General features: G+C 39.1%; 5 protein-coding genes, 1 long non-coding RNA gene and 1 other non-coding gene across 8 annotated transcripts; 2 read left to right on the top strand and 5 right to left on the bottom strand.

Annotated features, from left to right (window-relative positions):
- The first annotated feature begins 12,379 nt into the window (after positions 1–12,379).
- LOC105041433 (homeobox-leucine zipper protein HOX13) lies at positions 12,380–14,210 on the top strand. The gene is made up of 3 exons (XM_010918406.4): positions 12,380–12,785; positions 12,876–13,255; positions 13,486–14,210. Exons 1-3 carry the CDS (start codon positions 12,707–12,709, stop codon positions 13,837–13,839), a joined length of 813 nt encoding a protein of 270 aa, XP_010916708.1. The 5' UTR covers positions 12,380–12,706; the 3' UTR covers positions 13,840–14,210.
- A 39,309-nt stretch (positions 14,211–53,519) lies between these two features.
- Positions 53,520–55,084, top strand: LOC140856551 (uncharacterized). The gene has a single exon (XM_073254146.1). It carries the CDS (start codon positions 53,722–53,724, stop codon positions 54,220–54,222), a length of 501 nt encoding a protein of 166 aa, XP_073110247.1. The 5' UTR covers positions 53,520–53,721; the 3' UTR covers positions 54,223–55,084.
- Positions 55,085–61,631: 6,547 nt separating this feature from the next.
- Positions 61,632–63,927, bottom strand: LOC105041434 (histone H3.3). The gene is made up of 5 exons (XM_010918407.4): positions 63,866–63,927; positions 62,584–62,663; positions 62,428–62,504; positions 62,202–62,292; positions 61,632–62,084 (listed from the first exon to the last, which is right to left on the bottom strand). The coding sequence occupies exons 2-5, from the start codon at positions 62,653–62,655 to the stop codon at positions 61,914–61,916; spliced, it is 411 nt and encodes a 136-aa protein (XP_010916709.1). The 5' UTR covers positions 62,656–62,663; positions 63,866–63,927; the 3' UTR covers positions 61,632–61,913.
- Positions 63,928–72,722: 8,795 nt separating this feature from the next.
- LOC140856550 (uncharacterized) lies at positions 72,723–80,526 on the bottom strand. The gene is made up of 10 exons (XR_012139806.1): positions 80,054–80,526; positions 78,248–78,366; positions 77,905–78,135; positions 77,618–77,811; positions 77,422–77,518; positions 77,247–77,348; positions 76,804–77,166; positions 74,439–74,585; positions 73,714–74,119; positions 72,723–72,970 (listed from the first exon to the last, which is right to left on the bottom strand). It is a non-coding gene; the product is annotated as an uncharacterized lncRNA (long non-coding RNA).
- A 1,356-nt stretch (positions 80,527–81,882) lies between these two features.
- On the bottom strand, positions 81,883–92,384 carry LOC105041435 (cytochrome c oxidase subunit 12, mitochondrial). The gene is made up of 5 exons (XM_010918408.4): positions 92,201–92,384; positions 86,811–87,044; positions 86,559–86,641; positions 86,390–86,471; positions 81,883–82,340 (listed from the first exon to the last, which is right to left on the bottom strand). The coding sequence occupies exons 1-5, from the start codon at positions 92,240–92,242 to the stop codon at positions 82,287–82,289; spliced, it is 495 nt and encodes a 164-aa protein (XP_010916710.1). The 5' UTR covers positions 92,243–92,384; the 3' UTR covers positions 81,883–82,286.
- Positions 92,385–93,699: 1,315 nt separating this feature from the next.
- On the bottom strand, positions 93,700–93,772 carry TRNAA-AGC (transfer RNA alanine (anticodon AGC)). Its single transcript has one exon. It is a non-coding gene; the product is annotated as a tRNA-Ala (tRNA).
- Positions 93,773–110,741: 16,969 nt separating this feature from the next.
- On the bottom strand, positions 110,742–131,651 carry LOC105041436 (alcohol dehydrogenase-like 7). Of its 2 annotated transcripts, XM_010918410.4 has the most exons (10): positions 131,385–131,641; positions 131,167–131,303; positions 131,052–131,098; positions 130,634–130,959; positions 130,468–130,550; positions 128,895–128,970; positions 128,409–128,473; positions 128,185–128,280; positions 127,314–127,475; positions 110,742–111,009 (listed from the first exon to the last, which is right to left on the bottom strand). In XM_010918410.4, exons 1-10 carry the CDS (start codon positions 131,425–131,427, stop codon positions 110,893–110,895), a joined length of 1,152 nt encoding a protein of 383 aa, XP_010916712.1. In that variant the 5' UTR covers positions 131,428–131,641; the 3' UTR covers positions 110,742–110,892. The 2 variants fall into 2 exon arrangements, with proteins under 2 accessions (XP_010916712.1, XP_010916713.1); XM_010918411.4 differs by lacking the exon at positions 127,314–127,475 and having other exon boundaries at positions 131,385–131,651.
- Positions 131,652–133,256: the final 1,605 nt, after the last annotated feature.

The following is a 133,256-nucleotide window of genomic DNA, read 5'->3' as shown; positions in this document are numbered from 1 at the left end:
TAATTATTGAAATTGATTTTGTATAGGATTGTGGATGTTTGATCATGGGATATCGCGATATGATCTACGAACAGAATTTTTGAAAGAAAATTTATAGAATTATGTAGATTTATTGGAATGTGTTCGAGGTAAGTAATATTTTATTTTTTTTAGATTTATCGATAAATTATAATATATTTTTCTAACGTGATTTGTGAAACGATGCATGAATTGGATGAATGATATTTTGTTATGAAAATATCTTATTTGAAATGTTATGATGAAGCATGATTGAACATATTGATTCCATGATACATTATATTGATTGATTTTGATACTACATGATTATATGTTTTATTATCAAAATTAGAATATGAAATATGATTTATGAAGAATTATGATATAAGAAACATTATGAATTGACAACCTGACTATATAAAGGACCCTGTCAATGGAGACATATACGTTGGTAATTGATTTGTCCTGAGGGTTTACATCGCCAGAGAGACCAGTGGTTCCGAAAGACTTTGCTGCCAGATGATTTGCAGCTCACCGCAAGAAGATACGCGGTGTTATGACCCTACCACAGAAAAAATATGGTAATAGCTCATGGTTGACGAAAAGAATTGAAGAACGAAAGAAATTAAAATCTGGAAAGAAACTTGAATTTTCGAAAAAGAAATGAATTTGGTATGAATTATGTTGCATAATTGAAATTGATTTCAAATTGATGAACTCTATATGCTTATTTTCTATAAATAATTATTTACTTAAATACCTGATAAAATCTGTTGAAAAGTGATCATTGCTTACTGGACTGTCTAGCTCATTACCTTCTATTTTACTGGTTTTATAGATATTGAGGAATTAAAATGATACAAGATATGAATGGAAGAGTGATCAGAAGCAGAAATCTCTATACTTTTATTTTCGGTTGAAAGTCTTATTGAATTTGATGTAAGGACTATTAATCATTGTTGAATTTATTGAGACATTAAAGAAAAAATTTAGATCATTATATTTTGGATTTAAATTATTGACTAATTATTTCGCTGATATTTTAGGATAGTATGATAAGATGCCTTGCATACTTATGGGAAGAATTTTCTATGAGTATGCGACGGTTGCCATGACCCTCGATTCACAATCTCGGATCGAGGGCGTGACAGTTTATGTCCATGAAGTTTGTTTTTTGTGTTCTAAACCAAAGTTGAATGAACTTCCCATCAAGTTGAGCCACGCTTCTATTTGTTCACGTGCGAGCTTACTGTTGGAACATTTCATTTACCAATCAACCTATACAAATTTTCAAGCTTGGTTTGACTCCTAGCTCTATTTAGCTCAACTGGACTTTGCTTTTAGGACAAGCCAGAGGTCGTCCACAGTAGTTTAGGTCCTTCACAACTGTTTTTATAGTTTAGGTTTAACATAGCACTACATTATTATATATAAAAATAAATATATTTAATTATGTGTAGAAAATATTCTAATATTTTTTTAAAAAAATATTTTTTTAAAAAAAAATTATTCACAAATTTATTAAGAAAATGAATCAATTATTACGCATAGCTGGTGACATTCGATCAAAAATATAGAAAGCAACCCAACAAATATAGAGATTATAACTGAGGAAAATAGATGAAGGAAAAGGTTGATTAGGTAAATCCAGTAGCGCGAGCCTTGCAACATCTTAACAGTGCATTCTTCTTTTGTCTGCTTGTAAATTGTGATCCAGTCTAAAGCCAATGACCATACTTCCCTCGGACTTCACTCAGTCAGCATCCTCATGGACGTGAAGATTCGGGCATCTCATTCCAGTCACACATATTCTATATTATTCTTGTTAAATTTTTCTTAAAACAACTTGGGTATTGCATTTGATCAAAGACCAGCATACATATTATGTAGTTATTTGAGAAATACAACGAGGGAGCTGCAAATGAGGTCCAGTAGTTCTCCACCAAGCAGAGAGGGCTGCTCGTTGATTCAGCTAAAACTTATCAGCAAAATATTGTAATAATTTTTTTAAAAAATATTTTTCATTCTCGTTATATGGGAGCTCTTTTCTAGAATAATATAAAAAAAAATTAATTATCAAAATAATTCAAAACTTAATTTTTTTACCAAACTAATGCAAGAGGAAAAAACGTCATTTTAAATCGCATTTTTTCCCCCCTTCCACATCACCCTTTTTTCCACGATGGCATCGTCCCAAAAAAAAAAAAAAAAATGCCGTGAAAAAAAATATTTTTAAAAATGCCATTTTGAATGGTGTTTTTACAAACGCCATTTTGAATGGCGTTTCTAAAAACGCCATTCAAAATGGCGTTTTCAATTTTTCCCACAAAAAAAAAGAAGAAAATAATCAGAAAAGAATGAAATTTTTTTTTAAATTTTAAATTAATAAATAAATTAAAATTTTAATTTTGATTGAAATTTAAAATATAAAGATTTGAATTTGTAATTCAAATAAAAAAAATAATTTTAGATTTTTTTTTCAATTTTTTTTTTAAAAAAATGTCTAAAAAAATCTTAAGAAATTTAAAAATAAAAAATATCATAGAAAATGAAAAAAAGAGAAAGAAATATGAAAGAAATAAAAATTTTAAATTTAATTGAAAAACATCATTTCAAATGCTTGTCAAAAAATATAAAAAATAAATTTAAAAAATAAAATGTACCATTAAAAAATAAAAATTTTTAAAAAATCAAAAAAATAAGAATTATAATTTAAATTTTTTTAAAAAATAAAATTTTAAAGATTAATTGAAATAAAAAAATTTTTAAATTGAACTTTAAAAAAATATTTTTTTTTAAATTATTATAAAAAAATTATCTCAAGAAAAGAAAAAAATATTGTAAAAAAATAAAAAATATCCTAAAAAATAAAGAAAAGAAAAAAAATTTAAAATTTAAAATATTGTAAAAATTTAAAATTTTATTTCTTTTTCAATTCTATTTTTTTCCTTTCTTTCTTTTTTAGTGTATTTTTTATTTTTTTACAATATTTTTTTCTTTTCTTGAGATAATTTTTTTACAATAATTTAAAAAAAAAATTATTTTTTTAAAGTTCAATTTATAAATTTTTTTATTTCAATTAATCTTTAAAATTTAATTTTTTAAAAAAATTTAAATTATAATTCTTATTTTTTTAATTTTTAAAAAAATTTTATTTTTTAATGGTACATTTTATTTTTTAAATTTATTTTTTATATTTTTTGACAAGCATTTGAAATGATGTTTTTCAATTAAATTTAAAATTTTTATTTCTTTCATATTTCTTTTTCTTTTTTTCATTTTCTATGATATTTTTTATTTTTAAATTTCTTAAGATTTTTTTTAGACATTTTTTTAAAAAAAATTTGAAAAAAAATCTAAAATTCGCCATTCAAAATGGCGTTTTCAATTTTTCCCGCCAAAAAAAAAGGAAAAAAATCAGGAAAGAATGAAATTTTTTTTTAAAATTTTAAATTAATAAATAAATTAAAATTTTAATTTTGATTGAAATTTAAAATATAAAGATTTGAATTTGTAATTCAAATAAAAAAAATAATTTTAGATTTTTTTTTTCAATTTTTTTTAAAAAAATGTCTAAAAAAATCCTAAAAAATTTAAAAATAAAAAATATCATAGAAAATGAAAAAAAAGAGAAAGAAATATGAAAGAAATAAAAATTTTAAATTTAATTGAAAAACATCATTTCAAATGCTTGTCAAAAAATTTAAAAAATAAATTTAAAAAATAAAATGTACCATTAAAAAATAAAAATTTTTAAAAAATCAAAAAAATAAGAATTATAATTTAAATTTTTTAAAAAAATAACATTTTAAAGATTAATTGAAATAAAAAAATTTATAAATTGAACTTTAAAAAATAATTTTTTTTAAATTATTATAAAAAAATTATCTCAAGAAAAGAAAAAATATTGTAAAAAAATAAAAAATACCCTAAAAAAGAAAGAAAAGAAAAAAATTTTAAATTTAAAATTTAAAATATTGTAAAAATTTAAATTTTTTTTTTTCAATTCTATTTTTTTCCTTTCTTTCTTTTTTAGGGTATTTTTTATTTTTTACAATATTTTTTTCTTTTCTTGAGATAATTTTTTTACAATAATTTTAAAAAAATTATTTTTTTAAAGTTTAATTTATAAATTTTTTTATTTCAATTAATCTTTAAAATTTAATTTTTTTTAAAAATTTAAATTATAATTCTTATTTTTTAAATTTTTTAAAATTTTTTATTTTTTAATGGTATATTTTATTTTTTAATTTTATTTTTTATATTTTTTGACAAGCATTTGAAATGGTGTTTTTCAATTAAATTTAAAATTTTTATTTCTTTCATATTTCTTTTTCTTTTTTTCATTTTCTTTGATATTTTTTTTTTAAATTTCTTAAGATTTTTTTTAGACTTTTTTTAAAAAAAATTTGAAAAAAAATCTAAAATTATTTATTTTATTTGAATTACAAATTCAAATCTTTATATTTTAAATTTCAATCAAAATTAAAATTTTAATTTATTTATTAATTTAAAATTTTAAAAAAAAATTCCATTCTTTCCTGATTTTTTTTTTTGATGGAAAAAATTGAAAACGCCATTTTGAATGGCGTTTTTAAAAACGCCATTCAAAATGGTGTTTTTAAGGCGTTTCCTTTTTTTTTTTTTTGGGATGATGCCATCGTGAAAAAAAGATGAGGTGGAAGGAAAAAAAATGTCATTCAAAATGGCGTTTTCTCCTTTTTGTATTAGTTTGGTAAAAAAATTAGATTTTGAATTATTTTGATAATTAATTTTTTTTATATTATTCTGAAAAAGAGCTCCGTTACATGATGTGTCATCAATTTTGAAGTACACAAAAGCGGATGGCGTGTCTCTTCTTAGGACTGCCATGTCAGCAGTGCAGCTGGTAGGCTAGTTCCCGTCCTGTAAAGGTTCACCCTGTAAGAGTCCAGGAACCAAGTAAGAATAAGAAAATCATGAAGACATGGGTTATCTGGGCCTTGGACATGGAGATCCAGTGAACCACAATATTCAAATCATCGAGCTGTATTCCACAGCAGAAACTTTCTTTTTTTTGGTAAACAGAGAATGAAAGATTGCTGCATTCGAAAGAAGGACATGCCACTGTAGCATATGCTCTCATAAGATAAGCAAGATCGGGAGGAAAAATTTTGATCCAAAATGTTTCATGTCAGTGAAATTGGCCGGATGATCTAGTACTTGATTGGCTTCACGCAGAACATGATGACATGAGAAGTAAAGCATCAAGGAGCAAATAGGCTTGATGTTTCGAAATGCCGGATGGTGGAAGGTGTCTAAGCCATTGATCTATGTCATCACAATCACTGAGGCTCCAAAAAAAAAAAAAAAGGGAAAATTTCTTCCATATTGGAAGGTTGGAGTTGCTGATTTTAGCCCAAACCGAGTAGCCATAAGTTCAACAAAGCCGTGAACCCAGGAAAGGATGCAGCAAGAAGAACTTGGTCTCCTCATTTTTGATTACAAAGCCAGCATCAGGATGACGGTGATGATGATGTCCTCCAAAGCAGCCCAAAGTTCGGCGTACGTGTTACATAAAGCGGAAGCTTGAGAGTAGGGGAGGATGGAAATGGGCTTAGCCCAGCTTTAGGCCATTAGGGTGGCCTTGTTGTGGATCAACCATTGCATCTGGCCTGAAATTTTCTAGCCCACGTGACTTTCTACCCGGTTTGGTACTCTTAGCTCCGCTAAGCCGAGCCCAAAGCCCAATCCAAAGTCCCAACTTCAAATTTATGGAGATTATAAATATATATTCGTACAAGTAGATTTTCGTTCAGATGGTACAACCTCCCAAGGCTTTGATTTCGTAAGCAGGGGTTATACTGTTTGATGGCTTATACTTGAGGTTGATTCTTTTTTAATATGCTTACGTTGATTTGCAAAGTTTTGGTGCACCTATTTTGCCATTTCAGAAAGTCTAGGATCTTTCAACTCTGGTTATGATATAAGATCTATCCAAACTTTTGATGGGGATGAACATTGTCTCCATGGACTGCTACACTTAGTTGACCTTGACTGTTAGGATCGGTGTACTTCACTGCATCTCAATGTCATTAGCTTGTTCCAGTTCTTTTCCAATGTGCTTCAAACTGTACCCTTTCTATTCTCGTTTTCCTTTTTTAGGGTGTGTGAGTGTTCCCACAGCATTCTCCCTTCTGCAGCTAGGCCACGTTTACAGTAGCTTTATTAACTTCAACGTGATTATGGCTTTATTTTATTTTCAAACAAAGATATCTGCGTACAATAATTAGTATGTTGAATAAGTCCAATGTGATTTTTATCCCTTTATGAAAATGACAGGAGCATTATTTTATAACCCTGTAGATGTTAAAACAATCAGAACTCAGAACCTGGTAAATTATTTTACAATTTGTATCATTGAAATAATTAATTAAGCTCGCCAAATTATACCCAGATTTTATCCTTATTTCTAAGTTCTAAAATCACAGTCCATTTCCAAACAAGAAGAGGAAATTAATCAAGAACAAATCATGACCAGTTGTCGTCAAGTTGATGAGTCAGCTTGAGAGGCCCTAGATCCAACACGGACCCGAATCGGATTCTCGGTTAAAAATCTTGGATCTCACAGCCAACTTGGATCTGATCAAAATGATGCCAACCAAATTCAGACCCACCGAAAAAAGTTATAGGTTGTCATAGACGGAATCTTATATTTTCAAAAGCGAATTGGGATGGGACGCAAGTAATGCGAGTCCCCCAACTTCCAACTATGATTTCAGCATTCATATGGGAGCATTAAACGTTGATGCTGGCTGGTTAGGACTAATTGCATCGCCTGCCATCGTTGCTGGTGGGAATGGTGTGGAATCCCAAGCAGTCATCCCTTTTCCGACTGGCCAAAGCTTCCGCGAAGTTTTCAGCACCCAAAACCTCTGCCATGCACGCTATCTATGATCATGACATGCACTGAAGACAGAGACTGAAGGGAGGGATATATAGATCCAATCCAGCCCATCTTTTCAGACCGTGGTACTATTCAAAGAAAGATGCAAATGAACATGTACCCCATTGCTCAATAGGCACGCCTCCCTTGTTCCACCTATCAGTCCTAGCTTTCATTTTTCCCTTCTGTGTGAGACTCCCCACCAGCAATCAGGGACTTTGCAAAAAGACCAAGTCATCGCTTTCTTAGGTCAGGTGGGTGCCTTGCTTGTAGTTTCAAAGCTGGGCAGCAATTGCTTATTGCGACTTTGTGAGCCAAAAAGAAATCCTGCTTTGCTTCTGAACATAGGATTCCTTTGCCAACTTGTAAAGTGAAGAGGAGAGATGATAAAGGGAGGAAAAGAAAAAAGGAGACATGTGAGTAAGGTCATGTTAAAGACTTTCAGATGAATTTCTTTAGGGATTCGCGAGCATAGATTTTATAAGCCATCAATCTAGCCCTGCCAGTCTATGAATTCCTTCCACTACGATTTCTGATATCAGCCAATTTTTCTATTTATAGAGCTGTATCTATATAAGTTGTCAGTCCTATCTGCCAACGAGGTTGAGCCAAGATTTTTGGCATGATTTGTGGGAGAGCTGATGGCAGGTTGACAGGCCATTATTTGACCATGCTAATTCCTTGATGGAGCTTAGAAGGTTTAGTATTCCTCTTGTGATATCTTTTAGGTTGTTAGCACTTCTATTGAAATTAAATTAGAAAAACATAGATTGTGGTCGATGGTCCATTTTGATTTGAAGAATGAACTCATGCAGGTCTTACTCGACACCACTGAATCCTCTTCAACGACGTCACGCATTAGTCTTTTTATCATCATATGTACATCATCACCCCATCTTGGTCATGATAAGAGATCGATCTCGCTGACAATAGCAAACGTTTTTAACCATGTAGGCTCTCCTTATCCTCAATTATCTCTATGATAGCCCACTAAGGAAGATTAATCTCGCAGATGTGGCTTCAAAGACCATTTGATCATTTAAGCTACTTTGCAAGTGACTAATGATCTCTATATATCCTTTGAGAGAAGATTGATTAATTACCCAAATAAACAAACCTCATCAATCAACAACAATATGCTGTGAGTCACAGCTCGAAAGAAAATGAGGACATGAGGAACACGCATAGAAGTGTTCCCGTAGCGCAAGTCAACCACATTATTTGATTCCAGAAGGCCAGCTTGTCCCAAGACAAACTCAACACGCAATATGGCCCACATAAACCGCTATGAGCTGGAAGTGTGGACTCCTGGAGCCCCTTCTCGGTTGGTGGGATTGGCTGAGAAGACTAGCCAACACGACTACAACGTCCCCTATGCTCTCCACCTGAAATTGAGGGGGACAAAAGAGAAAAAGAGTGAGGTCTTTTTCAATGTTTCTGGTACTTGGAAACCAGATGCATGGTGGTATGTCAAGTCTGCTCCAAATTAAAGGCTTGGAGTGGATGCACCCTGCCAATTTGATAGGACTCCATGGAAAGGAGGAACTTTCTCGCTGTAGTGTTTATTATGAGGGATTTTATATATTTTTTTCTCAAGATTTGCATGAGATGGCTCTGAGTTTCAGTGTGTAATAGTTATAATGTCAGTTGTCCACCAGCCTGCGTTTGTCATGCTTTAACACTAAAAGAATTGAAGTTACTAATGCTCATGTATATATAAAGGATTTTAAATACACATAATAACTCTTTCTCAATAAATTTTAGCATATATTAATAATATTAATTAATAAATTGAAGTAGCCTCTACGGCACCAGCACCATTTTTTTGTCATATCTGCTATATGGCTATGAGACCTACCACCAGCGCCACACTTGCCTCCACTACCCTACTCGCCCATCTCAATCATTATTGTCACGTTCGTTTTTAAAAAATATATGTCGATAACATATATTTATACTTCTTATAATAGAGAGAAAATAAAAAAAAAATCTTATCTTTTATTTGTGAAAGTAAAAAGCATGAAAGTGATGCAAAATGGTACCTAGCTTACCAGCTTTAATCTTATATCTTGGGATTCTCCGAGGAAGGTGATCACCCTCACATCAATTTATTGTCATTAATTGGACAGATATGTGGAAGAAACTTGGGTAATCTGGGAGTCCTGACAAAGTCTCTCTGGGAACAGATCACCCAAAAACTCAAACAAGCATGCCGAAAAATGTACTTGCTGGTAGAAAAAAAAGAACACAATGACAAGGACGCCCAAATGCCTAAGTTGCAGACAAGTGCAACATCCTAGAGCTTTGCCTTCACTTTTCCATGGTGCGGGTGTGAAAAAGCCAGAGTCGTAGCAGAGATACTAGGTTCCAACCAAAGCCTATCTGCTCTAGATTCCACTTAACCTTGGAAGTCTATGCTCCAACAACTCCCACTAGCAGAAAACCTTGTGGAAATTATGGACCAAATAACCAGACTACCAAGTGCTTCACAATTGGGGACCAAGTCAATAACTCTGTTAACCCGCATGACTTATTTGATAACATCTTTTGATACCTTCACCATTGTCTGTACGCAACCTAAACTCGATTGTGAGCAACTGCGAATGTTGCATTACTTTATGAGAAGCTTCCTCATGTCATAGACTTGTAAGTCTTTTATGGATGCTCGGAAATGCTGAGAACAAGATATTTGTGCTGTACCAAGATATCATGGAGCTTAGATGCATTTTTTTTCATCAAAAAGAAATTGCATCTAAGCTCCATGAAAAGATAGTTGATATTAAGATTGTGGAACAATCGACAGACTGGAGAGGGGAAATCATGAAATGAAATGCAAGGAAAAAAAGGGGGCAAAACTAATGTCCAACTAGTTGTCAATATGACAAAGGCTTTTGTATCTACAATTCTACAACCGACCATGGAATTGTGGAGGATTAAACGAAACGAACTCTTTATTAGATGGGACTTGAAACACTGGCTTTTTAAGCGTTCATCAAGTAATAACGTCCACTAAACATGCAGTTATAACCTTTGATGGTAACCTATTCTTATCTTAGTATTGGTGACTCCATAACAAGCTACGTCCACCGGATCATCAATGTGAACAGGCTTTTGGACGCCATAACATTGAGAATGGGATATCGTCCTGTTTGAGGCACCTTCTCTTCTTCATACATGCCTCATCGAAGGTCTGCCGGCTTTATTGCTCATTCCATAATTGTTGCGTGAGGAGGAAATTTTTAATTTCATGTTAGTTATGAGTCAAAAAATTTTTTAATTTATATAGAATAAAATATTTTTTTTATAAAATATTTTTAAAAAAATAAAATTATAAGGTTCAAAATAGCTAAAGTCCACCGTAATTGAAATGGCTTACTGTAGTTGTTAATGTGGTTTGGAGGTACATCCGGCCCCTATGGCAACGACCATGGTGAAAAAAATTTGCACGTGACCATTTTTTAGGGCAAGATCCGTTACCACAATGTCATTCCTTATCGGTCCTTTTATTTTTAATGATGTGTCCTCTTTTAAACCAATGCGCTTCCAAACCAAGTGGTTAACCTGATAAGTGGTTGATATATTTGGGGGGAATGCGACTAGCATTAATGCAAGAAGGAAAAGTGGGTGTGAAGTAGTTATTTAGGATTCTTATCAAAAAAAAAAAAAATTTATGATGCCATTGTTACTTTGAGTACTCCAATACTGCTACGTTATGCAGGGAAAAACAAACAAAGAAAGATTAAAAAAAAAAAAAAACTCTACTCTTTTGGGTTAACAAAAGAAGCAAAAATAGGCGTCAAGAAGTTAATTATGATGTCATTATTGCTTTGAGTATTTTTTATACAAAAAAAATAAGATAAAAAAGAGTTATTGGTATAGTAATTTCTGATCATGAAAATCCTCGTTCTGCTAAGTGAATGTTTGATTCGAGAAACAATAAGTGTAATCCCCTCCCTATCATGTCCGAGAAGAGATCTCAAGTCGGATGAGTACGTCATCCTCAGTATTTTTCAGAAATAAGAAAGATCAAAAATTATTTTCACACCCTACGTCAAGATCGCAAATATCAATCTCTCGCAAAATCATTTCATGCTTATATTTTAATCGATCGTATGTGAGTCTTGAATTTTAATCGTGCGGTTGGAATACGGCCCACGGAGCTATTTCGCACTTGTAGTGTTAAGTACTTCAACACTACTGCATCCATCCAGAAAAAAATAATAAATTAAAAAAAATATAAAAGAAGAGCTACATTTTTTTTTCACACCAGTAGTGTAATGGCTATTGCTGATTTTTAGCTATTAGGTGTGAAAATAAAAATATTGTCACTGATTTACTGTTCAAATATGTATACTGACTATAATATATATTTGTTTAATCATGACTATTGACTGAACAAATATGTCAGCTTCTTAAAATACATAATTTTTATATTGAATGGACACGATTGTTAAATTGAACAATGTAATTTTTAATCTGTCTTTGTATATAACATCGAAAATAAAATACAAATTGGATTTTCATTTTTTACATCATTTCTATTTATATATATATAACACCATTTCTATTTTTTACTAAATCATATAAATACAAAAAATTGAGAAGTTTTGAAAATTTTTGGAATCTTATTGATCCTGAAAGCGATTTGCCATCAACCTTACAGTAATTATAGTGAGGATAAATATCATTTTAAAGATAGTGATAGCCTATATTTTGAAACCTTCAAATTTTTGTTAAAATCCTCTTCAATTCTTAACGGTGAATGTTATACATTGATCAGGATTTTCCATTGCATGACTTAAAAAAAATCCAAACATACTAATGGCTAGAGAAGAATAATGAAAGATATAGAAGAATGTTAAGGACAAGATATCATTTAAGAAAGTAACTACTTATATAAAATTGTTATCAAATTGAAAAGAAAAAACTTATTTAGGATTGCTGTAAATGTCTATCTATATACTATTTCATCGTAGTTGGTTTTCTTTCTGCACGCCATTGATATTGTGAATATGGATGAAATTGTGGAAGGAGGATTCCAGACCTGTGCAAAGTTTGGTGGAACAGGCTTGGCACAGCGCATCATGGGAAAAAAAAAAAACGGAGCAAGGGAGAAAGGTTGATTATCAATATAAAAACTATAACTTAAAAAAAAAAACTAATAAAACGTCTCCTCTGCCACCCTCCCGCCGTCACCTCTTCAAAAAAAAAAAAAAAAAAAATCTGAAAGTAATGCACATCTGCATTTCGTCTGAATTTCATTTGGCTATCATTTCATCTCTCCCTCTTCCACTAACCAATGGTCGGCCTCTTAACCCCACCTGAACCCCACCATCCCACCCCACCCAACCCTACTCTCTGGCTTTCTTTTATTTATAGCCTCCTGGCTTCCCACACCCCCCGCCTGGCCCTTCTTCTACCACCCTCATCTCTCTCTCTCTCGCCGCCCCCCACCACCCCCCCCCCCCCCCCCACCACGACCTGAGAGCAGACTTGGAGAGATAAAGGTAAGTGGAGAAGATCTGCTGGTCATCTGATGATGAGCTTAGAAGGAGATGAGATGGGCAAGAAGAAGAGCAAAGAAGAGGAGCCATGGAAGAAGATTGACTTGTCCTTATTACCCTTGAAACCTTCCACACATCTCTCCATCTTTTCTTCCTCATCTCTTCTAAGACCCCCAACCTCTTAATACCCATCCCATATTCCCTCTCTCCTCACCTGTACATCCGCACCACTACCAACTCACAACCTATAACAAACAGGAAGCACCAAAAGAAGAAGCCCATGAAAAGGCCCAGCAGCTCAGACTCCTTTGGAGGAATGGAAGAAAAGGAACCCGGTCTCATCCCCATCTCACCATCAAGTACTCCCTCCCTCCCTTCCTCTCTCTCTCTCTCTCTCATATTATTCCTTCTAGACTTTTCATCACTTATTATTTCATTGAACTCTTCAGTGGAGGAGCAAGCGAAATATGAAGGCAGATTCCAACCCATGTTGGATGGAATGGAGGGGGTGGAGTGCGAGGACGAGGAGCTGTGCACCTACGGTCAATCAGCGCTGGGAGAGAAGAAGCGCCGGCTGAGAGTGGACCAGGTGAAGGCCCTGGAGAAAAACTTCGAGGTGGAGAACAAGCTAGATCCGGACCGGAAGGCCCGGCTGGCCCAAGATTTGGGCCTGCAGCCCCGGCAGGTGGCGGTCTGGTTCCAGAACCGCCGCGCCCGGTGGAAGACCAAGCAGCTGGAGCGCGACTACGGCGCCCTCCAGGCCCGCTACGAGGCCCTCAAGATCGACTGCGACGCCCTCCGCCACGACAAGGAGAAGCTCACCGCCGAGGTAAGCCGAGGAGATCATGGCTATGAGAGCTCTACAATTAATCACTATGGTTATGGTTATCCTAGCAAGCCTATCAAACAAACTATAACTGATTCAGTGAGTCACTTGCAGTGAGTTCTAGAATTACTGCAAATTATTACAATTGATTTAACGAGTCGCTCACAGTTTCGTGGTCTGAATTAGTTCATACTTGTATAGAGATGATTTGAATTTTATCTTAATTGTTTCAGATAAAAGAGCTTAGAGCCAAGTTAGTAAATCCTGCCGCTGTAACAAGGTTGAAGAACAAAGATGCGGAGGAGAGGCCGGCTTTGATCTACAAGGACGGGGCTTCGGACAGCGATTCTAGCGTGGTGTTTAATGATCATGAGAACAGTCCTTACTCTGGGGTGGTGCTAGACCAAGACTATTTTATGGGATTCAAGTCCTACTCCTCTTCTTCGTCTTTGTTTGAGAGCAGAGCTTTAGATCAGAAGGAGTACTTGGAGGAGGGGTTTTTGAGTGGGGAGGAGCTTTGCAGTGGTTTGTTCTCGGAGGAGCAGGCACCTAGCCTCTCTTGGTACTGCTCCGAGCCATGGAAGTAGGTACTCTGGAGTCTCTCTTTCCTGTAAAATGGCTGCGTAAATGGAGCTTCTATAATGTCATCAACTGTGTGTACAAAGGGGCTTAGCTTTAGGAGCTGGAGAGGAGAGAAGGAAAATGAGAGGAGGGGAGGAAAGCGACCCATCTCTCCGACTCAAAAACTTGCCTTTTGCTTTGTCTGAGGTTTTATTGGTGGAATCGGCCCCGTTAGAGTAAGGGAAGCTAGGTAATAAAGGGGTAATGTTGAGAGAATGGGCTGATGATGTACATGGGATATTTGTTGGTGGTAAGTGGGGAATGTTTCACTTCTTTGGGCATGGTAACATCTACATATATTTATTATTTCTATGAAGCAATATTATGTTGCACCTTATCTGTTGCTGAGATTCTATATATAATTATCTTTTGCTACTATAAGACAGCAACTTTATATCAAATTACACTTCCCGGGAGACTCCGCGATGCAAGCGATCATGCATGCTCAACTCTGACTCAGCTATATCCAATCCTTTTCATCTTTTCCATCAAAGTCCTGGCTTTATGCATTTATTTATTTTTTACCTCGTTGGGACCGCATTGCATCAGTAAAATTATAGAAAGTTTGAAAGGCTAGCTCATGGAGTTTGTGGAGCAACTGGTGTGGAAAATGCTATTAGCACCTCCAGAAAAGGAAAAAACTAGGTTCATGAGTTTAAACAATAAAGAAAAAAGGAAAGATGGTAACCTCTGTACACGCAGGGTATAGTTTCATTAGCTGATATTTAAGTTCTCTAATGGCAAATCTATGGGCTTGGTAGGTCGGGAGTGTGTCCCATCTCTGTTTTTTGAGGGAATGGGAGTGTGTCCCATCTCATGTGTCCGGGCCTCGTCCAACAGAACATTATGTCTGCCAAATCAGAGAAGTTTGTATTCTATCAGAAAGAAGATAGCTGAATCAGGTTAGCAACACACCTATCCCTGGGTTATCTTGACCCATTCAAATAGTTTTGCGTTATCTACTCAACATTTTGTTTCTATGTGACCCCTCTACAAATATCAGCCCACTGAATCCCTTATTTTACTCAAACTCTGTTGCAATGATACGAATCAAATTATTTTAAGCAACCCCCACCAATTGGGTTGGGCAAGGCTCTACTCGCAAACTTCCACGGTCTTAGCGTCCTTCGACTCACCATGGCGACGTCTTCCTCTTAGTTTGAATACGTTACTTTGTAGCTCACATATAAAGTTTTGTTATAAGATATTTTTTAGTGATATGTAACTACACACTAACATTGGTTATGTTTAAGATAGTTTCTTTGATAGAAAGAAACCGTTGACATTTCAGTTATTTGATAAAGATTTTTAGTCTAGTTTATTTATAAAAAAAAATCTATGAGATCCATTGATGAATGACTAATACGGAGGCATAGCTTAGAAAACTCCTATTTCAAATTCTTTTATGGATAAACTCTATTCAGGTACTTAAATAATAATGGTTGGAGATATATATTGTGAACAGTTTCACTGTATAAGATTATTTTAGTTGAGATATTTTTTCGTACACCGATACCACCATTCTTACCGCAAACTTTCATTGTTCCAACATTTGCTCTTCCTAATGTTACTCACATTGTTCTTTTTCTTTTTAGAAAATATCACTCACAGCTACCTTCCATTTTTTTTTCCCGGTAAATACCACCTGCCTTCGTTCGCGCACTCTTTTTCTTCCTATACTTCGTGGCCATGGGTTGATGCGATACTATTTACTGATCCCAACCTGCTCCTCAATACATGAGTAGCGCCGACGGCACTCGCTCCACCATTGCAAATCCAACGTTCCTGGAGTGGAGCCAGCAAGATCGGAACTTATTTTCTTAGATCAGCACCACGCTCTGAAACTTCACTCCATTTTGCCGTTCAGCTTCAATTATCTTCTTCTAGTTGGGAAGCGTTAGAGAGACACTGCATTTTCTCTCTCGATCTCATATCATTCAACTCAAGCAGCAGTTAAAACATCTAAAGAAAGGAACAACTCGAATGACCAATTATCTGCAATAAAACAATGTCATCGCTGATTACTCAGCAATCTGTGATCCTTGTGGGGAGTCATGTAGGCATATATTTAGTACCACATTAGCTATATATTAAATAGATGTCAAGTACTTATAGATGGTCAAGAATTTCAAATAACACCTTCCACTGATCTTTTTGAGGGAGATCCCGTATAATAATCTGTATACTCACATGTTTTAGTAATACATCAACTGTGCACTGGGTTGAATACTTATACATGATCAAGTAATCCAAATAATATTTTTTTGACAGTCTTTTTGGATGAAGTTCTAGATTGTTATGAATGATATCGAAAAGGCTCTAGATCATAGCCTATATAGAAAAGAGGATATTACAGTACGGATGCATTTAGGTTGATCACAGACTGACCATGATGTTTATATTTGGATTTATATTACTTGTGATTGGCTTTAAAAGGTTCCGAGTCTGTTGGATTTATATTACTTGTGATTGTCTTTAAAAGGTTCTGAGTCCTTTAACTTTGTAAGATCATTAAGGCTTAAATAAAGAGAGCATCTGAGGACTCGTGTGAGCATATGTAGTTAATTTTTTTTATGTAAGATCCTATATAACAATTTAGGACCTTACCTAAAATGACTAATCGGAAGGTATTATTTAAGTTCATTAGTTTTGTATAAGTATCTATCTAGCATAAAGTCGATAGGAGATTAAATACATATCCGTACCGATCTTTACATACTCTCTTTATTTAAACCCTAGCATCCATCGCCAAGCTAAGGATCTATTCAAATCTAATTATAAGCACTATGATCAATTCATGGTCAGCTCCGATAGACTCGTGCTGCAGTGTATCCTGGTTCATATAAGTCATGGGTTAGGTTCGCTCATACACCATTTGTGATAATCCAGAATTTCATTCAAAAAAATTAATCAGAAAATATTATTTGAGTTCCTTAAGCTCTGTGCCTAAAATCTATTCAGTGCATAGCTAATATGAAACGAAACATATTCTTACAAAATCCTTACATCATGGATTATTATAGTTCTTTTATCAGTGAGGATAATATGATCATCTGGATGCTAGATAGATTACCACCAGCATATCAGGATGGATTACTTGCGGCATATTGGTCAAACCAAACCTCCTTTCTTATGCCTCTTAGAGTTTCATAGTCCCTTGATCCATGAAGAACTCAATCTCGAAGAAGAATTTTCCATATCCACTGCAGCTAGCAAACCCTTCATCAAACTCTTATCGCAATCCAATTTCACAAAAGTCAACCTCCGAACTCCAACCGAGGACCTGGATGAGGACGTAGGCATAGTCATGGCATGCAACAAGGGTCATGGACATGGACCACATGCCCACCATCACCTTCATCTAATAGGCCCAACCTTCCAGCGTGTGCTAGATTTGTAATCAAGTTGCTTATCTTGCCATTGGTTGCTACTACCAAATGGATCATGCCAGCAGAGGACGTTATCCACTTGAGCATCTTGCTGCCATGATTGCTACCCCATAGCTAGTAGATGATTCTACTTGGTTCTCACTGACATTAGTACAAATCATCATACCACATCTAATTTGAATAACTTGACATTGCATAACAAATACCAAAACTTCGACGATTTGCAAGTTGGTAATGTTCAAGGTTTTTTAATATCTCATACCGGATCTTCCATTCTTCATACACCTAATAGCACCTTTCACTCAAAAACATTTTACATTGGCTCAAACCTCCCAAGCTTACTGTATGCTCACTAGTTATCCATAGATAATAATAATTATTTTTGTTTCGATTGTTGAAGATTACAGGTCAGATTTCGCTCCATATGGAATAATTGACAGGAGGATGTGTGACTTTTAGTCCCAAATGTAATAATTAGTCGAAGATGGATAGAGTGATATAAATGATTGGTTTCAAAACTTGGTCACTGAACTTTTTAAGTTAAATTGAGTTCCTACTTTTACATCAAGACTTCTCCTAGCGGAACGCGGTACATAGAAGTAGCCTATTGATGTTCTTTTCTTCACGAAAGCATTGTTCCCCTTGGGGGGTGCCACAGTTACCTTTATCATCCATGAAACTCTACTAACACGAGTCCACTAAATCCCTTATTCTACTGGATGTCTGTTATAATAATACCACTGTAATTAATTAAAAACAAATCCATAACCAGTTGGCTTGGACTAGCCTTTTCGCCCACACTTTCTAATCACAGCTGTAAGAGAGCATCTTATGGATGAAAAGAGGAGCAAATCTATATTCATGAAGGTCACATCGCCTTTCCTCCAACGAGCATCTACTGCTTAAATTGTGAAGCACTTCCACAATGTACATAGAGAACTTTTTGACCATTTGATGAATGTTACTTTCATTTCATGACAATTTAGCCTAAGATGTTGGACCTCTTGCAGGCAAGACAGCCTATGGAGTCACACTTAATTGCGTCATTAGCTCTTGCAAGTGTCGTACCAATCCTCCAACCATTGACCTGATCTCAAAGAAATTCCGGCCCATCATGCATCAAGGAGGATGGTTCGTTGGCTCTTTGTCATAGTTTTGTCTTTTCCAAACAAAATAAGAAAGAGTGGTTACTCTACTCTGGTTAGCTATGAGGACTTTCGCACCCACACAAATATACCTGAGATCTCCCTTTCAGTCACCATATATATATATATATATAGAGAGAGAGAGAGAGAGAAAGAGAGAGAGAGAGAGCCTTCAGTAACCATCCATAGAGAGAGGCAAAACCTTCAGTAACCATCCATGGGGCCTTGTCAAGGTGATTACTCCCGGGTGACGCAGCAAAATCACAACCAATAGGGAACAACCAAAGAATGCCGTAGTGTGAAGGATGGAACCAAAGGCGGACCCACTCAATGCAGACTGATGTGGCATCAAATAAATCCACTTGTGGTGACATCATTCGCTTTCTCTAGAAGGTTAATCGACCTAGCATTATCAAGTGGGTGATTACTATAGCCTAGATTCCTCATGTCTTGTATTTGTTTCAAAATTAACATTTAATTGAGATAAAACCTTTATGGTTGGACCGATCATAAGAAGAATTATAGTCGGACCGTTTGAAAAAATAAAAATAGATAAATATATTTAAACAATTTTGATAAACATCATATAATTCCTTAAAATTTATTCATTCCTATTTTCTTAATATTTTAATATTTTACGTATACGCGGCGTACTTCGGAGACATGTTAGCGATGATGACTCAACTATAATTCTTTCTACGTTTGGTTCGATTATAAAAATTTTGTCCATTTAATTACACTCAAAAAAAAAAAAAAAGAAAAGAGCTACATCATACCCACTTTGTTTTGTGTGGTTCTCAACAGGGTCAGTCTGAAGCCGCATATTAGTTAATTAGTCACCACTTTGGATAATTACACATTATTTGCATTATTTCTTTCTTTTAATGAAGCGTTTCTCAAAGTGTATTTTGATGCATTGTTAGAGTTCCACGATGGTGCTATTTCATCGACGTTTTTGTCATTGTCTAAAACTAAAGGAGAACCTTTTGAATTTGAAAAAGAAATTTATGTCCCGAGGCAGAGTTTGTAGATTTGGTCAGAGATCTTGGAACTTACCCATCTTGGTAGAAACTAAAAAAGCTCAGGAGCCAATTAGTTCAAGCAAAGTGTTCACTAAACCCACATTCTGCTGGCATGGTATCTCATCATTTAACTACCACCCGTACATCAGACTAACATCCACAAGTCACACAAATTCCTGGCACTTGGTGACAAAAGACCTAATCATGTTACTTAATAGAAATAGATCTGCAGTAGATACAATACCTAGATTGGTGAGCTGGTTCAGCATGTAACGGTAGAATTTTCTAACCCAACAAGGTTAATTATTAAATCATGCATGTCACTAAGAGTCTTAGTCGCACTTCATGGTGTAGGCTTGGGCCAATGGTGACCCATCATGTTAATTAATTATCTAATTGTTGGAGTTGGTTTCATGCTCATTTGTATCTTCACGTTCCAAGGGATCTCTGGATAGCTCCATTCAGTGGCGACATTTGTTTTAGGTCTTTTGCATCGAGTGTTTAATTTGCTCATTTCTTGTCTATTGGTGTAATGCATGGTATGCTACCAATACTCTACTCTCCCCTAATGGAAATATCACAAGAATGTGTTCCTCGAAAAAGAATATCGCAAGAACATTAGCAAATTTATGACTCTGTTTGGGTATGGTTGAATTGTCCTGTCTCAACAAACATGATAAAAACCAGCCATCATAGAAGGTGGGGTCTTGATGTCAAGAGGCAACTAAAGCCATACCAAAACAAGGAATCAAGGATTGTAGTACTTCAGATCCCATTTAGCTAGTCTGATGGCCTCTCTCAATGTGCCAATTCAATGCCTGCTACATCTGTGCAGATTTTTGGCTGTCATATGAAATAAAGAGAACCAAGCGGTGGCCAACATTTTCCTAATCAATCCTGGTAATACTATACTATTTGGTATGTATTTATAGCTCTTTATGGTTAATTGAACATGTTTCTATCTGGGCTTCTGTGTTCGAAAAAACCTGTTTTGAGTTATCAAGAAAATTTAAATTTATGCTGCTCTTCTCAGAGATAAATATATGCTAGGATATGCTGGTGCCAAAATTTGATCCAACCGAAACAATTGATGGTTGCATTGCTTGACATTCCTAAATGGAATTGTCAAGTCAGAGATGAGAGTTGGTATAATTGATGCAGATGAATGCCCAACTCATACTATTCAACTAATTATTTATGTAATTACTGAAATAGATAAACGTAAAGGAGTCTCGCTCTCCAGCATCACTCATCCTCGCTTAGCACTCGTCCCTTATGGCATTGATAAGTAGGAATCTGGTTAACAGGCATGCCCCACAGCAGTCAACAGGCATCGGAGTAGTGCGGCTGAAGCTTTTTCTATTGTAAAATAGGTGCTGTGGCTAAGAGAACGCTGTGTCCATTAGAAAAGAATATAGATATATCCATAAATATATTCATAATGTTAGAAATAGCTTACAATAACCTTTCTGGAAAATAAGTGTTGCGTGGCATGCATGTATCTATGTTTTTATTCTCAAAAGAGAATTCATGTTAGATATTGCATGGGATTATATATATATATATATAAAAGAGAAGTATAAGATCACATTCCAATCACACGTCAACATACGTACCCACAAAGGAGAAGGAAATATAGGAGAATACAAGAAAAAGCAAACATAAATTTATACAAACAGTTGAGATTAAATAATAACTGTTATGTGAATAATAGGAGGTACGATAACCAAGTGAGAAGGAATAAAAATCATATCTATCCACGCACTAGAGGAAATCATATGAACCTGTCTTTTCTTTTTTGCCATGTATCCTATCGTATTCATCTTAAAGTGAGATGGAGCTCCTCCTTCAAAAAGAGTCTATACATTTCATGATTTAAAAAAAAATATATATATATATATATAATTTATTCCATCCACAAGGCCATCCGTTTGTATCCCTTCCTTCTTTTTTTTTGTAAAGCTATCCTTCTCTCTCCATCCGTTAACGAGGCCTTCCCTCTTCTTTATTGGTCCCTTTTCTGCTCCTCTAAAATATAATATCTTCTTTTCTGTGACTATATATACTAATTAATATATATATATAATAAATTAAACACCAAATGATCTACATATTTTTAAATAAATTAATATATAATTTATAAAATAGTATGTTCATAGTACACAATAAATATCTTGGCAACATATGCTTGATAGATTTTTGATACATACTTTAATTTTCTTTAATGCATACCCAATAGCTTCGTAATATATATTCAAATAAATTAATATATAATTTATAAAATATTATATTTATCGGTACATAATATATGTGTAGATGATGCAAACTCGATAAATTTATAATATTATGGTAGAAATTTATCTTTGGGTCGGATTGGTTGGAGTCGACGGCGATGACAGATCGGCGATGATAGAGCCTGCAAGAAAAATTTTCGATCAAAGTTGACTCCGATAGGAACCTTTCGACGTCCAAGTTAGATCTTTGGAGAATAGATAAAAATGAGTGAGTGTGTAGGGAAAGAAGAGATTTTATACCTTAGAGATCCTTTATGGATATTTATTTATAGGTGAGGCTGAAGAGCCACGAGAAAGAAAGAAGATCAGGCGGTTAGTGTTACTTTATCTGACAAGACTCGATCATTATCTTTTCCTTATCTAGAGAGATTTGTTTGTTATTTATTTCTTATCCGCTCGTCATCATTTATTCCTGATGATCATGAGATTTGAGGATCTGCATGGAGGCTGAAGGTCAATATTTTCTGTTTTATCAATCAACTTAAATGTCTTATCGGATCGGATTTGAAGAGACGATCGAGCCCCTATCGGGCTTCATATCAGAAGTTATCTGAAGTAGACGAATCAAGAGAAGCTAGTCGAGTTCGAGATATCTTCGTATTCTCGTATGCATCGTGCTTTCGACTAATACAAAATCATTCCGAACATGCAATATTTAAACTTCTTTGATACATATTCAATAGAGATCGATGCATAATTTTAAATAAATCAACATATATTTAGACAGACTGATACATAATTTTCATAATTTTATATTTATTAATATAAAATATATATTCAGATGATATATATTCAATAAATTTTAAAAATATATTTGAAGATATTTTGTTATATATTTATCAATGATCTAATATATAGACTCCCTTGGTATAAGAAGTCACATGCCATTTTGAATTTTGGTTTTCACTTTAAGATGGACGCTATACCATGCGTGGCAAAACAAAAAAGAAAGATCGTTCTTGCGCTCTCCTCTACCACGCAAATCAAAAAATTTTGCTCAAAGCCTAACCCCATTATTACAATAATAATAATCATAATAACAATGTCACACTACCGGGAGTAGGCCGTAGCTTCACCACTATTTCCATCACCAAGAAAAAGTAGGGCATCGCGCACCGTGAAGTAGGACCCACCTCTAAAACGTAGGGTGTTTTCAGTAAATTAAAAGAACTTCTTTCCGTCGAGCGAGCCCGAGCCTCCAACGTCGTTTTCTTCTCTCTCCTTTTTCCACCCCCTACTTTTTTTTTTCTCTTTTTTTATTCCCCCGCTCTTTTTACATTTTTGCGATGGCGGTACACTTTTGGACTCCAGCGGCAGAAAAGAAAAGAGGACCGCACATGGGGGACTGGAAGGAAGCAACACGTGTCGATCGTAGCTGCTGACAGTCACATGATTCTCTGATCTCAGCCACTTGATGTGATGGATCAGAGTGGTTCTCCCTGGGGTCCACCTATGGGCATCATCCAACTCAGCACCTGTCACCTCCACCGGAGGGCTCAGATTAAAATATAGAGATTCTCTCTGTACTAACAAATCAAAAAACTGAGGGATTCGCGGGGGAGTGGAAGCGAAGGATGTTCCCTCCGAAACAGTGTGGACTATTTCTATTACGCCAGATAACTACCGCGTATTGGTGTGATATGATAAGTTTTAATAATGTTAAAAAGTATTGTTATTTCTTTGGTGGTCTCGCGAATCTCCGAGGCAGCTAATGGAGGTAGCTCATAGGGTGGCATGCTCCCCTGCAACCACACAACGGGAGGATTATATGATGAAGGAATTATAATAAATATACTTTTTTTTAACTTAAAAATTGTTTTTTTTTTCAGGAACCTAGAATTCCTATGTTCCACCGCCTAAAGTGGTGCATCTTTGTAATACATGATGGATCCGGGCCCACATGGTTGATCGTACAATGTATTATTATTATTATTTTTTCGGTGACACTGGTGCAATGTAATTGGCAATGGCTTCTTTTGGGCCTTTTATCCTCCCTCCCATTAGTTTATTTGTTGAGCAAAATGTTGGTAACTTCTCTCATCATTTGTCCAAAAATTACAATGTTGTATTCAAATCTCATGTAGTTGTTTTTGTTATGATCGATGCCTAGCGAATAATTAGGAAAAAATCTCGATGGTTTGGAGATCAATTAAAGAAGAAGAAAAAACAAAAAGCTAAAGAATGGGAAACAACAGATGGGTCATTAGAAAATGTGGACATACGAGCCCATAGTGCTTTTCTAATGATGTATTTTTTTTTTTTATAAGCATATTGTGAAGTATGTATAATTTTTCCTATATTTCTAATTTTTCAACTACAATTTGACATTTATAAAACATTTATAAATACGTGTGATGCTTCAATATTGGTAGATGAACAAGAATTATTCACTATGTAAAATGATAAAATTTCTCATCCTCTTCTGGTATGTGCGGTAAATTTTTTTTCTGCAAAGAAATAAAATGTTTATATTCCTTGTTTAGAAATGTACCTTCAATAAAATATCTCTTGATTGCAAATTGTTTTCCATGATGCCATGGAAATAAAAATCAGCATCGACATATTGGATCATTGTCGAATTGAATTTCAGATGCTTGCTCAATTAAGATTAGAATTATCACGGATAAATGAGTTCTTATCTCGTAAGGAGGGGGAGGGTTTTATTCTAAGCAGCACTAGCACTAGTTTCGCTTTAACCCAGGTTGGTGAAGCTCAAGATTTGACTTGGTTTACTTTGGAGCCTATGAGAGAGAGAAAGAGAGAGACATAACAATCCTACCATATAATTTTGTTAGTAGTACATTCTTTTCGAAATTTAGATTGGAGGTAATTCAACCAAAATGAACACAGGGACAACTCATTAATACACGAACCCAATCATTGGTACCCAACTTTCCATTTACATCACTAACCAAACTAATTAAGATCCTAGGTTTTAGTAATACCTAGTTAGTACAATTATAAGCTTCTTTTTCTTTCTCTTCTTTCTTTTTGTTTACACACAGGGACTACCACTTAATCCAACAAAAAAAAAATTATTATATTATTAGGCAATCGGATCATTTCTAAGAGAGGAGAGATTCTCTTGTCATAGAATAAGATAAAAAAAATCTTTTTATATTTTTTGGTTAACAAACCTTTAATAATATACTCATTAAATTTGTCAAATGTCGTTTCTTGACTCACTATTTAAAATTTAATTTGTTTTGGTTACCTCCTTTTGAAATTGATAGAGGTTATATCTATTGAGAGGTAAAGCACGGACGAAAGATGACACTATTTGCTCATAAAAGAGCTGTATAAGAGAGCAATGTACATTCAAACTAGACAAATTATTAAAATTTGCTTTAGGAGCCTCATCACCTTGGCATATGGCTGCCGGTTCTCAATCCTGATTTTTTTTTTTTAACCTAGAATTCATGCTAGGTGGCATTTTTCCTCTTGGTGCTCATGTTTCCAATTAACTTATATTGTCTATCTTTTAATTCATTTTTTTAATTAGATATCGGGATACTATTTACAAATCAATAGTGGATTAACATTCAGATAAATTTGTATCATCTCTATGGCAATCAAATTTTAAATATCTACAAACTATTCATAATAGCTGAATTTGTTCTTATTGTTGCAACACTCCGGGTTGAGATGGAGTAGCTTGGTTGGTAGAGATCCGAAGAGAAAGCTCAGTGGTCAGTGGTTATTCGAAGATGATTTATCACTTTTGAGATCTACAAAGAAAGTTCGGTAATCAGAGATTCTCCGATGAAGGATCCTTCGATGCTCAACTTAGACGAGCTTTGAGAATAGTAAGATAGAATCTAACAAAGCAATAGTATTTCTAAGCCCAATAAAGTTTATTGAAGGATCCTTTGTTATCTCCTTTTATAGAGAGAAGGAAATGTATGTTATCTTACTCATCGATAACCATTATGGAGAATCATGGTCCATGATGAGTTGTAGATAATGAGTAATTAATGGCATTAAGTGATGTGCCACATTTTATCGTAACCATCAAGAGTTTTGTCAAAATCATCTAACATTTAAGAGATGTAGGGTTAGTCCATATTCTCCTTGTAACGGCTTAACGTTCGAAAAATTTCTGAAGTCATCAGTCTGAGCCCGACCAAATGGTCGGGGGTAGTATGATGTAGTCCTCGATTGTTGGCCAAAAAATTTATTCGGGGATTAGGTCTGTTGGGGTTGTTCACTTCCTCTTGGCTCCAGAGAATCTGAGTCAGAGCTACAGCAATGAGGGTTCTCTCACAGAAGGAGCAAAATATATAAATAATGTATACAATTGAGATTCACATAGTATGGAATGAGCAGGATATTCAGATGGTGCTTGCTACTGATGTTCATTTCTATTCGTTGGCTGGTGGCCGGTGAGAATATCCGGTGAAGATTTTGAGGATAAAGGCCAAGATGGATATTTCCATAACAGTTCTATATTAGAAATAAGAACCTCTATCTAGTGCAAACCCAACGGCCAACTAGTAGACCCAACTCCCCTTTGCCCTTTCAATTATAAAATATTATACAGAAACGCCAAGTCCTTATCATGTGGACATTTCCATGCTTGCGTCCGTACCACATTAGCTAGGTTATATACCAAAGTTAAATGCGGTCTATGCGGCTGAATGGGTACATGTTAACAATTAAGTACTGGATTTGAAAGAGATTAGCACCTTAACTACACTTGTTTAAGCCATATCCACCTTCGAATCAATGTTAAACATATAAAAGTAGAAGGATTAAGATAAGCTCAAGTGGTTAAACACGAGAGCCTCTCTAATGATTATAAATAAAGCTCCAGGCTTTTTTTTAAAAAAAATGTGGGCCTTCCGGTTTTGGAAACTGACCTGTTATTTCCAAGAGGAATGCTTTCCCTTCTAAAAAAGGTCGTCGGATAACCAAGGTGTCATGTTCATTTCTCCTTCAATCCATTCATGCCCATGGTTTGGTAGATGTCCCCTTCCTTCGTGGGGCCAGGAAATTAAAAAGCTATATTATAGCACTGTAGGGGCTACGATATTTTTAAAGGTCGGGGGACAGATCACATCCTAATCTACTTCTAGAGATAACCATGGGTTTACTTGTTCATGAATAAAGATTACATGATTAACATGCACCCACTTGGCAGCAATCGGGCTGGATCATGATCAGATCACTTGTGATTTAGACCCGATCCACCTGACCACAGTTTGCGACACCTAATCCGATCTGGTTAAAATATGCTGGATTAAAACCTTGTTTTATGAAATTATTATATTTCCTTTTGGTTTGGAACTAGTTTGGTTGGAGTAAAACGTCGTTCGCTCGGAGATGGAGGCAACTTCTTGCGGTCACATTCATGCTCCTACAACTTTGTGGATACAATCTGGTCACTGAAGTGTGTTCTTTTCTAGAGAAAAAGAAAGTGACCTATGTTTATCATTAAAATTAAGAATTTTGAGATACACCATCTAAAAATCAAACATATTATCATGGCAATAAATGACCAACATGATATGGGTCCAGCAAACTCATAACATATATGTGGATCCGACGTACTCAAAAATTTTCCAAAACTTTCTCAGGCCTAGTTGATCAATAGTGGACCTACATCCGAAGTAATCATCTTGTTTAAGAGAGACTATATTTCTCTATTCTTTTTTTCTCCTTCGTTTTCATGACAAACTCCTCTAACTTAAGCATTAGAGAAAAGCAAATCTTAATTCACATTCTACAAAAGAAACAGGATGGATTTTTACCTATTATCTCAAATAAAACCAGGTCTGCCAAAGTTCACCTTGATCAACTACAGCTAGAGCCCTATCCCTTTTCTTGGAAAAGGAAAAATTAATCCACATGGGTGATGGGTGTTGGGTCATGATCCTAAATCATGACCACATAGACTTTAGGGACTAGATCAACTTAAAATGAGTTGGATCTAGCCAAGTCCTTAACTATATTTTAAGTTTTTTTGAAGAAGAATTCAACTGAGGCTGTCAATTTTATATTAAAATATTCTAAATCGGCTCAAGTTAGTCTATTTTGTTGTAAACCAGACTTGATGCATAAGAAGAAGAAGGAAAAAAAAAAGAAAGAAAGAACGAAGGAGAAGCACATCATGCTTTTGAACCCAAAACCAAACGGATCATCAACCTAATTAGGCCAATGCATGTTGGATTTTGGTTCGATGTCAGATTACGTGCATATGACGCATGTGTGAGTCTATTAGACTGAACATTTTTATTTTTACTTTTATTTTGCAGTAAGTGAGCCGCTAAAACCGGCATACATCCAGTGAAAGCAATACCCAACGTCATGAAGAGTAGAACTGAAGTTTCTTACCCAAGCGTGGCTTGGCACATACCATTGTGACTCGTCTTACCATCACCATCACCATCACCATCATCATAAAGCTGGTAATTAATTACATCAGGCATGATTTTCGTGGGAGGAAGCGCGGCCTTTGGTTCTTCTAGAACAGGCAAATCAGTCAACTATAGGGCCTACAGTTTTGTATTATTTGCTCCAAAACTAGCTGAAAGATAAGTAGCTTCGACTTTCACCAATCCGGCCTTGAGGTAACAATGAAAAACCTTGTTGAATGACCTTTAACCTTGGCAGATCAAATCCACTTAGCTTACATAATATGAGCTTAACATGCCTCCAATTCACTATCTCCCCTCTAGATGGCATGAGAAAAAGAAAGAAAAATCTATTCATATTATAATCATCTAAGTCCAAATTTCGGATATAACCATCCAAAACTTTGAGCCCATAACTTCTGGCCAGGAGGTATAACCATGGAAGTAACCTCTAATTTTTTAAATATCATAACAATATTGAGGACTTGAACACGTAAAGAGTAAATTAATCGTGCTAATAGTTGTTCGGTGCGGCAGTCTCGAACCGTCGGAAATAAGTTATATGTTTGGCCTAGGGAACAAAAATGATGAGCAAAATCATAAAGATTTTCCTTGACCTCTCCCCCACCGAATGGATGCAGGGACTCGAGGGTGCAGCTCAGTTGCATCAATGGCACGATATTCCCCAGGGCATGCCTGTACTGTCTGTCTAGGTCCAACAACAATACAGAACAAGCACATATCTGGACCTATATATGTTTTCTTGAAAGCAAATTAAGTTGCTATCGGCTGATCCAAATGCAAAGCTTGGTTTGCATGGCAAAATGGACTAGAAGAAAAGTTTTGACCCTGGGACGCTAAGGCTACACCGAAGAAAGGCCTGCAAAAGCTATAGCACTGGGCCCAGCCCAAATGTCGGTCCTGTTACATTTTATTAGGCCTATCACCCAAGTCCAAGAGCAAAGGATTAAAATGCAGATCCTTCTAAAGCCTAATTGAACCTTCCATGGTGTTCCTTACATCACACATGTATCCAGTCCCCGCGGATTTGCAGCGTTCATCGAGAAACCCCTAGAGTGTTTCATCCAATAGTGTTCCCTGACCAAATTAAATTTCCTTCTGATTCTCCTTATGCCGCAAGGTCTCAGCAATTGTGCAATCCACCACTTGTACCATTAAATTCAACTCCGGTCTCAATCGAATAATTGCGATCCAGATGACTTCGAGTCATTGTCTCAATATAGGTCCACAATGCATACCGAACAAACAGAGGAGCATTTGGCCTGGCTTATTGGGATGGAAGAAGCTAAAGCTTCCTGCTCCCTTCCCCACTTCTGAACAAGCATTGATGTGGCCCTCTAGCAATGGCTGAGACCCACATCAACCCTCCTGACAGCACCTACCTACCATTTACTGCACCAATCACCAACTGCAACATAGGACCACGGGATCAAGCAGGGAAGATGCTGGTCATTACTCCATTGAGAGATGTTATAAAAGATCAGCATCCTCTATGATCTAAGTACATATATTCCCTTACCAATTGGAAGTGAAGGTTGGAAAGAATTAATACTTTAGATAGAGATGACAGCTACCCAAATGAATCGGTAGCAGATGAGATCAGTTCGTAACATTCATATCAACTGATACGAATGATAACTAGCACTTTCTATGTACAGCAAGGTTGACCTCAAAACAGAGTAGCCAAGTGATCCTGAGGGCCCCAGCTCGTGCATGGGGTCATCAAGAAGATGTCCCAAAGTGGTGTCCCTTTCATCCAGCTTTCAAGATGCCTAGATTTGAAGACCGCCCACCCGTGAATGAATGAACATGTTCGTAATGCGACGCATGTGCACACTGTTTAAGATCCACAGCTTCTGAACTGAACTTTCCAGGCCTGCTCAGTAGCTTGGAATTTTGTGCAAGCATTAAGGCGAAGGATTAGGTCTCAGGAGTACTGAGGAGTATAATAAGCTGTACGAGTTTTCCTGATAAGTTTGCAGCCGATGCACCAAGACAGATAACATGAGTATCAAGATTTGATGCCTCAAGATTCAGTCCATATTTAATATACAATGAGATCCGCGATGAAAAATGAAGTCCAACAAGACTAAGATAATCTCAAACGAAGCTCGGATGGAGGAAATACGTGCTTTTGAAGCTTGTACGGAACTTAAGGTGATGGAGGACCGTCGGTGGCGGGCCGGTGGAGCGGCGGCGGCGCAGCCGCAGGCGGCGAAATGCCGCCCAGTGTGCGGCAGCGTGCAGGCCAGGTGCGGGCGTGCGGCTCGGCCTAGGCACGGCCCGGGCCCGGGCCCAAGCGCCCGATGCGGGCATGGCTCAGGTCGGCCTAGGCCCAGGCACCGCGCCTAGGGCCTGTACCTCGGTCCACCATGGACCGGGTGGTCCATGGCCCAGTGCGTGGACCGTGTGGGTGTTTCTTACGCATTTTGTATGATCCACGATATTATTCTGTGGATCGATCACGATCGGACGGCTCTGATGACTCTCAGTCATGATCCAACGGCTTGGGACCTTAATTAGGTTGGTTTAGGACTCCTAATACTAATCTAACAAGGATTTTTTAAGCCAATAAAGGCCTGGGAATAGTGAGAGAGATATTGTGTGGTGGTTTTGATTTTCCACGGAAGAACCCAGGTGGTGGCTGGTGATCCCGTGGACACGCACGGGCTTCAAGGACAACGTGACACTGTGAGAGAAAGAGCAGAAGGCTCTTGAACAGCGGACAGCGATCGCTTCAGGGGTTCAGAGGGGTCTTCCTAGAGAGAGCTTTTGTGAAGGAGAACTTTTTGTGAGGGAGAAATTGGGTGTACGAGGGTTGAAGGTGAGATCTCCTCTTATAATTTTTTTTTCTCATAGTGAAGTTTACATGCCTCATGGAGGCGAGCCCTTTTTGGCTGATCCACGTATTTTGATTGTTTTGTTTTATTTCTTCTTTCTTCCTGCTGCATCGCACAGTACCGAAAAGATCTTGGGAGATGGTGTCCTGGCCAAACATCCACCCAACAAGTGGTATCAGAACGAGGCAGTACAAGGACGCAGATTGCAGCGATGGTGAGCAAGACTGAAGATGGAGAAGACAGGATCAATCAAGATGGAGATCAATAAGTTTGATGGGAAGAGCAATTTCTCATTGTGGCAGGCAAGAGTGAAGGATGTGCTCATCCAACAAGAATTGATCGATGCTCTCTTGTGCGAGGAGAAGCCAACCACCATGGAGGTGTGAGATTGGAAAGGCTATAGATACAAGAGGTGAGTACCATCCGCATGTACCTGGCGGATGAGGTAGTGATCCATATGCTGAGCGAGACTTTCCTGATGGTGTTGTGGTCGAAGCTCGAGGAGTTGTACATGGCGAAGTCTCTCATCAACACTCTTTTCCTCTTGAGGCAGTTTTACCAGCTGCAGATGGCTGAGGGACAGAGCGTGCAAGAGCATCTCAGCCACTTCTAGAAGATCCTCACCGATCTCCTCAGCGTTGGTGAGAATGTTGAGGAGAAGACCAGGGCACTGATTTTGCTAGCGTCACTTCCACCTTCGTACGAGTCCTTGGTGACTGCTCTTCTAGTGGAGAAGAGCACCATCAAGATGGATGAGATTACCCCGACGATACTCCAGAATGAGGTTCTCAAGAGGGAGAACCCAGCTTCGAGCTCAGGTGGCGGTAGCTCAACTTTGATGGCTTCTAGAGGAGCAGAAGGCGGTAGACGAAGTGACAGGAGATCGCAACAAGGGCGGTCTAAGTCCAAGAGGGACTTGAGCAAGATCAGATATTACTGGTGTGAGGAGTTGGGCCATCTAGTTAGAGATTGCCCTCAACTCAAAAATCGGACAGTGGCTGCTGTGGCGACGGTCGGCAGCAATTCAGATGGAGATGTTCTGGAGATATCTGATGAGGTATCTACTTCTTCCTAGTAGTGATATTAGATTCTGCATGCACTCATCGTATATGTTGCAGAGAGGAGCAGTTTGACTTCCTGAAGAACAGTGAGGGCACTGTATATCTGTCGGACGGATCGAGCTGTGCGATCAGAGGCATTGGGACGGTCAGTTGGAGGACACATGATGGTGCAGTGAGGAGATTGAGAGAGGTCTGATACATATCCGATTTCAGGTGGAATCTTATCTCACTTAGCAAACTGAATTCAAGAGGCTACAGAATGGTAGCTGGTGGAGAAATCGTGAGGGTACTATGCAGTGATAGGATTGTACTGGAGGGGAAGAAGGGGAGCAGAGGATATTATTATCTGACAGAGAATCCAGTGCGAGATGGAGCTTCAGAAGCCAGGTGGAGTCCAGAGCGAGGTGGAGCTCCAGGTGGAGGTAGATCGGGCACAAAACAGGAGACTCAGGAGGAAAAGAGACAACGTTGCAAGGTGAGATTCCTATTGCCGTAGGATGATGCCCCGAGTAGATCTCGGATCAGGAGGAGCACAGCATACAATGAAGATTGGATCGAGCGGTCTGTTCTGACTCCCATGTTTGTCCATCCATGATCAGTAGGCGATTGTCCTAGGACATGGGAGCGAGGAGATCCAGAAGCTCTCAGAGTCAGAAAGAGATCGAATATAGAGTCAAGATGAAGATTGTTAAGATTTGATGTCTCGAGATTCGGTCCAAATTGAGCCTACAACGAGATCCATGATGAAAAATGGAGTCCAACGAGATCAAGATCACCTCAAACGGAGCTCGGACAGAGGAGAAACGTGCTTTCTTGAGGCAACGGAGGACCACCGGTGGCCGGTGGCGGGCTGGCGGAGTGGCGGCGGCATGGCCGCAGGTGGCGGGATGCCACCCAGCGTGCAGGCCAGAAGCACAGGGTGCGGCCCGATGCGAGGTGCGAAACCCAAGAGCGGGTGCGCAGCCTGGCCCAGTCGCCCGGCATGGGCGTGGCCCAGGCCCACGCGTGCGGGCTGGCCCAGGCCTAGGCACTGTGCTTGGGGCCTGTACCCCAGTCCACCATGGATCGGGTGGTCCACGACCCAGCGCGCGGACCGCATGGGCATTTTCCTTGCATTTCGCACGGTCCACGATACTATTTCGTGGACTGATCATGATCGGACGACTCTGGTGACTCCCGATCATGATCCAACAGCTTGGGGCCTTAATTGGGTTGGTTTAGGACTCCTAATACTAATCTAACAATGGTTTTTTAAGCCTGTAAAGGCCTGGGAACCGTGAGAGAGGTGTTGTGTGGTGGTTTTGGTTTTTCACGGAAGAACCCTGGCGATGGCTGGTGATCTCATGGACACGCACGGGCTTTAGGGAGACCGAACCCGTGGAGAAAAAGGGGGAGATACATGACGCTGTGAGAGAAGGAGCAGGAGGCTCCTGGACAGTGGACAGTGGTCACTTCAGGAGTTCAGAGGGGTCTTCCTAGAGAGAGCTTTTATAAGGGTGAACTTTTTGTGAGGGAGAAATTGGATGTACGAGGGTTGAGGGTGAGATCTCATCTTGTAAAATTTCTTTTCTCATAGTGAAGTTTGCATGCCCCGTGGAGGCGAGCCCTTTTTGGCTGATCCACGTATTTTAATTATTTTATTTTTTTTTTCTTTCTGCTGCATCGTACGTAGTGTCCTGGCCAGACATCCACCTAATACTTTTGTTACCACAGCACCATCATGTATGTTGCAGAGAGGAGCAGTTTGACTCCAAAAAGTTCATCCTCACAGGAAGTTCTCACAGTGAGGTCCATGGCTCAGCGCATGAGGGAGCAGCGATTCAGAGAGAGATATTTTGGAGATATCTGATGAGGTATCTACTTCTTCCCAGCAGTGGATATTAGATTCTGCATGCACCCATTATGTTTATTGTAGAGATGAGCAATTTGACTCTCTAGAGAATAGTGAGGGCACTGTATATCTGTCGGATGGATCGAGCTGTGCGATAGAAGCATTGGGACGGTCAGCTGGAGGACATATGATGGTGCAGTAAGAAGATTGGAGGAGGTCCGATACATATCCGATTTTAGACAGAATCTTATCTCACTTAGCAGACTGGATTCGAGAAGCTACAGGACGGTAGCTGGTGGAGGAATCTTGAAGGTGTTATGCGACAATAGGATTGTGCTGGAGGGGAAGAAGGAGAGCAGAGGACATTATTACCTAGCAGGGAGCCCAATATGAGGTAGAGCTTCAAAAGCCAGATGGAGCCCAGAGCGAGGTGGAGCTCCAGGTGGATTGGACACGAGACAGGAGACTCGGGAGGATGAGAGGCGATGTCGCAAGGTGAGATTCCTATTGCCACAGGATGATGCCCCGAGTAGGTCTCAGGTCAGGAGGAACATAGCATACGATGAAGATGGGATCGACTGACCTGGCTCAACTCCCATGTTTGTCCATCCATGATCAGCAGGCTATTACCTCAGGGCATGGGGATGAGGAGATCCAGAAGCTCTCGAAGTTAGGAGGAGACCGAATATCGAGTCGAGATAGAGATTGTTAGGATTTGACGTCTTGAGATTCGATCCACATTAAGCCTACAGCGAGGTTCGTGATAAAAAATGAAGTCCAACAAGACCAAGATCACCTCAAACAAAGTCCGGATGGCCAAGATACGTGCTTTTGAAGCTTAAATGGAACCCGAGGTAACGGAGGACCGTCGGTGGTGGTGCGGCCTCAAGAGGTGGGATGCCGCCTAGCGCGCGGTAGCGTGCGGGACAGGCGCACAGGGTGCAACTCGGCATGGGGCGCACGGCCCAGGTGCAGGCACGCGGCCCGATGTAGGCATGCGTGACGGCACGGCCCAGGCCCGCACGTGCGGGCCGGCCCAAGCCCAGATGCCGTGCCTGGGGCCTGTACCCCGATCCACCGTAGACTGGATGGTCCACGATCCAGTGCGTGGACCGCGTGGGCATTTTTCATGCATTTCTCACGGTCCACGGCACTATTTCATGGATTGGAGCATGATCAGATAGTGTGGGTTGATCCAAAACTTGATCCGATGGTTCAGAAACTTAATTGGGCTTGATTAGGAGTCTTAAACCTAATCAAACTCAAGTTTAAGGCCTTATAAAAGGTCCAGATCGTGGAACAGAGGTCTTATGGCGGTGGCTTGTTTTTCCCTCGATGCGCAGACGAGTGTGGTTTTGGTTTTTTGCCGCAGAGAGTACACGTGAACAAGGGACGTGGTGAACGGACTTCGCATGAAGATGAGGAACCCAAGAAAAAGAGAGAGAGAGCCATGTGATCGAGAGAAGAAGGAGCTTCAGGGAAGCTTCTGGACAGCGGACACCGATCGCTTCAGGGGTTCAAGGGGGTCTTCCAAGAGAGAGAGCTTTTGTGAGGAAAAACTTTCTATGAGAAAAAAATTATGTGTACGAGGGTTGAAGGTGAGATCTGCTCTTGTAATTTTTTTTTTCATAATGAAATTTGCATGCCCTATGGAGATGAGCCCTTTTGTGGCTGATCCATATATTTTGATTATTTTTTATTTTATTTTTTCTTTCTTCCTGCTGCATTGCGCAGTACTGAAAATATCTTGGGAGATGGTGTTCTGATCAGACATACACCTAGTAAATTGTTAGAATTTGATGCTTCGAGATTCGATCCATATTGAACCCACAACGAGGTTCGCGATGAATAACGGAGTCCAGCGAGACTAAGATCACCTCAAATAGAGTCTGGATAGCCGAGATGCGTACTTTTGAAGCTTGCACGAAATTCAAAATGATGGAGGACTGCCAGCACAATGAATATTTAGATCTAAGGATGATAATTAAAGATTTCAGCACAATGAATATCTTACAACCTTATAATCGATTTATCAATAAGAAATAGACTTCTTTGCAATATCCTCAAATATGCATTCATCCTAATTTGCCACTTTATATATGATCCACATACCAAATTTAATTTCGATAAATATTTTAATCAAGCATCATAAAAGACTTTCTTAGTCCATCCTAAAACAACATTTTATCATCAACTCTTCAACTTGTCAATAATAGTCAACTTCTCAACTAGAAGTAATATCATAGTATTATTCTCGTATCGAATTTGAGCTTACGATTCACTTGAATAATCAATGATCAAATTAATAACAACAATGCACAATAAAATTTTATGTCAATCCTTTTGTAATTACTTTCGATCAAAATCTAACTAATCATATTATAATCCATAGATCATCCATCATATTTCAAATTCTATGTGTCATAATCTCTTATGATCTTTTCATACATAACCTCAATATTTAACCAAAAATTATAAATATTTTTTTCACTACAATCATCATAGATATACACTATAATGATTCTAGTGCCTATCCACTGATACTTATTCTATACACATCTTAGTTCATCCACTAATGTTCGGATACCACTTAATTTGTCACGCCCCCGATCCGAGATTATGAATCGAAGATCATGGCAACCACCGCATACTCATAGGAAACTCTTTCTATAAGCATGTAAGGCATCTTATCACGATATCAATGCTTCACAGCGAAACAATTAGTAAATAATTTAAATCAAAAATATAATAATCCAAATTTTAACTTTAACATCTCAATACAGTCAACAAAGTTCCATAGGCCTTACATCAAATTCAATAAGACTTTCAACCTAAAATAAAAGTATGGAGATTCTGCTTATAATCACTCTTCCATTCACATCTTGTATCATCTTAATTCCTCAACATCTATAAAAACAGTAAAATAGGAGGTAATGAGCTAGACAGCCCAGTAAGCAATGATCACTTTCAACAAATTTCATTAGATATTTAAGTAAATAATCATTTATAGAAAATAAGCATATAGAGTTCATCAATTCGAAATCAATTTCGATTATGCAACATAGTTCATGCCAAATTTATTTTTTTTTGAAAATTTGAGTTTCTTTCAAGATTTCAATTTCTTTTATTCTTAAGTTCTTTTCATCAACCATAAGCTATGACCATATTTTTTCTGTGGCAGGGTTATAACACTGCGTATCTTCTTGCGGTGAGCTGTAAATATCTGACAGCAAAATCCTTCGGAACCACTGGTCTCTCTGGCGTTTGTTGCTGGTCTCTCTAGCGACATGTCACTGGTCTTGCTGGCGACATAAATTCTTAGGACAAATCATTTGCTAACGTATATGCCCCCATTGACTGGATCCTTTACATAGTCAGGTTGTCAATTCATATTGTTCTTATAACAGAATTCTTCATAAATCATATTTCATATTCTAATTTCGATAAAAAAATATATAATCATGTAGTATCAAAATCAATCAATATAATGCATCATAAAATTAATATGTTCAATCATGCTTCATCATAATATTTTAAATAAGATATTTTCATAACAAAATATCATTCATCCAATTCATGCATCATGTCACAAATCATATCAGAAAAATATATTATAATTTATTAATAAATCTAGAAAAAATGAAACATTACTTACCTCGAACGTATTCCAATAAATCCACATAATTCTATAAATTTTCTTCCAAAATTCTTCAGTTCATAAACCATATCACAATATCCGATTATCAGGTGTCAACGATACCTATACGAAATCAAATTTAATAATCAAAAAAAATACGAATACCATATTTCAATGGTTTAGATTGAGTCTAATCATCTAATTTTATTTAATTGAAATCTAATTAGGACATAAATGATCCAAAATTTGACTATCAAATCAAATCGGATTCGAAGCGATAGGATCGAGGTTTCTTCATTGGTTTCATAAAATCAAGTAGATAGAAAAAATCAGAGGAGAGAGAATTCATGAGGTACAATTCGAATTGATCAGATGATACAATCCAATGTTACGATTGATCCAATATCTCGATTGATGAAATTAATATGATCTAATTAAGTCATGACTAGATCGGGATCATGGATGATCAAATCTAATGATTCATAGTCTAATAAAGGTGCTGGCATACTACCTGACAACCACGGATCAGAATGCTTTCACTAGAATCATTCAAACTCATCAAAATAAAATTTTTTTCTTGATAAATTTTAAAAAAAATAAACTTCTAGAGAGATACAATTCTAGAGAAAAAAATTTATGAAGATGAATCTATACTAATCAGACGATACAGTTCAACAAATTTAATTGATCAGATCAAGATAAATTAATCAAATCATACTGAAATTATCACATGGATAATTCAATAGAATCATGGGTGATAAAATCTAAAGATATTTAATCAGATCAAGATGAGTGCCAGTACACTGTTCGACAATCATGGATCAGGATTCTTCATCAGATCAAAAATATTAAAAAAAATTCTTCATAGATAAATCGATCAAGAGAGAGAAATAGTTTTAAAGAAAAAAATTTTAGAGAGAGAAAATTTTAGAGAGAAATTCATCTTAGACTCTTCAGATGATATGATTCAATAAATCTGATCGATCAATTCAAATCATGCTAAAATTATCGTGTGGATAATTCAATAAAATCATAAAAAATAAAATCTAAAAATATCTGATCTGATCAAAATGGGTGCCGGCGTACCGTCCGACGATCACAGATCAAAAATCTATCATTAGGATTATTTAAATTCATCATCATTCTTCTCAAAATTTAAAAAAATCTTAGGAGAGAGAAATAACCTAGAGAAAGAAAGTAGAGAGAGAAAATAGAGAGAGATTAGAGAGAGAAAGAGAAAGTAGAGAGAAGAAAAGAGAGAGAGAAAGTAGAGAGAGAAAGTCTCTCCCTTTCTTCTTCTTTTTTCTTTTTCTTTTCCTTTTCTTTTTCTTTTCTTTTTCTTCTTCTTTTCTTTTTTCTTTTCTTCTTCCCACAGCCTGCCTTGGGCCGAAATAGGGGACCTCACAGTCCCCTCGATTAGTCGATCGACCGACAATCGATCGGCATGAGACTGACCAACGACAAGAGGGCGATGACGGACGGCTCGAAGGGACCCAAACTGATGGCCGATGGCGACCACCGGTGCCTGAAAAATCAAAAAAAAAATCGAATCCTCTATTTTGATAAAATTCAACGACTTCGGTCATCGGCAAGCATGCACACCGGCACGAGAAGGAACGGAGAGAAGAGAGGAAGGGGAGGAGGCTCACCTTCGACGCCGGCCAAGCTTTTCTGACGAGAAATCTCGATGGGCACAGGGACGGTCTTCCGTAGTGGCTTTCCGATGATTGCCGCCGATGGACTTCGGGTTCTCCAGTAAGCGGGAGAGAGGAGGGTTCTCCTCCTTAAATAGAGCCAGAGGGGGTCTCTTTCCAACTCCGATTGAGAGTCGGTGAAAGGAGGAAGAAGACTCCCTTCGGGAGTCTTCTTTTTTGTTTCTTCTTTCCTTTTTTTTCGTTTGTGTATTGGGCTGCGTTTAAGGCCCAATGGGCCGGGCCATGACATTCTTCCCCTCTAAAAGAAATTTCATCCTCGAAATTTTTTTTGCTTGAGTCTTCATAATTTCTTACTTGAATCTTATCCACAAATATTTTAATATTCTAATTTTTGATATAAATTTATTCTTAAATCATTTCATAAGAAAAAATTAATACATCAAATATTGATCTGAAATAAAACCATTCATTTTTTATTATCAAAATTAACATTTCAAAGATTTTTAATATTTTAAAATTTTAAAATCATGCTCTCATTCTCTATAAAATAATGTTCAATACCTCATGACTAGATCAAAATCAAATCTATCTCTTATAAATAGAAGAAAATCAATATCTTAATTTTTTGAATAAAAATTTTATTTTATTTTTTTCAAAATACTAGTCGCTCTTAATTAATCAACCCATCATAAGATAGAAAAATATACTTCTATGAATCATATAATGACATCCTAATCAATCAAAATTTAAAAATATTTTTTCTTATTCGTACTTTCAAAGATCGAAGATTTACCATTTTAATCTCATTCTCAAACTTTTGATATTTTAATTCTTGATGCAACTTCATCATTAAGTCATTTCATAAAGAAAAGATCAATATCACTAATATTGATTAGAATCAATACCACTATTTCTGATCATCAAAATTAATCTCTCAATTCTAGATAAAGATATCAAATTTCTCACCAAAAATCCTTAACTACTCATGATTTAATCAATTTATCATAAGATCATAAATAAATTTTACTACATTCTCCATAGATAAACTTTTGAATATGAAAATTTAAGATCAAAATTATTATTCGATAAATAATCTCAAATTCTTTCTAATAAATAAAAAATTATTCAATTCTAAGATAAAAAAAATTTATCTCTAAATATTTTAAATTTAGAATCAAAAATCAATGATCCACTCATCCTAGAATTAGGATGCTAAATATTTTTATAGCATAGTAGGTGAAAGCACTACTTTTAAAAAAATCACATTAAGGATATCCAATTTTTTTTAAATATTATTCTTTCTAATATCAATAAATTTTTTGTATCAAATCATATCATCTATCATAATTTTTTAATTCAAAGAGTCAACATTCCTGACTTACTCAAAATAATCGAGATCACCATGTTTCTGCTGTGCACTATGTTTTAACAATCAAAATTTCTTAGGTCATCAAAAAATTTTTTTTGATCAGATTATTTCATTATCTTATCAATAGAAAAGATCTAAAATTTTAAATTTCAATTGAAGCCAAAGATTAACTTTCGATTCTCATTCATACTTTTACTGGTATACAATAATCTTGATTAATCCTTGAGTCCAATATCACATTTAAAACCATCATATAGATTTACTATAATCAATATAAATCAAATTTTAATTCTCATATTAATTCAATTCGATAAATTTCAAATAAAAATTCTTATAAGTCAGATCAACGAGAAAATTCTTCGATGCTCCATTGAGTTAGGACATAATCAGAACATATATGAATTTCAAATCATTATCTATTCTAAAGTTTCTATCATAAGGATCTTCAATATCTATCAAGTATCCTTTCATAACAATCATACAAGCCTCAAAAAAATTAATTCTCCACTTAATAGATTCCATCAGAGACCTCATTAACCAAAGTAAAGAAACTTCATATCAATTTCTAAATCCAAAAATTTTAAATTACAAATTCACATGGATCTCATAATCTCGAATAAATATAAATCAGATCTTTTATCTTAATCTAAAGATATCAATTTTTCATTAACAATCTCAACAATAATATCAAAAAATCTCTTGATCAACTTAGATACAAAATTTTTAAATTAAAATTTCATACACATCATGTAGTCTCCAAAAGACACAAATAAGATCTATTATTTAGATCTAAGGATGATAATTAAAGATTCCAGCACAATGAATATCTTACAATCTCATAATCGATTTCATCAATAAAAAATAGGCTTCTTTACAATATCCTCAAATATGCATTCATCCTAATATGTCACTTTATATATGATCCACATATCAAATTCAATTTCGATAAATATTCCAATCAAGCATCATAAAAGACTTTCTTAGTCCATCCTGGAACAATATTTTATCATCAACTCTTCATCTTGCCAATAATAGTCAACTTCTCAACTAGAAGTAAGATCATAGTATTATTCTCGTATCAAATTTGAGCTTACGATTCACTTGAATAATCAATGATCAAATTAATAACAACAATGCACAATAAAATTTTATGTTAATCCTTTTGTAATTACTTTCGATCAAAATCTAACAATTATATCATAATCCATAGATCATCCTTCATATTTCAAATTCTATATGTTATAATCTCTTGTGATCCTTTCATACATAATCTCAATGTTTAACCAAAAATTTTAAAGATTTTTTCTACTACAATCATCATAGATCTACACCATAATGATTCTAGTGTCTATCCACTGACACTCATTCTATACACATCTTAGTTCATCCACTAATACTCTGATATCACTTAATTTGTCACGCCCCCGACCTGAGATTGTGAATCGAGGATCATGGGAACCGCCGCATGCTCATAGGAAACTCTTTCCATAAGCATATAAGATATCTTATCACAATATCAATGCTTCACAGTGGAATAATTAGTCAATAATTTAAATCAAAAATATAATAATCTAAATTCTAACTTTAGTATTTCAATACAGTCAACAAAGTTTCATAGACCTTACATCAAATTCAATAAGATTTTCAACCTAAAATAAAAATATGAAGATTCTGCTTCTAATCACTCTTCCATTCACATCTTGTATCATCTTAATTCCTCAACATCTGTAAAAATAATAAAATAGAAGATAATGAGCTAGACAGCCCAGTAAGCAATGATCACTTTCAACAGATTTCATCAGATATTTAAGTAAATAATTATTTATAAAAAATAAGCATATAGAGTTTATCAATACTCATAGGGTCTCTCTGACGGTTTGTCACTGGTCTCTATGCCGACATGTGGCTGGTCTCGCTAGCGACATAAATCCTTAAGACAAATCATTTACCAACGTATATGCTCCCATTGGCGGGATCCTTTACATAGTCAGGTTGTCAATTCATATTGTTCTTATATCAGAATTCTTCATAAATCATATTTTATATTCTAATTTCGATAAGAAAATATATAATCATGTAGTATCGAAATCAATCAATATAATATATCATGAAATTAATATGTTCAATCATGCTTCATCATAAGATTTCAAATAAGATATTTTCATAACAAAATATCATTCATCTAATTCATGCATCGTTTCACAAATCATATCATAAAAATATATTATAATTTATCGATAAATCTAAAAAAATTAAAACATTACTTACCTCAAATGCATTTCAATAAATCCACATAATTCTATAAATTTTTTTCCAAAATTTTTCAGTTCATAAACTATATCACAATATCCGATTATCAGATGTCAACGATACCTATACGAGATCAAATTTAATAATCAGAAAGAATACGAATACCATATTTCAACGGTTTAGATTGGGTCTGATCATCTAATTTCATCTAATCGAAATCTGATTAGGATATAAATGATCCAAAGTTTGACTATCAGATCAAATCAGATTCGAAGTGATAGGACCAAGGTTTCTTCATTGATTTCATAAAATCAAGTAGAGAGAGAAAATTAGAGGAGAGAAAATTTATGAGGTACAATTCGAATTGATCATGTGACACAATCCAACATTACGATTGGTCCAATATCTCGATTGATGAAATCAACATGATCTAATTAAGTCATAGCTAGATCGGGATCATGGATGATCAAATCTAATGATTCATGGTCTAATCAAGGTACTGGCATACTATCTGACAACTACGGATCATGATGCTTTCACTAGAATCATTCAAACTCATCAAAATAATTTTTTTTTTCTTGATAAATTTTTAAAAAAATAAACTTCTAGAGAGATACAATTCTAGAGAGAAAAATTCATGAAGATGAATCTGTACTAATCAGACGATATGGTTCAATAAATTCGATTGATCAGATCAAGATAAATTAATCAAATCATGCTGAAATTATCACATGGATAATTCAATAGAATTATGGGTGATAAAATCTAAAGATATTTGATCTGATCAAGATGAGTACCAGTATGCTGTCTAACAATCATGAATCAGGATTCTTCATCCGATCAGAAATATTAAAAAAAATTTCTCATTGATAAATCGATCAAGAGAGAAAAACAGTTTTAGAGAGAGAAAATTTTAAAGAGAAATTTATCTTGGACTCTTCAGACGATATGATTCAATAAATCCAATCGATCAGATCAAATCATGCTGAAATTATCATGTAGATAACTCAATAAAATCATGAAAAATAAAATCTAAAAATATCTACTTTGATCAAAGTGGGTGCCAGTGTACCGTCCGACGATCACAGATCAAAAATCTATCATTAGGATTATTTAAATTCATTATCATTCTTCTCAAAATTTTTGAAAATCTTAGGAGAGAGAAATAATCTAGAGAGAGAAAGTAGAGAGAGACTAGAGAGAGAAAGAGAAAGTAGAGAGAAAAAAAGAGGGAGAGAGAGAAAGCCTTTCTCTCTCTTCTTCTTCTTCTTTTTTTTCTTTTTCTTTTCTTTTTCTTTTCCTTTTCTTTTTCTTTTCTTTTCCTTCTTCTTCTTCTTCTTTTTCTTTTCTTCTTCCCACGGCTTGCCTTGGGCCGAAATAGGGGACCTCACAGTCCCCTCAATTAGTCGGCCGACCGACGGCTGATCGGCATGAGACTGGCCAGCAACAAGTGGGCGACGACGGATGGCTCGGAGGGACCCAAACTGATGGCCGACAGCGACCACCGACGTCTGAAAAATCAAAAAAAAATTGAATCCTCTATTTTGACAAAATTCAACGACTTCGGTTACCAGCAAGCATGCACACCGGCACGGAAAGGAAGGAGGAGAAGAGAGTAAGGGGAGGAGGCTCACCTTCAACGTCGGCGAAGCTTTTCTGATGAGAAATCTCGATGGGCACAGGGACGGTCTTCCGCAGTGGCTTTTTGGTGATTGCCACCGACAGACTTCGGCTTCTCCGGTGAGATGGAGAGAGGAGAGTTCTCCTCCTTAAATAGAGCCAGAGGGATCCTCCTTAAATAGAGCCAAAGGGGGCCTCTTTTCGACTTCGGTTGGGAGTTGGTGAGAGGAGGGAAAAGGCTCCCTTCGGGAGTCTTCTCCTCTGTTTCTTCTTTCTTTCTTTTTTTCCTTTGTGTATTGGGCTGGGTTTAAGGCCCAATGGGCCAGGCCACGACAGCTTATATTTCTGTGCTCTGGTAGCTGTGTTATAGGACACAGCTTGATGAGATTTTGTCCTTTAGAAAGCCCTAGTTAGGCCCAAGCCAAGGATGGCCTGCCCAGGACCCCGTTTGTCAACCCCAGAAAATAGAAACGCTTACGACGAATGCTACTCTGCCACCTTGAGCTTATTTGTCAAGAAACTGAAATGGTGACATGGTAATTTTATCTTCAAAGCAGTGAAGCACCGTTACCTGCACCAGAGAAAGAGTGCTGTCACAAGACCAAACCCATTACCGACCGAGTTCCTAATCTGACGGTGCAATTTAACGAAGGTCTTGCCGCTGATGTAATAATTCACAAGAATATTGCAAGATTCACCATGCGCCATGTCAACCTTGACAGCAAGTTGAGAACCATTTAGGTAAGTAGTTTGTGCCACATTGCTTCTACCGCTTAATACATGTTGCATGTCCCAAAGAACTCATCAAATAAATCCCTGTAAAGCATTTACTTAGTTCTTACGTTCCCTCACAGGTTGCATCATATGGGTGACGTTAGGCATGCACGCCCACATAGGAAGATACACGTGATTTGCCAAATATGTTCTCAATTCTTTTATTATTATTATTATTTTATCTAGTCAAGATTTCAATAACATTGTAACCCTATTATTTCTTTCCTGTTGCTGTTGACCGTATAAAATTGAAATTTGAAGAAGTCAATGACTAAAAAAATTGAAAAAAAACTAAGGGTTAGTTTGGATATCTAGACCTAAAATCCTATGAGATTTCTAGATTGGACCAAACAATCACCTAAATAAGACTAGATTAGACCATTAATTGTAAGATCCCCGAAAACCACAAATGTGGGTTGGCTCGAATCCCATAGGTAGAAGAAAAATATCTCAGCTGATCTTCTTCTCCCATAGATAGAAAAAAAAAAACCGCAGTTGATATTTTTTCTTCCTATGGGATTGGGGCTGGCTAGCTCTTGTGGTTCTTTTGATTCTTATAATTATAAGTTTAATCTAGTCTTATTTAACTGGCTCTCTGAGCCTAACTCACGAATCTCATATGGGATTTTCGGCCCAAACATCCAAACACACCCTAAGGATCTATTTAAGTACTCCTATAAGATTAGACTAAAAATCCCATGGAAATCAGGTCTGTTGATCTTTTTCTAAAAGTTTGTCCCAACTTTGTGTAAATTTTAGCCTTTGTGCTGTAGGAAGAAAAAAATTAATGGAGATATCTTTTCTTTCCTCCCATATGATTTGAGTTGGATAGTATTTTTTTGACATAGGATCGTGTTTAAATGGATGGCCCAATCTATGAATCCTGCAAGATTTTTGATCTAATTCTATAAAAATATCCAAATTGACCTTAAATTTTTGGATAAAAATATTTTTATCGAAAACATGTACAAACAAAAACAATGATCTTCATCTGTATTATAGCATATTGTGATATGCTAAATGACATGTTATAACAATCTTATCACTTTCCCTGTTACAACATATAACATAACAAAAGGAACTTGTAACCATTGTACAGCCATTATTTTAAATCATGATCCAGTTCTTTTATACAAGTGTCAAAGGCAAACTGACATCTAGGTCTATTGGTGGACTAAAGATTGTTTGAGTAGTCCTGTATATATTGCAGGAATCAGATCCATTGGCTTGCCCAGTCTGCAGTCTTCAAAAGATCTAAGTCAACCTAAATCTCAATATCAACTTGTTGATTTGCATGAAAAAAAAAATATATGGAAATTTATTTTTTTATTATTGTCCTAGCATTTATATGAGCTCTACTAAACTGTGCTCCCCAGAAAGTCCAGCCCACTTCAGCTGAATTTCCCAACCACACTCCGCATAATTTACTTGCAATTACATTTGGAACCCGGCGGAGGTGGTGGACATCGCTGCCCGTGGAGGCTCACGTGTGAAACGGATCCTTTTGGCGAAACAAATCAGGGGTCGGTACACCTACCGACTTTCCAGCACCCTCCCCACCGCCCACATTCTAAAAGACACAGTCCCCCACGCGATGGGTCCCCACGTGTGTGGGCCGTCGTCGCACACGTGGTGCCAAACGGCTTCGGCCTTTTGCCTCCTTCCCACGCGCATTCCCCCAACGGAACTCGCCGTCCTATTTTAATTCCTCGCGCCGATCTATGCGGCATACGCGGGATTGGAGACGGGGTGCGAGGCTATAGATGACGCGATCTTGGCCGTCCGATCTTAGAAGAGGGAAGATGGAGTAGTTGACGGAGCGATTTGTTGACTTGGCTGCGAACGACAAGGGCCGAACGCGGATGGATTTTGGTGTGATTCCTGCACACTGGAAGCTTGCTGTGTTATCGCCGTGGACTCCAAAATAATATAAAATCCTGCATGATGATCTAAAATATATCAAGCCGACATTTTCTATGACCGCTCTAGATAAGTCTAAACTCTATAATTTATGATGTGAAAGGCTTGGTATCTGAAGGGCTTCAAAATGTTAGGCATTAGTTTTATATATTGTTGCTGCCAATCTCTCTATTTGAGGTCGGTCGTCGAAATTGATGTGACTGAGATGAAATCGCAGCTAAAATTTCATCCGAACACCTACAAAATAAGTCCTTATCGAAGATGATATTTTCTGATGAAAATCCTCCGATGCTCAAATCAGGAGATTGGAGAACAATGAGAGGAGAGAGCGAGGAGTTGATTGTGTACCTTAGAGAGTCTCGGAGCTTTTATTTATAGGGGAAGCGTTAGAGTCATATCCTTCTTGGAGTCCTGATAATTTTTGGATTTATCATACATATTGATTCGAATAAGATATTTTTCTTTTATGGGAGACTCGATCGTGGAGGAATTCTATTCTATCTAAACTTTTCTAATTTGAGGGGGAGACGGATCTGATGAGAAGCTTAGCTCGATCGCGGATGAGCTATAATAGATCATCCGATATTGAGGTTCTGGAGTCTGCGAAGCAGATGTTAAACCTCAAGTTGGCTGAGATTGGTTAGTCATGTATGAGCTATGATAGATCGGCTGAGATTGGTCGGCCGTGTATGAGCTATGGTAGGTCGTCTGAGATTGATCGACCGTATATGAGCTATGGTAGGTCGTCCGAGTATGAGGTGAACCAGAATTAGACTGAATAAGAACTGTAGCCAACTCAATAAGTCGTGCTCGACGATCTTCATTTGTCATATACCTATAATCTAATAGTCATCATCTTCCATAGCTCGATCAGTACCTAGGATGTAAAAGTCGAGGTCGAGATACAGATCCACAATAGATGCCCCCCACTCCCGAGGTCGAGCTATCCATAGATCAATCGAAAAGAGTATGAGTCCGAGGTCGAGGCTGGTCTAATCTTGTCGAGTTGTCCTCCGTTGACACGTATCGAAAATTGGCTTCCTAAAGCAAACCGTCTTCACATCTGGACCATTGATTCCTCGAATCCATGGGGGCCACATCTTAACCAATCAGAGGCTGCCATTTGTCGAGCATCAGTCGAGGGACATAAATCGATGGTAGATCGAGACCGTCCTGACCTTTTATAAATAGAACCACGGTAACTTCATTTTTACTACTACTATTCAGAGGGGGAACTCTGTCACTTTGCATTTCTTGAAGATTTTGCTTAGTCGAGGCCGATCTAGAGCCTATATCAAAATAGCTAAATTGTCGGGCCAATCAATTCATGACAAACGTCGAGGATCTGTGCCACTGATGTCTCAAGCAATTGATCTGAATCATCAAACCTGAGTTTCCATGTTGAGCCGACGATGGTCAATCATGAGCTGCCACATGCGTTCATCCACAATGGCAATCTGATTCGTCATGAGATCGAATTCGTCCTATTTGTTATAAACAGCCAATTGCTGTTGCTAGGGCCTCCATCACTTTGTCACTTTCCTCTTTTCGAGCTCGAAAAATGATTTTTGGGTGATTTTTAATGAACCTCCGATGATCGCTGCTGGTTGATACATTCATCCTCGGTGTAACCGAACTCCATTATCCTCTGCTATAGCCAAACTCCAATCCCCAAATTTGAAGTCATGTCCCTTGGCCAGCTCGATCGTCGAATTTTGGTAGACCTCTTTTCTTTTTCTGCTTCACATAGGAATATTCGGAGATGAGCGCATCAAGCTCATCTTCAGTTTTCTTGGTCTTCAGCCGGAGGGCCGATCGAAGTCAATCCCTCCTATGTCAGTTCCCCCTCGGATAGATCCGAGGTCGAAGAGGAGGTCCAGTCCTTAAAGACTAAGTTGAAGTTGATGGAGACCGAGGTCGCACAGGCTTAGAGCTAGGCTAAAGCTTGACTAACTGAAGGGCTTCGGTTAGCGGCAAGTCAATGGAAGAAGAAGCCTGAGCAAGAAAAGGCTGCCATCGTGGAAGCATTCTGCTCTTCTTAAGAGTTCACCAGGATAAAGCTGGAGTTCACTTTGGAGTCGTACGTGCAGGGCCTTGCTGATCATAAGGCTAGGGTCCGACATCTTTTTTCGGACATCGACTTCAACTTGTTGGACGCCAATGACGAGGACGATGAAGATGGAGACGAGGTGGAGAGAGCTGAAGAAGACACTTCTGCACCCCACTCCTTGTCTATAGCCGAGACTTCCGAGTTAGGAGCTCCCTCCGAGCAAGGTGCCAGCTAAATCTTAGGACTTCTTTTTCTTGCTTCTTTTTGTAATTAGGTTCGAGTATACCCAAGGACCGATCTTTTTGTAATTGAGTTCAGTCTTCAACGAATTTTTATTCTCATCTTTGGTATTTGAGGGTTTTGTCCGAAGTTACGTTGAGCTTCGTTTGGAGTTTGGTGCATAGTCGTTCATTTTGTCTTGGTCTGAAAATGAAGTGTTTCATGATAGGCATCAGCTTTTGCTGACCTCCGATGTCGATATTTAAGGTTTTGCAATAGGAGGAAGAGCACCACAGCCAATCAACATTTTAAGATCTCTGCTTCGGCTTGTTCAAGGATGGGGGATGTCCATTGGCCAACGTTAGCTTTTACTGGCCTACCACTCAACCTATCTGATGACGAGGAGCGTACGGAGATTGAATGGAGATGCATACCACTCCTCGATTGTGATCGAGGAGCGCACAATGAAAATCGAGTGGAGAACCATATGGAGATGCGTACTGCTCTCAGACCGTGGTCGAGGAGCGCACAATGGAGATCTGCATGGAGAACATATTTCGATCCTCGATCATGATCAGAGAAGCGCGTGTTTAGAGAACCACATGGAGAACACGTTCCGATCCTCGATAGTGGTCGAGGAGCGCACGATAGAGATCCGCATGGAGAACACATTCCGATCCTCGATCATAATCAGAGAAGCGTGTGTTTAGAGAACCGTATGGAGAACACGTTCCGATCCTCGATAGTGGTCGAGGAGTGCATGTTTGGAGATCCGCATGAAGAATACATTTCGATCCTCAACCGTGGTTGAAGAGTACGTGTTTGGAGAATCATATGGAGAATCACATAGAGAACACATTCTGATCCTCGACCGTAATCGAGGAACACATGTTTGGAGGACCGCATGGAGAATAGTTCTACATGTTCGGAGAACAATATGGAGAACCGTATGGAGAACACGTTCTGATTCTCGATCGTGATCGAGGAGCATATGTTTGGAGAACCACATGAAGAATACGTTTCGATCCTCGATCATGATCGAAGAGCATATATTTGGAGAACCACATGAAGAACACATTTCGATCCTCGCTCGTGGTCGAAAAGCGCGTGTTTGGAGAACTGCATGGAGAATACGTTTCGATCCTCGATTGTGGCCGAGAAGCACGTATTTGGAGAACCCCATGGAGAATATATTTCGATCATCTACCGTGATTAAGGAGCGTGTACTTGGAGAACTGCATGGAGACACGTTCTGCTCAGTTCATCAATAGATGAGAAGTGCGCATTGGAGATTCGGGTTGCAGATCTACATATAAAGAATGAAAGAACTCGTCGGATTAGCTCTGGTTGGGCCCTCCATTTCTTATGTTAGATCGTGCTTCGAAATAATAATAAAGAAAGTAATATACGATTAAAGTCATGTTACTCTATTTTACTTTGCCTCTAGTTGACTTTCCCAAGTAAATCTTTTTCACTTCACCTTTCGGGAGCTGGGTTTGAGGAGTTCGATCTCTGGGAGCTCGGCTTTTGGAGTTCAACCTTTTGAAGGTCGGCCTTTTAAGACTCAATTTTTAGAAGCTCGATCTTTTGGAAAGTCGGCCTTTTGGAAGGTCGGCCTTTCTGAAAGTCGGCCTTTTGGAAGGTCGGCCTTTCTGAAGGTCAGCCTTTGGAAGCTTAATCTCGTAGAAGCTTGGCCTTGTGGAGGTTCGATCTTTTGGAGGTCGATTTTTGGACACTTGATCTTTTGAAAGGGTCAGCCTTTAGGAGCTCGACTTTTTCGAAGCTCGACCTTCTGGAGGCTCGGCCTTCTGAAAGCGACCTTTTGGGAGCTCGGCTTTTGGAAAGTTGACCTTTTGGAAGGTCGGCCTTCTGAAGGTTCAGTCTTTTGAAGGTCAGCCTTTTGGAAGCTCGGCCTTCTAGAGGTTTAACCTTTTGGAGGTCGGCCTTCTAGGAGCTCGACTTTTGGAAACTCGATCTTTTGGAAGGTCGGTATTTTGGAAGCTTAGTCTTGTGGAGGCCCAGCCTTTTGGAGGTTTGGCCATTTGGGGGTCGATTTTTGGAAGGTCGGTCTTTTGAAAGGTCGGCCTTTAGAAGCTCGACTTTTTAGAAACTCAACCTTTTGGAAGCTCGACTTTCTAGAGATTCGGCCTTTTGGAGGTCGGCCTTTTGGGAGTTCAGCTTTTGGAAGTTCGATCTTTTGGAGATTCGGCCTTTTGGAGGTTGGCTTTTTGGGAGCTCGACTCTTGGAAGGTTAGCTTTTAGATGGTCGGCCTTTAGAAGCCGGGCTTCAATTTTGATCTGTACCTCGACTTGATGAAGTACATTGGGTTTGATAGCTCAGCTTTTTTTTCATCTCGGATCAGTCTTGATTGTGACCTCGATCTTTGGCTTGATAGCTTGGCCTCGATCTTCACCTCGGATCTATCTTGATGTTCATCTCGATCTTTGGTTTGGTAGCTTGACCTCGATCTTCACCTCGATCTGAGGTGCTCATGGACTTGTCGACCTATAAGGAGAAGAAATTAGAATGATAGATGAGGACTTAAAAGCTCTTATCATGCTAGCTTTTGAGTTGTGGGAGTCTCTTCCTGATTGCAGAGTCGATGAGCATGTATGTTATCCTCAGTCAGGATCCTCAAGTCAGTTATGTCGATTGTACCCTTACCTCGGACTATGAGGAGGTGACCACTAGATCGCCGGTCTAACTTGGCCTCAATGGGAGATAGGGGATTCGATGTAGGTTGAGCTACAGCGGCCTACTGCGAACATTATGTCGCAGCGATCCAAGCCTACACCTACTGAATAATTAATCGTTTACGACCGCTGGTATAGACTGAGAAAGTGGTGGCGATGCCTAAACTGATTCAGGTACCATAGCTTCCTACTAAACATCATTAGGTTGTGCATCGTTTGAATGGTGAGACGCATGTGATGCTCCTCTTCATGATCTCACGATGGCTGGTGGTGAGCTCTCTCCTCTCGAAATAGGATCTCAAAATCAGTTGAGGACCCTTCCTCTAGTGCCAAATATTACTACCGATCTTCTCACTTGAAGTCGGTCGTCGAGGTTGATGTGGTCGAGGTGAAACGACAGCTGAAACTTCATCCGAACATCTGCAAAACAAGTCCACACTAGGGGTGACATCTTTCGGTGAAAACCCTCCGACGCTTAAGTCAGAAAATTGGATAACAATAAAAAGAGAAAGCGAGGAGTCGATTGCATACCTTAAAAGATCTCGAAGCTTTTATTTATAAGAAAGAAGTTGGAGTCGTATCCATCTCGGAGTCTTAATAACTTTTGAATTTATCGCACAGATTGATTCGGATAAGATATTTTTCTTTTACGAAAAACTCGATCGTAGAGAAATTCTGTTCTATATAAGCTTTCCTAATTTGAGAGAGAGATGGATTTGTGAAGAGCTTAGCTCGACCACGGACGAACTATAATAGATCGTTCGAAATCAAGATTCTGGAGTCTACGAAATAGGTGTTGGACCTCAAGTTGGCTAAAATTGATGGGCCATATATGAGCTATGATAAGTTGGCTAAAATTAATTGGCTGTATATGAGCTATGATAAATTGTCTGAGATTGATCGATCGTATATGAGTTATGATAGATCGTTTGAGATTGATCAACCATGTATGAACTATAATAGACCATCCGAAGATAAGGTGAATCAAAATTAAGCTGAATAAGAACTGTGGCCAACTCGATAGATCGTGCCCGACGATCTTTATTTGTCGTATACTCATAATCCAATAATCATCATCTTTTATAGCTCGACCAATACCGAAAATATAAAAACCGAGGCCAAGGAACAGATCTGTAACATATATGATTTGACCTCGAAGCAACAAAATGTGAACGCGACTTTGGCAGCACTCGGTATCTATCTCCGACTCCTCATCCTCTACCTCCTCTTTTCAGCCAACTGCTAGCCGTGTAGGAGACGCCGATAGAGCAGTTGTGCGGCTACGGAGAAAGAATCATTCTACCCTTCACAGTTAAAACAGTGCGCCGTGTGCATGATTCACACCGAACGTTAAAGGTCTCGGAGCCGACTTTCCGTCGGACTTGTTCTCCTCGGCATGGGCTGGGTGGGCCCCGGTCATTTTTATAGATTTAAGTTGTCAACTTAAAGAAACCCACTCAACAATAAAAGAAAGCATGACCAAAGACCAAAATGTGATGTTGAATCACATTACAACATGAAGAATCCTAGAAGCTCACCTTCTTCCAACCTCATCTCCTCAATTTCTTTTTCTTCTCTCTCTCTCTCTCTCTATATATGTTCTTTATTCAAGATAATAAACTTAGATCACTATTACAGGTCTGAGAAGATTTCAACCATAAGAGAGAGAGAGAGAGAGAGAGAGAGAGAGAGAGAGAGAGAGATATGGGAAGGTCAGAGATGGATGGCAGGTGCAAGAGGCATCCAGAGCACAGGCAGTCCAAAGGGGTATGTCCCTTCTGCCTCAGAGAGAAGCTCTCTCATATCTCAGCTACGTCTTCTACAACCACCACCAATGCTTCTTCTACCTCTTCATACTCTTCCGACTCCAATCTCTCTTCTTCAATTAACTCCCCTCCTCACCGAGACGCCAAGACCACAAGGCTCTTCCTTCTGCTCAAAAGAAACACCAGCAGGTCCAAACCGCTGAGGAAGAGTCGATCCTTGGCTTTTGTGATGAGAGAGAACAAGGAAGAAGACAAGAGGAAGCAGAAAGAAGAGGGGAGAAAGGAGAAAGACAAGAAGAAGAAGAGGAGGAGGAAGAAGAAAGGAAGTTTCTGGTCTCAACTCATGATTGGTTCAGACAGGAGAAAAAAGGTGGATGGAAGCTTGTCGCACTCCAAGACCACGAAGGAGAAGTCCTCTGCCAAGTGGGTCTTGTTCTGATTGATCTTCTCTTCCCCTTGTTGTTTGAACTTGTATATAGGGAATAAGATAAAGCATCACCAAGGAGATTGATTCTTAGCACAAGAAGCTATAGAAGCTAGTCATGTATATAAGAAATATATTGTGTATTGTGTATGATGAAGAAGCCGTTCCTTTTGAGTATGAGAAAGTGAGGAATTTATAATCATGAGGTTAAACAATTTGTTTGTTCTCTCTCTTTTTTTTTTTTTTGGTAAACAATTTGTTTGTTCTCTTTAAAGCTCTTTTTTGTAGCCACCATAAGCTGACAGGGTATAATTTTTGGTTGTGTTTACAAGGTTTAGTTGAGATTAGGGGATTCCTGCACTTTTGGTTGCCTTAATTTTCTTCTGTGGATCATCACTTCTCCAAATGAGATACCTCTGGGAGGCTGTTAAATACCCTCTATGGATGTTTCCTACCTTCTATGTAATGGAGATTCAAGGCACCTTGCAACGGGTAAAACTTTGGCAGTGGATGGTGCAACATAGAAAAAGCCAACTACTTCTACATCATACAATCTATTCCTCAAACCACCTTGACCAATTCATCTACTTGCTATCACACCTGCCGACAGATTTGTCGTCAATCCATCAATCAAATTTGAATTGTTACCGTGCACCCACTAGAAACCAGCAACCGTTCAGCTACCATCGACCCACTAGACCAACCTTTGATGTAGAAGTACCACCAAATCAGATCGTCAGAATTTGTTTCTAACTGCAGAGCCAGAACCCAGAAACCACAAATCTACAGCATGCCACCGTCATCCAGTTTCCAAAATGGAGCAACATGTCACTGGAATCTGGAAAACATAAACTGAATGAGATGGTTGTTTTCCAAATTTGACTTCTTAATCTGATTCAGACTCAAGAGCAACATGGTATGTATATATATATATTTTCCAAAATGGAGCAACATGTCACTGGAATCTGGAAAACATAAACTGAATGAGATGGTTGTTTTCCAAATTTGACTTCTTAATCTGATTCAGACTCAAGAGCAACATGGTATATATATATATATATATATATATATATGTATGTATATATGTATGTGTGTGTGTGTGTGTGTGTGTGTGTGTGTGTGTGTGTGTGTGTGTGTATGTATGTATGTATGTATGTATGTATGTATGTATGTATATATTAAACAAAAACTAACTAGATCAGTTCTAGAGTTAAAAATCCTTCACTGCCACATGACCAACCTTTCTACAAGGTAAGTACCAGAACCCTAAAACCAACACAGATCATCTTTTCCAGGCTTTTATCTCTATAGATTGTCAGATAGGCGTATACAGTGACTGATTTTGACAAATTTGAGTACAAACTATCTCAATTCTCCTCACTAGATTAAGTTATAAAGAGCAAAATAATTGAATCAGATTCAACTAAAGATGCCTTTTTCTGAGCTTGTCTGAATACTGAAGCCTGCAAAACTATATACTGATCAAGAGTAGAGTTTGACATTACTAATTTAACTTCTTTGTAAAATACGACAGGTTAAGTTAATAATTCAAACGACATGTTTTCACATTATTGGGAAGCAGAAGTTACAGAATATCAAAACAGATGCCTATGTCAACCTTTAACAACTTACATATGAACACCCTAAGCATGCTGCTGTAATCACCTGGGGACAGACCGAAAGAAGCCTTTAAAATAATTAGCACGCAGGTCAATATGCTGGCAGATTGGCTTCTCTCAAACATGCTTCACAACCCAATAAAGAATGTTTATGTCAACACCATTAACCTTTAATAAAACACACAGGATCCCCATGAACAGTTGTATATATATAAGAGGAGAAATACCAATACAGAATGGTTGAAGAAGTTATCTCTAACAGCCCTTCTCTGTAGCCCTTCCTACTTGTTACTTCACTTTCAATCAAAGAGCAAGCACAAACCTCTATATATAATGGTATAACTAATTCCCAGCTCTAAAATGCCATTAAACATAATTAGTATGCTTTTATCCTCTATTATTATGTAGTTCTTTTTACCCTGAAATTACATTCTAGCAATTCATGCATGAACATGTGCATGTCGTCCATAGGATAACAGAATGTCCACTGTGTACACCGGATTACAAACAAATGTTGTCCCTTCAAAGCCAAGCCCAATGCTAGATGTAAGTCATGCTGTGCAACTGTTTGGTTTGGTAAAGTCATTGGAAAATGGTAAATGGTACTGGTGACTTCGGTTCAACTCCCACCTATACTACTTTAAAATCTATTACTTCCATAAATCTTGTTTTTTAAAAAAAAGGGTCACCATACATTTGCATGTGTTAATCAATCTATATACAGACATACAAGCATGCACCGAACCTAATGCATGAAGGGTATTACATATTAGCATCTCAAGCATCGAGGTTCACAAGAAAATGAACTGTAAGATTAAGGATTCTCCATTCACAACCTACATCACAAGATCAAAACAACGAAAAAGAATAACCAACTCTTTGTGAACCCAAGGGAGACACAAGAAAACACTCCTAAGGGCTGTCTAATGATTTCGCACCAAGACCACCATAACCCAAAAGCTGCAGTTTGAATAACCTAAATAATCTGTGTCATAGTGGAACATAGCACTGAATTTTTCATCTTTGAGAAATTTATAAGTGTCAGTGAGAAAGGATATTTGCATGCTGGTAAAGGTAATACTTTAATGCCTGTGTCTGCATACACATGGAGCAGAGAACATGTCTATAGTAGTGTGATTGTGGATATGCACAAATTTAAAAGATAAGGAAACAGATAACAAGCAAGAAAGCAATAATGCAACCATAACTTTCCAACACAATGCATGTAATGCTAGCTTAGCAACTTTATGGCAACATGAACCTGTTCTAAAATGTGATAGCAGCAGAAAGGTAAAACTTTAAGGCCTGTGTCCACATACATGTGGAGCAGAGAACCTGTTTATGGTAGTGTGATTGTCGATATGCACAAATATGAAAATAAGGGAACAGATGACAAGCAAGAAAGCAATAATGCAACCATAACTTTCCAACACAATGCATGTAACACTAGCTTAGCACTTCTATGACAACATGAACCTGTTCTAAAATGTCATAGCAGCACAAACCAAAAGCGACAAGGAATAAGGGAATGAAAATGACTTTAAGCGGGGGTAAAAAGCATAACCAAGTTCTGTGCATAATAATGAGCAGAATAAGTCCAATAAGACTAACAGTTCCCATGACTAGATGGAAAAAAAAGTTCTCTCGAAGACTGGCTTTTAGCCTTTCTATCACTGAGAAATATCCAGCATCTTCATAACCTTGAATAGTGGGAATGATAGCCCTGCTTAGAGAGATCAAAAAACATAAAAAAAATAAGAATCTATACACCAGGGAATTACATAACCAAATCACATACAAAAAACCACAGAAGACATGTATTACTATTCTAATATATGAGGTAATAATCAAATATTTCTCTCCCATGGTGACTCTGTAAGATCAAAAGATACAATTAATAAATTAAGTATGAATATTCATAAATACAAACTAAGAAATTTGAAAACTACTAATCTTAGTGTACTATAACTCACAAGGTCCAAATGGGTTGACTTTGGTTTTTCTCTAAAGCCTATATTTATAGGTTTACCTAGACATCGAATTAGAGGTCTGAAATGGTCCCAGCTGATGGTCATGTTCCAACGTATAGTTTTACTGTAACATGAGTTATGTAGATATGGCTGTACTTAGCTAAATTTTCTTAGAATACTACCAGGCATGTTACACTATTAAGAAAAACCAGAAATTAGCTTTGTGTGACACTCATCAAAATGAGAGCTTGCTTTTTATATCTTCTAATAAGGATATCCTTATTCTAAGATAAAAGATTCTGAAGGAAATTTCACCACCTATTATGCAAGGAGAAGAAGAGGATTTTAGATGCAAATATTGGACAGTGTAATTATGTGTGCTATTATTGAACGGTGTAATTATGTGTGCTATTCTATATGTACTTTTATAGCTAAACTAACAATATGGTTTCTATGATCAACACATCTTCAGAGATCTGAAAAGAACATATTTAGGAAGCATTAGATAACATAAATGTATGTATGTATGTATGCATAAAATTTTTGGTTTTCTCAGTAGGATTATTACAGCTTGACAACATGTATTACATATGAATCTAGAGAATCCAACTATATGAACATACCATGCCAGAGCAAATGCACTCCAATATGACCAGCTCCAAAAGAATGCAATTTCTCCCTTCACATTACCAAATATCAGCCGCACAAGATATTGGGGGTCACGAACGGAATAAACTAGCATAACTAACCACTAACTTCATAGTAGAACCAAAGCAAAATATACTGAATGTTTGTTTCAGAACAAAAATGTGTATGATTCAAGCATCTGCTGAAAGAAAAGGCAGTACCAATGTATTGCAACTAAACACAGCAACTCACATTCTTGCATTTCAGCAAAATAGTTGCAAGACTGCTTAGCCTCAGTAAATTGTGAGCGACATATAGAATGGGAAGTCCGGGAAACCTTTTGTGGACATTCTGTTATGAATTTGAATAAGATTGAAAGCATATGAACAACTGAGAATTGTTAAATTTATATATTTGAAAAATTTTAAAGAATTTATATACAGGAAAAAAAAATTGATGAAGATATACAGCAAGGCATAATAGAGGGTATACTATCATACCAAAAGCAGCCAACAACATGATAAAGTTTTTTCAATGTGTATCTATTTTAAACCATGACAAGAATAATTTTGCAAGCAAGGCCCTCCAGAACACAGATACCTCCTTAGCACAAAGGTCCTCACATTCCCTCCTAGTCTCACCAACAAAGCTATCGTTTGCAACATAGCGTGCGGCAATCAAGGTGTTAAATTCCAACAAAACAGCTATTCCAGGAAGCAACCAATACCAACATGAGCATGATCTTGGCTTTCTGGTCCAGAATGAAAGGCTGAAGAAATATTAGAAGGGTCAAGATATTTAGCCTTCTAGTGATCTAAAAGAACAACAACAAGATGCTCGAGCCATATGTTAAATTCATAATGACCGACTACTCCAGATATATCAATTTGTCCATCAAGAAAGATTTAGATAACGGACACCCATAAAATTTAGATATATAATGCGAGAGCGTGACACCAATAAAATTTAGATAACGGATCTGCATTCAAATACTAGTAGCTCATATATGGATACAAGTGGAAAATAAGGTGGAGAAGTACGTATTCCTGTCGGCTCTCTCAGCATATGTTGTCTCGTTTCCCAGCGTCCACTAATACAAGCCCCTTCTTTATACCTTTCATGTGATTGGAAATATATATATATATATATATATATATATTGCTGGCTGCATTGCCCCCAGCCCAATCAAAATAATTAACCGGTAAAAAAAAAATTCTATTACTCAGACTAATTTCGAGAGCACGGTTAAGCTCGATTGGTCGAAGCCCATGATCAATCGACATCACCAATAAGTTCCATCATATAGAACTATAAAACAGTGCTTCAAGGAAAAGGGATTAACAGAGAAATTGACAATATGATGTTAATTTAACTTGGAAAAAGAAATCAAGGAATGAGAGAGGGCAGAGACCTGACGGTCCAGATATCGGCGGGGGCGAGGATGATGGTGCAAAGGGCGCAGAACCAGACGTAGCAGACGGTGACGAAGACGTAGCAGGGAGCGTCCGGCCCCGTACCGCAGGGTTATACCCACCTTGCCCAGTTTCAGCGGAAGCGGTATCAGAAAGAATACTCTCTCTCTCTCTCTCTCTCTGTGTGTGTCTGGAATTCTTCTCCAATACTCTTATATTCCTTCTCAGATGTGAGAAGACTGAAAGAGAGAACGGGGAAGAAGGGAAGCATCGTCGGCGAATAAAAACGAGTTGCAGTGCCTAGTTTGATGGGCCGCCGAGCTCAAGTTACCAACCACCTCTCTCCGCTTCCCGTTCCGGAAGTGCCGGTCATGTGAAACACTCCTGCAGTTGTGCGGTCGGAGATTCTCTCTCTGATCATCATATAAACATGGACGGCTACGGAGCAACCGCGACACATCCTTGATGTTAGCCCAGCATGTAGATACGTAGATGGGCCATCAACCGTCCATGCCTTATTTTTATTTTCTGTGGACATTATTCCAATTTCCGGTCCGGTGATAGAAGCATCTCGTGGATTCTGGATGAAAAATGTACTTAATTTCAATTTTGCAAGAAGTCGTCGGTTTTTTTTCATTTTATACACATGTAAAGATCCTTGGATAATTTTATCCCTCGCTCCAAATACAAACTGGTGTCAGATATCATATATTAAAAACATATACCAATTTTTTGAAATATACATTGAACGCTTAATAAATTGTGTCAGACATTTAGCTTATATGCATTGCATGCCTCATAAAAATTGTTCAAGAACCTCTGGATATATTTACCAAAAAAAAAAAAAGCTCTGGATATAATTTTCTTTTAAAAAACTATATAATTAACGATGAAATGATTTTTTAAGCAAAATTCACAAAGTACCTCTCTCGTGTTGTCTCTACGTTTCTCTCCTGCCGTCCCCTTTTCTTTAATTAGATGCTCTCTTCTTGTACCGTACTTGTATCTGCACTTCTTTATCTTGCTTGCATGTTTTTTTAAAGAATCTGAAGAGGTATTTTCTACCCTCTGCTCTGTATCCTTCCCATCTCCATCTAGGCTGCAGTCCTGGCTGATCGACAGGCCAAATCATCGCCCCCAAAACCGAGGATCTATATATATGGGCATCAAAATCAAAGTGAGTCAATATGCTCTGGAATCGAATCCTGTCCCTTGTCAGAAGCGATAACAAAGGTTGAAACACCATGGTCCTTCTAAGTTACCTTTGCCCACCTGAACTGCTTTCCATTGTTCGTGTCTTTCTTTCCATCTTTTTAGCAGAATGAGCGGTATGCCCTCTTCATTTCTCTAAAAAACCAAAATCAATCGATATTTGGGGAAAAAAGGCTTTGGCTGAGCCTCTAAATTACCTTTTGCGTACGCCGGTAATGTTTTATGAAGCTTGCCAGCCCCAACATGGCACATAAGCCCACTGAGACGAATCACACACCTGGCTCTCGACATGGGAATAATAGCTTGAGATGCGTACAAGTTCCTGCGTTGGATAAGCAGAGTGTGCCAACCGAGCGTACCGAATATAAAAAAACTTAAAAAAGAAGTGCATGGATTAAATTAGATAGTATACATATCAAATATCCTCCAAACAATCTCAATCAATGGATTAAGACCATCAAATGTTACATCTAGCTACTAACACCAGAAGATGATCATCCCCGCAACCAAATACCAGGATTCAATTACACATTGCAGCTAAAATCTACGAGTACCAATATCGAGTACCACCATGTTTACCAAAATCAATACCAAACCAGACAGTCACATGCTTTTGTTAAGGAAAAAGTTGAAGCCGAAAAATTACACATTGCTGCTAAAATCTACAAGTACCAACATCGAGTACCACCATGTTTACCAAAATCAATACCAAACCAGACAGTCACATGCTTTTGTTAAGGAAAAAGTTGAAGTTTAAAAAGCGATTGCAAAAATGACTCAGCGACAATGTTTTCCCAATTGTTCCCCAAATACAAACCCCATATGTTAGAAAAGGTTGACAGTATTTGAGGCCAACATGGGCAAGCTCAAGCCCTCTCACCCCGAATCCTCCTGGCCAGCTGAATGTCCTTGGGCATGATCGTCACACGCTTGGCATGAATGGCACAAAGATTGGTGTCCTCGAACAGCCCCACAAGGTATGCCTCTGCTGCCTCCTGCAACGCTAGCACTGCATGGCTCTGGAATCGCAGATCAGTCTGCATTACAATACAGAATCTCCATGAGTCATACAATCACATATCATCGCAACAGCACTGGGCAAGACACAAACATCAACAAGAAAAAACGCCCATCACATATCCCTAAAGCCTCACCTTGTAGTCCTGAGAAATCTCCCTGACAAGCCTCTGGAATGGCAGCTTCCGGATCAAAAGCTCCGTGCTCTTCTGGTACTTGCGAATCTCACTGTTACAATCCAGCATCCACAAAGCCCGATAAATTATAGGTAACAAAAAAAAGAGGTAGTTCCTGATACATTGTTGCGCAACAAGATAAACTCGAACAAGGGAGAAGTACAGTAATAGAATTATAAAAACATACCGCAAAGCAACAGTTCCTGGCCGGAATCGGTGGGGCTTCTTCACTCCTCCAGTGGTGGGGGCAGACTTGCGAGCAGCCTACAAGTTATAAGCAATACTTAGTATAACAGGCCGGTCAAAACCAATAAAGGAGGACAACATCAAACAACCACAAAACCTTGGTAGCAAGCTGCTTCCTAGGGGCCTTCCCTCCAGTGGACTTGCGAGCAGTTTGCTTGGTCCGAGCCATCTGATAAACTGCACTTTTATGGTGTTAAGACTTTTGAAACATCATTCAAAGATTCATTCATCACCATAACATATCTGAATGCAAGCCAACATTCCACAAGAAGGCTACCAAAGAACATTACATTAACAATAATCTTTGCTTGCCCTCCAAGCAGCCAAATAAAATCACTCACCTAAAAATACAAATTGCAATCCTATATAGAAATTGCAGATATTTACACCAATTTTTCAGTTGACTGGTGGACAAAACGCAATGACTTTAATATTTAAAGACAAAACACCAGAACTATATAAATTCTTACAATGAGGACGATAAGGATAGTTTAACTCAGAAAGTTCCCGAGAATTAATAGGCGGCACACAAACATCCAAATGTATGATTTCAAAAAGGGAAAAAAAATTAAAAAAAAAGAAAAGAAATGCTAACTCAATTTCTTGATTCATTGAATTGCAATCAAACTTATGGCTCTATATCACTTTCTCAAAGAGATTATTTACAAATTTATCCACCATCATGGGGCCCACAAAACCTACAGAACTTGAACATAATTAGAATTCAAGATAACCAAGGAAAGGAAACAAAGAATTCACAACACATCAAGAAGAAAACCCAATTCTTCTAGGAGTATCAAAAAGGATAAAACAGGAGGAAAGATGTCGAGATGTTTTCAGAGATAGAATGCAAAAAAGAAATCAAAATTCCACATCATGATCATACATATGTCATCAACGAGAATAACAAAAAGAGAGCAATTCAATCAAAAAAAGAAGACAAAAACAAAAAGAAGGCAAAGAAATAAAAACCTTCCCCAAGAGCGAAAAGAAATCACAGATGAAACGACCCCGTTTCAAAAGTTCTAGAAACTAATGCTTTCCCTAAAATCAGACCTGACCACCAAGAATTAATCATCAAAGAAGCACTTCCACCAAGAAATTGAAGCTTCTATGAACAACCCTACACGATCTTATTAGAATCCTGTTCACTGATTTAGGGCAAGCAACTCAAAATTTTCATCAAGAAACCTAAAATAAATCAAACCCAAATCCCAAAGGACAAGATTTTTTTTTTCCCTGATAGGACAAAGAATAAGAAATTGACCCAAAAACGGCAGCAAAATCCACCTCAAAACACAAACCTTAAACCCAATTCAACGATTAATTAAGATAATTTAGAGTATATAAAAGAAAAGAGGAGTGTTTTTCTCTATTACCTCTTCGCTTTTCCTCTCTCCTTCTGGCTTCGAAATCGATCAGGAGAGGTCGAAGTGGGAGAAGTTTGGGAGGGGGAGGCCCTTTTATAGGCTTCTCTAAGTCGGTTGTTTCTCTTTTCCCGCGCGTGATCAAACGGCCGAGGCGGGTCCCATGTTTGGCGTTCGACGGTACGTTTAACGGTCCAGATTTACAGTTGATGTGTGATTCGGATTTTCCCACTTTAAAGCTGACTTCTTATTGGTTGACGGATTTTCTTTTTTTTTTGGTAGAGTGTTGACGGGTTTTTTTTTTGGTAACTGTTGACGGGTTTTCTTCGATAGATGGAGAGAGTGGTGGTGTTGATTATCCGAAAAATTCTCAGTAATCTCAATTATTACTGATGGATCTATCCCTCACCTATTTGCAACTAATGCGATAAATTTTTATAAATTATAAATTATATAAATAAATAAATATTTATAGATTTTAATAATTTTATATTATATATATCTATTAGTGGATCGAGCCATTAAATTTAATTTTATTTAAGTTGGTCTATAGATGCAAACAATAATAACTAAAAGAGACAACGAAAAAAATAATTAAAGATGCACTAAAAAAGAATAAGATAGAAGCAATGAATCAACGGGACTAAATTAATTATATATAAATTATAAGATATAAATTATATGGTAAATCCATATCCTTTAAAGAAAATTATAATATTTTTTTATTTTTTAATAAAAAATATGGTAAAAAATATTATCATGAGGTTTGATCTCTTTTCTTTCCCTCCATTTTTTGGAAAGTCACTAGCATGCTAGCATACTTTTTCACAATATATTTTTAAAATTTTTGAAATAAAAAAATAAAAAAATAGCAACTAAAAATAATCTTATCTAACTATCTTAACTTATCTAGTTATTGTTTCTCTATCTTGGAGAGATCTCCAATTTGAATCATGTCAATGTCTCATTTTTCACATTTTGAAAAATCAATAACATACGATACTAGCGTGCTCTTGTAGAGTTAATATTTTAAAATATTAAATAATTAGCACTCCATAAAGAAAAGAAAAAATAAGTAACAATTGATAGATGAAATACTACAAATCAGTTTGTGCCTAAATAAGTATTATTCTTTGCACATGAGGATGACGTTTGGGTTTAAACTACTATGATGGCATTAGAGAGAGAAAATCTTTATTCAAATCAAAGTATATTATGTATATTTTTACTTTCTATATAGTATGTCTAAGCACCGAAGCTCTCCTTCACATTAAAAGAGAGTTTGATTGCTCTAAATGGGTTGAACCATTAAATCTCACAGAATCATTCTAGTAATGCATGCACAAAAGGGATGGGACTATTGGAGAGCAACACTATATAAGTTGGCCTTCATATCACATGCATAAATAATCTATTATATGAATTTCTTTGATATTAGATATTTTTTAATGTGAATAGTATATGATATCTTTATTCATGGAAATGCAATGTCTGCATGTGACACAAGACACGGCCGATGAACATGAAAGCATTCCCTTTAGTATTGATTAGCATATAGTAGGATATTAATGATCCATTATCACACACTTAACCACTTGAGTTTTTTCAGGTAAATAAGAGGAAGTAAAGTACTTCTCCTTCTTCATTAAGAAAAAATTTACAACAGTCATAGGTAGTAAGAATAGTCTAGATGGTTACATTGATGCTGGAACCTCTATATCTAAAGAGAGTTGAGCATATAGAAAAGGACATTAGTTACAAGAAACTTTCCTATGATGTCATACTAGAACCACTTGATCTAATCTACTTATACATCAGCTGTGGACATGATCATTTATCATTTCCCTGTGATGTCATACTTGAATCACTTGATCTAATCTATTTGTACATCAACAGTGGGCATGATCATTTCTCATCCATATTTTGCCAAACACCTCTGTTGTTCTATCCATCATCAAGCCATCAATTGTATTTTAGGTCATCTTTAGCTTGCCAATTGATACATGACACATCATCATATAATATTAGACACAATTTGAGACAAATTAGCTAGCTCTTCCACCCACTTGCCATCGTAATTTTAGCACCACCACTTAATAATGGTCATTCCCTATTGACCATTGACCGTTGAGCTTGTCTAATGACCAATTCAGGAGTCCAAAATTTAAGGAGGTCCCTCTAAAATTCACCCAACACAAGCCATGTCCTTCCCAACCCCCAACCCCAATAAATCTCCCTCCTTGTTCTGCTCGTCAGAACCACAAGAGACTCAAAGGCCGCATCCCCAACTTCCCAAAAGCCCAACAACAAGAGAGCAAAACCAGTGGAAGACATGGCATGCACCAAGGCCTTGACCCTTGCTCTCATCTTCATGGTGGTGCTATCCTCCTCCCTGCAAGCCGACGCTGCCGAGCGTCCGAACAATGAGTGCTTCTGCACGTGCATGATCGAGCAGTGCATGCAGGCCAACGATGCTACACGTGAGAAGTGCCAGGACACCTGCAATAAGAGCTGCCTCGATGCCGGTCAATTGGGCCGGATAGATGAATCTGACTATTGTGGATACTAAGGTGTGCTTGATGTGAATTCAGCCGTCTGTTATCGGCTTTTCTTTGTTTCCTTTGATCCTTTAATAAGCCGTGCCGCCGTTCCTGCTACGGTCTAATTGTGGTGGATGTCCACGTCCTGAAATATTAGTTTGCTAATTCTCAGAGAGAATTAGTGATGATTGTACTCAAATGAAACTTGAATGTCAGATCTTTGCTACAAATTCTTCAATCTTTCTTGTTCTCTTCTCTTCCCATGTTGTATGGATTTGGATCTATTTGTGCCTTCTCTAAACGAATGGTTTGAATTGTTGATTGATTAAAATTAGTACTGATGGGAAACCGATGGTGCCTATGTTTAAATTGAGGTGGAAAAGGGGGATAAAATTTGTTTTAAATGCCATCATGTTGCCACGTGTACACGATATTTTGTTTGCTGTTGTTTGGGTGCATTTGACTTTTCTGCTTTTCAATCACCTAGCTTTTGTTGGAAGAAATTTTAAGAATCTTATATCAAACTGTACTTTGAGACAATGTTGGGAATCTTAAAATATGGTCTTATATTTTTCTCACTTAAATGCCTTGTCTTGACCTTTAATGGATCCTCTTGTCAGATTGGGGGTTGCTCCTTATTGCCCCAGATTTCCGACTTAGGTCAAAACAGCAAGAGTAGATCGAGGTCCGATAAAGACGACAACAGTAGGACCAGCAAATAAAGTTTCTGATTATGGGTGTCTCCGACAAAAATTCTTTGATGCTCAAATTAGAAATCAGAAACACGTGAAAGAGTTAGTACTAAAAATTATTCATATCTTTGGGATCTCTTGTTTGCCTCTACTTGTAAACCAAGACCAAAATCGTACAGAGAGATGCGGTAGGGATCTTTTTATCTCTGATAGGTATGTCTTTGAATTTTTGCCTAGTTCTCTCATATTTGAGAAGCCACCCACTTAATGGCACAGATTAGTTTGTCAGGAGCCAGGAGGTTGATGTGACTTCTTGTGTGTAATCAAACATTCTTCCTTAATGATTTGATTTTATAGGCGTGCAGGTGTTTCCAGACAACCATTTTAAAATGATGGCTGAGACAACGACCAAAATTAATATTGGTAGTTGATGTCGGGGTTAGGAAGGACAAAGACTTACAACCGGTGTGCTAGTTGGCAGTCAGTATTGGGATCGGTGGCCGACCTTTAGGTCGGTTGCTTCTATAAGTCAGGGGCTTAGCTCCTTTACGCTTCGGCTTTGTCTAAGAAAAAGATTTCATGCCCATAACACTCCTTATGCAAGCTTGTTTTAGGTTCGAGGAAACAATCTCACTAAATCAAAAAACATTAAAGGCCTATTTAGTTGGGGGTAATATATTTCTCATATCAGATTACCATATTTGGTATGAAAGTAGAAAAAAAAAGAGATAGTAAAAAAAAATGATGGATCCCACACTTATTTTTTAGAGTGAGGGAGTAAAACAAATACCATTGGGGGTTGGTATTTAATAAATTCCCAAGTGATAGGAATCTATACTTAACAAATTCTCAAGTGACGGGTCATGGGTGCTAGATATTTTTTCTAAGACTTTCCAAATTAGTTTCATCCCTTCTTCTTCTTTCCATAAGAAAAGAGGAAACTCTAACCTTGACACCTTGCTATCTCTCTCAAATGCATTCATCATCTACGGAATCTTTGCTGATTCATTCTTGATGCCCTTCTTTGTTACTTGATTTGGAGATTTTTTATTAGAGAAACAATATTTTCTTTATTCTCCCGTTGGAATTCTGCTACAAATCTGCAAGTATTTATCTAATCTATTTTATTTTTTATATTTTTATTAGATTCTTTATAGTATTATGATTATTTTAAAAATTTTATGATTTTGATGATTTTTCATTCCGAGATTCTCTATTTTTTTGAGAATTTTTCTCTCCTTCTCTACCTTATTTGATAAGTAATTTTTAACTTTTTATGAATGTTATGCTTTCTTTTTGCTATTAATTAGGTGGCAAGATTTTTTACCTTCTTGAATTTATAGAAAGTTAGACCAGTGATAGGGGCTACAAAGCTGGCAACAGACTTATTAACACATCTATGATGGGAAAAGGATGGGTGGCAATATTCTTGGGATAGAGATGAACGGGAAAGGGGCATCATTAGAAATTTGGTAGGCTGTATATTTAGAATGGATTGTCAAAAGAAAGAATTTTTATTTTTAATTGGGATAAGACAACAGGTAGCCGTGCGATCATGTGATAGGAATTCACAAACTGGTCAACCATATAGATGGCCGGTTTGGCAAGTTAATATAATTATTTACTTGATTTGTCGGGAGGTTGAAGTGTCCCTACATATATTTATTTGTTTTCTTAATGGAGAGGGCGTATATGTTTGATAGTTGGATAGAGTTTGTACTCTATATCAAGAATTTTGGTGCCCACTATTTTTATTAATGAAGTTGTTTTTTTTATCAAAAAAAAAAAATCATGTTGATGGGCATGAAAAATATTATGAATTATGATAATGAACTATATTGGTAGGCATTCAACAAAGAGTTTTTGAAAAAAAAATCAAAATATAAATGGAGATGATAATAAAAATTGATTATAATCATATACTGCTATATGATTCTATAATCAGTTTTTTATCATAGGATAATCAATTTTTATAATCATTATAGCATTATCCATCAACGGCTATGTGATTATAATCATTATATAAAAATTGATAAAAAATAATAATACTATAATGATATTAAAAAAATATTTTATATTGATGGATATATTTGTAAATTTGACCATATTTCTATATATATTTACGTTCAATCAAACGTAGTAATATTTTTTCAATATCATTATTCGAAGTAATTTTTTTACTAATCAAATATAATAAAAATTATTTTTTTTTGTAATTATTTTTTTAGATAAATAATTTTAAAAAATTATTAGATTATTTCGTAATTTGATATATCCCAACCAAACAGGTCTTAAGTGGAAGTGATAATCCCAATCTCACTTGCACATATAATGCAACAGAAAAGTAATGGATATAATGTGGATGTCATGAGAAAAAACAGAGAAACAAGTCGGATAGGCTAAATTGTTGACTATAGGAAATTACTGCAATTAAAAAGTTCACTAAGAATATTTATTAATTATTAGAAAAACAGAATCTCACCAGAATCTTTTATTTTTTGTCCATTAAAATTTACCATCTACTCCGCTGGATGGAAATCCGAGCAATTCGTTTTGAGTTGGATGTAGGGACTACTTCACAAGCATGGTATGGACAATTTTTCTTTGGCATGCTAATATAGGCCTAGCATCAATTTTCATTTGGACTTAGATTATGTCTGATCTGACCTCGCCAAAATGGTTTGTCAGATTTATTATCTTTTTAATGAGTCCAATTTGGCTAACCCTGAACCGATCAACTAATAGGTTAGGCTAGGTCCAAAATCATGATATGGAATGTAATCGTAGTTGGGACATGGGGCACGTATGCCTCGGTCCAGACCTAGCCATTTGTATCTCTAGCAACATCCAATGAAATTGCAATGTTAGAAGCTTTTATGAAAGTCAACTAGTCTGGAAGGGAGGTTCACTAAGAAGGAACAAAAGGTACAAGAAATATCAATCAAAACCTCTAAATGAAAAGAAAAACACCAAAACAACAGCCTAGCACATCACAAAAACAAACAAGAGAAATTCTTTGTGCACCGCCAGCGGTATAGAAAATCTAATATGGAGCGTACCACTTCATTCTATTGGACAATATAGCCACTGCTTTTCAATACGTATTTAATATTCATAGTTCTACTTTTTCATTTAAAATTTTGAATGACGAAAATGCTCCTTTCCTTCCAAAAAAAAAATTGTGACATCTTATGCTGATATTATGGTATCCTACGTTGAAATTATTACTTTCTATACAGAATGTCATAATTTTTTCACAGAATATCATAAAAAGAGATGTAATTTTTTAATAATAAAAATATCCTTCTTTCTTTATAATATTCTGTGAAAAAATTATGATATCCTATAGAAAGTCATAATTTTAACGCAGAATGCCATGATATCAACACAGGATGTCATAATTTTTTCATCAGGAAAGGGACATTTTCGTCATTCAAAATTTCAAACGAAAAAATAGAACTGCGGACATTAAATAGACATTATATGCACGTTGAAAAATGGTAACCACGTGGTCCAATAGGATGAAGCGACGGACAGTGCACAAAGAATTTTGCATGCAAACAATAATATTTAATGGATGGCAAGCCAACTTTTCAAGAAAAAGAAAAGGATATATTTCGGTAAGATACTGCCATCAAATGATGCACTCTCAACTTCTTTCTTGCCATCTATTCTTGAATACATCGCCAAAATTATTAATTTTTCATTTTCACAATAATAAAAGGAAGAATGATGGTAAGATAATCAAAGATGTTTTCCATGGGGTTGTAGATAATTTTTTGTAGAGAAGAGTGTGTCCCCATGATGCAAAGCAGAATTCCCACCACTAAAATCCCAGTGACATCAAACAATTCCCAAATATTGTCCTTGCGGATCGGATCATCGGTATAAGATTAAAAAAAAAAAATTCTAGATATTTGTTACCTTTTTCTTTGAATGATATCCCAATTCCAATTATGATTTCATTAGATATCTTGCAACTCTCAGATGCTGCTTCTTCAAGAAGCCTTGAAAATTTCAGCAGGAGTAGCCATGATACCAAAAGAGACCCACTAAATGACACAAGGTAGCCAAAAAGGGACCGCTAATGCTATTAGCGTAGTGCTAATCAGCAAGAGAGTTCTAATAAGAAAACTTACGGAACTTCTGCTCTGAAAAGGAAGCCTTCCTTCTATAGCGTTCGCAACTGGTGTTACCACTGGTGCGAATTTGCCAAGTGGATTGATGAGAATGGTATAAATTGCTACCTTTGAATAAGGCTTCCCAACAGGAAGATTGCCGCTTGAGATTGTAGATCTTCTTCGCCACACGTTAGGAAGTAATTGAGAGTTTTAAGAGTATAGGATACTAACGAAAACCTGCATTGATAAATAAACAAAGGAAAATTTAAATATATGCTGTCTCATAACGAACAATTAATTAAGTTTGGGAAGAGTATTAATCAAAATTCATATTGACTGTTTCGTTTTATACCAATGGAAAGTCGGAAGGTTAGGGTGAACAATAGATCATCTAACATCTTAAAGGATATAATATATCTAGTCAAGAATATATTTTAGGTTGCGTTTGGTCCATCACCAGATAATGGTAATCTCCTGATAATCTAGATTAGTTGGACAAATTATCAGTAATGTTGATTATTGTGTTTGTTACGTACAGATAATATTATAGTAAAATTACTGAAAATCTTGATTGATATGTTTGGTATGACAATCAGATTATTGATAATATAACATGAAATTTTTAAAATATTTTTAAATCAAATTTATTAAAAATCATACCTCCTACACAAAATTTTCAATTTTTCAGAATAAAAAATATATATTATATATTATAATATATAATATATAATATATATTATATATAATATATATTAAATTATATTATATTATTGTATATAATATATTATTATATTATATTATATTATTATATATAATATATTTATTATATATAAATATATAATATAATATAATATTTTTTTTTTTTTTCTTTCCGCCCCCAGCAGTGGCATCTCTGGGTAGATTTTGTAGAATTTATGAGCTTAAATGCATTTATCAAGATAGATTTTGAATTTTTTTATAGGTCTGTCCTTTTGGTTCTCTAAATAATATCTTGAGTATCAACGTTAATTTCTTCACTGTATTCGGCTTTGTTGTTATTTGTCCTGTTCTGTGTAACCCTTCTACTCACATTTATTAAATTTCACATGTTTTTTTTTTTGGTAAACTATGGAGCCAGTGGCTGTGCATTAGAGAAAACTGAGAAAAGTACAACTGAGTGTGAGTAATTACACGCTCTGAGTATCAAAGAAACCAAAATCTCCTGCGAATAATAGACAAGGAGGAGGGAGGTCAAACAAAAGTATCCGATGAAAAGAAAAGAGTATTATGAACCAACAAACCATCAATGTAAAGAGATAAGGACAATAGCCCTTTAACACCAAAGTATCAGTTGATGATACGCTAGCTGGTATTTGTTGATGCCAGCACTGTGGTATGTGAGAATTTGGTAGTTCAAAATAGGCGCCAAAGTCTTCCAAGTTGAACACAAATATGAAGCAACAGCAGCACCTTGATGCATCACCAGAGACATAAATTGTTGAGATTGCAACATTCATGACTTGAGATACAAAACATATGTGAAGACCAATGCACATCAAATAAAAAATAAATTGAACTCTGTTCATATACAACTTCATGACTTGGAACCCCTGCAAAGATGCTATCAGGTACAATAACAGACACTTGTTCTTGCTCACAGATACTTGTTCGTTCTCCCAATGAAGTTGCATGCAAATAAAGACTTAAAGCAACATAAAAGCCGAGCCCTTTTAACCCATTTGAAATAAGCTGTAGAAGCTGCTGAAGTATGAGACATACAGAGACCTGCCATAGCCAAGCAAAATGTCGTTTAACCCATCTCACCCATTGGCCGGATGATCTGCAGCAGAAAATGGCGCAAGGACTGGCACACGATGACGTTGTGGCATATAAAGCCAAACACTGAACTTGAAGTCAGCAAAAGCAAATTGGAAAAAGTATAACCAATAACACTGAATACTCTGCAGTGTAGAATATGACACAATTGAAATGAGGCAAGTATAGCAAATAAAGAAAAACAAACAAAAATCAAACATTTGCCAAAAACATTTATAGTTTGTTGGAACAACTACACATCACAAAATTAAACATGTTCAAATCCAAAAATTATCAATTGACATGAGAATAGGTCCAAATACTCAAAAGTTTATCAATGTTCAAAATAACATAAAAATAACCGACTAAGTAGATGATAAACATAGTAACCATCCATAAGTTAACTAGTCCAAAATATCTAGACAAATAGGTAAAGAACCGTTTTCCTAGCATATAAAGTCATCGAAACGACAACCATCACTACTAAAGAAGCTACTATCATTCTCTAAAGCAAATATTGAGGCATGTTACTCATATTAAACTGAGCTTCTTCCACACATAACTTTTCCTCGCACTCATGGGCAATGAAAAGAAGTACTTCGAAGTATAGGGATCATGTGCAATGATCTCTCCTACTTCAACCATCTATGACTCATCTAGACCCAAATCCTTAATAGCAAGTAATCCTTCATAAACTTTTTGCTAAAACTCACTGCAAGCAGAGAGGTTCTTGAAGTAACTTGCTACGTCTCGAATGCCTTACTCCTACCCTCGCACAAAGTGCCAATATTGTTTACCGACTCAATTAAAGAGCCTATGAGAGCTTCCTCCGTATTAGCTTTCCTCTTTCTAGAGGTAGATTGGTTTTGGACTGAAGAGTTGCTCTGATCTTGTATATTGTTGACCGGTGGTTGGGGTGCTGGGCTATCACTCTCAAAGCCTTCATGACTTCCAAACTAGACCTCCTCATTGAGGTTGATAGTATCCACGAGAATGTCAGCAGCCGCATCTGTAGGATTTTCGATCTTCTGACCTGTTGCTCGATCTTTTTCAAATACGATCGAAAGACTTTTCCAATGAGAAAATGGCTTGTTCCGAAGATCAGCTGCAGTCGGATGACTTTGTCATAATACAAAAAAAAAAGAGCAATTCAATAAACTATATAATAAGCATCAAAATTGTAAGTACCACTTAACATTTTATTTATATATCTTAACCCACTGGTCCCATACTTCTTGCTCGCAAGTCACACAATACCTAGTTATCTCCCATCCAAATCCGGATGCCTGATACAACATATCATAAATAGCATTGTACTGTGCCTTCAACAGTTTATGCCTTCAATGAATATGCGGCTGAGCCTTAAGACCGTATCTAGGTGATTTTGCTTCCATCATTTTCTCAAGTTGCAATAGGAATCCAGGTTTGAAATTGTTACCTTTTTAAGCACTCCAGAAAGGGTCATTCTTCAAGTCAAGCATGCAATCGATTAGCAAAGCATTTTGCTCCATTGTCCATTGATGCTTTCTTCCTCGATTACTATTCTGAGTCCCTCTCTGACTTCCACTGGCATCCATATTCATATCTATTCAATCATAACAAGTTAAGATCGTATTGCAAATAATATCTATACAATGAAAATAGAAATTCCATAACATTACACAATTTTAAAGGACCAAAACAAGATTCCAATTACATGACATAAGTCTGCAACATTAAAGTTCAACAAAAATTATAAAATTAAATAAGTCTACAAAGACAAATACATTTAACACGCAAAGTTCAAATTACATAAATGATATCACTACACTTCAAGCTCTGGATTCATCCCACATTTCCTATGCTACATTATCTCTAAACTGATTCCAAGTATCTGAAGTCGCAACATGATCTATAAAATCTCCTTCAATGGCATTGTCTTCCAATGAATGACCTCCGACACCTTATTCTCAAATGGATTAACGGACATCTCTCTCCTAATATGATTATGGAGTAGAGCACAAGTAGAAACAATTCGTGCATGAATTTTTACAGGATAAAATAACCTCTCCCTGAGAATGGCCCATCTCATCTTAAGAAATCCAAAGCATCTCTCGATAACATTTCTAGCAAATGAATGCTTATAATTGTAGAACTCCTATAGTATTCTAGGTTGATGATTTTGTCTCCAATCATTTAAATGATATGGTTAACCTCTATATGGAGTTAAAAATCTTTCTCCATTTGTATATCCAGCATCACATAATTAATAGAAACCTATCATAAATAAAACTAGGTTAGAGAAACAAACACAATATCTATGTAATCCTAATATGTTTATTTACGAAATGAGTAAAACTATTACCTTGGGACACTTTTAAACCTGATATTGTATCTCTTAGCACTCTACCATCTACAGCTGATCCTTCCCACTAAGATAAAACATAGATGAATTACATATCTTGACTGCAAACTCCTAAAACATTCATAGCTATTTCACCTTTTCTTGTTCTATACTTAGACTTCTTAATATCATGGATAGTGCACCTAATATATCTTCCATCCAGGTGATTTTGTTTCCATCATGTTCCATCTAAAGCACCTAGACAATTCTAAAACAAAAAATATAATTAATATAATGCTTTTGTAAATTACAAAATAATATAAAAATTTTTCAACCAATATTAAAAGATACCTTAAATCACTTTCATCTATAGTCACACTACAATAGGATATTAGCGACGAAAAAAATTCATCGCTAATAATGAATTTTCATCGCTAATAGTTATTAGTGACGTAATTATTGTCACTAATATTTGATCATAAATAATAGCATCATTGATAATTTTTAATAATAAAAAAAATTTCATTGCCAATAATCAATATTACCGATGAAAAATTTTCATCGTTAAAAAAATTATTTTTTTTAAAAACTATTTACGATGAAAAATTTTAGTCATAAAAAAAGATAATTTATGACAAACTATTACGTCACTAATAAAAAAATAATTATTTACGATAAATATTATTCATCACTATTAATTTAATTAAAATTTTTTATAAAAATTAAATTTAAAAAAATATGAGCAACATAAATTTTTTATCATAAATATGATAACTTTTGATGTAAATTTTTATCGCTAATAAATTATCAATTATTCATGATGAAAATATTTTTATCGCTATTTATTTAATTAAAATTTTTTATAAAAATTAAAGTTTAAAAAAAATATTAGTGACGTAAATTTTTCATCATAAATAAAATAACTTTCAACATAAATTTTTATCGCTAATAATTAACAATGAAAATATTTCATCACTATTAATTTAATTAAAATTTTTTAAAAAAAATAAATTTAAAAAAATATTAGTGACATGTATTTTATGTCGTAAATATAGCAATTTTTGACGTTAATTTTTATCGATAATAAATTTTTAATTATTTATGATAAAAATTTTTTTATTGTTATTAATTTAATATAAAATTTTGATATTTTTAAATTTATTAAAAAATTATTTACGATCAATTTTTTATTACTAATATATTTTTAATAACTAATATTTCATCAAAAATAATTTTGTCACTAATAATTTACACATATTTTTTAAAAAATAATTTATGAATATATATATTTAATTTATATTTATAATATTTTTTATAAATAAAAAATAAAAAATAAAAATAAAAAAAATTATACAATAAATTCATAAATAAATTTTATCATTTTATTATATTAAATTAAAATTATAAAAAATTTAAAATAAAAATAAAAAGCTACATAAATAGACCGTCAAGTATCAGTATCTACAGAAGAAGAACGGACTGAAGAAGGAGAGCACTCGAATGAGCTCGAACTGGCCTATTGCTGCCTCATCAGCTACATCATTTGCTCTATCTATGCTATCCACTCCATCATGTAGATCTAGAGCTGCTGGTACTTGTTGATGCGTGCAGTCAACTCATCAGCTCGCTGCTCAGCCTACCCCTGCACTTCCACCACCCAAGCATCGCAAGCAGCATGGATGTCAGTCCTGGACGAGCATGAGGATAAGGGAGCAGTGATCCCATGCCTTAGACCCCTAACATAACAGGATCTCGTATCAAGTATCTGATCACAGATCTCATCATCTGTGGGTGCAGTCGAGTCCTCGGAGATTGGCTGAGATCTGATGTCTATCATACGATCCTGAAAATTAGAGTTATAACTATTTTAATTTTATACTAAAAATCAAATCATAAATAAAAAAAATAATTAGAAAAATTTACAAAAAGCTCCTGACTCTCCGTCGTCCACTCTCCTGACCGTTGCTGGTGGATCCGCTGGTAGATATCGATCCTACCAGTAAGCTCGCCACTCTCTACATCTCTCTGTAATTTAAAAATAATTAATTAAAAAAATTTTAAATAATTAAAGAGTTAAAATATACTAATTAGAAATTACTTATCATCTGCTCTATGTGATGAGCGAACGACTTCGAATCCCCACAATACGATACGGTCTGTCTCGTCTGATTCACGACGTTCTGGGCACATCTTCTCTGTACAGTTAGCAGTCAAATTAGTAGGTAACAAACTGAATTTAAGAATAAATGATTCAATCATTAAACTCTAAAAAAAAAAAAAATTGGATGTGTAACCTGATATGCCGGATCTTCATAATACCGGCATATGAGAGCCCAATCATCTATAGTGATGTTGTCATAGGGCCGCTACCGCGCTATCTCCACCCAATGATTCTGCATCATATGGTACCAATACTGATGGATGCGGTGGCGATTCTCCTTGAAATGCAAAGATAAATGAACATCCACAGCTCGTCTCACGCAATCCTCTTCAAAATCAATAATATCAAATACACTCTGCTAATAAGAAATATTAGAAGAATATCGTGCTAACTAAATATTCATAGTATAATTTATTTTACCTGTAACTGGGTGTAGAAAATTTCTGTCTGAGCCAGTACAACATGACGCCAATCGAAAAACATCACAGAGGCATAACTGCGGTATATGATGCGCAGCTCGGTCTGCCACGGCTCGCACCATCCCCTAATGGGCCTGGTGTAGTCGGGTGGTATCTCAATATGGAGATGTTGTTCTTAGAGCGAGGTTCTTCAATGGATCTCACCCTCGCTTCATTACTGATGGAGACTGGCCTGAAATAATAATAAATAAATCATTAGTATGATAGCTATTCAAATAAAAAAAATTAAATTTTTTATTATATAAAAAATATAATAATATCACTCGGATCCGCCTCACTAGGACCTGCCAGTGCAGAACTCTCTGGCACAGAGCTGGTGCAGCAGTAAAAATCGGTGAAGGCGCCTCAGCCTCTGGGGTAGATTGCGAACACAAACATCGTCATCTGTCTCTTGGTGTCATACCTACAATTCTTGACATATAAATGAATATAATATTGAATAATAATAACAAAAAATAAATTATATTCTAATAAATAGAATTATATCACATACCATTATTACAAGAGAAGATTGAATAAAGGATAATTCTGTCACAAAAATCTTCTTTTTTTATAGTGTCGATTGAATTTTCAGGCACATGCTCTGATTTTTTGAGTAATATCTCATGGCAAAAAAGAATAGAGTTCAATACAGTAAAATGCCTACTGATAGTCTCGCCACTCCTCATAAATTATCTTTTGATTACCCTATTTTTTGCATGATGAGCATATATATGTAAAAACATCGCAACCATCTCTTTTACACACATATTCTTCGTACTTGATAATGTCCCAACAGTTTTCAACATATCACATAATTTATGAAAATTTTTCCAATCCATATGCATATTCTCTACGCATGCTAAATCAAAATCAAAGATGATCCTTCTCAAACTAATCTCCCTGATAATTTGTCGATCATTCTCACTAACCCTTCTTCGCTTATTTTTTCTTTTAATGAACAAATAGGTACAATATGTTTCCAACAAATCATCCAATGAAATAAGGGCCGTATGGAGATTTATGAGCATTGCAATGATAGAGGCCGATCATACTTGCGACTCTTCCGACAATTCATCCATCCCACTAATACTGTCACAACACAGTTTTATGCATCTAAAGAATTAAGCAAACCACATAAAAATGAAAGATTAGCATGATATCATATCTATACAAGAAATTAATCTGTTTCCCCTTTTTCTTTTCAGATTTCTGACAACAAAAACATGTTTGGTAGTCACTATTTTTTTTCCTGATAATAGAAAGAAATAAAACTGTTTGGTAAAAGCAAAAGAAAAAATTCAAAGCAATTGTATTTTCTCTTCTATTCACTCATTCCTCTACTATAAGACCTACAATGAGCAATAAACATCATGTTTAACAAGTCTGGACTCAAAACTGGGATCTTGTTTCCAACTCTTCCCTTTATCGATCAACCAAATATAAATCATGATCATCTAAACCATGTGCAAAGACAGAAAAAAAACACCGGCCAACAAGTCTATCATTCTGAACCAATATGAAAGAAGGGGAGAGAGCAAATATCCCTTTAGAAAATAGCATCTACACATATTTCATAAGCCATGGATCAACATATCATGATCCATGAAAAACAGGTTCAGAAATCTAAAGATGTCAATCCACAGGTCATAATCTGAAAGCCCAGAATATGTAATAATCCACAAACAAAAATCATGTATGAAACACGTAAAACATTACAAACCAAAAACCGAGACTAAACAAAAGCAACCACAGTACAAAGCCTAGATCATAACCTCCAGCTGGACCCTTCCCTTGTGTTGTTTCTTGCGGGCACTCAAAGCATTAATTAATCACCATCAATATTGCAATCCACCACCACTCCACGGAAACGATAAGATAAAATATAGAGATACAAAATCCTTCACGCGCTCGCCGATCTCCTCCCCCCTCACCAGCTTCTCCTCACCCTCCCAGCTCCAGTTCTTCACCCAAATCCCAAGCCCACCCCTTGCCATGACCTCCGCATTCACCCTCTGGTCCCCAATCCTCGGCCATGCCAAGATCGGCACCCCGTGCAACGCTGCTACAAGGTGTTGAAAAATAATATTATTTCATTTTCTTTTTCTTACCTTGATCGAAGAGAGAGTCGGAGACTACTGAAAAAGTCATCGACGGCGTCGACGATGGAGTGGGAGTCCTCGTCGTCGGCGAGGGAGGAGCAGAATAGAGGGAAGAAGACCGACGGCCAGAATACAGGCGAAGGTAGGGTTTTAGATGAGGGTATTTTCGTAAAAAAAAAAATCTAGATTACCACTTTAGTGGTCATCCACGTAGATACCTCCCCCAAGGACAACGTGGATAGTTACTTTGCTAATAATCTGAATTATCAAACAATTCACGTTACCTTTCAAAATAAGATACCAAACAGCATAATATGGTGGGCTCAGATAATTTAAATATCGCATTACTGACAATCCACGGATTATCTCATACTAAACGCAACCTTAATGTTGAGCCCATATCTCATGCATGTATCGAAACTTGAATTTATGAATCGTCAAAATATATACATACAAAAATACATACATACATATACATATTCACACATACGTAGATACCTCCGGTATCTTCTAATAGACGTTGGAATGGGTCAAATGGACTTCCTTTTGAAACATCCTCTCACTGCTGGAAATGGAAATCACCATTTCCTTCAACAAATGCCAGCCTTCCTTATTCTCATCTCCCCCTACGAAGCAGTACAGACTTCCATCGCTAACAACCATTTCCCAAACATGGCCCTTCTTATCAAACTTCCCTCTCGCTCACACGATTCCTCCGTTCCATCCACATACAAGCAGAGGATTGCAGAGTTGACAGGAACAAAAAGAAGAATAGATGGCAGGTGGCTGCAAGGAGATGGTGGCGATGCTGACGGTGCTGGTGGTGTTATCGACGCTGGTGGTTGGAAGTTGGGGCGTGCCAAGGGAATGGTGCTACTGCCAGTGCATGCATGAGCAGTGCATGATCCTGCCTGACGCCAACCTTGTGGACTGTGGCAATCAGTGCGATAGCGCCTGCCGTGCTGGACGCAACCCCGGACGCAGCGGCCCCGAAGACTTTTGCGACATGTGACCTCCTGCGTGCGCCTCGAACCTTGGGGATCCAGCGGCGCGGTGATGGAGCTGCTATTTTTTCATTCTTCTTCTTTGATGTAAATAATCCAAGATTTTTGTGCAAATAAGGTTGTAGCTAACCTCAGTCCGGCCATATTTGTTTAAGACTCAATTTCTATGCATCACTGACAAAAGTACCTTATAGCGTGCTTGTTTTTGGTAAGGTTGCCTAAATTATGAGAAGCAAAAAAAAAAAACCGAAAACTCATACATGTTGCATCATGATTGTTCCTCAGTACAAAAAGGGAAACATAATTCTTCTTTTCTTTTTTTCTTTTTTTTTTTTTGTTTTTGTCCTTCTGAGGAAGGCAGGTAAAGCCAATTAATATACATTGAGATCATGAACCATGATGAACATAGGAACCGGCCCTTCATATAAATACGAAGATACTTTACTAGCTCAACCTTCGGGCAGCCTCATATATTACTTTTCTCTCAACAATTGAATGCCAAATTCATCTAGAGTACAATTTGAAAATCAAGGTGAAAGCAGACAACCTGGTTGCAGCCACAACATTGGCCAGGTGCACGAGACAGCCATAGACATGCACACAGGAAAAAAGAAAAAAAAAAAAAAAAAAAAACTAGCGAGAGCACCGGTCCTCGCAAGTTAGGGATTGATGCGATAAATCGGACCGCATGGATGATGACGAATGGGCCCTTTGCACCATCCCACCAATGCACAGGAAATGGAATTAGGATGGAAGTGGTACAGTAAGGCTTAAAAAAATACAGATACATCCCCGCAGAACGCAAATCACACAGCACAGAGCATTCTCAAAAGAGAAGCGTGAAGGGATCCACGAAGGAGATGCCCCTTTTCAATATCAAATCTCAATATTCTGAGGAGCATTTGTAAATCCTCAAATTGTATCTGACAACGCATCAGATTAATAATTTGAAACAAGGAGCTAACAATAAGCAATTATTCAAATGTCAACGATTTCTAGCTGTTACAAACTGCAACATGTTACCGAACTCGCTAGTTCAGTCAAATATTTTGGTGAAAAAGCAGTGCATCTAGAAGCAGATACATCCGTCTGCGTTAAACCTTGGACTTTAGAACAAGCCAAAATTTTTATTCATTATCATTTTCTGAATTCTTCTGACTTCTCTCAATACAGAGATGGATGTTCCAGTTTTCAGAATCTCAAAAGTGAATTTACCGAGATTTGTTTGCACGGGTTATCTATAAGGGACCAGGAAAGGTCCCATTTTCTCGTTGCTCGTTCCATCGCTCAATCTGCAAACATGAATGTATATGTTAATTAAACAGTAAAATAGATTTTTTTTTTTTCCTGAGGCATTAAAAACAGGATCATAACAGACAAACATTCCAGGTTTATTCTCTGCATATAGAAGGGGTTGAAGTGACCTAGATCTTAATTAATCTAACGGAGGTTCTACTTATGAGATGGTGGAATCAACGGTATCAACCTACCAGCATAGAATTGACAGAATCACAAAATAATTCGGGAACGAAATATTAAGATGGCATCAGATTTCCCCAATTAGCATACATGCTATCAGCCTGCGTTTTAAGTGCTTTACTGTTGTACTGGGCAATATGGGGTTTATCATACAGACCCAGTAGGGCATTGATATTACTATGGGGTTTGATAAGCCCATGTACCAACATATGGTACACTACTAGTTCCAAGAACACACCATGTATTAGTATGAGGGTGTATTGTACCATTCCAGTACTTACAATATGGACCTTGGTATCTAACTTCCATTATGGGTTCCTACTGAGACAAAACACAGCTATCAACTCCAATGATTACATAGTAATGCTTGAAACATAACTTCACAATGATCTTAAAAAAATGCAGCCTTTATGGAAAGTACTTATTTGACGTTTCAAATACAAGGCATTTCAAATTTGTTTACCATCATATTTGACAAGTCAAATCTTTATTCCAAAAATAATAATGCAATTGGTGAGTCTAGTTGTGTAAAGAAAGGAATGAGCTCTAAGATAGATTTTTCAGAGTCAGACACAGGAAGACCATGAACTCTAATTCCACCAATAAAACTGGCTATATATGGCTGAGGCGGTTTGTTTGAGTACCCTGGTGGACATGTATATCATGAACTATTCGTGAAAACTTGTCCAGGAGGTGTGCTTATTATTGCAAAACTTGTGTGCAGCCCATTGGACCTATTGTTGGGGAAGGCTACCCTTCTTCTTTAGCCCACTTGAGCTTATGGGCTGAACTATCAAAAGGCAAAAATGAAGAAGCAGAAGGAAACAACAAGCTAGAACCCTATAATAACCAATAAGCCCGAGGATCTATGGTTGCGATACAATTATTTCAGAAAAAAAAAAATCATATTTCAATTACCGAGGGATCACTAATAAGATCTTATGGGAAAGGTAAGGGGTTATTGTGTGACGGGCTAAAAAGCATCTGTAAAATTTACAAGCTCCTCTCGTCAAATGCAACTATTTCTCTTGCTATGGTTTTGCCAAAGCACGGCCGAACTGGGCCTTGTTGGTTTGGGTAGTTGTTAGGCTATCCAAGGATTTGGAGCTCAAATCCTCTCTATGGTTTTGCCAAAGCATGCTTTATATGGTTGCATGCATCCTTCCCAATCTAGCAAATTTACTGTCATCCAACCATATCCAATAAAACTACTCAGGAGTACCCTGTACAACCATGGAAAAGGAACATGCGGTCATTCTAGACATGAAAATGAACAAGATTTACCTCACCTCGTGACAACATGACACATATTAGGGTGCTGCAGATGATTCTTATTTTGAGAGTAATCCCAAGTGGGGTGTTTTCTTCCAGTAACCAGACAAACAAGGATATTCCCTCTCAAAGGTGCACTACTATCTGTCAAGAGGGAAATCTTTGAGGAGCTGCTGAAAACAATATTCTGGGACAAGAATCGAGGAACTTCATGGTTGAACTGATGCATATTATATTTTTAACAGAAATGACAAAAGCACCTCGTCAGTTAAATAAGACATCTCTTATTAAATACTACATTCTGGATCACTTAGAACCCAAAATTTTACAGATGTCTGAAGCAATACATCTGTAAGCTAGCCAATATGCAAAGTGAAGGAAACATTTTCTTGGGAATGTTTCCTTTTTAAAAAAATAATAATGTCATATGCAGTCTATCTAACCCTATTCATGCAGCCCACCAAGCACTAACATCCTGTAAAAATCCATACTCTATCATCATCTTTCCAACCAGCTAAAAAATTGTAGTTACTTTTCTAAGCATGTCTACCTGACCTTATCAACTTATACTCCCTACATTTGTGATATTGACTTCATGGAGATAGTCTTCCTCTTCAAATCTGAGGAAGCTTCCATCGTTGTTTCAATAAGTAAAAAACATATGTAGGTAGTCAAGGCATCAGCAAGCAACATGCAGCCACTTAAGTGGGTGCACAGGCGGGTTACGAATAAATTTATTCACTAGCTTATAACCCCATGCAATGCATAAGATGCGATTTTTTTAAAATAATAATTGATTTTATTTATCTTGTGAAGATCTGACCTGAGGGAGATTGGAGGGGGAAGCCCAACATTGGTGATGATAGGGAGGAAGATGACAGTGGAAACGGCGGGAGGTGCCAACTAGGAGAGCAGAGAGGAGGTGGGCGTCCGCGAGGGCTCGGAAAGGTTCAAGAGGCTCTGCCAATGCGAATGCCTCTGTTTTAATATATATATATATATATATATATATATATATATATATATATATATATATATTAGAGATTAGATTAGATTGGATTAAGCTCTCAAAACCCCAAGGGACCAACTCCTTCTCACCGCCATGAAACCCTAATGCACCACGTCCAACCTTCGTCGGATCATAAATCACTATCTCGTCCTCTTCTTCACAACGAAAGCCTAACTCCACACCTCCGACCATGGCCGGGTCATAAGCATAAGAAGATACCCCAATGCTCGGCTCCTCACACGGGCTTGAGTCCATGAAAGCAATGATTGGTGGGTTATCGCCGGAATGAACAAGAAGGATCGAGCGGCCGGCATCATCACTACCGCTAATCTCCTAGGGGGAGGTCAAGTAGGCATAACCGAAGGCATTTCCCCTTCCCTGTGGCTGACCAAATCTATTCTTCTCCCCGCGGCTGCTTCGAAAGCTTCCATCACTTGCAGAAGTCAAAGAAAGTAAAGGAGAGGAGCCCGTGAAGTGCCGAGTGGAGATGGATCGGCCACAGGAAAATAGAGGGCAGATTGCATTGCCTCCCGTGGCTCAATCGCCATGGGGCTGGTTCTTGCCGGACTTCCATCTTCCACCGCCCATGGCATGTTTTGTCTCCCATGGAAGACGGTAAATGGAGATGGGATGGAGGTGTGCTTCAAGGGCAACAGAGACGGTGCATGGGTTGGACACGTGGCGGACGAAGGCTCTGCCAATGCAGATGCCTCATTTTAAAATATATACACATATATTAGATAACAAAAATAAAAATATAAGAAAAAGGCTTGGGCTATGACTAACCTCTTAGCCAAATATCCTATAAATGATAATGTGTGCCAATAGCCACTTGTCATTTCTTGGCAAGGTTTTCTTAGAAAGGCTACGCTAACCAGTTTGTCAAATCTTTAGATATGATGCACAAGTTGAAGGTTAGGCCCAAGTTATTTGTAACCTAGGACAAAACAAATTAGATAACACGCCGTAGAAACCTGCACAAACACTGAGAGCAGAGGGATTGATAACAACAACTTGATAAGTGCCAACCTTGCAGAGAAAGATGTATTGACATCTGAGATGATAAATTTTGTTTACTTTTCTACAAGTCCTTAAGTAGAGCGGGCTGGGAATGCTTTAAGGATCCAAATAGATAACAAAAAGAGTCTAGCAAAAAAATCATCATATAGCCACAGGGTACAAGATTGTCGTCCGTGATTCTATGTGTGAATGTGCAATTCCACATTACCAACATAAGCACCTATGAGTAACCAAGAGATTATGCATCACAAAAAACACACTAAATGGTTTCTACAACTGTGAAAATGCATGGACATGAGGTTCCCTTTAAACAAACGTTTACAATAATATTACAAGCATGAATAAATTGTTTGGACAAACTGCAAGTGTTCATTCACATGTTAATTAGACAGGCTTTTATATTAACAGAACATTGGAGCATTGGGACAAATTCATGTAGAAACTGAATAATTTTATACTTATCTTAAAAGATCGGGTCTTGGAAAGCTAACAAATAGTACTTGAACATTGCATGTGCTTTAGAAATGTGTCAACACAAAAGGAAGAAAAAAAAATGCATACCCATTCACTTGGACAAAGTGAGCGATAATATTTTGCAAATTTCTCACACTCAGGAGCTCCCTCCCCTTTTGCAGCTACGCACCTGAATCCACATGTTATCACAAGTCATTAGTGATATCAATGTTACTACAGGAACACAAATGTTATGATTGAGATAGTCTGGTCATACTTGTGATATTCAATATAGCGAGTAAAGCAATGCCTTGTTTGATTGGTTGTTGGAAAACGGAAATCTGCTGGGGCCGTTTCAAGCTGTAAAGCAACCATACTTATAAATTAGAATTTGCAACCATTCTTATAAATTAGAATTTGCAACCATAATTATGAATTAGAATTTACAAAAATGATATTGAAATTCCTGTATGCATCAAGAAATATTTGAACCCTCAGTTTACATGTTTTAGTCATTGAAGAATCAAACCTTTATCACTGGTTTCTCTTCAGCAGCTTCTTGTGATTCTGTCTCTTCTTGCTCAGGAGCTCCACTGTTTTCCTCTGCAACAGGATTAGTATCATCTGCAACAGGGGTCTCATCAGTCTTCTCCGTGACAACTTCCTCGGCAGTGACATCAGCAGGCTTCTCATCCCCTGCTGTTTTCTCGACAGGGACCTCACTCTGATCTGACTTGTCCTCTTTGTCCTGGAGTGACCATTGCTGCATGCAATTGGATTTAGAATAAACGGTTGATATGAAACCCAACTGAACATGACTTATGGGGCAAAGAAGGAAATAAAATGGAGTAATTCATCCTCTCCAAAGTTTTGAGAGACCGCAAGCTCTGAAATAAATGACTATAGAAACATTTACTGTAGGCTCTATGTGACTAGTCATTCTAGGATTAAAATACAATTTTACCATCCTAAAAAATATATGGGCATACTTAAAAATTTAGTCCTTCTATTAACATTGTGAATAGATCAGCTTTTGGCCTACTAATTATTAGCAGTAACAGACATGTAATTGATCAATATTCCAGTAAACAGTCCCAAAGACATGAATACAATGAGTTACTAGAATGGGTCTGATCCTTGCTAAAATTATAACATTAGTACAATCTAAGTACATTATGCAACAGATTGACACAATACAATATAAAACAACAAACCATAAAACAATATATTGACTCATATGTTTTGGCTTTCAACTAATGTCTAGAATGCCTTTCATATGATAGTAATGCTTAACTGTTTAAACTTCTGCTTGACACAGTTAACCATATAAATAAGACTAGAACTGAGAAGCTTCCACACAGTTCTCTTTTGGTAGTACAGAGTACTGGTATTTGAGTCCAGGAAGTCCAACACTAATGCACCAAACTTGTAGATGCTTCCTGTTATTATTAGATTAAAACAAATGTGATCTTGTCTAACAAACTAACCTAGCAACTGTCATTCTCTGGTCAAATCACCAAAATGCTCTCTCATGTCTAGCAACAAGATAGCAAGATTACTATGGACCCATATAAAGCATCTAATACTTTCAAAAAAAAAAAATCTATTTTTCCAAAGAAACAATCACTTAGCAAATATTTTACATTCAAAATTAAAAAATATTGCATGGACATGAAGCATTATGCAATTGCATGTTGTTGATGTACTTTTGTGTACAAAAGTTCCTTTCCTCAAAACCTAGCATTACTTTTGTAATCCTAACGTGGTATACGAAGTGCAGTTATTCTTGTTGGCAATATTATGGCCACTTGAACTATTTATGTCATAAAATTTGTCTACAGAATTAAAAAAAAAAATGCTTGTATACTTTAAAAATGACAATGTAAATGCAGTTTAATTGTCTTTATGTCTCTATCTATGTCCTTCTGTGCTAGTGCTAGTATTCAGGATAGGAAGTGATGACAGTATATTTTTTTGTTTTTGGGTTTGCTACAAGATTAAGTATTATTCTCATAAACATTGATGGAGACCAAACAATGGAACAATATGTATATCTTAATATCACCTGATCATTATTCTAACAATGTAAAAAGTTCTTATGAACTGAAGGTAGGTTTGTTTTGTTCAGGGTTTCAAGTATTGTTCCATATCGGATAGATAAGTTATATGTATGAACTATTGCTTTTTGGCAAATTTTGAAATGAAAAAGATTTAAGAAATCATGTGTTCAGGCTGTAACAAATTGTGTGAATTAATATTAAACTACACGGCACTGGTCAACCAAAACACATGTTGACATAGGTCAATAAGAACGTAGTTAACAAGTATTGTTTCTTTCAAGATGCTTAAAAGTGAGCCATTTTTACTTCCCAAATAATTCCCACTGTTGTTTCACCATATACTAATATCCAAATAAAGTTGACTGAAGGGGGGCAGCGATGAGATCCAGTATTATGGAGCAACACAATTCCAATTTTCGGACTGAAATGCAGAGAAACTCTTTTTTTTTTTTTGACAGACAGCTCATAATTCCATAAATTCTTTAAAAAACCATGGATAATTGCTGGAATCAAACCAATGGTGAAGTGATGGCAAAATCAGCCTAAACATTAATATTGTCTGAACTTTATAATCTTGTTGGTTTGTCTATAACCCAATCTTAAGTTAGCTGTATAATATATATCCTAGAAAGCATTATGAATCAAATTACCTGGAATTCTACTTTGTACCTTGTGCTTTGATCTGATGTTATCAAAGGTGCACCAGGCACTTGTTTAGAGTTGAGGCAAAGGCATGCCAGAGCACCTCAGTATTCCATATGTGAGGCAGGTTTACTAAGGCGATGCCTAGGACAAAAGCAAGAGGCATTCGAGCAAGTGCCTGTCCAATGTCCAACACTATTCTCATTGTCCCTCTCTTACCTACTCTGTTAGAGCTTTTTGGGCTTTACTATGAGAGTCAGTATGGTTGATTCAAACTATTATTTGACAAAAGTAACTGTAAGATGTTCCCATGTTTGTTTTTAGTTCATTATTTTTCTGTTTAAAAACATCAAACATGTCACAAGAAGTGGTATTCTGCTGCCATGTTTAACCATTGGACATTTAAACACTGGAGCTACTTTAGCATGTCCAATGGTTTATTTCTGCTACAGTTTACTTAAAAACATGTTACGAAAAGTGGTACTACCATTTGATGTCCTGAAAGATAAGGAGCATGTTTGTGTTCAAGATGATCACAGTTTACAACCTTGAAACCTAAATGATTAATTCTATGATGTTGTTGTTGTTCTTACATCCAAATAGTATTTAATCTAATGCAACTATCGAACTTATCTTAAATTAGCATGTTGCTTTCTTCTGGACAGTGCCCTTTTGGTGCCAAGCACCCTCCCCATTCCTTATGGGCGATAGCGAATTTCTTTTGTTTTATTCAATACAAAATAATGGTTTAGGTTGCTTGTCTATGATCTAAGAATATTAATATTTTATATCAACATTGTTACACATGTCTTTATACATGGTTTAAATGCATAGAATGTCTACCATCAGCATGAAGTTACCCATAATAGCATAATGCACAAATAAGAAAATAAGGTTGAGCAAATAACCGAAACCCGAAGAAACCCACCCATTCCGACTCAATAAACATCGGTTTCGATCGGTTGAAAGACATAAATTGGGTGGAATCAGATCGGGGTCTGTAAAAAATCAATTATTTACGGTCGGATTCGGTTCCTACACTTTTAACCTATATGAAACTGAACCCAACCTATGTAATATTTCACAAACTCACTTTCATTTTGAGACGGCGTCGTTTAGACTTCAATACTTCATTTTAAAAAACACCGTGTCATTCATTTGGATTCATGAGAATATTAATGTTGAATTGTTAATGGAAGCACATCAATTTGAGATAATTCTAAAGTAAAAGCTTTCAGATGTAGTTGTTTTCAGATGAGTAAATCTTTTTTTTTTTTTCTGTTTTGTTTTGTACAGGTTCAAAAATAAGCCCAAAATTTATAACTTATAATGTTTAGACCTTTTTTGGATTAAATTAATAAAAAAAAAAAGCAAATAAGCTTAAGTGGACCAACATTGAACTTAAAATCAATATTAGATCAACATTGAAGCCCAAACCGATACAAGCCATCCGAACCCGCTACAAACTATTTACTTCGGTTTCAAACGGTTTATACATGATAAACAGTCGGCAATAGATTGAATTTTCTTTAACCTGATTGAATTCGATCAGGTGAAATTTTTTTCTCAACCCGACCAAACCCGACCCGTGCTCAACCCTATAAGAAAAGGAAATGGATTTCCTTAGCATCACATTGCATGTCTTTTTAGGCTTTGCAGACAGATTTGTGTATCCTTCATGTTACCATGTCATCATTTGGTGGCACCATATCGCATCAGACAACAGAACCTAACTGGGATTGACAATTGATAACGATACTTGAACCTTAATTTACAGGACAGATAATCAAGAAGTAGGGTGCATATGTGATATAGCAGGCTTAATTGATCAAAGGCATTCCTTCATTAAAGGGTAGCATGGTATCTGTATACTTTAAGTCACCATGTCATCATTTTATGGCTATGTATAGTACCATACAAAGAAACCAACTGGGATTGACCACTGCAAATGATACTTCGAACCTTGATTTACAGAATAGATAACCAAGAAATGGAATGCATATGTGATATAACAGGCTTGAGTAATCACAGACCATCCTTATATTATCAAGTAGCATGGGATGGTACACGGCTGGAAAAAATCACCTTTCAATAAAACTATATAGAAATTTAGAGGTATTCAACGAGGACTAGTGAACTCAGAATGCCTGATAACATATACCAAAATGAAAATCACTTCAAACATCTCTAGAGGACTCAATTCAACATAACCTTGATAGTAAGGACATGAATCTGCATATGTTAGAAAACAAAGACACCCAGATTTTCCAGTAAGGCTTGCAAGATATGAAACAAAACTCTTCAATGAAGAAAACTACTATATTGAAAAGAAAAATATGGGAAAAGAAAGAAAGATGACGAAATAGACCATAAGTAAACTGCTGGACCAAAAAAAAAAAAAAACATGATACACCCGTTCTCTTTTGAAGAGAAGACTCGGCATGAAGGACTAACCAACTTTCATTAAGAAAAATGAAAGATACAACTTTAAAAAATAACACTCACCATATTGGGATTTATAGGCTTTTTTTTCACAAAGTAGATAAATAATATAAAAAAAAATACAGATTCGTCCTATATCAATTAAGTGGATTGAGAATTTTTTTTAAAAAAAATCCACCTGTCTCATGCATTTTCGTTTCTCCATTCCAAAACTTTTCCTTTTTATTCCTTTATCTCAATATTACTTTATTTATGGCTATAAGTTCACTAAGAACACAAGGAAACTAATATCCAAAAATCACCCACATAAAACTGCATTTAAATTCGCATACCTAGATAACCACCGAAATCAACATTTTGATAAACACAAACATACATCAACTGATTAGATCATCTTGTCCTCAACAGTCAGTCAATTACAGTAGCATAAATCTATTCATAACTTCTTTCTTCCAATCGGATCTAGAATTAAATTCTCTGTTTCAATACCTCACCAATAAAAAACTCATTAATGGATTCTGTAATGACACAACGATTAATTTCGCATGAATCTTTCCCCGAATCTACTGATCTTTTCAGTGGGATCTAGCATAGCAAGAAATGAACTAAAATTCATATATCAAATCATCAGATCTACAAGAAAAGAGGCAGATCCATCACAGGTGAAAACAGAGGGAGATCAAATGCAGAATAAGGAGAGCATCGCCTGCATCATCTCAAGAGTACTGATCAATTGAAAGAAATCCATGGAGCGAAGAGAAAGAGTGGTGATTACCTCGGCAAGGCTGGGGTTTTTCTCCTGGGCGGCTTCCGCCATGACCGTCGATTTCTCGCTCTCCGAAGTCAGAGGCTCCAAGAAGGCGGCGTTTTTTCACAAGCGAAGAAGAGGAAGAGGAGAGAGAGGGTTTGGGATCCAAAAAGAAGTTTTAATGATGGCGAGAAGCACCTCATCGCTTCCAACGGCCCAATTGGATGGGCTTCTCTCAGCCAACCGCCCTTCCAAGTGGTGGTCGGGTTCGGACCATTTAGATCGAGTCTCTTTTGCATTTCGACTGAGCCTAGGCTCGATGGCAGTGAGTTCATACGCAATCACCATGAAGTCAATAATTGAATCTAGATCTCTAATACAACTTTATCAATAAATTAAAATAGCATCTATACATAATATGAGAATCAAAGCTAACATTTATTAAATATGAATGTCAAAATTAAGAGCAATGATAGCAAAGATGCGACAAAGTTAGTTGACATTTCTGTGATAGATGAAAATAGATCATGACACTCTCCTTCTCCTTCTCCTTCTCAAGGCTCCGCTGACAGGCTCCAATAATATCTACATTAGTTATTCAAATTGATTTACAATTGTACTTAAAGATTCATCTCATTCATAAATAATAATAGGATAAGATATGTACCTTCCATCGAGTTTTGCGGCAAGCAAAAATATAGGATAACAAAAAAAAAAAAAAGAGAGGGAGGGAGTGATCGAGAAAGTTGTTAGCTCATTTAATTATCATCACATATTTTGTATCATGAATAAGTTCATTCTATAAGAATTAGAATAATATTATTTTATTTGTAATGGATCTCTCATTGTTCTACAAATATTTTTGCAATTTTTCTTCAAGATCCCAGAGATTCAACTGGCTAGCCAAACTACATTTCTCTTTCTGCCTTTTTCCTCTTTTGAGGAATATCAAGCAACCCTAGGTTTTTTTTTTTCTAATATTGTATTTTGTGCTTGCTTTCACCTTAATTTCTTTACCTTTGATGTTGGGCAATTTTGCAAAAAAAAAAAAAAAAAAAAATCACTTTCTTCAAACCAGCAAATTAGTTCACTTTATTTCCTTTAGAAACATCTTTAATTTTTTCTACTTTCAATAGAGTTGGATCATATAACTTTTAAAATCTAGCATTCCTGCAAACCAACTAATGGATTTCTTGATTATAAGGTATAAACTATTCCATTTAAGCTTTCATATTTTTCTGTTTTTTTTTCTTCAAATCCTACCAAAATTTCAACTCTCTGTTTTTGGAAAAGTTGTGAATAAGAACACTTGGAACATGAGAATTACGAGTGGTTGGGTCAAAATCTCACCATAACGTGGACATGATAACCAAACGCTGAGGCTTATTTTGTCACTTACAATGATCAAGCAGAGTTGGATAACCATTTACAGCTAATTCTGAACTTACATCAACTATTTTTCTCAAAAGAATAAGAAAAGAAAAAAAAAAAACAAAACAAAAAAAAAAACAGCGATAAAAAGGGTTTGGAGATGCGGGGTATCGATCCCCGTACCTCTCGCATGCTAAGCGAGCGCTCTACCATCTGAGCTACATCCCCGTTTGCTTAGCATAGAGGTTAATTAATTATTAGAAACCAGTAAAACTCTATTCAAAGAAATGCTTCAGCGATTATTCTTAGAGCAGGTGTTTTTTTGGTTGAGAACAACGATGGGATGACCACCACGCATTTCTTTTTTCCTAATGCAAATGGAGGAAGGAAACCTTACCCTTATTTTATTAATAAAGAATATAGTATTAGGAAGGAAGATACAAGGGCGTAGAAAATGGAGTACAAGGAGTTTGACTAATCTTTGAGTCTCAATATTGGTTCAATCTTCCTAGATAGGAAATTGTATCCCATCTTCCTCTCTCAAGGAATAGATTAGACCACCGTCGAAAATTTGATAAGGCTCCCAAAAGCACTGAGTTAACTATTTTCTTCTGCAAAACACTCGAATTTCTTGTCAATCAATTTTGCCAATAGAGAGCTAATACAGGTTGATCTCAAGCTCTCCGATATAAGTGGATTCTCTTATGACACCAAGTAGTCCATAACAACTGCAAGAAAGTTGGCCAACCTTTCCACTTTAAGCACTCCTTAATACCATATGCCTTGGGAAAATGGACAATGAAGGAATAAGTGGAGGGTCGATTTTAAAGAACAATCTAAACCTGCAGGCCAACCTTCTCTAGATAAGAACTGACTAGTATGGTGTCTTTTTTCTTTTGATTGGAGTATGGTGTCTATTTTTCAGTGCAAGCCACTAGCATAATTAAACCTGCCAATGGTTGCAGATTCTGCTAAAAACCTTGTGCAAGTTTGAAAAAAGATATCTCTGCACTATGCTTTTCTGTATAAATTTAAATTAGGGGCTTCTGCATTGCATCAGTTAAGTTCAGCACCTGATATCAGGCATATCTGAAAGAATCTCTAATTCCTAAACGGCATGTAGACCCAATACAGATCATCATTTAACTGTATCATAAACCCACGACACAATCATTTGACATCCCAATTAAAATCCAAACAAAATACTCGGCATGTAGTTTTCCCAAGTTTAAGCAGGACTTTGTCAAGTATTTTTAAGCAGTATAAGATTTTCATGTATGAAGTCTCGACCGTACCTTCAAAACAAAGAACATCATTGCAACAATAGGAAATCTAGAAAAATATAAAGCTGCAGGATTTTGTAGCAAAACAATAAGAACTGCATGAAGCAATTTCCTTTTCCTGGAGAAATAACCAAATAAAACAACTTCAAAATTAATTAAAAAAAGGACCTGGCTTATGTCATAAGCCAAAATTAAATCAATTAGCTTAAGGGCAAGCAAATCACCAGCATGACATTCATCTTGCTCAAATCTTAAAAACCCTGCAGGTAGAATTGATGTAAGCTTTCTTCCTTTTTTGGCTTTGATACAAGCAAGAGGTTTTACCATGACTTGGAAGGGCAAAATAATGAAGCAAATGGACAGGACAAGCACTACTTGTGGAAGCTTCTCCCGCTCAGCAAGTCTCCAAGAATTTGCCTTGCCTCATTGGGGACGGCGAACCGCATCCAATGTGATGCTGTTTCCAAGAGTTTTGGGACCTCGGCTGGTAGACCCTTCAAGATTTCGATGCTCTCATGGAGAGACCTTATCCCTAGCTTGGCTTCTTCGAGTGATATCTTGGTCTGCTCGAGCTGTGTCGTTTGAGAGGTGAGGGATTCAAGCATTTTTATTCCTGATTCCCTTGGAACGCACCGAATTTGCATTACGATTTTTGTCGCACAGCATCCTCCATCTCAACTCTTCGAGCTGTTGGAGGGCTCAGGATTTCTCCTCTTTTGCCTTTTTTTTTTGTGAAATTTTTTATGCATCACAGACGGTACAAAATCACATGCACTGTCCGTGGTAATTAATTTTCGTATGAGGTTGACAAAAAAAAATTTTTTTTTTGTACGTTGCATATCAGTCCTATGCATGAACCAATCATCATAAATGATGGGTACGATTATGTACCATCTACAGTGCATCGAGAATTTTTTTTACCTTCTTTAACTCATGTTGGAGCTGAATCAATTGGTGCGGCATCTCCAAAGCCCTTACAATTCTTTTTCATGTAGAATTGAATCGAACACAATTGTCATTCCCAAATAAAAGAGCAAAAGGCTGATGAGATTCCTTTTTGAAACAGTAAGGATTTGAAATAGAAGAATTCGTTGAAAAAGGAATCACTTTTATGATTTCAGTGGACGTGGCATGAGACCAAGTGAAGAACGAATACAAAAAGCCTTGGAGAGAACATTAAAGGTCCATTTGATTAGAGATAATCTAGTATGAAAAATAAATTTTATATCAAATTATTATATTTAATACGAAAAGTAAAAGAAAAAGATGGTAAAAAAATTGATGAGCTTCATATTTATTTTCTTGAGAGAGAAGTTTAAACAAATACTGTGGAAGTTGTTATTTGGTAAATTTTTGAATGTGGTAATTCATACTCGACACAAATATTCTCAATAAAACTGTATATATAATTATTAAATTTATTCTAATATTTTTCTAAATGCATTCAATAAGGAGCTTTCATAAAAAAATTAAAATAGAGATTGCATTATATAAATGGCCATATGATTATAGTCATTATATAGAAACTAATTAAAAATAAAAATATTATTTTAATATTAAAAAATTATATTATATTCAATAGTATATTTATAAATTTGATCATATTTCTATATAAATTTACCTCCAACCAAACGTAGCGATTTTTTTTCAGTATCATTTTTTAGAATAATTTTTCTACCAATCAAATATAGTAAAAGTTAGTTTCTTTGATTCTCAAGAATTATCATATTATCCCATAATCTGACATACCCCAACCAAATAGATCCTAAAAGAAAAGAAAGAAAGTACTTAAATGGCCATGACAGATAACACCACAATGTAGGTTTGAAATCGAAGAAAATCTGTAGCAAGTGTGTGAGGATTTGTGCAGACATATATTTAATCCCATATCGGTTATCGTTAAAAAGATTTTGAATACTTTTATATGATCAAAAAATTCAAATAATATATTTTGACTAATTTTTTTGGATGAAATCTTAAATTCTTACAAATGGAATCAAAGCCGATCCAATCTATAGTCTATATGGACTAAAAGATACTGCAACATAAGTTCATTGAGACTGACACGGGTTGATCGTGCATGATGTTTGCGAATGGATGCATAGATTTGGACTCATTGTGTGACGAAGATGCTAGAACTTAAATAAAAAAAAGTAGAAATCCGAAAGCAGAGAGAGCCGAGTTATCTTTTGTGGGAGGCCTTTAGCTGCGAGTCCAACGTGAGAGCCACTAAATATAGTGGAAGACTGGAAGCCGTGGCATGGTTGGTCTCTGTTAGTTCCTTGATCCTCATCCACCTCCCTAAACACTGTTAATTAGGCACTAATTCTAATGTTTTAATGTAGTTTTTTTTTTGGCAAGAATGTTTCAACATAGTTTGCCTATGCTGGTGGTGGCTTATATATCATTACTTGCAACTGAATCTAGAATGTGAGCGGTTGAAATCAAGTTGGCATTTGGCATCCCCCAAACTTGGGTCGTATTTGAATTGGGTTAAGAAATTGGGTCCACTACAGGAAGGAGGTTTAGCAACTATTTTTTGCCGACGCTTTTGGAAAGCGTCGGCAGGTTGCGCTAACCTACCGACACTTTTAAAAAGCGTCGTAGTTTAACGACGCTTAAAAACGTCGTAAAATTTGAGTATTATCAACGCCGACGCTTTTAGCAAAAATATCGTTAAATAAAGAAAATACTGACGTTTTTTTACGTCATTATTTAACGACGCTAAAAAGCGTCGTTAGGTTCGTTTAATACCCCCATTCTCCCGTGCCTTAATCTATCTACCGCCGCCCCTTTCCACCCATTACTCCGCCGACCCCCATCTCCGTCGCCGGCACCGCACCCGCCGTCCACGCCGCCCCCGCCGTCCACGTCGCACCGCCGTCCGCCGCTCCCCTCTGCTGTCGTGTCCGTCGACGTCGCACCTGCGCGGTCCAAGCCGTACGCCATCCGCCCTCCTGGAAGCAGCCACCCCACCAGCCCTCCTCCCCTCCCCCTCCCGGCGGCTGTCTTCGCAGGCCCAAAAGACCCCCCGGTCCCCCTCCCCGACCCGGCCGCATCCCAGCATATCCGACGTCGTACCTTTCGGATCTGCATCGGAAAGACTTGCGGAATCGCCTTTTGGCTTCGTTAGGCTGAGATATTTTCTGAACTTGGTTATTGGTTTATCTAGGGTATCAGTTAGTTGAGATTATCATATCAGCTGTTGACTTGCCATGAACCTTGTTCTGTGACTTGAATTCATATTGGAGAAAGAAGATGGTGTCAAGATGGTAGGGGTATTCAAATAAAATATGCCATCATCCTGTATAAGCTACGTGCTCCACCATCTTGTGATGTGGTCCAATTGACATTGCCGTGTCGGGATGTTTCGCCTGAGCATGCATAGATCCGGTACTACATGTTGCCAATCTACTTTCAAATTTTTCTTCTCGTTTTATTTCCATGGTTCTGGCAAAAAATGTGTATCTGTAAGAGTGAGTGAGTGAGTGAGAGAGAGAGAGTAATTTGAACCAAGCCAGGATGTGATGATGATCCATAGGAAGTTGAATACAGTGATAACAATAAAAGATTGTTGATGAGTTATTCCCAATTTTTCTGTTAGATAAATAATCCAGAAATATTCAACTATTCTTGGTTATTAATGAATTTTATAATTTGTTCATGAATTGTCCCTCAAGTAATATAATTATAAATAATATTTATGTGTTGCAAACTAATGATATCATATTGCTAGTAGGGCCTCTTGATATTGTTTGCTATTCTTACATCTCCTATACTTACTTTTGGATAAATAAATATACAAATATCGCAGGCAGCTTAAATTTTTAGTTTTATTGTCTTTTTTGAGTTTTTTGTTATTCAAATTATTTTTAAACTTGCGATGAATTTTTAAGTTTTTTTATAAATTCAGAATCTTTACCTTTATCAAAATTGTTCGGAATGCCATACCTGTGACCATGGTTGAGTACGGTACTGCAACCAATCCATTGCCAAGATCATTGGATCATCTTGAAATGACAGACTCTGCTTGCATTTTCCTATATTCATGCTTACAACTATTACTAGAATAGAGTCAACGTTTTGGATTCAGGTATATCAAAGGTGCTATGATTGTCCGGGCCACCAAGTGAAGTGGGGATGGGATGATGATGGCCAATTCCGGGAAAGAGGTGTGAATTTAGAGTCCGCAAGTTAAAACAAAAAAGTACCATGCATACCAAAGCCTTCGTTCTTAGTCCGCTCCCAGTTCGTTCATTCCACCAACCTTTAGAAAAAGAGCATGCATCAAATAAAATAAAATACAGCTGATGTTTGAGATCACCTTTCCCATGATCTTGCCTTTAGAGTAGTAGAATTGGTTGAGGTGATTGATGCGGGGAAGACATTAAAAAAGGCCAGTACAGATCATCCACAGCCATAGTTGTAGAACAATTCCTAGAGCTGGGCTCACAACTCACATGGGAATTAAGAGCTTTATCGCATATGCGACCTTGTGGTTTGGCCGGCCTTATCCAATTCACCGGGGGCAATTCCTTTTTAATGCAAAAAGGAACTCAGATTTTTTTTTTCTTTTTTTGGGTCCATCAAAATCTAGCATGTACTCGAGCTGTCGATGCTTTGTATGAATAGTTGAGCTCTTCTTTTTGATGTAGATGGGGACTAGTTTAGCTGCCCACTAGTTTGCAACAATCCAAATCAAAGAAAAGCAACTATCAAAGAAAGACCCATAAATCACGTTGAGTGGTTCTTACCGAGCAAATATTATGATATTTTTTGATTGTAGAAGTACAAATTCCGCCTAGTGTGCATACCCATCATGAAGAAAATAAGAAGGGGAAAAAGGCAAGCATAAGTCATCCAAAGCTTGAAAAGCACCAAGAAAAGCAACATATTTATATCAAACCATATGAATCATATATAAAATCATATAAACCATAATTTCATAGTAACCATTTCATATATAATCACAAGGCTTAACCAAAAATTATGAAGATAACTTATACTGCAATCATCGTAGATGTACTTCTCAATATCCCTAATGTCTACCCCTTCTTTGTATTTTAATCCGCCGACCAATCCACACTGAACCTCTTCTCTCTGGGAAGTCATTCATGATAGCCACACGGGGGCAAACATGAGTACAACGGACAGTTGGAATTGGACCTTTTCCAAACTAGCAAAAATGATTGGTTTAGAAGCTAGAAAAGGAAGTTGTATAATACTTGAAATCTCCTCTCTATGTTGTCTTACTGGACTAATACTTGATATCTTTTTCATGATTTTTATGGTTAAGCTTTCAAACAAACACCGTTATTGTTATCGTACTTTTTTTTAAGAGTGATATGTGCGTGTGTGTGTGAGAGAGAGAGAGAGAGATGCACCAACCAATGACTGAATCCAGACACTCTGCTTGCTCATTAGAGGGATGTGATGAAAGATGCCAGGTAATGTTAATTATGAATTAATTTTAAAAAAAATTATATTGCATAGAATCATAGATCCGTCTTTTGATTAATGTACATATTCTATTGTATCCGTACATTTATTTATTTTTGTATGGATAAAAGAATTATGTACATTGATCAATTGATTGTCCAGTATGGACAGTTTGAAAAATGTGAGTAATTCTATAGGTCATTACCATAATCAAATGGTATACTGAGGGTTCGAAAAAAAATTTGGATGGTATTTTTCTTTTGTTCTCCCTATACGGAAGAACTAAGGAAAAATGCTGCCGAAATTTTTTTCGGCTCTTGTTGCATATCATTTGATTTCTGTAATTGACCTATAGAATTAATGCATTTTCTGAATGGGATAGGACCTTCTTTACCTATTAGTTGATGATAGCAAGCATTTACTATGTAAACTTTATCTAGCTGTTATTTTTTTGAATTTTATGAATTGACTGATATTTTTTACTCATTGCATTAATATAGATTGTATAATTTTTCTTATTTTTAGATAAATTGCAAGTTCGATCATTTTTATCCTATAATGGACAAAAGTTGGATAAATAAACCAAGGAATAGTAAAGAATATTTAGATGGAGTTCATGACTTCATTAAATTTGGTATGGAGAAAAGTAGTTTGAATGGAAAGATTTTATATCTATGTCGGAAATATGTAAATAGTTCTTCTTTAGATCCACAAATTGTTGAAGAACATTTGGTATGGAATAATTTTTTAAGAGGTTATACCGACTGGATTTTTCATGGAGAATCTATGTTGCCATCATCATGTAACCAACCCCTGACTCATTTTGGATCCACTAGCCTACAAGACAATTCTGTAAGAGATGATGATATAAGGGGTTTGATCACAGATGCTTTTGGACTCGGTGTTCAAAATTTAGGAGAATCCAGTAGTATACAAGAAACAGTTAGGATGTTTGATGGATGTACGCATACGGAACATATGTATGTTGAGGAGCCTATATATACATCTAATGATGAGACAGCTCGTTATCACACCTTAATGAAAGATGCAGATGAAGAATTATATCCGGATTGTACGAAATTTTCTAAGATTTCTTTTCTTGTACATTTATTTCATTTAAAATATTTGAATGGATGGTCTGGAAAGAGTTTTACCATGCTGCTCAAGTTATTAAAGGATGCATTTTCAGAAAACACTCGTTTACCACCATCATATTATGAAGCCAAGAAAGTAGTAAAGAAATTGGATCTTGGATACAAAAGATTCATAGTTGTCCGAAAGATTGTATGTTATATCGGGGTGAAAATACTAATCAAGAGTCATGCAATGTATGTGGATCTTCAAGATGGATAACACAAAAAGAGGATCGAGATGATGTACTGAATGAATTGGATGCAACGCGGAGTAAAAAGAAACCGGCCAAGGTATTGCGTTACTTTTTTCTTATACCTAGATTGAAAAGAATTTATGCATCATCAAAAATAGCTTCATCAATGAGATGGCATGATGAAGGACGTACAAAGGATGGAATGTTGAGACATCCAGCAGATAGTCTTCAATGAAAAGTATTTGATGATAGACATCCTGATTTTGCCTCTGATATTCGCAGTGTTAGGTTTGGCTTAGCATCTGATGGCTTCAATCCATTTCGGACCCTGAGTTCTACCTACAGTACTTGGCCAGTCGTTTTGATACCTTACAATTTGTCACCGTAGATGTGCATGAAACAATCATCACTTATCTTGTCAATGGTTATTCCAGGAGATAAGGGTCCAGACAATGATATTGATATTTTTCTACAGCCTTTAATAGAGGAATTGAAACAGTTGTGGGAGGGTGTTGATGCATTTGATGCTTCGAACGGCCAAACATTTAAACTACGGGCATCTTTGTTATGGACTATTAATGATTTTCCAGCATATGCCAATTTATCTGGCTGGAGTACAAAGGGACGGATCGCATGTCCTTATTGTGGAGATTCAACATATTCAATTTGGTTAAAACATGGAGGTAAATTTTGTTACATGGGACATCGTTGATGGTTGGAAGCAAATCATCCATTTCGATTTCAGAAAGATTTGTTTGATGGTACTATGAAATTGAGATGTGCCCCTATTCCACCTTCTGAAACCGATGTTCATAGACAAATGGATGGCATCAATTACAGCTATGGTAAGCACTCAAAATCCTCTAAAAAAAGAGGAAGAGATGATGTTGAAAGCTCAATGCATGAAGGGTTACCAGAGGAAGTTAGTATCAGTACTATAGATACAGAGGTATTTCAAGATCCAGACAATTATTTCAAGGATGAAAATGAGGAAGACACACAGATAGCATCTACACAACAGCCCAGTAAACATTTATGGAAAAAATGAAGTATCTTTTTTGACTTACCTTATTGGAAACATAATCTTATTCGGTACAATCTTGATGTCATGCATACAGAGAAGAATGTTTGTGATAATTTACTTGGAACATTTTTAAACCTTGATGGAAAGAGCAAAGATAACATGAAGGCGTGTCTTGATTTAAAAGAAATGGGTATCCGACAGGAACTTCATCCTAAAATGCTTGCTAATGATAGAATGTATGTGCCTCCTGCATGTTACACAATATCTGCTCGAGAAAAGGATAATTTTTTGAAAGTTTTGAAAAGTATCAAAGTACCTGATGGATATGCATCAAATATTTCACGATGTGTGCATCTAAAAGATCGAAAACTTTCAAATCTTAAAAGTCATGATGGTCACATATTGATGCAAGATATTTTTTCAATAGCTTTAAGATCGTCATTACCGAAACAAGTTGTTGCAATTGTACTTCGATTATCATCATTCTTTAAGGCATTATGTTCAAAAGTTATTGATCCTCGGAAACTTGATCAGTTAGAATCTGATATTGCAATTACACTTTGCCAGATGGAAAAGATTTTTTCTCATAAATTTTTCACTATTATGGTACATCTGCTCATTCACCTAGCTTTAGAAGTTAAAGTTGGTGGACCGGTACATTATAGATGGATGTATCCTATTGAGAGGTATTATTGCAAACCTTAAATCTTTTGATAATTTTATTAGAAACAACAGTATACTGATATTTTAATAAATATTTAATTCTTGAAGGTATCTTGTGCGTCTTAAAGATTATGTACGAAATAGAGCCTATTCCGAAGGCTCGATTGCTGAAGCATATATTGCGGATGAATGTTTGACATTTTGTTCAAGATATCTTCAAGGTGTAGAGACTATTTTTAGTCGACCTCAATGGCATAATGACTTTGTGGAGAATGCAGAACTGTATAAGTTCTTAACTGCTGGAAAATTCTTGGGAAAAGCTAAAGTATTGTACTTGATCAAAAATCCTTAGCACAAGCACATCGTTATGTGTTACTTCATAGTGACATAATATCTGACCATCGTAGGTTAGTATATTTAAGGCATGACATCAAGATTTAAATTTTATATTAGATATAATGTTCTAAATGATATATTTATATTTTATACAGTGAATTTTTAATTTATCAGAGATGAGCCAATTATAACATTCGTCCTAATGCAAGGATTGAACAGCGATGGTTGGTCGAGTTATTCTCTATGTGGCTTTCGAATCAGGTGTGATTTATATTTAATTATGGGATACATTAATTTTTGATACATATTTAATATCAGATAACTCAATAGCACTTCGTCATATCATTTTTTTTAGGTATCAAAGATGATGGAGACAAATAATTCAGATGAACTAATAGCTCTTGCTCGAGGACCTGACAAGATTGTGAATAGATATAATAGTTTCATAATTAATGGCTTTAAATTTCATACTAGAGAATGGAAGAAATTTAGAAAAATACAGAATAGCGGTGTTATGGTGGAAGCGGATGAAAAATCCTATTATGGTGCACTTAAAGATATCTATGAGTTGGATTATTATGAAAAATTTAAAGTAGTATTGTTTAGATGTGATTGGATAGACATAAACTCACCAAGGGGTTTGAAACAAGATGCAAATGGATTTACACTTGTAAATTTTTCAAGGTTGATACACATTGGTGTGTTATTGAAGGATGACCCATTCATTTTTTTATCTCAAGCTCGTCAAGTGTTTTATGTACAAGACGCAAAAGATAAAGATTGGTTTACTGTCATCAAAACAAAACCTAGAGACTTATATGATATGGGAAACCAAGTGGAGGATGATGACGATGACACTTATACACAATGTATGCCCTATAATTTTGTGCCAGTTGATGATTTAAATGCTACGACGACGTTGGTTAGGACAGAATTTGAAGAAAATACTACTGCTTGATTGTTACTGGTAATAATTATTTATGATGTATATATTTTGCATTAATTATTGTATTATTTTACTCCATATATTAACTGATTCTATCTTTTATTTATATAAATGCTAGGTGACATCATGCGTCGCAGGGGATGATATGCTGGTATGCAGTTTTAGTTTTCACAGACAAAGGTCGGTACGTCTTCTTCAGCATAGCAGCTTGAGGTCAGTTCAGCTGCACAGCATTCTGAGCCCTATCCTTCATCATCAGCACAGCACGATCCTCCTGTTCATCAGCCAGATGATGAGATACACGTGCAGGGTATATATTGTCTTTCATGTAAATTTATTTTTTTTTATTTTATGTATATTTATGATATAGTTACTTTTATATATTTTTTGCAGACGGATTCGGGAGAGTACGCCCCAGACGCGGACCCACAGTAGTATGAGATGTGTGGCAGATGCGTGAGGGTGAGAGAATTGTTGTGGAGTACAATCAGCTAGGTCAGCCAATTAAGAAAGCTGCTTGCTTATTGACTTTATTTTTGGGGACTGTTGCTCGGAGGCCTCAGCTATGTCCGTTGGGCTATGCAAAATAGAATGACATGTTTCCAACGTACAAAGTTGAGCTTCTCCGAGTTATAGAGGTAATGAATTGATGTTCATACTGTATATTAATTGTTAATCACTTATATAATTTATTTCATTTAACTTTTTTTTTATAGAGCAAGTTTGTTCTCCCTCCATCCACTCATGATTTTGTAATGAAGTCTCTCAACCGCAAATGGAAAGAATATAGAGCATAATTGAAGAGGGACTATATGAGACAAGGTATGACAGAGGAGGAGGTTGCTAGGAATTGTCCTCCTGATGTACACCCTCATCAGTGGATGGAGTTGGTTCATTATTGGTTCTCCGAGAGGGCACAGGTATATTATCTGCTCATTATCTTTTTTTTTAAATATTTTATAAAAATATTGATTTATATTATATATTATATATTATACATATAACAAGTTCTTTACTTTATTTTACAGACTTATTCTACTATTGGTAGAGCTGCACAAGCAGCTCAGTCTGTTCCTCATACATCGGGGTCGAAGAGTTATGCACGACTCCGACATGAGTTTGTATGTTCCTTAAACTTTCATAATTAACTTTTAATTTTTATGTTGAAATATTTATATAACTAATATCATTATGTATCACGGACCATGTTTGTATCATGATACTCATATATTTTTTTAAATTATTATAGCTGTTTGCTTAAAATTAAAATTATTTGTGTAGGTAGATGAGCATGGGAGGGAACCCGGTAAAGTGAAGTTTTACCGGATGACTCATACTCATCAGGATGGTACTTTTGTTCGAGATGAGTCGAGAGATTTATATGTACGGTATTATTAATATTCTATTTTTTGCAATGATTTTAATTTAATTTTGTTTGCTATTAATGTATAACTCTTGTTTTCAAAATAAATACAAGAGATGGCTACATCTCTCATTGCGGAGCATGACGACGAGTCCGCAGCATCTACGCAGCAGAGCCGTATCGAGGCCGAGGTGTTCACAGAGTTGATGGGACCAGAGCGCTACGGCCGAGTGAGGGGTTATGGAGTAGGAGTCACCCCCACTCAGTTATCTGAGATTAGTAGATATACGCAGCATGCTGCAGCAGATGCTCAGGATTCACGCATCCGCAGACTCGAGGCGGAGATACAGGAGATTAGACAGAGTCGTGCCGCTGAGATGGAGGAGATGCGACAGAGCCGTGCCGAGATGCAGGCCATGAGGGGACAGATTGATCGGCTTATATCTTTATTAAAGATGTATGGCCCATCTCAGGTAAACACATATTATTAAATATATATTTTTGTATTAATTTAATGATCTATATATTTTTATTTATAGATATGCAAATCATGCTTTTGATATGTTTCTTGTAGGCTCCTGGCACATCAGGCACCCGTCAAGACAGCGGCACGTTACGTGAAGACAGTGACGACCATCCGCCTGCAGATTGATATTATTTTATTTTTATTATATTCTTATATTTATTTATATTACTCTTGATTGTAATGGACGATTAGTACTTTGTTTTTATTTATATAACACAATGATTTTTGGTTTGGTTAAATTTGCTATTGAAGTTTATTTTTGGTGTGAATGGTGGTGATTGTACAGGTTTATGTTTGAATAATTGATATAATTTTGTACAGGAATGTATGTATTCTTTTTTTTTATATATAAAATCTATATTTTTTTTCTGTTACAAAACTTAACGACGCTTATAAGCGTCGTTAATATATTTATTAACGACGCTTATAAGCGTCGCTAATGACTTAACTGCCGATGCTTCGAAAAGTACCTTGGTAGAGTGGAGGATGTGTTGTTTTTAACGACGCTAAAAAGCGCCTTTAGAAGATAATTTTACGACGCTTTAAAGCGTCGTGGAAAATTATTACGATGCTTTTAAAAAGCGTCGGTGCTTTTCGTCTCCACTCTTACATAGACGATGCTTTCGCGACACTTTTTGAAGTATTGTAAACCTTATTAACGACGCTTATTAGCGTCATAAAATACCTTTTATAACGTCGCCTTTCATCATTTTCACTGTAGTGGTCCAAGCATAATGAACTATTATTCTTTGGTTTTGTGAGATTGGATTTTTTTTCCCTTTTTTTTTTTGAGGTAAATGGAGGTTAGGAAGGCAAATCCTCTTTGCTTAAAAAAATTAAAGGAAGAAATCAAAGTCAATTATAATCTAAGCATTATCCCATTGGCTTCATTAATTGTGTCATAAGAATATCTTGCAAGGACACAAATCTGTTGTTTGTAAAAAGTATTAATATGTTTCTCATGTTTGAGAGAGGGACACCATGGTGTGCATTTATAGCAAGCCATTCAGTTGCAAGAACGAAGATAATGTAGTGACTTATCATATTATCAAAAGATCATTTCAAATAAAATTAAAAAAAAAATTATATAGATACCTTCAAATTTATCTCAATTTTACTTATACCTCCTCAAGTCTAAAATATCTCTATTAGACCCTCCAAATTATCGAAGTGTGTCAATGTACTCATTCCATCCATTTAAGTGATAAAGTCGTTATGTTGCCCTTCAAAAAGATAGAAATGCTCATCTCTCTCTTCAAAATCTGTTACAATGCCGACCTTTTTTATTTAAATATCCATCGTTTTGCATCCCTTACTTCTGACGATTGTTCTCCAACGAGATTCTGGCGACGACCTCCATCCCACTCTCTGTTTCTGTCAAACAGTGTCTCCTCTCTCGTATAAGAGCGTGACAGCCTCTTAAATACCTTATTTCCATCCATAGGTGAGCTATGAAATTGAGGGTGAGCCATCCAAAAAAGAGAAAAAATGGGGTACCAGCCTTTTCCTTCTGGATGCAAGAGATTGGAAAATGTTTGTTCCCAAATACCCTCTATTCACCTACGAGGCAGCCTTATCTACATATATTTCAAACAAATTAGTACTTCATCCTTGTCAAAAGAACCAAAGCAATATGTCCATCAGCATGAATTTAGAACTCTCAGACAAGCCTAGGTCATCTGTGTTACCTTTGACACAAACGGCCGAATGATGTAACACAGGGTACCAAAGCAGATAGAGGTTATTAGATGAGGGGTGACAAGAATCAAATAATTCACATATAAACAATGACAATCCAATATCTCCTGTGTCTCCGATTGTTTCCCGTTAGAAGGAAAAAAGGTCCTGCCTCCAAGAGTGAAGGCACACCTACAAAAAATTATCAATTATTAGTACTGGTACTTAAAAGCACATATCAGCCTTGGTATCTCCAATTTTGACCTAGGATCTGCATATATCAGCCTTGGTATGAGATTTATGACCTCCTCTCTCATATCCTTCACAACATCTGAAGGAATTTGCTTCAATCTTTCTTCAATGCTAATGTTCCTCTTACGAATATCATCTTCTGGGTATAAACTGACCCCGAATGGAAGAAAATAGGGATACAACCAGCCAGCATTAAGTCAAAAGCTGATCTCCTTGTATATGAATCCCCTTGAGGCTGCAAGCAGAACAAAGAGCTCTGGAACATCTGCATTATGCTGCTAGGAGAGTGGCACTTGCTCTCCCCAAAATCGCATTCAAATAATTTACAAACCTTAGACATTTTGCACTGGTTGATAATATGTCCTCTGATAGATTTTGGGTTATCAGGGTGTGGTGCCCCTGCAAAGGAGAAAAAAACTTTCGCTCCAACTTTCTCATTCGATCCTGCCAAATGAAAACATCAGCATCCTTCGTCGGGTGGAAATAAGTAGGATACGGTATCCCAAAATTATTTGCATTCCATGGGCTTGACTCGGCGACCAGCATAGACATGTTCTTGGCAGCCGGTACGAAGAGAAGCCCAAATCCATTAAGGAAGTGTTTGGTTCGCAATCCAAATCAAAATAAAAATGAGAATCAAAATGATTTGGAATTGAAATCAGAATGGTCAAAACTCCCGAAGTATTTAGTTCGTGATTGGAATCGAAATTAGAATGAAAATTTGAATTCATAGAAGAGAGTAGGGATTGAGTTCTATATAGATCGAGCCATGCCCATTCCATCCTGAAATCGGAATCGGAATGGGACTCCTTCCAACCAAATGGTTGAAATGAGAGTCATACATTCTGATTTCGATTTCAGACCCCCCACTCCCCCCAACCAAACATCTCCTAACTCTAACCATCAATCTCAACTAAAATCATAAATTTTGAAAATCCATTACAGCTAAAGAGAAGACAAGAGCACTTCTTGTATCAATATATAGAGCCCAAATCATAATCTGGTACTCAAAATAAAGACACGATGAATCACTCCAAAAATAGCATCAGGGATTGAGTTCTATATAGATCGAGCCATGCCCATTCCATCCTGAAATCGGAATCGGAATGGGACTCCTTCCAACCAAACGGTTGAAATGAGAGTCATACATTCTGATTTCGATTTCAGACCCCCCACTCCCCCCAACCAAACATCTCCTAACTCTAACCATCAATCTCAACTAAAATCATAAATTTTGAAAATCCATTACAGCTAAAGAGAAGACAAGAGCATCTCTTGTATCAATATATAGAGCCCAAATCATAATCTGGTACTCAAAATAAAGACACGATGAATCACTCCAAAAATAGCATCAAACAAATCCCTAAATCGTTATTCAGAATCCGAAAATTGGGCAACATAACAACAGAGCCCAGGTCCTACTTCACTACCCTAAATGAGTAAATAGCTATAAAATCATGAGATACCCCCATAAAACCTGAACAAGTCCTCAAACCATAGCTACCATAAAAAGAACTTAATCCTAACTACAACGGCAGAAGCCTAGAGACATAAAAAATAGCAGAATTCGAAGGAAGAAATTGACCAGCAAACAATAAAAAAAATAACTTCTTGGATCGAATCAAGACGATAAATGAACTAAAAACCAGATCTTGGGAATGAAAAGAAGGGGCAGAAAAGATCAGCGAAAGAGTGGGAGAGCATACACTTAGAGAGCATGAGAGAGAAATCGACGTCAGAGCTCTCTGTCTCGAAGGCTGGACAATTCAGCCAATTTGACAGCTAAATTGAAATCAGGGATAATTTTATCATTTCAAAAAAATAGGACATCATGTGAGGCTTATGTGACAGTATTTCGTTAACGAAGATGGACGGAAGGGGCACATTGATATACTTCGATAATTTGAAGGGCCTAATTGAGACGTTTTAAACTTGAGGAGGTGTAAGTGAAATTGAGGTAAACCTAAAGAGGTGTCTATGTAATTTTTTCTAAAACTAATTGGCAGACACGTTTGAGTTAATATTAATAATAAAAAAATAATTTAATAAATATCAAATAGTTATTGCTAACATAATTTTAGCTTTTTAGATTTAGTTGGCATTAGGATGGGTGCAGAAAACATAAAAAATTATATTAGAGTTGGCACTAGATTTTAATTTTTTGATTGAGTCAGCACCAGGTTACCTTAGGTCTCATGCAACTCATTGCATATCAAAATGGTAATCACTAATTTTTTTTGTTTACTTGCTCATTTCTTGGTCCATCCACATGCTCAATAAAAAGTACTTAAAATTTAAAGTCATGATCCCAAAAGAAAAAAGTTTTTGACAGAAAAAGAATGCAAATTTCAACAGCCATAATTTGTAAAAGATCCTTAGAAGTCATATAATCATAGAATTTTCTCAACATAGTTTGCTTTTTGAGAAATAAATTTTCTCAGCATACTTATTGCTTTATTAATAAACCAGCAATATGCACATAAGGAGGCAACATTGTGTACTTTTCATCTTCTTATCTATCCATCCATATGGTGCATCTAAGACTCTTCCCTTCGACGAGTAAATCAAAAGCCTTGTTTATTTCTTGCAAGCCGACCTCATGAGTTATGAAGTTATCCAATTGAAGCTCCTGCATAAACATATGAGCAAGCTAGTAAGTCAATCACAAAATAGATCTTTGCATCGCAAACTAGGTAGAGATACTCACTAAATGATCTAATAAATCTACCAGATTTATGATAATAACAACCTAAACAAAGAGTTGGTCCTAGCAGCTCCATACTCATCTTGTGACCTTAATAGGGATACCCATCCTATCATTAGTTTTAACCATTAGGCATACCAAAAATAGGTTGCAAGTTATCTTTGCAATTTCAATGCAAAAACATAAAAATAAAAAGATAAAAACAGATACAAGAATATATCAACCAATTTTCTCTGTCTTTATGCAATTGTCAATTTTTAAAGCATATTTCAAAAAACTATGCAATGTATCTTGATTTACTTTTTCAAGAAGCATTTGATAGTTTCTTCTCATTCTCACTTCTATCTTATCTGCATTCATCGAAAAACTTAGAAAAAAACAATGACACGAAAAGGATTCATGTGAAAAGCTAATAGAATATATTCCAATTCTTTTTTGTTTTTCTTATCTAACTATAAAAAAAATTAATGCAAATGAAATTTTTGAAATAGAAAATATTTTCTTTTGCTATTACACCCATGAAATATTTGAAAGCTCCATCATCTTTTTTATTTCACTCTACAAACTAATCATGTAATATATTTCAATTAATAAACCTTACAAAATTATATGATGCTATGTGACTATCTTATGGACTTTTTATATGTATATAATGCAAGATGTATGGAGTATAATGTTATCCTATTTTTCAATATAAATATAGAGACTGAACGCTTCTTTACACACTCACCACTCTCTCCATTTATATAATTACTTAACTACTGTTCCTTCTTGATTAAAAAATCATAATCAATTATTACTTTTGTTAGTGTAAAAATCCGCTTGCGCCAGAGAAGCTGGAGTCAAGGGAGTTGCGGTCGCCGTTGGGACCTGCAAAAGAAGTCTAAACCAGAGGTGGGGTTGCTCCGGCAAGACCCTCCGACGCTCAAGTCAGTTCTCTGCCTCAACAAGAATGGAGTGCTCGAACGAAAATTTTAGCAGAGTTTTTAGGTAAAAACGAGAGCTTATAGAATAATGTATCTGGGGTTCTCCTTTTATAGACGGAGGGGGCAACAAATTGATAGCGACGCCTGTAACCGTCTGGTCGTGGGCCGCCCAGAGTCAGGAAAAATTTATTGCGGAGGGTAGTGGGGTGGATCCGTGGCCATTACCGGGGCGTGCCACGTGGAGTCGACCACGAGAAGCGGAGCGGCGTCCGTTGTCACGACTTGCCAGAGGATAGGAGAATCGCGCGGTATCCGTCGCAGGAAGTGGAGCAGGACCGTGGCCATTATTGCGGCCTGTCAAGGAGAGATGGAGCCTCGCAGAATCCGTTGCAGGAGGTGGAGCAGGGTCGTGGAATGCTGGAGCCGCGTGGGATCTGCCGCAGGGAGTGGGGCAGAGTCGAGGAGTGATGGAGCTGCGTGGGATCTGCCGCAAGGAGTGGGGCAGAGTCGTGGAGTGATGGAGCTGCGTGGGATCTGCCGCAGGGAATGGAGCAGAATCGCGGCTGTTACTGCAGCGCGCCAGGGGGCGGAGGTCTGTCGGCTGAAGTCCGGCTGGAGTGTCTGGCAAGAGGAGCTCAGAATCCGACTTTCGCAGGGGTTCGGACGGAGTCTTCCTTTAGTCACAGTCGGGGACGGAGCCCGGCTCCCGTAGGAGTCTGGGCGGAATCTTCCTGTAGTTAGGTGCGAAGTCCGACTCCTGTAGGAGTCCGGACGGAGCTTATCGGCAGTTGAAGTTGGCGATGGAGCCCGGCTCCCGTAGGAGTCTGGGCGGAGTCCTCCTTGCGGTTGAAGTCGTGGGTGGAGCCCGGCTCCCGTAGGAGTCCGGCCTGAGTCTCCCTTGGAGTCGTGGATGGAGCACGGCTCCCGTAGGAGTCCGGGTGGAGTCTCTCTTGGAGTCGTGGACGGAGCCCGGCTCCCGTAGGAGTCCGGGCGGAGTCTTTCTTGGCGTCGTGGATGGAGCCCGGCTCCCGTAGGAGTCCGGGCGGAGTCTTCCTGCAATTAAAGTTATGTGCGAAGTCCGGCTCCCGTAGGAGTCCGGATGGGGCTTACCGGCAGTTGAAGTTGGCAATGGAGCCCGGCTCCCGCAGGAGTCCGGGCGGAGTCCTCCTTGCGGTTGAAGTCGTGGGTGGAGCCCGGCTCCCGTAGGAGTCCGGGCGGAGTCCCCCTTGGAGTCGTGGACGGAGCTCGGCTCCCGTAAGAGTCCGGGCGGAGTCTTCCTTGGCGTCGTGGACGGAGTCCGGCTCCCGTAGGAGTCCGGGCGGAGTCCCCCTTGGAGTCGTGGACGGAGCCCGGCTCCCGTAAGAGTCCGGGCGGAGTCTTCCTTGGCGTCGTGGACGGAGTCCGGCTCCCGTAGGAGTTCGGGCGGAGTCTTTCTTGGCGTCGTGGACGGAGCCCGGCTCCTGTAGGAGTCCGAGCGGAGTCTTCCTTGGCGTCGTGGATGGAGCCCGGCTCCCGTAGGAGTCCGGACGGAGTCTTCCTGCAATTAAAGTTAGGTGCGAGGTCCGGCTCCCGTAGGAGTCCGGACGGGGCTTACCGGCAGTTGAAGTTGGCGACGGAGCCCGGCTCCCGTAGGAGTCCGGGCGGAGTCCTCCTTGCGGTTGAAGTCGTGGGTGGAGCCCGGCTCCCGTAGGAGTCCGGGCGGAGTCCCCCTTGGAGTCGTGGATGGAGCTCGGCTCCCGTAGGAGTCCGGACGGAGTCTTCCTTGGCGTCGTGGATGGAGCCCGGCTCCCGTAGGAGTCCGGGCGGAGTCTTCCTTGGCGTCGTGGACGGAGTCCGGCTCCCGTAGGAGTCCGGGCGGAGTCTCCCTTGGAGTCATGGACGGAGCCCGGCTCCCGTAGGAGTCCGGGCGGAGTCTTCCTTGGCATCGTGGATGGAGCCCGGCTTCCGTAGGAGTCCGGATGGAGTCTTCCTGCAATTAAAGTTAGGTGCGAAGTCCGGCTCCCGTAGGAGTCCGGACGGGGCTTACCGGCAGTTGAAGTTGGCGATGGAGCCCGGCTCCCGTAGGAGTCCGGGCGGAGTCCTCCTTGCGGTTAAAGTCGTGGGTGGAGTCCGGCTCCCGTAGAAGTCCGGGCGGAGTCCCCCTTGGAGTCGTGGACGGAGCCCGGCTCCTGTAGGAGTCCGGGCGGAGTCTTCCTTGGCGTCGTGGATGGAGTCCGGCTCCCGTAGGAGTCCGGGAGGAGTCTTCCTTGGCGTCGTGAACGGAGCCCGGCTCCCGTAGGAGTCCGGGCAGAGTCTTCCAGCAATTAAAGTTAGGTGCGAAGTCCGGCTCCCGTAGGAGTCCGGACGGAGTCCCCCTTGAAGTCGTGGACGGAGCCCGGCTGCCGTAGGAGTCCAGGCGGAGTCTTCCTTGGCATCGTGGACGGAGCCCGGCTCCCGTAGGAGTCCGGGCGGAGTCTTCCTTGGCATCGTGGACGGAGCCCGGCTCCTGTAGGAGTCCGGGCGGAGTCTTCCTTAGCGTCGTGGACGGAGTCCGGCTCCCGTAGGAGTCTGGGCGGAGTCTTCCTGCAATTAAAGTTAGGTGCGAGGTTCGGCTCCCGTAGGAGTCCGGACGGGGCTTATCGGCAGTTGAAGTTGGCGACGGAGCCCGGCTCCCGTAGGAGTCCGGGCGGAGTCCTCCTTGCAGTTGAAGTCGTGGGTGGAGCCCGGGTCCCGTAGGAGTCCGGGCGGAGTCCCCATTGAAGTTGTGGACGGAGCCCGGCTCCCGTAGGAGTCCGGGTGGAGTCTTCCTTGGCGTCATGGACGGAGCCCGGCTCCCATAGGAGTCCGGGCGGAGTCTTCCTTGGCATCGTGGATGGAGCCCGACTCCCGTAGGAGTCCGGGCGTAGTGTTCCTTGGAGTCGTGGACGGAGCCTGACTCCCGTAGGAGTCCGGGCGGAGTCTTCCTTGACGTCGTAGACAGAGCCCGGCTCCCGTAGGAGTCCGGGCGGAGTCTCCCTTGGCGTCGTGGACGGAGTTCGGCTCCCGTAGGAGTCGGGACGGAGTCTTCCTTGGTGTCGTGGACGGATCCCGGCTCCCGTAGGAGTCCGGGCGGAGTCTTCCTTGGCGTCGTGGATGGAGTCCGGCTCCCGCAGGAGTCCGGGCAGAGTCTCCCTTGGAGTCGTGGACGGAGCCCGGCTCCCGTAGGAGTCCGGGCGGAGTCTTCCTTGACGTCGTGGACGGAGCCCGGCTCCCGTAGGAGTCCGGGCAGAGTTTTTCTGTAATTAAAGTTAAGTGCAAAGTCCGGCTCCCGTAGGAGTCCGGACGGGGCTTACCGGCAGTTGAAGTTGGCGACGGAGCCTGGCTCCCGTAGGAGTCTGGGCGGAGTTCTCCTTGCGGTTGAAGTCGTGGGTGGAGCCCGGCTCCCGTAGGAGTCCGGGCGGAGTCCCCCTTGGAGTCGTGGACGGAGCCCGGCTCTCGTAGGAGTCCGAGCGGAGTCTTCTTTGGCATCGTGGACGGAGCTCGACTCCTGTAGGAGTCCGGGCGGAGTCTTCCTTGGCATCGTGGATGGAGCCCGGCTCCCGTAGGAGTCCCGGTGGAGTCTTCCTTGGCGTCGTGGACGGAGCCCGGCTCCTGTAGGAGTCCGGGCGGAGTCTTCTTTGACGTCGTGGATGGAGCCCGGCTCCCGTAGGAGTCCGGGCGGAGTCTTCCTTGGCGTCGTGGATAGAGCCCGCAAGGGTCAATGCCGCTGAGAACTTCGGCCGTGGGTATTTTATACCCAACACCAGTCCCCCTACTTTCGAGTTTGAATTTCGAATGAAGGAAGTACAGAGAGATTGGCATAGCCGAAGTTGTCTCCTCGAATCCTATTCACGACCGCCCTCAAATTTTTTGGCATTAAATGTGCGCGTGCTGGAGTCTTTTCGAATCGGGGCGATACGAAGGGACCCTTCGAAATTCCCGCCAGTACACTGGCCCAGGTACGATGCCATAATGGCCCTGCCAATCCGTCAGCCGCTTTTAGCCGCCCGCCGGGAGGAGTGGGACACGTGTCGGGCACGGGCTGGCCTGGGGGGATTCGTGATCATTATGGCGCCGGATCTCAGGGTCTATTTAAACCTGTCCTTCCACCTTTAGGGGCCCTATTCCGTTCCAGAGTTCTACCAGTATCTGCCCTTCCTTCGAGAGCCCTGTTTCTGTTGGCGTCTTCTCGGGCCATAGGCACCCTTCAAGTCGTCCCTGTCCTCGCCTCTCTGCATCCCTCAGAGCAATCTAGGTTAGTCCCAGCACCTTCATCTTTCTTCCCGCCACTTAGGGGCCTCTTCTTCGCCATTATTTTTTTGTATTCCTCCGAGTTAGTTTTCTGTGACCTCTCGTCCCTTATCCTGTCCGTCTTCTTCGGGATCTTTAGAGTCCTCATTCGAAGTTATTCGAAATGTCGTCCGGCTCTTCCGCTCCCAGCGGTTCCGAGAGTTCTTCCGCCTCAAACCCCCAGGTCCCTCGCTCTGTAGACGAACTCGCGTCTGGGGCTGGGCTCCGCCCGATTTTTGTGCCGGGCACCATTCTATGTTCCCTGACTCCGGAGGAACTCCTTCTGATAAGGGTTCAGTATGGAGTTCCTCCGGAGTACGACCTGGAGCTGCCTGACCCCTCTGACCGGGCTAGCACTCCCCCACCCGATCGTTTTTGCCTATATTAGGAGGCGTTCCGTGCCGGACTCCGGCTTTCGCTTCCGTCCTTTGTTGTCGCCCTCTTCCGCTTCCTAGACATCTCCTTGGCTTCTGTTGCTCCGAATTCTTTTAGGTTTTTGATAGGGTTTCTTTCCCTTTGCCACGTAGTCGAGGTCCAACCGTCCCTCTCCCTGTTTAGGCACTTCTATACCTTCAAGCGTCATCCTTCGGTGAAGGACTGGTGGTACTTCTCCCCTCAGTTCGGCAAGAAGAGGTTGCTGAAAGGTGCCCCTTCTTCAATCCACAATTGGAAGGGGAAATACCTCTTCGTCCACTGTCCGACCCTGAGGCTGGGCCTGCCCCCTTGGGGCTCTTTGAGGGATTCTGTCCGCCGGGCCCCTAGCCTGGGGGAGGATGACCTCCAGGCTGCCCGAAAGCTTCTCGCCTATTTCGCTCCTTCCCTTCCCAATCTTCTGAGGGAGCAATTTCTGTTCAACATTGGCCTGATCCCCCAGGATCCTGCGAGTACTTCATCTTTTCCTTTCTCTTCTTTTCTTCTGTCCTTCTTCTTTTTTCTCTCTTTTTCTTTTTCTTTTTCTCTTTTTTCTTTCTTCTCTTTTTTTTTTTTTTTTGATCTCTAATTTCTCTCCTCTTTCTCTTCTTCTTTTCTCTTTTTTTTTTTTTTTAAGGGATGGACGTCGAAGCAGCACGGATGCTTGCCAGGGGCCTCAAGGCCCACAAAAGAAAGGGTGCTGCGGCCGTCGGATCGGCAAAGAGGGCCAGGGCGGAGGAGTCGAGCTTGGCCGCATCCATCCAGGCGGTTCCAGCGATCGACATTCCCTCAGACACCGAACCTACGGCCCCCCAGGCCTCTTCGAGGAGTCCACCGACTGGGGCTCCCGCTTCGGGGGTCTGCCCCATGGAGGCGCCCGTAGCCGAGAGGGGGAAGAGAAGGAAGTCGGTGGCCCGCAGGGTGAGTAGCCATCGAGCCACCGCTGACGAGTCCCTCTGTTCCGAGGAGGAGCCGGAGAATCCCTTCAATGACAGGGACTTGATCAGGCGGTTAATCGACGGCTGCATCCTGTCGGAGGTCGTCGAGAAGATCGACCACGCCGATCCTGAGCAGCGGGTCTGAGACTCCCTAAGGTCCTTCCTCGAGGTAAACAAATCTCTATTTAACTGGCTATTCGACCCCTATTCCGACCTCTTTGTCGCCCTTGTAGATTGGGCACCAGCTCCTCGTCAATATCGAGGCGACAAATCGAGTGAGGAGGGATGCCGTCCAGGTGGAGGAGCGCTGTCGGACCGAGGTCGCCCACCTTAAAGAAAAGGCAGCCGAAGTAGTCGCCCTCCAAGAGGCCCTGGAAAGAGAGAAACAAGCCCGGGAGGAGGAGAAGCAGACCTTGGAGGAGTCAGCGAGAAAGGTGGAGGCCGAGGTCGCCAACTTGGCTGAGCAGATTCCAGTCCTGGTCTTGGAGGCCAGGGTCCTTGTGGTAGAGGAATTCAAGACCTCCACGGAGATGAGGGACCTGAATGTCCAATTCGGCCAGGAGGCGTTCATCAAGGGGTTCGAGCTCTGCCAAGAGAAGGTGGCCAGAAAATTTTCGGAGCTCGACCTCAGCTTCCTAGGTGAGGAGATCGAAGATGAGGCCGGTTCTCTCGCCCGCTACTACTGCTATCACAGCCCCCTTGCCGGGGATGCCGAGTTCTCCAACCCCTGCCCCTGAGGTCTGAGACCTCCAACCTTGTATTTTTATTTCATCGCAATTTTTTTTTTCCTTTTTGTCTTCAAGAATCATCCAATCAATAAAGTTGAATTTCTTATCGTCGGTGGCTTCTCCCTCCTCCCCTTCTTCTCTCTGTTTTTCTTCCTGCGATGAGTCGTGTTTTGACGCTTTTGCCTTCCGATGGCAGTGTCCTGCAGAAGCAGTTCCCCTGCCCCTGGGGATCCCGCTGAAGTCGACGATCCAGCGGCTGAAGAAAGAAGTCCTTCACTTGACAAAAAAGTCAAAGAAGATGGAAGGCGAGCTTCGCAGATTGAGAGAAGGTCATTCTGAAGCCATCGCGGAGGCCACCCACTTTCGGAATCTCCACGTGAAGGGGATCATGGAGTATAGCCGGAGGAAGGCGGATTTCACGAATGAGCTTGAGGAATGCAAGAAGAGCGCCAGCGATCGAATTTGGGCTCAAGCCATCAAGATTAGCGCCCTCAAGGTAGAACTATCGGCTGCGATGGAGAAGATCGGCCAGCTGGGAGGAAGTTCGTCCCGGCTCTTGGCTCAGGCCGACGGCGATCGGGAGTGGTCGAAGAAGGTCTCCGACCTTCAACAGCAGCTTCAGGACGTCGAGGTGAGCTACGACGTGCATCGGACCTGTTGGCGCAGGTAGGTAGAGGAATATAAAGGGAGACTCAGGGCGACGACCGACGAAGTCGCCCGTCTTCAGAGGCAGCTGGCTGACAGGGCTCAGCTGACTTCTGCCCAGGATTCCAATGAACTCCAGTCCCTGAGAGGAACCGTCGAAGGGCTTTCTGTCACCCTCGAAGAAAGGACGGTTGAGCTGCAGCAATTGAAAATCCAGCTAGCATACGAGCAGCAGTCCGTTGCGGATGCGGAGGCAGAATCTGAGGTCCTGAGAAAGAGGCGTTGAGAGACGAAGACCGAGAGCCAGCGACTTCGTCGGGCGCTCCAGGACGCACTGCAGAGAAGGAGAGAGCTAGAAGAAGAAATTGATAATCTAAGGCAGTCCTGGATGAGGGGTGGAGCAGATAATTCTATGTCGGAGGGAGCAGAGCTTCCCTAGGGCTCTTTTCGTCCTTCTGTCCTTTCATGTATATATTTTTTCTTTTGTTGTTTCATCCCGCTTTTGTCGTTTTGCTTTTCTTTCCTTGGCCTTCCGGGCTTTGTAGTGTGTATTTCGGAAATGGAATGAAAAGGGGATTTTGTGTTACCTCGTCCATGCGTTGTATTAAATTATCGTCCGTCGAACTTTTCTTGTCGTTCGACTTGTCTGATGTTGACGTCGTTGGGAGGCGCCCAGTCGTTGATACGTTGGCTTGCCTTCCTCGTCGTTCATGGCCGCAAGCTCGAGCTTGGCGGTCCGAACTCCGCAATACTTTGGGGACGTCGCTGTCTTCTTGACCTATATCGAGAGCCTTCTTAGAGACCGGAGGGGTTTGGTGGGAACTCTCCGTCTTTGTTGAGACGAGGTTCTTTAGGTCTTTGGTGTGGTTCGTCCTTTATCTGTTTCCATCGTAGCTCGTCACTCTTCCTCTTTAATTTTCCTCCTCTTTTCAGAGTGAGGGCCCTCCCCTCGCTTTTTACGGGGTTGCATAGGAGTGTGGAGGTGCCGCTGAGGGGCCTTTTCCCTTCACCCGATCTTGTCGGGCGGTCGGGTTTCGTCACCATCAGGATGAGGTTCTCCTCCCGTTCCTGTGGGGGCACGTAAGGGCCATCGCCAGGGTCTCTCCCCTCAATCCGATCTAAAAGAATCGGACCTTCGACTTTGCTCATGTCAGGACGAGGTTCTCCTCCTATTCCTGACATGGCTGTGGGGGCACGTTAGGGCGCTGTAAGACCTCTCCCTCCATCCGGTCTAAAAGAATCGGGCCTTTGACTTTGCTCATGTCAGGACGTGGTTCTCCTCCTGTTCCTGACATGGCTGTGGGGGCACGTTAGGGCACTGTAAGGCCTCTCCCCCCATCCGGTCTAAAAGAATCGGGCCTTTGACTTTGCTCATGTCAGGATGAGGTTCTCCTCCTGTTCCTGATATGGCTGTGGGGGCACGTTAGGGCACTGTAAGGCCTCTCCCCCATCTGGTCTAAAAGAATCGGGCCTTTGACTTTCCTCATGTTAGGACGAGGTCCTCCTCCTATTCCTGACATGGCTGTGGGGGCACATTAGGACGCTGTAAGGCCTCTCCCCATATCCGGTCTAAAAGAACCGGGTCTTCGACTTTGCTCATGCCAGGATGAGGTTCTCCTCCTGTTCCTGACATGGCTGTGGAGGCACATTGGGGCGCTGTAAGGCCTCTCCCCCCATCCGGCCTAAAAGAATCGGGCCTTTGACTTTGCTTATGCCAAGACGAGGTTCTCCTCCTGTTCCCGATATGGCTGTGGGGGCGCATTAGGGCGTTGTAAGGCCTCTCCCCCAATCCGATCTCGAGATAATCGGACTTTCATTTTAGGTATGTTAGGATGAGGTTCTCCTCCCGTTCATTTACAGGTTTTCCGAGTTCCATGGTTGCGGGAGGTCTGCTCCTCCTTGAGGCCCTCCGGCGATGGAGTCGATGGTCCCGATGGGAGGCCGATCTCCGGGCTGCTCCTTCCTTCTTGGCGGTTCAGGTTGCGGAAGGGCCCTTGGCCGATCTCCTCTACCCTCAGGCCGACGTCGGATGAACCTGTCGAGTCGACCTCGCCGGATGAGCTCCTCGATCTCATCTCGGAGCTGGATGCATTCCTCCGTGTCGTGGCCGTGGTCGCGGTGGTAGAGACAGAACTTGTTGGGGTTGCGCTTCCCGAGGTGTGTGCGCATCCTCTCCGACCTAGGGAGCTGCTCCCTGACCTCCATCAGTACCTGGGTCTTCGAGGCATTGAGGGGGGCGTAGTTGCGGAACCTTTCTGGTGGAGAACCCCGTCGAACCCCGCGATCCGGACTCCTCTGCCTGCGCATCCGGGGTGGAGTATGGGCACGCTTGTGCCCAGGAGGGGATCGAGAATGCGGTCGGGCTTCTCTCGACCTTTTTTCGACTGCGGGCTTACTCGAGTCTCCCGCCTGCCACTCTCTCGCTGTCTCTTCATCCTTCATTTTGAAGGCTTCTTCCGCTCGGGCGTATCCTTCAGCCCGAGCCAACAAATCAGCAAAATCCCTGGGGTACTTTTTCTCCAAGGAGAACAAAAGGTCATTCTTCTAAAGGCCGCCCTTCAGAGCGGCCATTGCGACTGATTGGTCCAAGTTTCGGACCTCCAGCGCCGCGACGTTGAAACGGTTGATGTAGGCCCGAATGGACTCCCCTTCCCCCTGCTTGATATTGATGAGGGACTCCGAACCCTTCCGGGGGCGCCGGCTGCTGACAAAATGGGCCACAAATTGGTGGCTCATTTGATCGAAGGAAAAGATGGTACCTGATTTCAGAGCCGAGTACCAATTTCTCGCCGCTTCCTTCAAGGTGGATGGAAAGACCCGGCATAGAATGGCATCGGAAGCGTCGTGAAGTAGCATCATCGTCCGGAAGGCTTCCAGATGATCAACCGGGTCCGAAGTCCCGTCGTAGCTTTCGAACTGGGGGAGCTTGAAGTTTGGCGGGATCGATTCCTGCATGATCATTTGAGAGAAGGGAGGGTCAGTGCAAATATCCTCACCATAAGTGGGGGGAGCATGGCGGAGTTCTTCGATCTGTCGGTTCATCTCTTGGAGTCTCCGGTCTAGGAAATCCTCCCGACTTCGAGTCTCGAGGGTCCTCTGGCAGAACGGAGGCAGGGATCTTCCAGGGGTGGAGTCGTGGTCCGATTGAGGGCTCTCCACCCTCTGATTCATTTTCCCAGGAAGGACGGGGCGGCTGGCCCAAGTGGCCCGCCCCACCGTCGGATTCTGGTGTTCCGAGGAAACCCTTTCCAGGCGCACTGATGCCTGCGACTGCTGCTGCTGCATAGCCTGCACAGCTTCTGTGAGGCCTCTGACCTGCTGCGCTAGCAGATCAAACTGCTCCGCACCGACCACCGTCGCCGGAGGAGGAGGAGGAGGTTGAGAAACAGGAGGGGAGGTCGGAGCCTGAGATCTGGCCGCGGAGGCCGTGGATCGTCGCGTGGACGCCTTGCGGGGAGGCATCGAGCAAGGACCAAGTGGAGAAAGGAGGGGGGAGGGGACGCCGGAAGAGATGCCCGGGGGCGGTCCCGTTGAGCGCTCCTTTAAGAACAAGGATACTGCGAAGACACAGCCCCTTCCTCTAGCGCCAATCCTGTTAGTGCAAAAATCCGCTTACGTCGGAGAAGTTGGAGTCGAGGGAGTTGCGGTCGCCGCCGGAACCTGCAAAAGAAGTCTAAACCGGATGTGGGGTTGCTCTGGCAAGACCCTCCGACGTTCAAGTCAGTTCTCTGTCTCAACAAGAATGGAGTGCTCGAACGGAAATTTTAGCAGAGTTTTTAGGTAAAAATGAGAGCTTATAGAATAACGTATCTGGGGTTTTTCTTTTATAGACGGAGGGGGCAACAAATTGATAGCGACGCCTGTAACCGTCTGGTCGTGGGCCGTCCAGAGTCAGGAGGAATTTATTGCAGAGGGTAGTGGGGTGGATCCGTGGCCATTACCGGTGCGTGCCACGTGGAGTCGACCACGAGAAGCGGAGCGGCATCCGTTGTCGCGACTTGCCAGAGGATAGGAGAATCGCGCGGTATCCGTCGTAGGAAGTGGAGCAGGATCGTGGCCATTATTGCGGCCTGCTAAGGAGAGATGGAGCCTCATGAAATCCATCGCAGGAGGTGGAGCAGGGTCGTGGAATGCTGGAGCCGCATGGGATCTGCCGCAGGGAGTGGGGCAGAGTCGTGGAGTGATGGAGCTGCGTGGGATCTGCCGCAGGGAGTGGGGCAGAGTCGTGGAGTGATGGAGCTGCGTGGGATCTGCCGCAGGGAATGGAGCAGAATCGCGGCTGTTACTGCAGCGCGCCAGGGGGCGGAGGTCTGTCGGCTGAAGTCCGACTGGAGTGTCTGGCAAGAGGAGCTCGGAATCCGGCTTTCGCAGGGGTTCGGACGGAGTCTTCCTTTAGTCACAACCGGGGACGGAGCCCGGCTCTCGTAGGAGTCCGGGCGGAATCTTTCTGTAGTTAGGTGCGAAGTCCGACTCCCGTAGGAGTCCGGACGGAGCTTACCGGCAGTTGAAGTTGGCGACGGAGCTCGGCTCCCGTAGGAGTCTGGGCGGAGTCTCCCTTGGAGTCGTAGATGGAGCCCGGCTCCCGTAGGAGTCCAGGCGGAGTCTTCCTTGGCATCGTGGACGAAGTCCGGCTCCCGTAGGAGTTCGGGCGGAGTCTTCCTGCAATTAAAGTTAGGTGCGAAGTCCGGCTCCCGTAGGAGTCCGGACAGGGCTTACCGGCAGTTGAAGTTGGCGACGGAGCCCGGCTTCCGTAGGAGTTCGGGCGGAGTCCTCCTTACGGTTGAAGTCGTGGGTGGAGCCCGGCTCCCGTAGGAGTCCGGGCGGAGTCCCCCTTGGAGTCGTGGATGGAGCCCGGCTCCCGTAGGAGTCCGGACGGAGTCTTCCTTGGCGTCGTGGACGGAGCCCGGCTCCCGTAGGAGTCCGGGCGGAGTCTTCCTGCAATTAAAGTTAGGTGCGAGGTCCGACTCCCATAGGAGTCCGGACGGGGCTTACCGGCAGTTGAAGTTGGCGATGGAGCCCGGCTCCCGTAGGAGTCCGGGCGGAGTCCTCCTTGCGGTTGAAGTCGTGGGTAGAGCCCGGCTCCCGTAGGAGTCCGGGCGGAGTCCCCCTTGGAGTCATGGACGGAGCCCGGCTCCCGTAGGAGTCCGGACGGAGTCTTCCTTGGCATCGTGGACGGAGCCCGACTCCCGTAGGAGTCCGGGCGGAGTCTCCCTTGGCGTCGTGGACGGAGCCCGGCTCCCGTAGGAGTCCGGGCGGAGTCTTCCTTGGCGTCGTGGACAGAGCCCGGCTCCCGTATGAGTCCGGGCGGAGTCTCCCTTGGAGTCGTGGACGGAGCCCGGCTCCCGTAGGAGTCCGGACGGAGTCTTCTTTGGCGTCGTAGACGGAGCCCGGCTCCCATAGGAGTCTGGGCGGAGTCTTCCTGCAATTAAAGTTAGGTGCGAAGTCTGGCTCCCGTAGGAGTCCGGACGGGGCTTACCGACAGTTGAAGTTGGCGATGGAGCCCGGCTCCCGTAAGAGTCCGGGCGGAGTCCTTCTTGCGGTTGAAGTCGTGGGTGGAGCCTGGCTCCCGTAGGAGTCCGGACGGAGTCCCCCTTGGAGACGTGGACGGAGCCCGACTCCCGTAGGAGTCCGAGCGGAGTCTTTCTTGGCGTCGTGGATGGAGCCCGGCTCCCGTAGGAGTCCGGGCGGAGTCTTCCTTGGCGTTGTGGATGGAGCCCGGCTCCCGTAGGAGTCTGGATGGAGTCTTCCTTGGCGTCGTAGATGGAGCCCAGCTCCCGTAGGAGTCCGGACGGAGTCTTCCTTGGCGTCGTGGACGGAGCCTGGCTCCTGTAGGAGTCCGGGCTGAGTCTTCCTTGACGTCGTGGACGGAGCCCGGCTCCCGTAGGAGTCCGGACGGAGTCTTCCTGCAATTAAAGTTAGGTGCGATGTCTGGCTCCCGTAGGAGTCCGGACGGGGTTTACCGGCAGTTGAAGTTGGCGATGGAGCCCGGCTCCCGTAAGAGTCCGGGCGGAGTCCTCCTTGCGGTTGAAGTCGTGGGTGGAGCCCGGCTCCCGTAGGAGTCCGTGCGGAGTCCCCCTTGGAGTCGTGGACGGAGCCCGGCTCCCGTAGGAGTCCGGGCGGAGTCTTCCTTGGCGTCGTGGACAGAGCCCGGCTCCCGTAGGAGTCCGGGCGGAGTCTCCCTTGACGTCGTGGATGGAGCTCGGCTCCCGTAGGAGTCCGGGCAGAGCCTTCCTTGGCGTCGTGGACGGAGTCCGGCTCCCGTAGGAATCCGGGCAGAGTCTTCCTTGGCATCGTGGACGGAGCCCGGCTCCCGTAGGAGTCCGGATGGAGTCTCCCTTAGAGTCATGGACGGAGCCCGGCTCCCGTAGGAGTCCGGGCGGAGTCTTCCTTGGCGTCGTGGACAGAGCCCGGCTCCCGTAGGAGTCCGGGCGGAGTCTTCCTGCAATTAAAGTTATGTGCGAAGTCTGGCTCCCGTAGGAGTCCGGACGTGGCTTACCGGCAGTTGAAGTTGGCGACGGAGCTCGGCTTCCGTAGGAGTCAGGGCGGAGTCCTCCTTGCGGTTGAAGTCGTGGGTGGAGCCCGGCTCCCGTAGGAGTCCGGACGGAGTCCCCCTTGGAGTCGTGGACGGAGCCCGGCTCCCGTAGGAGTCCGGGCGGAGTCTTCCTTGGCGTCGTGGACGGAGTCCGGCTCCCGTAGAAGTCCGGACGGAGTCTTCCTTGGCGTCGTGGATGGAGCCCGGCTCCCGTAGGAGTCCGGGCGGAGTCTTCCTTGGCGTCGTGGACGGAGCCCGGCTCCCGTAGGAGTCCGGGCGGAGTCTTCCTTGGCGTCGTGGACGGAGCCCGGCTCCTGTAGGAGTCCGGGCGGAGTCTTCCTTGGCGTCGTGGACGGAGCCCGACTCCTGTAAGAGTCCGGGCGGAGTCTTCCTGCAATTAAAGTTAGGTGCGAGGTCCGGCTCCCGTAGGAGTCCGAACGGGGCTTACCGGTAGTTGAAGTTGGCGACGGAGCCTGGCTCCCGTAGGTGTCCGGGCGGAGTCCTCCTTGCGGTTGAAGTCGTGGGTGGAGCCCGGCTCCCGTAGGAGTCCGGACGGAGTCCCCCTTGGAGTCGTGGATGGAGCCCGGCTCCCGTAGGAGTCCGGGCGGAGTCTTCCTTGGCATCGTGGAAGGAGCCCGGCTCCCGTAGGAGTCCGAGCGGAGTCTCCCTTGGCGTCGTGGACGGAGTCCGGCTCCCGTAGGAGTCCGGGCGGAGTCTTGCTTGGCGTCGTGGATGGAGCCCATCGTGGACGGAGCCCGGCTCCCATAGGAGTCTGGGCGGAGTCTTCTTTGGCGTCGTGGACTGAGCCCGGCTCCCGTAGGAGTCCGGGGGAATCTTCCTTGGCGTCGTGGATGGAGCCCGGCTCCCATAGGAGTCCGGGCGGAGTCTCCCTTAGAGTTGTGGACGGAGCCCGGCTCCCGTAGGAGTCCGGGCGGAGTCTTCCTTGGCGTCGTGGACGGAGCCCGGCTCCCGTAGGAGTCCGAACGGAGTCTTCCTGCAATTAAAGTTAAGTGCGAGGTCCGGCTCCCGTAGGAGTCCGGACGGGGCTTACCGGCAGTTGAAGTTGGCGACGGAGTCCGGCTCCCGTAGGAGTCCGGACGGAGTCCTCCTTGCAGTTGAAGTCGTGGACGGAGCCCGGCTCCCGTAGGAGTCCGGGCGGAGTCCTTCTTGGAGTCGTGGACGGAGCCCGGCTCCCGTAGGTGTCCGGACGGAGTCTTCCTTGGCGTCGTGGACGGAGCCCGACTCCCGTAGGAGTCCGGGCGGAGTCTTCCTTGGCATCGTGGACGGAGCCCGCAAGGGTCAATCCCGTTGAGAACTTCGGCCGTAGGTATTTTATACCCAATAACTTTATTTTTTGAGTAATTATTATTTCAGTTTAAAGTTGAGAAATAAGAGGAGCGTTGCTCTCAAAAGTTGAAGTTGATTTCTTGAGCTACATAAAGAATAATAAATGTTTAAATCAAATAAAGATTATATGGTCATTCATACTTTTGTCAAGTGCATCAATTGTGCCAATTGTAGTATAGATAATCAAAATAATGTTAATCTCCTTTTGCATGTAATCAAGACATCCTATTAGTTAGTATAAATTAGAGACAATTTCTAGAGGCTTATTAATATTTCTTTTTTTTGTTGCTCCATGTAGTTATCGTAATAAGTATGTTAGAAAAAATAAGTTGTATTGAGATAAGTATTTTTTGTAATGAACTTGCTAAAAATTTATCTTTGGACTACAAAGTTATAAAGTTTCCAGAAAGCTCACCTTATTGAGATATTTCTTAACAAAAATTGGAATATCGTTCTTCGCTTTTATCCCTCCAAATAGTGAACCCATGATACATTTACCATGTAAAATCTCGCTAGAGCTTATGCATAATGGTGCTCCATGCATTTCCACTCCTAATATAATAGTCTTTCCCCAACCCTGCATTTAATAGGAAAAACAACGAAGAAATTTAATTGTAGAGGACTAGTACTAAAAATCTATTTCCATACCACATTTTTTTCCTTCCCATACTTTTCAAAAAAAAAAAAAACCTTTCTACCAAAAACAATACATGATTTTTTTTTAACCATTTTATAAGAATTTTTATACTCATTGGTGATGTTTAAAAGAAATTATTGAAAGTAGCTTCTCATTTATTAAAAAATAAATTTACATTTGGCAACACTTTCACTTTTTTTATTTTATAAAATATTTTTAAAAATAAAATATAAACATATTTGATTGCAGTCAAATATTTTAATTTTTTTATAATTAAAAAAATAATTTTAATTTTTTATTAATAATATGACACGACTAACCATAATTATGGTATCAATAATAATAATGATCGTACCGATTATCGTGTGATAAAAATAACAATAGTAGTGCTGTCGGTGGCAATAATTATCAATGCCAAAAAAATATGTTAGTGAAAAGATATTAAATGCGTAATTTTATTTGAAAATTTTGAAATTATATAATAATTGAAAGATTTTTTTTATTTATATTTTTTTAAATATATTTTTTAAAAATAATAAAAATAAAAAAATATTATCATAGGTGTTTATTGAATATTATATTTTTATATTAAAAAAATATAAAACAGAAAAATGATGATCCTAAACGAGCCCACGTTGGAGACACTGACCGGACGACAGCTTTGGAATGCGTCATTCATCAGGGATGCTAAACCGATGCACTCGAAGCAGTAATCAGCACCCCCATTGGTCATCTCCATGATTACCTGCTCAACAATAACAGAAAAAAGAGAGCACAAAGTGTTAACATTAATCATGATTCAGACTGTATGTACGGACGAAACGTAACAAGTCAGGGCCATCAGGCAAAGCCCAGAAGCTTTTGGAGTGTGACCTCACTGACACTTCTCTCTCCAATCTCCTTTGGATTAACGAAATCAGTTAAGCCAAACTTCTTTCCTGCAAGAAGGAAATTAGAATCAGAAAGAGTTAAAACTCTGAGAGTATGACATCTATTTTCCAAAGCATATACAAGTAAATACCACCTTTCAAAGTACTCCAACCCTCTTTCAATATAATATTTATTTAATTATTATTTATTAGTTAACGTGAAAACATAATATCACCAATATGTCCAACTAGACTGGGTCCATGAAGACTTTGCAAGATACCATTTTTTTAGTTATTATATTTGTTAATACCACCAAAGTTGTCATAGACCGAGTCCAAGGCGGGTGATAGTTTAGAAAATGATGGGCAGTTGTTGAATTAGTGCTAAGGCGTGCCATTTAGTCATACCATCTTTTTAACTTTTCTAAATAAAAAATATCACTATGATTTTTTTTTAAAAAAAAAAGACATTTATGAAGAATGGCTATACCAAGCTCAAATTTGTCGGGATTCAAATCCACACCGATGATCTTAGAAGCTCCACGAAGCCTGGCCCCTTCTGCCACCTGTTAACCAACGTTAGCTGTCATCAGTGGCAAGATCAACCGGTCTATAACAGTATTCTAAGCCAAAGCACTAGTGTGAAATGATAACGATGAGACCATCGTGGAAATGGGAGGGCGCAGATCAAGATGTTGGCGGAAACAAACAAGGGAAAGATTTGCAATATACTGTACTTATGCTAACAAATCACATCAATGCTAAATAAATATTATAATTAAAATGAGGTACCCAACGTAATGCAAGCAAGCAACCTTTTTCTGAGCATCCGGACAATGTTAGTTGCATGTAAATAGGCAATGTTAGTTCGAGCAGGCAACTTTTACATAAGATCTTAAACAATAATTAAAAAAAAAAAAAAAAAAAAAGGGCTTCAAGACAGGGCTTTTCCTAAGCTCATGCCACCTCGTGACCCACCAACTAAATTTATTTTTTAATACAATTTACATGCATAGAATCATTTTTATTTTATAAAATAATATGATATTTATTTTTTGAGTCGATGGTAATTGGAGAGTATGTTTGGTTCATGATTGAAATTGAAATCAAAATTCAAATAAATTAAAATAAAAATCAGAATAACCATATTTTTCAACATATCTAGTTCATAATTGAAATCAAAATGAGATTGAATTAGTAGAGAAGAATAGAAATCAGATCTTGAGATATTGGGACATTCTTATTCCTCTATAATTATAATAAAAATATAATTTTTTTTAATCAGATAGTTGGAATAAAAATCATCCATTTTTTTTTCGATTCTAGAATCCAACTTCTATCTGCCAAACATGCCTTTAATTATTTTATAGTTTATATCTCATCTAGCATACATATATATATAAAAAAAAAAGAAAGATTGGGCACCAGCATGTGCCAACCAGTCAAGGTAACATTGGACGATGTTTCTTGCACGAAAAGTCGAAAACTCCATTTGAAAGGAAAATTTTCAAAGTCAAAAGGTATTGGCAGAACCACACTTTTGGAGCGTTGGAAAAAATGGTATCTAAGAGAATGGCTTATGTTCACCAAAAAAGAGCATGACTTGCGCAGTTATGCTGTAATCTCAAAGTACAATTTATACACTTGTCCTATATTAGTGCCATCCCCTTACATCGTGCATCATCCAGAAAGGATCGGTTATCTAATCACAACCGTGTATTACTGTACTTGGCGCGAAGGTCGTGGTTGGATGAGTCCCGTGCTATCTAATGGATAGGATAGGTATTGATGAAACCCATTCAACCGCACCCGTCGCATCTCTTGTGGACAACCGGCAATATCCGGTTGATGTAAGATCGGGAGAGCACCCCAACTCCAACTTGACTTGATGACCTGCACGAATCTATTAAGATTCGCACAATGCTATACCGCCGGCACCTTGATATGATCTACTCTTGGAAATTAAATAATAATAATAATAATAATAATAATAATAATAATAATAATAATAATAATAAATCATATAAAACAATTTAGTTCTTAAAAAATTATCTAGATATTACCGCCAGACCAACAGCTCCGAGTCCAAAAATGGCTACGCTGGATCCGGCCTCTACTTCCGCCACCTTCCACGCCGCCCCCACTCCTGCCGTCAGATGACTCGTCGTAGCACCAACCAAAAAAAAAAAAAAAAAATCCTGCATCAACGTGGCCAAACGATGAACGTACCGGTGGAGACGCCGCAGCTAAGGAGGCAGGCCTTGTCGAAGGGGATGCCGGGGTCCACCTTGGTGAGGTGGCCCACATCCACCACGGTGTACTGGCTGAAGCTGGACACGAAGAGGAAGTTGTGTACCGGCTCCCCTTTGGCATCCGTGAATCTGGTGGTCCTATCCCTCGGCATCCCGGGAATAAGATTGAACGGTAGCTTGGAGCAGAGATTGCTCCGCTCCGACCTGCAGTCCACGCAGTCCTTACAGTGTGCCAGAAACGTCGGGACCACCGTGTCCCCCACCCCAACCTCCTCCACCCCCTCTCCCACGCTCTCCACCACTCTTCGATCATCATCATCATCATCACACGGTCAATAATAAATAGAAATCATATATTCAAATTATAATCGAGTATCTAATCTAAATCTACGTACCCGACTGCCTCGTGGCCGAAGATTCGGGGGTAGACGCCGGGGAAATCCTAGAGGAAGAGAGTGAGAGATCAGGGTCGTGAAATGGAGAACGGAGGGTGGGGGATGGGTCTGGTACCTTCAGGCGCCAGAAGGTGAGGTCGCTGTGGCAGAGGGAGGTGCAGACGATTTTTATGCGGGCTTCGTGGGCTTTGGGTGGAGCCACCTCCACCTCCTCTATCTGGAGCGGTTCGCCGGCGGCTCTGCACACCGCCGCTGTTGGTTTAAATATAAAAGGAGAGAATTAGAGATCAAAAGAAGAGATTTAGAGCACTGAAGGGAGAGCAAAAGGAGTACCTTTGCATCTGATTGGCTTTGGGCTCTTCTCCTCCATCTCCATCGATCGACCTCTCTCTCGGCCGGCAACCTCACACACAGGACACAGCAAGTCTGGTAGTATACCTTCGTCTTATATAGAAGAAGAAGGGGACGTTTTTTTTTTTTCTTTCTTTTTCTTTTCTTTAATGGTAAGCGAGGCAATAGGAGAGATTACTTGAGGTTGGATAACAGGATGAACGATTATCCCTATTTTCAATAGTAAACTACAAGGGTTGGTAATGTGTCGAGCTGATCCATCCAATGATTTCTTCACCGGACGTCTTCTTCTTGCCTTTTTTTTTTTTAAAAAAAATTATTTTAGTGATATGATAATGTTACGTTGTACCAGTAGAGCAGCGCAAATGGGATACGCTGGTAAATTCCCATGCCTTGATCCGTTGAACAGGGCCATCATGTCAGGAGATAAGGAGTCCGCATAATAAGATAGAGATCATCGTAATCATATTAGGAGATAAGGAGTCCGCATAATAAGGTAGGAGTCATCGTAATCGTGTCAGAAGATAAAGAATCGTATAAGGAGATAAGGAGTCCGCATAATAAGATAGAGGTCACCGTAATCGTGTCAGGAGATAAGGAATCGTGTCAGGAGATAAGGAGTCCACATAATAAGATAGGAGTCATCGTAATCGTGTCAGGAGATAAGGAATCGTGTCAGGAGATAAGGAGTCCGCATAATAAGATAGGGGTCATCGTGTCAGGAGATAAGGAGTCCGCATAATAAGCAAGGACACGGGCGCAAGGGAGGTTTGCATCGGCTGACCTTGGGTAAGGATGGAAGAAAGGCATTTTGGGATCCTTTGTCACCGACAGCGGCGATGACGTACCTATATATAAACTTTCTCATATATACAAGGCATTTGATGACCCAAATAAGACCATCATGATCAATTGTGGTCCTCATCTTTTGATAATCTAATCTCTAATGATCTATCTAGCATCATTATGTGAAGTATCATTATGGTTTAGTGATTAAATATTCCTTGGTATCCATCAATAATGTACTTTATTTACCATAAAAATCCAGGGTCACTGGGGATATAAAACCAAAAATAATTTTTGATATACATCAAGAGGCATTTTTATGTATTCTCAATTCCTATGATTTAAAAATATATGCAAAGATATTGATTCCTATGGTAGCCCTATTATTTTATTATAGACTATATATTTAGTGGCTATCAGAAAATTAGACTATATTTTTAGATATAATAAAGTGTAAATGATGATTTCTTCCTTGAGCCCAATATTAAGTGTTTTAGCACTACACTAATAGACAAAAAAGAAAATTAAGCTCAACCTACACGGGATGGCAGTGGATAGATCAAAAATACTCTCTTTGATGTTAAGTTTGGATAAATTGAATGACAGTTAAAGCCATCTAGCATCAATAATTTGTAATATATTTTTTTATTATAATTTTTTACATATAAATTTAGAGCTACCATGGCAACTAGCTTCAAAATCTCTATTTTAATTTTCTACTTTTTGCCAATTATTCTATCCACTGGATGACTCGTTATTTAGGAACATGGCTCTTCATTTTTAATGCACTCATGATTTTGGACAAATTGTATAGCAATAACAAGCACATCATATATGTCTGTACGTAAGTAAGCAAGCATGTATGTGTGTATCTATCTATTTGGTGATAAGGGAGGAAAGACGCCACCTAGCTGTTATTATTAAATGAACCTTACATACAGGTGACCATGTACATGCGGCAAAAGGGATGCATTGGCTTGCTATTCAAAGGAAGGCAGACATGGCATGTGCATAGGTTGAACTAAAGCATCATTACTGTTTCTTTTCCTTGAAACTATCTCTGCCATA

Source organism: Elaeis guineensis, chromosome 3, assembly GCF_000442705.2.
Source record: "Elaeis guineensis isolate ETL-2024a chromosome 3, EG11, whole genome shotgun sequence".
Classification (NCBI taxonomy): Eukaryota; Viridiplantae; Streptophyta; class Magnoliopsida; order Arecales; family Arecaceae; genus Elaeis; species Elaeis guineensis.
The sequence above is the reverse complement of the archived record's forward strand: the minus strand, read 5'-3'. Positions and strand labels throughout refer to the sequence as shown.

Bases quoted from the DNA above. Each gene is read 5' to 3' on its own strand.
- LOC105041435 (XM_010918408.4), bottom strand. From the start codon at position 92,242: ATGGCGGAAGCCGCCCAGGAGAAAAACCCCAGCCTTGCCGAG. The intron at 87,045-92,200 runs GTAATCACCACT...AATTGCATGCAG, and splicing joins AAAACCCCAGCCTTGCCGAG to CAATGGTCACTCCAGGACAA. The intron at 82,341-86,389 runs GTATGCATTTTT...TCATGTTTGCAG, and splicing joins CACTTTGTCCAAGTGAATGG to ATTGAGCGATGGAACGAGCA.
- LOC105041434 (XM_010918407.4), bottom strand. From the start codon at position 62,655: ATGGCTCGGACCAAGCAAACTGCTCGCAAGTCCACTGGAGGGAAGGCC. The intron at 62,505-62,583 runs GTTTTGTGGTTG...TATAACTTGTAG, and splicing joins GGAAGCAGCTTGCTACCAAG to GCTGCTCGCAAGTCTGCCCC. The intron at 62,293-62,427 runs GTATGTTTTTAT...GGATTGTAACAG, and splicing joins CCAGGAACTGTTGCTTTGCG to TGAGATTCGCAAGTACCAGA.
- LOC105041433 (XM_010918406.4), top strand. From the start codon at position 12,707: ATGAAAAGGCCCAGCAGCTCAGACTCCTTTGGAGGAATGGAAGAAAAG. The intron at 12,786-12,875 runs GTACTCCCTCCC...TGAACTCTTCAG, and splicing joins CATCCCCATCTCACCATCAA to TGGAGGAGCAAGCGAAATAT. The intron at 13,256-13,485 runs GTAAGCCGAGGA...TAATTGTTTCAG, and splicing joins AGGAGAAGCTCACCGCCGAG to ATAAAAGAGCTTAGAGCCAA.
- LOC105041436 (XM_010918410.4), bottom strand. From the start codon at position 131,427: ATGGAGATGGAGGAGAAGAGCCCAAAGCCAATCAGATGCAAAG. The intron at 131,099-131,166 runs GTACCAGACCCA...CTCTTCCTCTAG, and splicing joins TCACCTTCTGGCGCCTGAAG to GATTTCCCCGGCGTCTACCC. The intron at 130,551-130,633 runs GTACGTTCATCG...ATCTGACGGCAG, and splicing joins TAGCTGCGGCGTCTCCACCG to GAGTGGGGGCGGCGTGGAAG.
- LOC140856551 (XM_073254146.1), top strand. From the start codon at position 53,722: ATGGGAAGGTCAGAGATGGATGGCAGGTGCAAGAGGCATCCAGAGCAC.